General features: G+C 46.5%; 26 protein-coding genes across 26 annotated transcripts; 10 read left to right on the forward strand and 16 right to left on the reverse strand.

The window, feature by feature from the left end:
- Positions 1-1,445: 1,445 nt before the first annotated feature.
- Positions 1,446-4,274, reverse strand: MYCFIDRAFT_27436 (uncharacterized protein; the record flags this gene model as incomplete). Its single annotated transcript, XM_007921629.1, has 2 exons — positions 1,446-1,913; positions 1,977-4,274. 2 exons carry the CDS (start codon positions 4,272-4,274, stop codon positions 1,446-1,448), a joined length of 2,766 nt encoding a protein of 921 aa, XP_007919820.1.
- Positions 4,275-33,970: 29,696 nt separating this feature from the next.
- Positions 33,971-35,701, forward strand: MYCFIDRAFT_118736 (uncharacterized protein; the record flags this gene model as incomplete). The annotated part of the gene is made up of 3 exons (XM_007922995.1): positions 33,971-34,412; positions 34,476-34,796; positions 35,265-35,701. Coding segments are annotated over 3 exons (1,200 nt in total), but the record flags the coding sequence as incomplete, so codon positions are not given.
- A 79-nt stretch (positions 35,702-35,780) lies between these two features.
- On the reverse strand, positions 35,781-36,640 carry MYCFIDRAFT_205844 (uncharacterized protein; the record flags this gene model as incomplete). Its single annotated transcript, XM_007922996.1, has 1 exon — positions 35,781-36,640. One exon carries the CDS (start codon positions 36,638-36,640, stop codon positions 35,849-35,851), a length of 792 nt encoding a protein of 263 aa, XP_007921187.1. The 3' UTR covers positions 35,781-35,848.
- Positions 36,641-37,168: 528 nt separating this feature from the next.
- MYCFIDRAFT_99750 (uncharacterized protein) lies at positions 37,169-38,020 on the reverse strand (the record flags this gene model as incomplete). The annotated part of the gene is made up of 2 exons (XM_007922997.1): positions 37,169-37,310; positions 37,365-38,020. Coding segments are annotated over 2 exons (798 nt in total), but the record flags the coding sequence as incomplete, so codon positions are not given.
- Positions 38,021-40,077: 2,057 nt separating this feature from the next.
- Positions 40,078-41,149, reverse strand: MYCFIDRAFT_89509 (uncharacterized protein; the record flags this gene model as incomplete). Its single annotated transcript, XM_007922998.1, has 3 exons — positions 40,078-40,446; positions 40,698-40,950; positions 41,106-41,149. The coding sequence occupies 3 exons, from the start codon at positions 41,147-41,149 to the stop codon at positions 40,078-40,080; spliced, it is 666 nt and encodes a 221-aa protein (XP_007921189.1).
- A 1,847-nt stretch (positions 41,150-42,996) lies between these two features.
- Positions 42,997-44,148, forward strand: MYCFIDRAFT_14817 (uncharacterized protein; the record flags this gene model as incomplete). Its single annotated transcript, XM_007921461.1, has 2 exons — positions 42,997-43,232; positions 43,296-44,148. Coding segments are annotated over 2 exons (1,089 nt in total), but the record flags the coding sequence as incomplete, so codon positions are not given.
- A 194-nt stretch (positions 44,149-44,342) lies between these two features.
- On the reverse strand, positions 44,343-45,296 carry MYCFIDRAFT_120954 (uncharacterized protein; the record flags this gene model as incomplete). Its single annotated transcript, XM_007922999.1, has 2 exons — positions 44,343-44,969; positions 45,069-45,296. Coding segments are annotated over 2 exons (855 nt in total), but the record flags the coding sequence as incomplete, so codon positions are not given.
- Positions 45,297-45,874: 578 nt separating this feature from the next.
- On the forward strand, positions 45,875-48,421 carry MYCFIDRAFT_26635 (uncharacterized protein; the record flags this gene model as incomplete). The annotated part of the gene is made up of 2 exons (XM_007921577.1): positions 45,875-47,519; positions 47,583-48,421. 2 exons carry the CDS (start codon positions 45,875-45,877, stop codon positions 48,419-48,421), a joined length of 2,484 nt encoding a protein of 827 aa, XP_007919768.1.
- Positions 48,422-48,914: 493 nt separating this feature from the next.
- MYCFIDRAFT_148551 (uncharacterized protein) lies at positions 48,915-53,143 on the forward strand (the record flags this gene model as incomplete). Its single annotated transcript, XM_007923000.1, has 1 exon — positions 48,915-53,143. One exon carries the CDS (start codon positions 48,915-48,917, stop codon positions 52,872-52,874), a length of 3,960 nt encoding a protein of 1,319 aa, XP_007921191.1. The 3' UTR covers positions 52,875-53,143.
- Positions 53,144-53,805: 662 nt separating this feature from the next.
- On the forward strand, positions 53,806-55,651 carry MYCFIDRAFT_107730 (uncharacterized protein; the record flags this gene model as incomplete). The annotated part of the gene is made up of 2 exons (XM_007923001.1): positions 53,806-54,208; positions 54,270-55,651. Coding segments are annotated over 2 exons (1,785 nt in total), but the record flags the coding sequence as incomplete, so codon positions are not given.
- Positions 55,652-56,485: 834 nt separating this feature from the next.
- Positions 56,486-57,601, forward strand: MYCFIDRAFT_192220 (uncharacterized protein; the record flags this gene model as incomplete). The annotated part of the gene is made up of 1 exon (XM_007923002.1): positions 56,486-57,601. The coding sequence occupies one exon, from the start codon at positions 56,486-56,488 to the stop codon at positions 57,599-57,601; it is 1,116 nt and encodes a 371-aa protein (XP_007921193.1).
- A 368-nt stretch (positions 57,602-57,969) lies between these two features.
- On the reverse strand, positions 57,970-59,976 carry MYCFIDRAFT_129107 (uncharacterized protein; the record flags this gene model as incomplete). Its single annotated transcript, XM_007923003.1, has 7 exons — positions 57,970-58,257; positions 58,320-58,384; positions 58,448-58,702; positions 58,764-58,898; positions 58,955-59,723; positions 59,798-59,813; positions 59,873-59,976. 7 exons carry the CDS (start codon positions 59,974-59,976, stop codon positions 57,970-57,972), a joined length of 1,632 nt encoding a protein of 543 aa, XP_007921194.1.
- A 1,051-nt stretch (positions 59,977-61,027) lies between these two features.
- MYCFIDRAFT_85891 (uncharacterized protein) lies at positions 61,028-62,287 on the reverse strand (the record flags this gene model as incomplete). Its single annotated transcript, XM_007922437.1, has 2 exons — positions 61,028-61,700; positions 61,764-62,287. 2 exons carry the CDS (start codon positions 62,285-62,287, stop codon positions 61,028-61,030), a joined length of 1,197 nt encoding a protein of 398 aa, XP_007920628.1.
- A 147-nt stretch (positions 62,288-62,434) lies between these two features.
- On the forward strand, positions 62,435-63,555 carry MYCFIDRAFT_169657 (uncharacterized protein; the record flags this gene model as incomplete). Its single annotated transcript, XM_007923004.1, has 10 exons — positions 62,435-62,487; positions 62,523-62,545; positions 62,576-62,610; positions 62,645-62,744; positions 62,772-62,790; positions 62,826-62,860; positions 62,893-62,955; positions 62,979-63,298; positions 63,328-63,499; positions 63,527-63,555. The coding sequence occupies 10 exons, from the start codon at positions 62,435-62,437 to the stop codon at positions 63,553-63,555; spliced, it is 849 nt and encodes a 282-aa protein (XP_007921195.1).
- A 640-nt stretch (positions 63,556-64,195) lies between these two features.
- Positions 64,196-65,463, reverse strand: MYCFIDRAFT_209652 (uncharacterized protein). Its single transcript, XM_007923005.1, has one exon. The coding sequence runs from the start codon at positions 65,399-65,401 to the stop codon at positions 64,478-64,480; it is 924 nt and encodes a 307-aa protein (XP_007921196.1). The 5' UTR covers positions 65,402-65,463; the 3' UTR covers positions 64,196-64,477.
- Positions 65,464-66,599: 1,136 nt separating this feature from the next.
- MYCFIDRAFT_75765 (uncharacterized protein) lies at positions 66,600-68,009 on the forward strand (the record flags this gene model as incomplete). The annotated part of the gene is made up of 3 exons (XM_007922215.1): positions 66,600-67,097; positions 67,149-67,261; positions 67,322-68,009. The coding sequence occupies 3 exons, from the start codon at positions 66,600-66,602 to the stop codon at positions 68,007-68,009; spliced, it is 1,299 nt and encodes a 432-aa protein (XP_007920406.1).
- Positions 68,010-68,069: 60 nt separating this feature from the next.
- Positions 68,070-69,530, reverse strand: MYCFIDRAFT_169661 (uncharacterized protein; the record flags this gene model as incomplete). The annotated part of the gene is made up of 6 exons (XM_007923006.1): positions 68,070-68,081; positions 68,111-68,127; positions 68,169-68,305; positions 68,335-68,366; positions 68,414-69,481; positions 69,510-69,530. The coding sequence occupies 6 exons, from the start codon at positions 69,528-69,530 to the stop codon at positions 68,070-68,072; spliced, it is 1,287 nt and encodes a 428-aa protein (XP_007921197.1).
- Positions 69,531-70,395: 865 nt separating this feature from the next.
- MYCFIDRAFT_129613 (uncharacterized protein) lies at positions 70,396-71,892 on the forward strand (the record flags this gene model as incomplete). Its single annotated transcript, XM_007923007.1, has 1 exon — positions 70,396-71,892. The coding sequence occupies one exon, from the start codon at positions 70,396-70,398 to the stop codon at positions 71,890-71,892; it is 1,497 nt and encodes a 498-aa protein (XP_007921198.1).
- A 380-nt stretch (positions 71,893-72,272) lies between these two features.
- MYCFIDRAFT_209653 (uncharacterized protein) lies at positions 72,273-74,338 on the reverse strand. Its single transcript, XM_007923008.1, has one exon. It carries the CDS (start codon positions 74,092-74,094, stop codon positions 72,475-72,477), a length of 1,620 nt encoding a protein of 539 aa, XP_007921199.1. The 5' UTR covers positions 74,095-74,338; the 3' UTR covers positions 72,273-72,474.
- Positions 74,339-75,116: 778 nt separating this feature from the next.
- Positions 75,117-77,839, reverse strand: MYCFIDRAFT_217172 (ABC transporter, ABC-G family, WBC-type; the record flags this gene model as incomplete). The annotated part of the gene is made up of 3 exons (XM_007924096.1): positions 75,117-75,198; positions 75,255-76,050; positions 76,096-77,839. The coding sequence occupies 3 exons, from the start codon at positions 77,837-77,839 to the stop codon at positions 75,117-75,119; spliced, it is 2,622 nt and encodes an 873-aa protein (XP_007922287.1).
- An 829-nt stretch (positions 77,840-78,668) lies between these two features.
- Positions 78,669-80,853, reverse strand: MYCFIDRAFT_201332 (uncharacterized protein; the record flags this gene model as incomplete). Its single annotated transcript, XM_007923009.1, has 3 exons — positions 78,669-79,201; positions 79,252-80,492; positions 80,545-80,853. The coding sequence occupies 3 exons, from the start codon at positions 80,851-80,853 to the stop codon at positions 78,871-78,873; spliced, it is 1,881 nt and encodes a 626-aa protein (XP_007921200.1). The 3' UTR covers positions 78,669-78,870.
- Positions 80,854-82,450: 1,597 nt separating this feature from the next.
- On the reverse strand, positions 82,451-82,879 carry MYCFIDRAFT_103435 (uncharacterized protein; the record flags this gene model as incomplete). Its single annotated transcript, XM_007923010.2, has 2 exons — positions 82,451-82,578; positions 82,636-82,879. 2 exons carry the CDS (start codon positions 82,877-82,879, stop codon positions 82,451-82,453), a joined length of 372 nt encoding a protein of 123 aa, XP_007921201.1.
- A 219-nt stretch (positions 82,880-83,098) lies between these two features.
- Positions 83,099-83,839, forward strand: MYCFIDRAFT_129238 (uncharacterized protein; the record flags this gene model as incomplete). The annotated part of the gene is made up of 2 exons (XM_007923011.1): positions 83,099-83,203; positions 83,240-83,839. The coding sequence occupies 2 exons, from the start codon at positions 83,099-83,101 to the stop codon at positions 83,837-83,839; spliced, it is 705 nt and encodes a 234-aa protein (XP_007921202.1).
- A 64-nt stretch (positions 83,840-83,903) lies between these two features.
- MYCFIDRAFT_209655 (uncharacterized protein) lies at positions 83,904-85,528 on the reverse strand. Its single transcript, XM_007923012.1, has 4 exons — positions 85,306-85,528; positions 84,826-85,118; positions 84,103-84,743; positions 83,904-84,038 (listed from the first exon to the last, which is right to left on the reverse strand). Exons 2-4 carry the CDS (start codon positions 84,918-84,920, stop codon positions 84,028-84,030), a joined length of 747 nt encoding a protein of 248 aa, XP_007921203.1. The 5' UTR covers positions 84,921-85,118; positions 85,306-85,528; the 3' UTR covers positions 83,904-84,027.
- Positions 85,529-85,869: 341 nt separating this feature from the next.
- Positions 85,870-86,961, reverse strand: MYCFIDRAFT_209656 (uncharacterized protein). Its single transcript, XM_007923013.1, has one exon. It carries the CDS (start codon positions 86,897-86,899, stop codon positions 86,123-86,125), a length of 777 nt encoding a protein of 258 aa, XP_007921204.1. The 5' UTR covers positions 86,900-86,961; the 3' UTR covers positions 85,870-86,122.
- A 429-nt stretch (positions 86,962-87,390) lies between these two features.
- Positions 87,391-88,538, reverse strand: MYCFIDRAFT_209657 (uncharacterized protein). The gene is made up of 4 exons (XM_007923014.1): positions 88,249-88,538; positions 88,008-88,175; positions 87,664-87,958; positions 87,391-87,590 (listed from the first exon to the last, which is right to left on the reverse strand). Exons 1-4 carry the CDS (start codon positions 88,270-88,272, stop codon positions 87,541-87,543), a joined length of 537 nt encoding a protein of 178 aa, XP_007921205.1. The 5' UTR covers positions 88,273-88,538; the 3' UTR covers positions 87,391-87,540.
- Positions 88,539-139,426: the final 50,888 nt, after the last annotated feature.

Below are 139,426 nucleotides of genomic sequence, written 5' to 3' on the forward strand. Positions count from 1 at the left end.
CAAATTCGAGGACTTTATAGCGTATAATTAGTATATAGACTGCAAGGAAGGCAATCCGATCGGCTAGCAATTTAGTATCGTATAGTAACTCGCGTAGCAACTCGTAAAAATAGCCCCTCTAGCTATTTAATGCGGGTGCTTGCTAGCGCTACTATACCTCGATCCGCTAGTTTATCTTGCTCGTACTGTATTTAAAGCAGTCTTCGAAAGCTAGTAGTTCTAGTTCTAGTTCCGGATCCGGGTTACTACGAGTCGTAAGGCGAGTCGCAAGGCGAGTCGTATAGTAAGCGTCCGCAGCTAGAATCGTTTCCGCCCTACGGTCTAATCGGATAATCTATAGCATTACACTACTATTCTTAATCGTTGCAATATATTAAGCGAGTACGGATATAGCTATACGGCTAGTAATCCCTACGTAGACCTAGATAATATAACGCGAGTAGACATTAATAGCTACGTAGATCTGTATCCCCTAATACTCGAATTTATAGTAAGCATCTATTAATATTGCGTAGCTAGGGCCTAGTATAACAATCGCTCTATAGTGCTCTCGCGCCCGCTCGCGGCGGACTCGCAACCCTTTAGGATTTAGTAAGCAAGCTATACGATATAGCCGATCTCTACTAATAATATTGTATTTAGACCTAATATAGGTATATAGGTGCCGTCGGCCGAAGGACTCTACTATAGACTTCTCGAGCTCTTCCTATAAGACCTCTACTATCTCCTCTTCCGCTTCTATCTATCTATCTCGCGATAATGCCTTCTTTAATCTAAGCTCTTAACGTATCTGTTAATATCTCTGCTAGCTAATATTAAATCTATCTATCTTTAGTACTTTAACCGCTTCTTTATTAGTTAAGCGTAAAGCGGAGAAGGTATATACGACTCGGATCTTTAGTACCTCGATATTATTAACTCGGTTATAGTAAGCGTAATAGCTATAATTAACCCCCTATTCCTTAAGCCTCCGACAAAGCGTAGAAAGAGCTATCTAGTAACTAGTCTCTTATATAAGTTACTATAGGATTTCGCCTTATATAGTACCGCTATTGACTTATAAGGTTATCTAAGCCCTCTATAGCGAGAGATCGATACGTAGAGGCATTTTACGAGTCAACAGCGAGTATAGTACGAGGGCAAACATAGAAAGTTGGTCGTAGAGGTAGGCTAGTAGAGGAGGCGGTGAGAACCTCCATTGACAATCTGGTATGTATGGGCCTCCCTATCACAGGGGATCGTGGTGATGTAAACGCACCTTGCTCCTCGAGTCCTTATCCGCCTACACGCTCGCCTACGCCTACACGCTACGCTACATGTACGCCACGCACTCGCGTGGACTTGTGTAGCTTGCACAATTTACATTGATCTCTAACTATTTCTTCGAGCCGGCAAATCAGTGTGGTCAAACACTCTCGAGATTGATATCATGGATTGCTCCAAATCTATTTGACTGTGCATAAGCAATCGCAACCTGGCACCGGGCACTTCTCGTGCTTCTTGAACCACAGCATCGCATGGTCTGCATGGAAGCCATGCTCACAGCTTACACAGAATGTCAAGAATTTTGCCATCATCTCATTGAGCTTCTGCAACTCCTTCGCTCCCCCACGACGATTTGGATCTGGTGTGCCGAGCCACTTCTTGCATATTCCACAACGAGGCATATGTCTTCCACACTTGGGACAAACGATGCCCGCTGCAATCGCAGCAGTGCCCTTGGCGACGGAGGGAGGGGTTGAGATTCGGGGTGAGCTGTTCCGGCCATCATATTTGGTCAGTGCGAGCTGACAGTGACTACACTGCAGAGTAACGCTTGCCCGTGGGACTTGAAGCAGACTGCGCCCTTCTGGAGTCCTTGCCATGAGACTATGCTGCACGATGAATTGACTTCGATGCGTGAAGGCCTGCCACTATTGCGGAGAAGTGCACGAGTCAGCAAGTGTTCCTAATCCTATGCATGAGCCAACACTTACGCTTTGCATTTGCATCCAATATGTTTCCTTCCACATGTCCCAACGCACATCGTCCACATACGCAGGATTCGTGAACGCGGTCGCCAAGACGGCTGTCTGCAAGTCGTTCGTTCGAGTCAAGTAGGATTGGAACAAATCCATAGCTTGTTCGCCGAGGCCGGTCAACAGCACTCCTTCCAAGTCTCCATTCTTAATAGCCCTGGCAGTCTCACTTTGAATGAATCCTCGAAGCTCTGTATCGTTGAGATACTTCAATCCCAGTGCTACACGATAACCGAGATGTAAATAATTTGTTTTCATCACATCGCGCCAGTTACCTGTCAGAAGGAAAGTGAGCAAGGCTTTCAAGGCTGGATCGTCAGTGTCTGCAGCCATCCACTGGCACATCTCTCTCTGATCCTCATTAATAGTGTCCGAGGCAAGCAGCGCACCAAGGCCGATGTTGGGTACCGTTTTGCTGCGAATTAAGGAGCGAAGCATATTGAGGGCCACGTGCTTGTAGTCATGCAGTACCGCTTGGACGATGGCTCGGTAGTAAAGACCACGGTCGATGAGTTCCTGGCACTCTTCTTCCAAGGTTTCCACGGTGTACTTCCAGCCACACATCTCAAGACAAAGCTGTCGATGATCTGGAAAGTTTGTTCTCTCGCCGCTGAATTGAGGTAGATTTCTCGACGCTGCAAGATCTGCTATTGCATCCCCAACCTTGCCAGACAAGGGAGAGAGGGAGCGATTTGTATTATTTTCAATCTTCTCGGTGCACACGGCCCCTACACCCACGAAACTAAGATCAAGTCTCTGGTGCTCAGCTATCATGCCACCATTGGCAGCTTGCAAACGGAAACGATCGATGATGTCCCACAGCTGCTCGAGTTGCCAGTTGCCGCTCACAATGCTCTTGTTTAGGAGGCAGTCGAATAGGTAGCCGCGGCGGCATCGTTCACGTTGGATGCTTGATGTAGAAAGCATGCCCGCGAGCTGTGGCGAGCCCAAGTCGCAGGTGAATTTCTCGTCTTCGCCTCTGCCATTCTGGAGCTCGCCATTGTAATCCAGAGGGCCAAAATCTTCTGCAGTGCGCTGCTGTTCGTACGGCGCTTGGGGTCTTGAGTAGTCCACAGGCGACTTTGCTTCCAGAATCGACACGCTGTCAAAGGCCAGGCTCAAATCATGTCTCGGTGTCACGGTTGCGTGCTGCACCGTGAATGGCACACGCAGCTGGGCAACGCCTCTATTCGGGCGCAGCGCAAGCACCTTCTGCTCTGAGTCTTCTGCACCCCCAAGGATCCAGTCAAAGGCTATCAACCGAGCACTGTCCGCCGCATCTTTTGCGTCATGGGACGGTCGTTGCACATTTCTCGACTGTGTTACGTATCGATTTTGCGTCCAAAGCGTGCCTATGTGCTGACTTGTGGGAAAATATTCTGATCCTCGAAGCAAAGAAGTGTGACCTTCAACCATATCTATGACCTTCAATTCACCACGACTTGAGCAGATAGCGAGTCGACCTCGCCGTTGACCCGAGTAACGTAGACTCCATACAGTGGCAGGCTGAGAATTGTCCACGGCAGGCTGAAATTCGAAAAGCGCTCCTCCGCCACCTGAGCCATTCTGCGAAATCCAGCGCTTGTCCCATACCGTCACCGAGGATTCTCCTGTGGACCCAGCAGTAGCGAAGCAGTTCTCATCCAAAGGGTCAATAGCGATATTGTTGACATTTCGCGTGCTCACTTGTGCAGTGCTGTTGCTACCAAAATAGCCATCTCGCAGGTCATAAAGCCGGATGTACGATCGCTGAGCAGCCACAATAAGCTCTTGTGGCTGTCCTGGGAAAAAGCGGACACTTGATACGACTTCAGCTGGACACAGCCTTCTGACGGGTTCCTGGCTTGATGAATCGATCGTGCCGTCGTAGATATTCAGACAATTGTCGGAACGAGTCTTGTCCAATGCCACCGCCAGCCAATTTTGTGTGCTGAGTGCAATCGAGTTACATTTGCGCTGCTGCTTCAGCTTGAAGTTGGCGACAGTCTCAGATGGTCTGGCGTCTTCGCTGAGCCTGATAAGACACGCACTGCCAGAGACCAAACCCAAGGCCACGATCTCCTCGTCCGTCTTCGACCAGTCAAAGGCGCCGAAGTTCGGCAGTCTACCATACTTGGCAACCGCGTGGAATTTGATGCGTTCATTGTTCCGATGGTCGATTTCGTTCAAGGTGATGCTTTGATCGGTAACATCAACAAGGAGGAATTTCTCTCTATCGCCGGTCGAGAACGGCGACCATCGCACCGCCGCTTCCATCAGCGCGCTCTTCTCGCGACGTACACGCGGACATCGTCCACAAAGCTGCGTATTAGGCGTCGGCCAGTCGGAAATGGGCAAAGAGCGAGCAGATGTGATGCTGGAAGCGAACTTGTGCTCCACCGCGAAGGCGGGCGCTGTGCAGAGCCTTGCGGGTAAATACTCAAATGGGACACATTGGCATGGTAATTACTCGGATGGGATCGGATTGGCAACATTGGCTAGCATTTCTCAAATGGGAATATTCTAGTACATTGGCATAGACATTAGCATAGTAATTACTCGGATGGTAAACATTGGCACAGTAATTACCTGCATAGCATTATACCATTTTTATTAATTTCTATATTTATAAAGCCTTACTAAGTATATAGAAAAGCGGCAAAGAGAATTATACTCTAAGTAGTATACTCTAAATATCTTCTAACTAGGTACGCAGGTAGTAGATAGAAGGATATTACTAGGGAGTAGGGGAGGGAGTTAGAGGATAGTATATAGAATAGGTAGATATTATTAGCTAGTAACCGGCCCTATACCTATAGGCCAGTTTTAAGCCTATATAAGAGGCCTCCTTCTGCATTATAGATAGATTATCAACCTCGTATAGCATATTGTTTATATTACACTTCTATAATGCCTATATTGTAGGGCTCTAGTTATTAGCCTAAGCGACAGTCTCGTTATCCTATCTTGCTAAACATAGCTACCTATATTGCTATAGGTTATATTACCCTCGGTAGCCTATACTATTGCTATAAGTAGTAGTAGTAGTGTTAGTTTCCGTCCTTTATTAGAGCCGAAGGTAGGGCTATCTCTTTATATCTAATAGGTTCGGATATGTTAAAGGTAGTCTCTAGGTACGAATAGCTATAACCGAAGCGAGGGTACGATAAGAGCCTACGATACGGACGATACCGAAGTATCTTAAGGGGCCGTTACGATAAGTAGAGAAACCTCTTAACGAGGGCATCGCTTTAACCCCGAAAAGCTACAAACCCTTAGGACTATTATAGCTTAGGGCTTAGTCTATAACTATAGCTAGCTTCTAAGGACTCGGCTCCGGGTCGAAGACCTATTTAGTACCGCTTACTCGAGATAAGCCCCGCCTAAGGAGGAGATAGACTAATTACCTATCGGCCTTGCTTAGTTTGCTAAGACTATCTATACGATAGCAATTTCTAGATTATAGGTCGGATGCCTAGACAGTTCCCCTATTAACCGGGTAGACTGTTTCGGGATTCGCTGCCTCGTTCGGACAGTACTTAGCCTTCTACTAGAGAAAGAAGGTCCCCGCCCCCCCGCCTAGCTAAAGGAGATACGAGCTAGTTTCTAGGATCTAGGTATAAATAGAGATTGTAGTCTCTCCCTCCGAGCGGCTTTCGTCTAATACTAAACTTAGCTCCTAGGGGTGTATAGGCGACCCCTAGGAGGCTAAACTCTAATACTACCCTAGGGGTAATATTAGAAGAAAACAGCCTAGTACACTATTTTCTCGTATAGCAATATCGAGACAAACTAAACCTATAATATATACTAAAAACACTTTCTTATAGCACTTCATTTTAACTACTTTATAACAATCGAATAAGCTCTAGCGGAAGCGAGCATTACGAATTAGCGGAATCTTCGGAATCTAATAACCTACCGGACCCTATTAACGAAGAAATTAGGCGACGACTAGTTATTATAAGCGCCGTCGAACTAGGGGCTATCGAGCCTTCTACGCCCGAGGCCCTCTATAATGTCGTTATAAAGATAATTTAAGGGCAAACTAACCTTCTCCGTTAGAACAGGCGTCGCCCGCTAGAGCTAGGAAGCAGTAGGAACCCTTTATTCGAAGGGTAGAACGCTACGGCGTACGTAGAACGCTTTAAGGACAACTTAGCCGAGTACGGACTCGAAGAGGAGTCGGACTAGTACAAGGTCCGGTCCCTTACGAGGACTACTATTACTAAGCTTTACCGAACCCTTAGAACCCTAGTTAGCTACCTAGAAAAGGACGACAAGTCTAATGCCGACTAGGAGGTCTTTAAGTAGGCCTTTATAAGGGAGTATCGGGATCGCGATAGCCGTCGCATTAAAGGCAGTCGTACGTAGCTTAAGAACCTCTATATAGAGAGGCGTACCGAAGATAACGACCTAAAGGAGTACGTCCGCGAGTTTGTTAAGTTAGCGGACGGTATCGACTAGTAGGACCTCGAGAATTCTTAGAGAACGAGGCTGCTCCTTAAAGGGTTGCTGTAGTCTATAGCTAAGCGTGTCTTCCGTCGCTACAAGCTTAGCGAAGCCAATCCTAAGACCTTTAGGAAGTATAAAGAGGTCCTAGAGGCTATTAAGGACGATATTAATAGCTCCGCCGATGCAAAGAAGTTTATTTACGGCGAGGACCGGAATAACCTAGCCTAGGTAAGAAACGATACCTCGGGAACTAGAGGGCCTAAGTTTCTTCCTAAATCGCAAAGTAGTCCTAGTACCGTAACTCCTACCGTTACTAAGTATTCTTAGGACGTTACGGACTTGGCTGAATCCCTAGCCTAGCTTAACTTTAATACGAAAGCACTATAGCGAGTTAGGGAGGTCCTTAGTGCTAGTATACTAAAGAATATACTACTAGTCTACTAGGTCTCCGATCCTAACTACCCTAAGGCCCCTTTAGTTAACGTCTACGCTATACGGAAGATCCATTCTAACTTAGATAGCAAGTGCTAGATATACGGCGGTTTCAAATATATTCAATTAGACTACCCTATCTAGAAGGAGCTTCTTAAGAGGAAGCTCGTTATATAAGTAAATAGTCGGTTCTACTATACCGATACCGGCGACAAGATTGACTTCGAGTAGGATCGTAGAGCTCCGAAGCTACCCTAACTTAGGAGTCTTCTAGAGAAGAAGTATAGTAGTAAGATCGAGTTTAAGGATACTAGGAATAGTACCCTCGCCGCTATTGCTAAACGAGAAACTTAGAAGGTTAGGGCAAAACAGGTTAAGGAGCGGAGCAGTAATAGTACTACTAAGCCTATTAAAGTCAACTTTATGTCTTAGGACCCGGACGCAGTTACTAATATTTACGCGGTTACTAAGAACAGTACAGATGTCTACGCTGCTACAAGGTCCTAAACCTAGTCCTAGGGCAAGGGTAAGAGCCCGCAGAACCCTACCCGCCCTAGTACGGCAGCCCCTACTAGGATACTTAAGAAGCAGGCAGCTAATAAGGCTAAGAAACAGCGAGAATTAGTCGCTAAAACCAAAACACTCTAGACAGCTAAAGACCGTGCAACCCGAGCTAGTATAGCTACTCCGGAGGTACTAGAAACTCTAGATATCGATATAGAGGATGCTACTACCGACCTTAGTAGTACCCTAGGCCTAGCTAACCCGCCGGCCTATAAGCGAAAGTTAGCCGACCTAAAGAGCTTTCGCTTTAATAGGTATATAAAGAAGTATAGTGCCGGGCCTACTAACTCTTACGACATAAAGGCAAATGCTCTCTTCTAGGCTTTATAGTTCCTAGACCTTAAGTCTAACGTGTTTATAGGGGAGCTTCTAGTATACGGTTTGCCTACTAACCTGTTCTAGAGCCGGATTCCTAACGATGCTACCTTTATAAAAGACCTTATAGCCCTCCGACGTAAATAGGGGCGGGAGGACTATATCGACGTCTCTTCCCTATAGTTCCTTCCTAAATTTTTAGGGGCCTAGGAGTTAGTAGAAGGCGAATTAGTAACCTACGAGAGCTAGGAGACTATCGATAATGCTAACGAAGAGGGGATTAAGGAGATAGGCCGAGGGGATAATAATAATGCCGACTCTACTTCGGTTTTAGTTTCTATTAAGGCTGTCCGATTTATAGGCTAACAAATCGGTCGAGTAGGACCTCCTCGACCTAAGGAACTTTACTCTATCCCTAATAATATAGACCTTTCCGCAGTTACCCGTTCCTTTACCGTCGTTCCCGCTATCTATATTTAAGTTACTATCGGAAGCTATAGTTAGCAGTTGCTAGCAATGCTTAATAACGGTTTAGAGTTACTTATTATAAGTGAGCGCTAGGCTAAACAGCTCCGACTGCTAATAAATAGAGATATTTCCCTTAGTATATAGGGAGTAAATAGGGAGGTTGCGCTAGTAGGTGCCTACTATAATGTTATAGTAGACGCTTTCGGTATATGCTTTTCCTTTACCTTCTAGATTGCCGCTAACCCGAATACGCCAATTATTCTAGGTCGACTATAGTCTCGCATAACCTAGGATATCTAGCGCAACTGCGACGATAGCTCCTAGGAAGGAACTATCGCTAACTAGAAGGGCAACCGAGTTGTATTTACTAGTTATATCGGAAACACTAGCTGCAAGTCCTACGAGGATATCCTTACTGCTTCTAAGCGCTCTTCGGGAAACGCTATAGCGCGGTTATAAGACCGGCAATCTGCGCTATAAGTTAATGTAGCTTAAATAGGTTATATCTAGAGGTACGCCGCTCCGTACGACAAGGCTAGTTTCTAGGCTCTATACTAAGGAGACGAATGCTCGAAGCGATAGCGAGCATAATAGTGTAACGACTACCTAGTACACGAATCTCGGTAATAATGCTATCGTAGGCATCGCCGCCGGAAGCGGATCTACCCGAATCCGAACTAACTAATTAGAACGCCGAGCTAATACTACCCCGGGGGTGTTATTAGGAATCTAACGTTTTCGCCGGAATTATAAATTAGGATTACTAGCTACATACCTACCGACTAAAGGAGACTTTTAATGAAGTTTACGCGCTATTCTATTGCGCTAATCTCCGGGCCTAACGTTAAAGAGAGAGAGCTCGGGTATTACGAGCGGTTAGTATATATACTCTATATAAGAGGGTAGCTAATAAGATTAAGCCTATAAAAGGCAGCGTATATATAACCGATAGGTCTAATCCTAGCGGAAATCCTAACTAGCGATAAAAGTGCCTTAACCGCGAAGCGATATTAACACCTAGGGATAGTCTATACGACTAGAGGTATATTACTAAAAAGTTCTCCGCTATTCCTAGGGGATCGAGGCTAACGCCGGAGAGACTAGCGAACATTAAACCTAGTATCGAGCTTTCGGATCTTAAACTGGATTTGCTATACGAGCTTCTATATAACCGCGAAGCCGTATTAGTATATAACTTTACGTATCTAGGCAGGATTAACCCGGAGGTTGCCCCTCTATAGAGGATCCGAACGATCGAGTATAAGCCTTAGGCTTACCTAGGGTTTAAGCTAAACCTAAGCCTAAGAGGTGTAGTTAAGGACATAATACGGCAGCGTGTAAAGGCTAGCACCTTAGAGCCTTCCTATGCCTCGTATCGCAACCTATACTTCCTAGTTTAGAAGAAGATAGCTCCTAGGGAACTAAAGAAGTATCGGCTAATTAACGCTACCTAGAAGTTTAACGTAGTTACGATTAGAGATACTAATCTTCCTCCGGAGACTAATAGGTTCTCGGAAGCTTTTGCTAACTATATTGTAGCCTTACTAGTTAATGTTTTCTCGGGCTACGACTAGATCCCTCTCTATCCTAATAGCCGCGACCTTACTAGTTTCGAGATACCTCTTAGGCTATATAGATAAACTACCCTTCCCTAAGGGGTAACTAACTCCGTAGCCTTGTTCGTTCGTATTATAAACTAAGTCCTCGCGGCCTATATCTCCTATATAGCGATACCTTTCCTTAACGACATCGGCATTAAGGGCCCTAAAACTAGGTACGACAATAAAGAAGTAGAGCCTAGCATCCGTAGGTTCTTTCTCGAATATATTTAGAACCTCGATAGTGTCCTCTACGACCTAGAGCGAGCTAACCTAACGGTATATAGAGAGAAGCTTCAGCTCCTATACAAACGAATAAATATTGTCGGGTTTGTAACTAATAAGAACGGCCGCTATCCTAATAATGTACGGGTCCTAAAGATTGTGTCCTAGCCCGACCCTACCTATTAGAAAGATGTCCGGATCTAGCTTAGAGTAGTCTCCTACTTCCGTATCTAGGTCGAAAACTTTGCGTTAGTATACAAGCCTCTATACGCCTTGCTTAAGAAGGATGTAGAGTTTAAATAGACCTCCGTTTACTAAGCCGCTAAGGACAAGGTTACTAAGGCACTTGTTAGCGCGCCTACGCTTACCTCTATTAACTACTCGGAAGGCGTAGGTCTGCTAATTGTTGCTATCGACTCGAGCGGGGAAGGCTACGGCGAGATACTAATATAGTGTAATCGTAAGAAGCCCTCCTTACGTTACCCTATTCGGTACGAGTCCGGTCTATAGAAACCTATCGAGGCCCGATACGATACTAGCAAGCGAGAGTGCCTTAGTGTCTATAAGGCTCTTAAGAAGTTCCGACCTTAGCTCTTTAGAGTATTCTTTCGCCTAGAAGTCGACGCTTAGACGCTAGTCTATTAACTTAACCGTATAGCCTCCGACCTGCCTAACTCTGCGATAGCTCGGTAGGTTGCCTAGATCTATTTGTTTAATTTCGACGTCTTCTATATTCCTAGCAAGAAGCATACTAGACCGGATAGCCTTTCTAGAAGGCCTGCTATAGAGGAAGACATCGCCGAGATAATAGAAGAAGAGGATATCGACGCGGTTATTAACCGCACCTTCTTTACTGCCTTCTATATTAATGCTATGCCGGTAATTACTAGGTCTACTACCGACGACTAACCTAGTAACTAGCCTAACGACGACCCTACTACTAACGGCGAGGACTAAGACGATACTAAGGCGGGCGAACTAGGTAGGGATAATATCCTTAATAGGGTCTACTCCGACGACTCCTATAATATCGCCTACTTCCTTACCTATACGAAGAGAGCTCCTAGTCTGTTAAGGAGTTAATACTGTCGTATTATTCGCTATTCTCGGAGGTTCCTTATTAAAGATCGCATCCTTTAGCGGCAGGCTATAATTAATATACCGCTCTAGCGTATTATTAACGATCTAGTAGCCCGATAAGAAATCCTTCGCTCTGTTTATAATAAGCTCGGCTACCGGGCGGCGGAGGGCACCTTCGATGTCCTTCGTCGACGCTATTAGTAGGACGGCGTATAGGCTAATGTCTCTCGCTACTGTAAGAGCTGTCCTAAATGTAACTTTAGGAACAGCTACCGGCGTCTAGGAGAGCTTCGTATCCCTACTGCCTAGTTAGTTAGGGAGCGGTAGTATAGCGATAGGGTCTATCTTAGCTATAATAACAGCCTATATATTATTCGAGAGGGTCTTTCTCGATAGCCGGAGGCCTATTATTTCTATAAAGGTTGCGGTGCTATTAATACCCGTAATATAGCTACTTTCCTGTTTAAGGATCTGTTTTGCCGCTAGGGAACACCTTACGAGGTTATCTTAGACAACGCTACGAACAATATAGCTAAGGAGGTTTAAGCGCTACTTGTTTCGTACGGGGCTAAGAACGTTCGCATCTCCCTGTACTATCTCTAGTCGAATGCTATTGTTAAGCGCAGCTATCGGTCGTTAATTAATGCCCTATCTAAGATAACTAATAGTAGCGATAGGTCCGTTCCTATCTCTACCCGCGTTCTAGCCCTTCTCTAGGCGGATCGAACTACTATTATCGATACGACTAGACTTACGCTAGCAGAGCTTATAATTAGAAGGGACGCCGTTCTTCCGATTAAGTTGTCCTACCGTACGTATAGCGTTTACGACTAGGGGTCTGTTCGTACTAGAGCAGATCTTCTTACCCTACGCGCTAAGGCTCTTAAGGATATAACTACTACTTCTTAGGAGAGACTTGCTCGACAACGTCGGCTTCGGGAAGAGGCTAAGTAGTATTTTGATAACTATAATACTATTGATTAGGAACCTCTAAAGGTTAGCGATATAGTCCTTCTATACCGGTCCGAACTAGAGTATAGTTACTCCTATAAGCTAGCCTTTAAGTAGAAGGGTCCTTATAGAGTAAAGGAGGTCCTTTACTCGGGTTCCGTATACCTTCTTTAGGAGCTAGATAGTGCTACCTTAAAGCACTCTTACCCTCGGGCCAATCTAAAGAAGATCGTTAAGTTACGCGAACCTGCCCGCCCTCCGCCGACCGAGGAGGAAGTTAGTGCCTCTACGGACCCTCTACCGTCCTTAGATGCCTATCGGGAGGAGGATCCTACCGCTATTATAGATCCTGTTCTGCCTAAGAACTATGCCTATCCCTAGATTCGTCTTAGTAAGCTATTAGGAATAACTTAAGAATAAAGGGAGGGTTATATACGGATTAACTATGTATAGAGCGTTTCCGATTCTAATAGTGAACTAGACTTCTAGCTATCTAACTCTAACTCCGAGGAACCTAACTAGTCTAGCGATAAAGACCGCCTAGAATTATAGCTAGACGACCCCGAGACTAAATAATTGCTTGCTCTTCCTTACCTCTATCTACCTCTGCTACGTTGCTTCCTTGCCCTTATTAATCGTTCTCCGCGCTATTAATGCAGCGCCGCCCTATACCTTTAGTCCTTACCTACTATCCGTTCCTACTAATGTTTATGCTCTCGTTTATTGCTTTTAGTTTATCTTGTTATTGTCCTTTGCTTTGCCTTTGCTTTCGATTAATGTTGCTATAACTTTATTCCTTTGCTCTTGTTTCCTTAGATAGAACTATACGAGGCGTGTTTTCCTAATAATACCCCGAGGGTAGTATTAGGAAGATAGCCGAACCTAACCCCTCTACCCTTCTAGGACTACTTCCCTCTAGATTTCTAGACTCTAGCAACCTTCCTTAAGTAATAACGACAACAAGATACTCTGCTAGAGGATGTTCCTGCCCTAATTAGCACTAGCTATATAGGACACTAAGAAAGGGAGGATCCCTCTCCCTTCCTAGCTCTTAGATAGATACAGCAACCTAGGCCTATAGCCTCTAAGAATAGGGACCTTAGGCCGCTAAGCTTAGTGTCTAGAAGAAAGAAGAACGCACGGGCTACGTTTATATGCCTGCTGCTATAAAAGGTAATGCTATATCTATAACGATAGTGCTATAGGCTAATACAAGCTACGCTAGGCCTAGGCGATTTGCTCCTAGTTGCCGAGCATCTCTAGAGAAAAGCTAATACTACCCCGGGGGTGTTATTAGTCCCGCTAGCCTTACTACTATAGATTACTACTAGGTACTCGAACTAACTAGTCGCATTTCGAGTACGCGGGAATCTACGAAAGCTAGAGGTTAATAAAGGCGCGTAGTCGCTACTAGCAATTAGCTAGATCGATTGTTAAACTTTAGCCGCTCTACTAATAAAGGAGTCTCGTATATAGCTTCACTTTTTAGGGTCTATATATAATCGTTATCCGTTTGCTTTACTAGAATATACGGACTACGCTACCTTCGCACCCTATTTAAGGCGAGCCTTCTAAGCTCTTTCTTCTACTCGAGTACTAACTAACTTACTACCGCCTACCCCCCCCCTCTCTTCTATCTAAACCCTTTAATTATTATTAATAAGCTACGAACGTTTTTATAGGCTCGTTACTAACTCCTTTCCGCTCCGGTCGACTAAGATGTCTTCCGGCGCCCTAAATCCGCTAGGCGCTAGTAGTAGCAGCAACCTACTAGCCCTAAACCTAGGCGTACTAGTCCCGATCGAAGCCCCCTCCGATAGCGCCTTAGCTACTGCAACTAGCCTCGAGCACTACTTCTAGATCGTTACCGCCCTTAAAGACCCTTAAGAGAAGATCTAGAACGCTCGTACCCTACTACGCGTTATTAATAGGAACATTAAGAAGGCTCCTATCTTAGTTACGTACGGTATAAACAACTTGCGTTAGTCTATCGGTAAGCGTATCTTTAAGCGCGAGGTCCTTAACGATATAGATATCGAACAAGCCTTTCCTATCGTCTATAGCCTCGAGATAGCCGGCACCTAGATTCGTTTGCACTTTAAGACCCTCGACTAGGCCTTCGAATATTAGGGAGGACTAAGCAGTCTTCCTAAGAGCCTTATTAACTTCGCCTACGGTAGATAAGAGCGTATAAAGCAGGTCTCTTCGTTCGTTAATAAGTATAAGGTCCGTCGTTAAGGCGCTAAGCACCTTTCCCGTACTATAATCTATCGTGTATCTACCGCTAGTAAGAAGGTAGGCAAGCAGTTACTTAACTTGTCCTTTACGCTTAACGACTTTACGATATCCTACTAGAAGCGGTACTACGATGCAATTGTCTAGATCGATCTTAATATACAGACAACTAAGGATCTACTAAAAGAGAAGAGCTATCGCATTAATAGTATAGGTTTTATTGTTAAAGGTTAAGAGGCTCCTATTGTTAATGTCCTTAAACGCAAGGCTCTTCGCCTAGAAATAGAGGCCGATACGGCTACTAGTCTCGCGCTCGCTGCGGAGATATAGGCTTAAGACCGTCGCTCGACTCGTAACCGTAAGGTCCCTTAGGAAGTTAAGGACGAGCGCGCTAAGGCCGAAGCAGCGCGCAAGAAGGTATTGCATGCTCGCTAGGCCCTCCGTAAGGCTACTAAGAAGTATAGCGCCCCTTTTAGGGCTAACTATAGTACTAACTATAGTAACTCGGATATTAATATACTAGATATACTACTAGAAGATGTCTCCTCCGAAGGCTCCTTTAGCGAGCGTAGAGATAGAGGGCTCTCGCCGATCCTATTAACTAAGAATATCTATAGTTCTTATAAGGGCGACTCTATTACGTACCTTATTACTAAGATCGATATAGTTCCTAAAGCCGATATAGGTAAAGCTCCTACCGCCCTATCTATCTATTAACAGCTCGACGACCTTAGTAAGCTAGGAGAAGAGCCGTTCTCTATATATACTAACTATATTAAGAAGGCCGCTAAGGTCTATAGTCTCTATGCTAGTACTAAGGCGATTGTCCTCGTCGGCCGCCTATTAAAGATTAGTCGCGAGGTTTCTAATTAAGACGCCTTCGCTACCCTTAAGGCTAATTAGGCCTATACTAACTAGTTTCCTAGACGCCCTGTTGCCGCCCCGACATCTCTAAGACTCTACGCGTTCAACCCTACTAGTACTATTACTCGCGCCCTTACGCTAACGGATCGCTAGAGCAAGTTCGTTACCGGCATCCTTAGCTAAGGCACTTCCTTCGACCGCTTTCGCTAGACTAGCAATACTATCTTCCCTTAAGTCTTTAGCTAGTTATAAGAGCCTTATAGAGCATATCTTCCTTTCCTTATCGACCTAATATAGGAGGAGTTTGAAATGTACCTTTAGTATATACGTACGATGCCTAAGTCTAAGCAGGAAGGCCGCAATGCCCTTTAAACTTATAGTATAAGCAACTAAATCGTCCGCTAGCACCCTACCCTATAGCTCTTAGCTGTCGCCCTTCGACCTAATTACGTATATAAGCTTATCTCTATCCCTAAGCCTACTAAGTTCTTTAAGGTTAGCGGTACCTATAAAAACTGTCCTTCTAAGGAGTCTGCTCGTCTCGGACAAGATATAGTTAAGCTCGCAGCTAGCAAGGGTGCTAGTTACCTACGCATTAAGGTCTGTCTTATATCTAAGGATAAGACTAGCTACTCTACTATTATCGAAGGCATATATTAGCCCGAGGTCTTTGCGAACTAGGTTAAGAAGCTTAAGGCTCGTAGCCTAGTCCCGCTAAGCAAGATCGGTAAGCTTACTAATAAGCACCTTACCGACGACAACCTCGACTATATATTCGATAGTTAGCCTAATAGTAAGGGGCGCAAGGCGGAGTAGATCCTTAACCCTCTAAAGGAGTGCGAAGTCTCTATTTAGATACTACACCTACTATATAGTAATCTAAAGACTAAGAGCAACCGCATGTTAATTAACCTAGGCTACTCTCGCGTTATCGACGGCACTAAGATTAAGGGTTACGATAACTTAACCGTCGCCGAGGTTGCTAAGGCGTACCGCAATCTAACCGCCCTTCTAGGTTCGAATACCTTCGTACCGTTCCCCTTCCCTACCGCTATCTTAGTCGAAGGCCTTAGTTGCATCTCCGACGCCCTAGTTAGTAGGATTCCTTAGTTAAGTTACGTTATTTAGAATAAAGTTAAACAGATCCTTTAGCTTAATAACGAGGGACTTAAGGAATATCTATACGATTAGGAGAATGCTACGAAGGAAAAGGCTACTAACCTCCTCGTTAATTAAGCTTTCTACGAGGGATAGTACTTCGGTGCTAATAGCTTTAACATATACGGAGGAGATTTCGAGAACCGACTAGCAGATAAGGTTATTACTAGTAAGGATTACGGCGCGTTAAAGCAATAGTAGGTCTGTATAGTGTTGCTTAGGAAGTTGTTTTTGCATAATTATAGTATCTAGGATTAATACTACCCCGGGGGTATTATTGCGGAGTTCTGAAAATAGCCTTAGCTAAGAACACTAAGGATGCATATATGTTTGTTTTGAGCGCGCAATGTAAAGCGTATCTAGTCAGACACGAAGAAAGGGAGGGATATTAGCTAGTAACCGGCCCTATACCTATAGGCTAGTTTTGAGCCTATATAAGAGGCCTCCTTCTGCATTATAGATAGATTATCAACCTCGTATAGCACATTGTTTATGTCACACTTCTACAATGCCTATATTGCAGGGCTCTAGTTATTAGCCTAAGCGACAGTCTCGTTATCCTATCTTGCTAAACATAGCTGCCTATATTGCTATAGGTTATGTTACCCTCGGTAGCCTATACTATTGCTATAAGTAGTAGTAGTAGTGTTAGTTTCCGTCCTTTAATATAAGAAAGAGATCTAAGACATTTGTATATCCGTAGCGAGTATCTATAAATATAGAAATTCTACCGATACTAATATCCTTCTACTTTAGCCTAGTTAGTACTTAAGAGATATTATCGAAGCTAGCGGTAAGCAGTCTACTCTCTCGAAGGCCTAGTAGTAGCTACGTATACGCTAGATATAGCAGAAGTCGTTAGTCGAGTATTAAGAGGATATCGTATACTATTTCTGTATTCGTAGCCGCTCGCTACGAATATAGAAATGGTATATTATTTCTATTATAAACCCTATACATTAACGCCTGCCTTTACTTTAAATAGGAAACTTAATCGACCCGTTTCCCTTTAATCGTTCGTTCTACTATTATTAGTTAGTAGGGTTAGGTACGGTTATATTCGGGTAGAACTTACTTACAACTATTGTCGCATAGAGCAACAATTACTATATCTATAGTAGTTGCTACTAAATACAGAAATCCTAATTACTTTACTCGAGCAATATTACTTCGCTATAGCCTATAGCTAATTACTAATCGCCTAATCTAAGCGCAAGCCCTATACTAAGCCTTACTATCATATTAACAATAGAACAATAGCGATAGGACTCTCTCGATAGTATAACTTTCTACTGTTTCTTCTTCTTCCTCCTCTTTCTTTCTTCTTATAGATATCGTATATACCCTCTTACCCTTGCCTACGACAATACCTTATATATAAGAACTACGTTAACGGTATAGAAAGTAATATAGGCGGCCCCTTCTTCTCGCCTACGGGTGCTAGTTACCCTTTCTTTAGCTAGGTATAACTAATCGCTCTTTATTAAAAGCAAGAAATTAAGGACTAATATGCCCTTAGAGCTCCGACGCCTACCGCCGCCGCACTAGCCGCCGCGCTATCCTATAAGTTCAAGTTTCTAGCTATTCGCGAGTCTAGAAAACAGTTATACTAATCGCTTACTTAGTCGCCGCACTGCCGAGCATTTAGCTGCCGCCGCTACCGCCCGCTGCTTAGTTAATACCGCTCGGTTCCGGGCTGCGCTCCTACTCCTACGCTAGCGCTGCTAGTAGTAGTAGTAGCAGCAATAGTAAGAAGAGTATAGACCTATCGAGTTTATTCGTTAAGTTCGTATATACTAATAGTCTATATAGCGACTAAATTATAGTCGATACTAGTAGTAACGACGAATAAGTCTTATAAGTTCTAGCTTTCTTTCTTCTATCGATTGTCTAACTTAGTTAGAGCTTATTATTCTAATATATCGATAGTAACGACGACGACGACGACGACGATAATAAGGCTAGGCCTCTCCCTCCTATTACCTTACTTAATATAACTAATGTATTCGAGAGAGACTATCTACGAGAAAGTCGGAAGAAGAAGTGCGGCAGTTGCAGCCTTAGGCATTAGGTACGTAATAGACCCTAACACCTAGACATACACTCTAAGTCACCCCCTTAGCACGTACATATCGCTATAGAATAAAACAAGCATATTAGCCATTTAGTTGGCAAAGCAAACAGGGGTATTAGGTAAGTAGAAACAGGTAAACAAACTGGACTACTCTTAGGTTAAACAGACAAAGCAAACAAAGGCCCTTTAGTACTTAATAGCTAGCTTTGCAGCATTCTTAATAGCGGCCTTGCAATCTACTAGGTTTAGTTGTTTAACAAAGCGGCCGTGCTTGATCTTATTAAGCGGCTTAGTAAAGCTATCGGCTATCTGATTATATATGCTAACCTATTAGACTATAATAGAACTATTAGCAATCTTCTCTCGGATATAGTAGACTCGAGTATCTATATGCTTCGTACGGCTATTAATGCTAGTCGACTTAGTAATAGCAATAGCGGACTAATTGTCCTCGTAGAGCGTAACTAGAAGAATATAGCCCTTATAGCTAATTTCCTTTAATAAACGAGCTAAGGCAACTGCTTCCTTAGCCCCTATAGTGAGTTAGATATACTTAGCTTTAGTTGACGACAGTGTAACAAGCGTCTAGCGGCCGGACTTATACAACAGAGGTCCGCCTATAATAGTGAAGTAGAAGCCGCCCGTAGAGCGACGAGTAACTAGATTATTAGCCTATAAGGCGTTACAGTAACTAGCGAATTTGAGGTCGTTAGCCTCGTTCTAATTGCCTTGAAAGCGTATACTACGACTAAGGGTACTAACCAGGTACTTAATCAGCTAAAGGAGCGCGGCATAATACTCTTTAGTAGGGTTGGAGATAAATCGTAATAACAGGCCTATAGTATAGCAAGCATTAGGTCGTGTAATTATAGCTAGCTATAGTGCCTTACTAACACCTTCTTAATACTAAGTCTTAAAGGCGGCACTAGCTGTATAGCCCTTAGGTGCGCGTTAAATAGACGTCTTAATATAGCGAGGCGCTATTAGAGTAGCTAGACCGACACGGCTACGTATACTATATTTCTTACTAAGCCTATTCAGATAGGCATCCTAAACGACATAGATAGTGCGTTAATTGCGGTTACGGATAATCCTTATGCCGAGATAGTAGTGCAGGTTACTAAGTTCTCGTATGTTAAATCGGTCCTTTAGCATCTAAGCAACGGCTTCTAGTGCTAATAGGCTATAGGCGATAATAATTATATTATCGACGTAGATAACGATAATCGAGCCGCTAATAACGTGTTTGAACACATACACGTCAGTTATTATTAGTACAAAGTCTAGGCTCTTTAAGTACTTCCGAAGCTCTTTATACTATAGCATTAGTAACTGCTTTAGACTATATAGTACCTTTAGTAATAGGCAAACTATGCCCTTGCTACTACGGTCCTTAAAACCGTATAGCTGTTTAACGTAGATCTTGTACTTGTCGCCGATAAGGGCATTAAGGAAGGCAGTTAGGATATCATACTGTTTAGCCTCTAGGTCGTAATAAGCAATTAAGCTAAACAGTGCTCGCAGCGTAGATAGCTTAGCGACAGCCGTATAGGTCTCGTTATAATCCTGTCCTTCAACCTGTGTAAAGCTACGGACGACCTAACGAGCCTTAAACCGGCTCAGATTGCTATTGGCGTCTCGCTTAATAGTAAAGACCTATCGGCTACGGACAACCTTGCGACCTTTAGGCACCTCCAACCGAGACACATGCACCTATATATAGTTATCGATTAGTAACTTGTACTTAGCCTTATAGGCCTCCTTCTACTATAGCTAATATAGTAACTAAGTCGCCTCCTTGTAGCTCTTCGGAATAGGAATGGTCTCCTTAGGCTTGTTAGACTGTTTAGCAATGTAATAGGAAGCTATAAAACCCTTAACATAGGCTATCGGTATATTAGCTATTGTACGTCGAGTTAACCGCTTAATACTACAATTAGCTAGATAGCTACGCAACAGGTTACGAGCCGACTTGTTGCTCCGTGTCTTGCGTATAGAACGATTACTAATAGCCTTAGGAGGTCGCTTAAACTTAGGTAACTAGCCTAGCTCGCCCTTCTTAGCGTTTAGATTATATGCTAGCTCTTCCTCGGCTAACTAAAAGCCATCTTTATTACTTAAAGCTAGTAGTAGAACTAGTTGAACGTCTAGAAGGTCGTTATCGATTAGTAACGGATTAGCGACCTTATCGGCTATTTCCTATACAGGTCCTTATGCAGGCTATTCTTCTTGCTAAGCTAGAAGCCGCTAGACTATACTAGCAGCCTCGGTAGGCGACGGAGCCTCGTTGCTTATAGAATTGAACAAAGCCGGCATAATAGACTTAAGGGTAACAAACTCGTTCTTAGACAAGTCGTTAGTGTTGGTATATAGCTTTATGCTATCTAGAAGCAGGAGGTTACCCCCTAACTTAACAAACTAGACGTCCTTAGAAGCGATAACTTTGTGTTAATTAGGCAGGTAAATCATGTATTTTCTAGAGTCTATAGAGCCCTTAGTATAGCTAACTAGCTTGCCAACTAGGCCTCTACTGTCTATCTTCTTTCCGCGAGTTACACTGTAATCGTAGGCAACTGCAGTACAGCTATAAGCTCGAAGGTGCTGCAGGCGTAGCTGTGTTCGTAACTAATTGAGCTCCTTAGCTATAATAGTGTATAGGCTTCCTCTATCAACAGTTGGCGTAATATTGAGGACCTGTATAGCGGAGGCAATAGTATATAGCTATAGAGACTTTAGAAGGTTAGCCTGTAGCATTATCTTTCTCGCAGTCGTATATACGATGTGATTGCTAACCTTAGCAAGGCTATTCTAAGTTGAAGAATAAGGAGCTATAACCTGTAGTATAATGCCCTAATTACGAGCCTAGCTTAATAGCTAATTTCCGCCGTATTCACCCCCTCTATCGAGGCGGTAGATTAGGATTGAGTAACTAGTCTGTATACGGATATATACACGATAGTCCTTAATAGCTACTACAGCCCCTAACTTAAGCGTGCTAGCATATTCGTGTCGATAGCCTAACTTAGCGTATGTAAACAGTGTAAAATAGCGCTCCTATAACAGACTAGGATTGGTTATAGTAACCACATCTACATAGACAATGTAATAGATCGTAGATAGTCGTACGCGTAGTAGCCGATTGTATTCCTTGTATAATATAGCTATACGACAGGCAATGCAGTTGCGGAAGTCCTTCTTAGCACTAGTAATAACAATCTAACCCTTAGATTCTATTCTTAGCAGCTTGCGGTAATAAATATAGCTATATCGCAGATGCTACTTATCTATAGTGCCTGTAGGCACCCCCTTCTTCGATAGAAGGGCAACCACTTTACTATCTAGACTAGAGGTTGGTATATAGAGGTAGGGAAGACTATTCTTACGGTATGTCTAAGCGATAGTGACCTTATTGCCCTCCACTATCGTAAACAGGACACGCTTATTATTTCGGTAGAAACAACCCTTATCGGCAAGCTTCTTAGTAGATAGAAGGTTAGCTACCAGACCTAGAATATATAGTATATTAGACAGCTTTATGCTGCTTACACTACGCTTATTAATAACCTTAGTCTAAGCTATACCAACTATCGTAGCGTGCTTCGTGTTGCTACTAAACCGGACAGGAATGTAACAGCCTTCGTATTTAATAAGCAATAAAGGGTTATTAACTATATATATACTAGTACCTAAGTCGACAACCTAATTAGTAGTGCGAGTCGCTATAGTAAGTGCTATAGAAGCTGCGTTACTAACAGTAATCGCATTAAAGGCGTAGTTGCTGCTTAGGTCTAATAATACCCCTAGGGTAGCATTAGCCGCATACAGCCCCTAAGCACTATTCTAACTAGATAGCGGCTGCTGCTAAGTAGTTAGTCTACGCTGCTGCTGTTATTGCACCCCCTTCTTCTTAGCCTTCTGCTATTTACGACGCAGTCGGTCTTCCTCCTTTAGGTAAGGGTACTTAGTATAGCAGCGGTTAGAAGGGTGTAACCCCTAACAATAGGCGCACTTCTTACGGTTAGACTAATAACTATTCTAGTTGCTTCCACCGCGGCTACGACCACTGTTGCTATTTCCGCGGCTACTACGACCGCTACGGTTCGAGTTACCTCGACCGTTATTATTACTATTACTACCTTGCTATTGTAGTTAGCGCTAAAGACTAAAGAAGCCGTTATATTAGGCCTAGTTCAATTAAGCTACATTCTTATTAAGCAACGCGCTAATAATGTTGTTAAGGGTGCTATTATTAATAGTGTATTCCGAGGCGCGCATTTGCTTACGGCGCATCTATACGAAAGCCTCGTAGAACGGTGCGATTTGTATAATAAATATGTAGACAGCCTAATATTAGCTAATAGCTAATTTAGTATCCTTTAAGGTACCGAGCTTCTTCTTATATTTATTGCAGAACTTCTTAATGTCCTTGCTATTATACCGAAGGGTAATATATTCCTAGTAGAGCATAAATTTAGTAGACCTACCTTTACTAGTATATTTCTTCTTAAGGAAGTCCTATACTTCCTAGGATATAGACAGACTAAGCAGTAATTGTTGAATGTTACTAACACAATTAGCAAAGATCCAGGTACGTGCTGTTTGATCTTTAGAGTCCCATTTATCTTAGCGGTCTTCAAACTCTTTAGAAGTCTTACTAGATGCCTTAGTAAGGGGTCGCTAGCGGGTGCCTTATATATAGCGCTAGACCGACATACCTTTAAGGGCGCCTTTAGCGGCGTAGGCCTATGCTAGATAATTCTCCTTATTCTTTAGCTTAGGGATGTTGCTTATATAAGCGTTAGTAGTTGTAGAGGGAGCTATTGCGGACAGCGACGGCGATATTAAGAGGGGCGGCCGATAGGCGCGCCTATATTCTAGTATAGCGGACAGCTAACACTAATGTTAGAAACCGGTATAGCGGACAGCTAACACTAATAGTAGCCGACTCGAGTCTAGCACCTGCTAGAATACTCGAGGGCGGCGAGGGTAGCGGCGACGATAATAGTATCGGCGCAATTTTTAGTAACGAGCGCTAACTACGTAGCAGTCGGAGTGACTATTAGAATACGTATTAAACGTGTTGTGCGCGTTAGAAACGCAGGGGGCTTATAACTACTTAATGTAACTAATGTATTCGAGAGAGACTATCTACGAGAAAGTCGGAAGAAGAAGTGCGGTAGTTGCAGCCTTAGGCATTAGGCACGTAATAGACCCTAATACCTAGACACATACTCTAAGTACCTCCCCCTCTCTCTTCTCTCCGCCTACTACCGCCGCCCTACCTACCGCCGCCTTACCTGCCGCCGCCCCGCCTACCGCCGCCGCCTTTATACTAATCGTCGCGCCTTCTAAGGCACTAACCTTCCTAGGCAAGATCCTAGCCGACCGCGCTAGTACTAGTACTAGTACTAGTACTAGTACTAGTAAGAAGCGCCGCGTTAGTCGTCTAGCGAAAGCTAGTAAGAATGTTATAGTGCTTCGCTGCCTAATAGCTATTAATTAGTAGTAGTCGGTATCGGAGAGTAAGTAGCTTTATATATTAATCGAACTAGTATATATTATACTCTTACTAATAATATCTTAGTGTTCGAAGGCCGCTAGAAGATCTAGTCGCATGTCGGCCGCATTATAGAGATCGCTAGCCGCCGCCGCTGCCGCCTATATCTCGAGTGTGTTTAGTCGGGCCTTAAGTACTACGAATACGCGACCGATGCCTTCGGCAAGTATCGCAAGTATGCCTACTACATTTAGGCAAATAATCCTTATATAGATCGCGCGTCGCCGCCTTGCCTATCGTCGGATAGCGAGGATAAGGATAATAATAATAATAATGTTAATAATAATAATAATTAAGCGCTAGGTTCTTTGTTTCTTTTTTTTTCTTAGTTTAGCTAGTTGTAGGTTCTCGAGACTGCCTTGTCGAAAGACGAGGTCGTAAGACCTCTATAGTATATTATAATAGCGCGCTGCTGCGCTATTTCAAATAAAAGTTTACTATCTAGCGCTAGCCGCTATTACTGCTAATCGTCGTGTCCTCTCTCTCGTCTACTATTATAGTTAGCTAGTATGCGCTGTACTGCATTCCTTATTGTATATCTAAGTAGCGCTAATTCGATTAAATTTCTGTATTTAGTTAGCTATATACCCGCTAGTGCCCGCAGTTATCGACTAATAGCGAATTTCTGTATTCGTAGGAAGGTAATTCTTGTCTAGTATTCCTAGACCTATAGCTATTATATCTAGTGCCGCTACTACCTGGACTTGTTACTTAGCTCCTAATCTGCTACTAGTTGTCCTAATCTTAGGCTATAGCTGCTCGTAATCTAGTTGCTTGCTACTTGCCCCTCGATGTTAATACCGACAGTTTGGATTTTCCGTATTTATAATGTCTCTACTACGGATATAGAAAATCCAAACACGTTATTATTATTGCCTAAGGCGATACTGCGCTAGTACCTATTTAACTATCCCTTTTTCGAGCTCTTTTAAAAAGAGCACTAATGCTCTCCTTCTTAGTAGTAGTCCGAATATTAGTACGCTAAAACCGCTTCTCTAGGGATGCCTTATCGCTAAACAGCGTAGCTATTATACTACGGTATTGCTCGTTAGCTAGGAAGATATTTATCTCTATATTTAGCGCAAACTGTATAGTCTAGCCTTCTTGTTCCTTATATAGGAAGCCCTAGGCGTCCTTTGTAATATATCGTCGTCGCTTAGTATGTACGCTATAGATATCTGTCGCCGGTAGCTATATAGGATATTGCTAGTATATACTAGTTATCCTAACGCTAAGACGACCTGCAAACTTATAGATGTTGCTATATATCTCTTTAACTAAGCCTAGCTTTAAGTCTATATCCTATTCGTCTATCTCGTATAATCTATATATATCGTCGGAGTTCGAGTTCGTACGTAGTAGCCCTACGATTATGTCGGCGAATGCTCTTTGAAATAATAAGGCTTCCTTATCGTCGGTAGGCTTAAGAGATTAATAGCTAGATTCTGCCTTATATTAGATATTCCGCGCCTATATAACCGTACGGCCTACGTTAGAAAAACAACTAAGGACTGCAAGCTAGCTTAATACTGCACTACTATATAGGTTAACTTAGATCGGGAGTAGCCCTCTCCGGATTCTCTCGATATAAACTAGTAGAGGGATGTTATCGCGTATTACATTATCGCATAGATGTTTAAATTCTTCGATAGTAGTCTTCTTAATAATACGCGTACCGTATTTCTGTCCTTACGCAGACTTTGCCTTACTAGATATATAGGCTATAATAAAGTGCTCGAGCTATAATCTAATACTTACGCTTAGTAAGTCTAGTCGCCGCTATGCTATATTCGCTGCTTCGTCTGTAACCCTTTAATTATAGATTCGCTCTTCTTCTTCTTTTTGCTATCGAGCTCGATATTCTTCTATAGATGTTTGCATTTTAGCTATATAGGCTTCTCTACGGGCTTGTATCTAAGCCTCTAACTAGGCTACCCTTGTATCTAACTCGGCATCCGCTTATAGCCTCTTAGCCTGTTCCTTCTTAATAAGTAGTTTGTTAGCTTCGGCCTTCTATTACTATATAACGCCTACTTTCTTCTCTACTTACGTTAGCCTAGTAAACTTATCCTCTATAGTAAAGCCGAGTCTCCGCTCGTTTTCCGTAATTGTAGCTCTAGTATCCTCGAGTATAAAATAATATCTCCGACTTCGAGGGGCTACTTAGATACTAGTACGGGACGCTGCTATACTCTATTATACTATTGCGGCGCGAGTTATAGCAGTTGTCTTTACCCGTTTCTATAGGCCTAGACTAGTACTAGACGTATATACCTTTCGCTTCTTTATAGCATTCTACAGACGGACTATTAAGTATCTAGTTAGCTTCTTCTTAGTAGTAGTATAGAACTTGTCTATTATCGCTACTAACCTCTGCTAAGAAGTAGCTATTCGGCCAATTCCCGACCGTACTATCTCTAGCCCTACCTCTTCCTCTTATTATACTACTCTCGTCGACGCTTGTTTATTTTACTACCTAACTTTATCGAACTGCTTACTCGCAGACTTGCGGGCCTTCGTAGTAGCAGCTTAGTTAAGCTTCTTCTAGCGTTTATTCGCTTTAGCTGCTACTAGATCTTAGTCGACTTATATAGGAGGAATGCCTTTGCCGATAGAGACACTAGACTCGGATTGCTAGAGGGCTTTAGCTATAAAGCGATCGCGATATGCCTATATGTCTCGAGCGGTTATAGCCTTAAATTGCTTTAGTATACGTCTCGTAAACATTGTATCGTTATCCGAGAAGTAATCCTTATCTTTACTAGCCTCTTATCTAAGTTCCCTACGCGCTTAGCGGTTAGTATTGCTTATATTAACTTCCTTTCGGTACCGCTAGATATAGAAGTCTACCCTATTATAGACAATAGATTGCTCGAAGCTAGATAATCGTAATATCTCGTATCGGATGCTGTCCTTGTCGCTCTTGTTGCTACTTAATAGCTTGCCTATACTATAGGTATTTTCTTCTTCTCTATTGCTACTACTACCGCTACTATCGCCGTTATCGTCTAATTCTATAATATATAGCGTACCGTCGTAGTTAATCCGCCGGCGTTTAGGTTGTTTGCTTTTCTATTTGCGTTTATCGCTAATAGGATGCTCGCTAGTCCTACGCCGCGCGTATGTCTTCTTTATATAGCCCTTACTATCGAGTCTATGCTCTTTGTAAATAGAATACGTCTTTGTAGGCCCGGCCTTCCCGCTTTTAGACCTTAGCTTACGCTTCTTACGCTTACGAGCCTTCTTAGGTCGACCCTTAGTCTTTACGAGTAGTAGAGGTTTAGCAATACTATCGGCTAAAATCTAGTTACATATTATTAGGTATAGGATCCCTAAGTAGGTGTCGAGGTATAACGCCTAACTATACGCTTCGTATATATAATCTTCTAGGTCGTTCGAGATTAAAGGCTCGTTCTTAAAGTAGCGGATAGCGATATACGCATGTTCGTACGGCATTCGCCTATCCTAAAATGCCTTGTAGCTATATGTTCGCATATTAAGATTAACGATATAAGACTCTTTCGATGCGCTACTCTTAATTACTGCCTTGCTAGCTGCTATTAGTAGACAATTCTACCTAGAGCGCGATTTGTATAGGTATCGCTACTGTTCCTCTTTATAGTAGTCTAACTAGCGAATTAACCGGAAAGTGCGCTACCGTCTTTCGTAATTCTCGACTATTAATCTCTCCTATATTGCTTAGTAACACTAGAATACGGTTATCTCGCGCTCTGCTAGGAATTTGTTATTTATAGACTCAGAATTGTTCGAAGTTAGGTATCTAAACCGAGGGTATTCCTCTAGTAGGGCGTAATATGTTGTCTACCGAGACGTGTTAATGCTTTCGAAGTATAGCTCGAGTTCTACTACCTCTCTAGCCCGGCCTTTGCGCTTTTCCTATAGCATCTCGTATAGTATTGCTAACTTCTTAGCCTTAAAAGGAATCTCCGTTACGATCGTAGCGAGGTAGCGGACAGCATTTGCGATCGTAGGGCCGAAATGCTCCTCGAAGTTCTCTACTAGATACTATATATAGTAGTAGTAATATATACGACGCCTACTATATACCTTAGTTACTATAGGAATTAAGCCTTTCTACCGATCGCTAATAAGGGCCCTATATTCTATAGCAGACATTTCGTCTACAATTTGCAATTGTTCCTTAAAGTGCTTAAGAAACTAGGACTAGGTTTCTTCTAACTCGGAACGTAAATAGTACTATGCTATAACATATACTTAGTTCTTAGCGTTAATGCTAGCAATAATAAGGATAACGCTACTATATATACTAGATATATAGCTACTATTAAGGGTAAGCAGCTTACGCAGATGTCGAAAGCTACGTAGGCGTACGTATAAGAATATAGTAGATGCCTAATATCGATCCTTATAGTCTGTCTATAGAGTATAGAAAGCTCTAGTATATATATTGTCTGTGCCTTATATTCTATCTAGTGCGTTAAATAGTAGTCCAATCTTCTGCTACGACTCTTACTCTAAGCTAACAAGTTCATTTAAACACCGTCTCTTTATCCGAAATGCTTGCATATAGCTAATCTTATTAAGATACTAGTTCTGCTCCGCGCGTCGGAGTTGATTTAGTACGAGTCGCTAATCGGTAGTAACAGCGTCGATACAGTACTTAAAGAGTAGACCTACTCTATAGTTCCTCGGATTCTTATAGTATATTACTAGAGAGCATTCGTGTTCCTTAAGGACAAATACCTAGACCTCCTTTCCGTCGACCCCCTTCCTATTATAGCGGAGTAAGACCTTAAACATACATTAATTCCGCCTATCTATATCGGTTATATAGTACTAGCGATTGCTTAGACAGACGTACTCTTTGCGGGTTAGCTTAGATAATCTTGCAAATAAAGCCTAACCTCTCTATGCTATATACTAGTCGAATACCTTTACTATAGTCTATATATCTAGATAGTATTAGTCTTAGGCAAGTAGAGGAGAGGCTAAGCCTCTAAGCGTCGACAGTGTATTTATACTCGTAGGAGGGAAGTATTCTAGTACCGGGATTAGCTTGTCTAGTCGTAGGGTTAGTAGCTGTTATAGTTGTCGCGTTGTTATAATAGTAACAAAGCGTATAAAGGACGCGACATAGTTATTTAACGTATTTAATATAGAATTAGGTAAGAATTGGCCTAGGTCTTAGCTAGCCTGCTACTCTATCTCCTCTGCCGTGTTCGTATCCTTCCTATAACGCCGATACGACGCGCTAATATAGCTAATAACGCGCCGAAAGCTATATCGATAGTATCGAGATATACGATTACAACCCTAGAGCTATTACTATAGGCCGAGCTAGCTAATTTCTACCTAGCGCTACTATTAGTATTATTCTACCTTAACGTAGTGTTTCTAGACTAGACGCATGCTATAGATGCACTCTACCGAGATATAATTAGTATATAGGAATATAAGGAAGCATTTATTGCTCTATACTAGACAGGTCTCGTCCGGAGATTCGTATACAAACTAGACTCTAATTGTGCGATAAACATTATCCTAGCAAAGTAGGAAGACGGCGTCCGGGTCGTCTATTTTACGGATTATTCTTCTTCTTATATAGCGGCAGCAGCGAGTCCTCGGTACCCGAAATTCGCACTAAGTGCGATATACGTCGATATAGTCTAGGCATATAATGCCTTTATCTATTAGGTTATGCTTCCGAAGGAATAGGCGAATACGACAGAAACATATAATACGGCGCCGCAGAGTATTTTATCGCACCTAAAGCTTAGATATAGCTAATCGAAGGACTATATATTTCGTATTATTATCTAGTATTAATACAAACACGAAGGGGGTAGTGCTAAAGTTCGATAGTTTATAGAGCATATATATAGAGTCTAAGTGTTATATAAGCAGGCGAGGCGTAGCCGAATTTCTGTATTCTAAGCGACTTACTATAAATACAGAAATCTACAACTCGACCTAACACTCGGTCCTAGATTATATCTAAACTAGTATCGTTATATTACTAACGACAAAGCTAAATCGGCTTTAAGCAAGCGCAAGCAAGCGAGGCGTAGCCGAATTTCTGTATTCTATACAACTTGCTATAAATATAGAAATTCAAAACTCGATATAATACTTAGTCTTAGATTATACCTAAACTAGTATCGTTACGTTACTAACGACAAAGCTGAACTAGCATCGTTACGTTACGTCCTGCTATCGAAACCTAACGATACTAAGATACCGTTGTTACTTAGCCGCTAACTAAGACTACAACTAAAGAGCTATACGCTAAAGCCTACGCCGACGGCAAGCGTCCTGCAACTAAAGAGCTATGCGCTAAAGCCTACGCCGATAGCAACTAAGACTACGACTAAGACTACAACTAAAGAGCTATACGCTAGCGCCTATAAAGACCCTAACTAAGCGTAGCAGCATTTAGATTCCGTAAAGAGCAAGAGTAGAATTTAGTAAGAGTAGCATAGTTTTAGCAAGAGCAGTATAAGTTTTAGCAGGTTTTAAGAATAGCAGTATAGATTTTAGCAGGTTTTAAGAAGAGTAGTATAGATTTCATTAGTTTATTAGACAAGCAGTACAGATTCCTAGCTAGAGGACCGGGCTTTTAGTCGAGGAACTATTAGCCCTAGCAGTACTAGAAGGGCTAGCAGTGCTAGTAGTAGCATGTTCGGTAGATCTCTACAGCCCTATAGCGTAGTACATTTGCCGCCTTACTTCTAGCCCTTACTGCTATACTAGCTGCCTTTAGACGGCGAAGGCGGAGGTGTCTCCTCTAGATAATTCCCCTATATCCGCCTATACTGCTCGCGCCCCTTCTGCCGCTACCTCTCTTCTTCTGCTATACGCTCTCGGTTAATTGCTGCTTAGGCTTTAGCCTCCGTGCCTAGACTAACTTAGGTGCCGCTAGAGCCCTACCGAACAGCTCTCTATATTTCGGCGTCGATTCGGGCTGCCTAGGCCTAAAGATCTCGTATATTTAGTAAAGATATTAGCGATTTAATAGCTGTCTTATAAGGGCTGTCTTAGTAGCTGTCTTAGTAAGGGCTGTCTTAGTAAGGGCTGTCTTAGTAAGGGCTGTCTTAGTAACAATACAGAGTGTAGAGAAGTAACGAATGCTTTATACCTCTAGAGAATGCTAACTGCGACCTAATGTTTGCTACAAACAACCTCTATGCTAGCAATTAAAAATAACCTCGAAGCTAGCAGTTATAGGCATACTATTGCGTATTACCTAGAGATACCGTATATCGCCTACTAGCAACTAGCATACTGTAGCAACAAACCTGCGTAGCACAGACGGCCGTATTATTAGATAACGGTAGCGAAGATATTATATCCTATAAATACAGAAATTCGCTATTAGTCGATAGATGCGGGCACTAGCGGGTATATAGCTAACTAAATACAGAAATTCAATGTTAATTGAAAGCCGCAATAGCTGACCCTTGACTTCTTTAACAATAAAGGACAGTACTCGTAGTGTCGCTAGCGAACGCGGAATTAGTGTATTAAGAGAGCTATACTATAGATACAGAAATTCGATTTTTAGCCGCCCCCCTATTAGTATTACTATCTATTCAACCTAGTTATGTTAAGAGGGTTAAGAGGTAGGTGTTTCAGTTATATTAAGAGGGTTAAGAGGTAGGTATTTACTAGCAGCGGATATTATTAAATAGCCTGTACCTTGTTATTAGATAAAAATGCAAGAGGAGGTATAGACATATCTCTAACTCCGCCGCCTTCTTTATAGCTAACTACCGCTACCTCCGATAGCTAACGAACTACCGCCGCCTTCTTTATAGCTAATATAGCCAACCTCCGCCGCTTCTTTATAGCTAACCTCCGCCGCTTCTTTATAGCTAACCTCCGCCGCCTTCTTTATAGCTAACTACTGCTGCCTCTAATAGCTAACTACCGCCGCCTTCTTTATAGCTAACTACCGCTGCCGACTAGACAAAATAGAAAAAGCAGCAGAAGAGTAGGATACTAAGCAATAGAATAGAATAACTAAGCAAAAAAAAAAAAAGGCAAGGCTAGAGCAAAACACTAACCTTCTAATACCTAGAAACCAAGATTATAGAAGGCTATAGAAACTCGATTACAGTTAGAGGCTAGGCATATACTAATCTCTAGTTTCTAGTAAGGGGTAAGTTGTAATAACACGGTACTTTGGCCGAAGCAGGGTTACCTAGGTCCGACAATATTAGACCTCCTAATTCGATATAAGTGTCTCGAAATAGAGCTCTTACGACGCTATATTACAAGGACTTTTAGACTAATAAATCAGTTTAAGGAAGCGCGACACTACCTTAGGTTAATCGGGACAGGGAGCGGGCCGTTAGTTACGTAGTATTTAAATGCGCTAGGCGAAGCATGTTTACCTTTATAGCGAAGCTAAGGAAGAGACTGTGCTCTCTTCCTTACCTGTTAGTATAGTAACAGGCTCGCTTCGCTATTAGATATTAGCTATTAATTCTTATATATATATATGCCTCCTATAGTATAACGTTAGCGTAGTAGTTAATAATAGCAGCGATATAAGGTTTATACGATATGTTAATTGTAGGTTCAATTTATAAATAATATCGTTGCGAGAAGAAGTCATTTTTTCGTAGTTAATATAATCCGCTATGTTAGCGATATTAGGCATTGTACTTTTAATGCTAATACGAATATAGCTACCGCAATCCGCTAGGATAGCAATCCGCTAGGATAGCAATCCGCTAGGATAGTGAACTCGTAATACTAGCCTAGGAGGCACGGCAGAAGCCTCTAAGAAGAAGTCTAAAGGTTCATTTCTGCATTTCTGTATTCTATGCAATATATATAGAATACAGAAATGCAGAAACAAGCTAGGAGTTTTTAGAAGGTTAAGAGTAAAGGTCTAGGAGGGACTCTAATTGTAGCCGTATTTCTGCATTCTATGCAATATATATAGAATACAGAAATGCAGAAACAAGCTAGGAGTTTTTGAAAGGTTAAGAGTAAAGGTCTAGGAGGGACTCTAATTATAGCCGTATTTCTGCATTCTATATAATATATATAGAATATAGAAATACAGAAACAAGCTAGGAGTTTTTAAAAGGTTAAGAGTAAAGGTCTAGAAGGGACTCTAATTGTAGCCGTATTTCTACATTCTATGCAATATATATATAATATAGAAATGTAGAAACAAGCTAGGAGTTTGTAAAAGATTAAGAGTAAAGGTAAAGGAGGTTTAGGACTCTAACTATAGTAGATTACTGCCGCATTTCTGTATTCTATGCAATATACATATAATACAGAAATAGGGAAATAGTGTTTAACTATAGTTGTCCCGGACTTATAAGAAAACTACAACTCTATAACTAAGTAGTAGCAATAGGGGATTTTCTATATTTGCTAGTATATACTGCGGATATAGAAATCCCATCCGAGTAATTAGTATGCCAATGCTTACTATCCGAGTAATTACTATGCCAATGTGTCCCATCCCAGTAAGAGGTTTACCATTCGAGTAATTACCATGCCAATGTGTCCCATTTGAGTATTTACCCGAGAGCCTTGGCAACGGTTTCTTCCGTCATCGTGCAGTGAGGCAGGCGTTCATGCTTCACTTTGACCGTACTCACACGAGGCACATGCCGAAATGCCACGATGAAGACATGGCGCTAACGAGTCGTCCGGTTGCTTCTCGACACGCACATGCAGGTCGCCAATCGGTGAGGACTTCGCAGGGCCGATCTGAAGCGTGACGGAAGCGTCACTTGCACATCTGGTAGGGACTCGCACATATCAACTTTTGTAAATGGCTTCTTTGAATGACAGTCGTCCGCCACCTTTGCCGCCTCGAGAATCGCAGACTTCGAGGGGCACAAGCCTGGACGAGCCTCCGCCATATGATGCAATCCACCAACAACAAGAAGCCTACGCAAAGGCAAGCAACTCTGGTAGCTTGTTGCGTGATGACCCACGTTCTTCTTCACAGCAGTCGCTGCTGCCAGCGTACGATGAGACAGATCAACGAAGAAAGCTACTCTTAGTCTACATTCATGGCTTTATGGGCGCCGAGACAAGTTTTCGTAGTTTTCCTGCTCATGTGCACAACCTGTTGGCCATTCTCCTCTCCGAAACGCATGTGGTCCATTCAAAGATCTATCCGCGCTACAGGTCTAAAGGCAGAATATCCAATGCTAGGGACGATTTTAGCAGATGGCTGAGCCCGCACGAGGACAACGCCACCGACACTGTCCTGCTAGGACATAGCATGGGAGGATTGCTATCTGCTGAGGTGGCGCTTATGCCTCCTGAACCACCATCAGCTCCATCCTTGAAGCATCGAATCATAGGGACCATCAATTTCGATGTTCCTTTCTTGGGGATGCATCCTGGGGTAGTGAAAAGTGGACTGTCAAGCATATTCAAACCGGCTGAAGAAACAGATGACAAGTATTTTGAAACCACAAGTGCTGGAGACGGTTCACATCAGATTGGATCGCCACCACCATTACCGAGTCCAAATCGAACAGACACGTTATGGGCACCTGAGTCAGCGGATCCGAACTACAACCCTTCCTTCCAGAACGATGTGGTGCTTCCGGTGAGAAAGGGCTGGCGTAATGCATGGCACTTCATCAACAAGCATTCTGACGACCTTACTAAAGCGACGAAGAAGCTAGTCTCGTCGCATTTGGAATTCGGCGGAGCGATGGCGAATTATAATGAATTGAAGAGCAGATATGCTAGGCTGAGAGCACTTGAGGAAGCGGACGAGCGAGTACGGCGATCAGTTGTCCAAAGCGGAACGCCTCCAAGAGTCCGATTCATCAATTACTATACAGCAAGCACGGGTAGGCCTAAGAAGCCCAAGGCGACCAAAGAAGATCCTTCAGACAGTCCACAACTATCGCGCCTGCCCTCGCAAACAGGCTCGTCGATATCTGGTATATCGGCTGAAGACTCAGCAACCAAGGATTTGGCGACTCTCAAAGTAGAGGACGAGCCGCACGGTGATGGCTCCCAGGAGCGGCTTCGTTCGACACTCTCAACAACTGTTGATGACAGGATATCAGACCCGGGATACATTCCAGCCAAGCCGGCTCCTTTAGATATAAGCTATATCCAAGACCCTGCAACGAGAGCACTTGTAGAGCAGGAACACAAAAAAGCTCTTCATGCCTACGAAGCGGCCGTTCAAGCACATAGCGGAACAAAGGGTGTGGATACCAGGTCACGACGAGACATTTCGGATTCAGGTGGAGAGCGCCAGTCAATAGATTTGACAGTAAGAGGGAGACAGCCCTTGGCACCGAAGCCAGAATCGGAAATGTCTCATAGCGAGAAAGAAGAGCTTCGACTGGAACGTGAGAGGCAACGCATGGAAAAAGAGGGCAGAAGGCTCCGTGGTGAGCCTGAACCAGAGTCGTCACAGCTGCAGCCACACACCGACGCCCTCCGTCCACCACAAAACTCACGTTCTTCCAGCATAGCAGCTATATCCGAGCCCACGGTTGTTCATGATACGGATTCTCTAGCGCCGTCGGAGACCAGAGGACATGAGAGTCGGAAACCGAAGAAAGATCGCATGTTCTGTAGTCTGCCGCCTAAGGATTCACATGGAGAGCGAGATCCTACATGGGTTCGCGTTTTCATGGAAAATGTTGATGAAGTAGGAGCTCATTGCGGGCTTTTCTTCGTCGACGAGAGGTACGAGCGGTTGGTCGGAGATGTAGCAACGCGGATAGAGAGCTGGGTGAATGATGAGAATGGGCATCGCGCTTCGAAGGTCTACGATAGCAAGACATGATGCCCGCTACTCCGGGATCTGTAATGGTCGAAATAAAGCTCGTGGTTATGATGCGTGAAGCTAGAATTATCGAGGTTCCATAGGCCCAATGACCTTTTAGTCGTCTCCGAAAAATCCTCTCCCGGTTTCGTCTTCGCTGTCGTCGTCCTCGCCGTTGTCTTCCTTCCCGAACTGCGACGTCTTCGACCTGCCTTCTTTGCTAGTTTGCTTTTCCTGTACCCGCTTGGCAGAAATTTCGGATACACTCTCCTCCTGATCAACCTCTGCTCCTGATGCTCGCAGCCTGCCTTCTCTTAGGTCTTGCAAAGTGCCCTCTGCCATGCACTTCCTCACGGTCTCCCACATTTCCTGATCGCCCTCTCTCCCCGCAGCTTTGTCATCAGTTTCCGCCCTTTCTGTCGCTTCGCCGTCCTTCTTGCGTTTGGATGGAAACAGCGGCACATAGTCCACCTCCAGCGGATAGTAAATAGCGTAGCTGACATCGACTTCACAGTCCTCTACCGTCTTTTCTAGCGCCGCATCCGCTCCTGCTGCAGCCTCCAGTGCTTTTCTAGCCTTCTTCAAGCGTCGCTCTGCCTTTTGCCGGTCGAAGAACCGCACTTTATGCCATTTGCCAATCATCCCGCTTTTCTTCTTTGCCCTTTCGGCATCTTGCAGCTCCTTTGTCACGGTCTGCAATGCGCGCTCCTTCTCAACTCGTACATTGGCAGGCAAGTCGCGCTCAAGCAACCGCTTTAGAGACCGAATTTGGGATTTCAACTCGTTCACCGGATGTGCTTTTCGGAAGGATTTTCCACTCAGATTCGCTGGCTTGTTCGGATTGGTGTTGTATCGAGGCCGCTTCGAGCGCACGCCATGATCGTCGGGTGCCTGCCTCTTGGTTGCCATCTTGCGTTGACGAGGATCAGTCCGGAAAGATGTTCGCTTCAAAGTTCAAAGTTCCGCTTGATGGATCCAGGGTTCATCTCAGACGCCACGCTTTCCCGCTTCGGTCTTACCGGCTGATTAATGATGACGTAGAGGCCATCCATGTCTCATGTAGTAAGCACAGTACACTGGCTATATCTTAGGTACAACAATCACGATTGATCGTGGGTATCATTGATCGATCATGTCTCGTTCCCTTCGTTCCTTTTCTGCAAATTAAGCCTCGCGCCTTTTGTCTTTCCTCTCAGCCAGTGCAATGATCTCGATTATGCCATCGACCAGCGTCAGAATGGCGTCCACGACCATGCCATAGTCGTCCAGTGCTTGCTAAACCTTTGCTTGCTCCTATACAGCAACATCTTGCTTGACCTTCACTTCCAGATGGTGTGCACTGGCCTCTTCCAGCCTCGCATGCTGCAAAGCAGACGCGGGATCTCCAGCATCTTGATCAACCCCAACGGCGTCTTGTGCAGCCAGTGAAGGCACAGCGCCTTCAACCCTTCTAACCAAGCGGCCCTCTTTGAAAGAGATGAAGCCGCCCGCGCCAGCGATTCCGCAAGCAAGAGCGACAAACAGACCAGTCGACCAACTTGGTCTGTCATATCTGTTCATTCCCCACATGAAACCACACCTGGTCCGTCAGTGAAATGTCTAATGTAAAGGGGTACGAAGTAGGTATGCTCACAAACATATCTGAAAGAATGTGTTCCATACTTGACACCAGACGAACCAGTCTAATTTCCACAGTTTTGTTGGTGGTGCACGCACGCCTGATAGAGGATCGTCGGGCGCTCTGGCTAATGGTATGGGTACCCTGATGTCTGAAGTTGCTTCACTGTTGGCATTGCACTTCTCCGAGACAGAGTTCAAGTAGATATTGGCCGAGATTTGGTCTATGGTATCCGACCCAGGTAGTCTGAACCAATTTCGGTGATGGCCAGCAAGTTTACGAATCCAGAACATCTTCTTATCCAGGCCATGCTTCCGCTCAGAGGTAAATCGATATCGCATTAGATAGTATAGATCGCGGAATCGCCACGGGGCCAAACCGAATCCCGTCACGCAAAAAAGCGCGTTAAGAATTTGCGAGTCGATCTCAATCCAGATACGGCGTGGGCTATCAATGTCGTTACAGTCGTGAATCCAAGCGCCATTTCTTTGAACATGGCACATAGCTGGACTGGCATTGCATAGAAGGAGGAATAGCATACCACCCCATGCTACTACATTCAGTCCGTAGATTGTTACGAGAAAGCCGAATGGCGTCAGGAACCACTTTGAGAATGCCTTCAAGGCATTGAAAGTAGTCGTAGTCCATGGCAGCTTTGGCGTGGGAATATGGCCTGATGTATAGAGTTGTTGTCCTAGGCTGAAGGCTTGAATGTTTTCCGGTTGGGTTGGCACGCTCTGTTGAGTCGAGAGTCGTTCTATGATTTCTTTCCCCTCAGTCTTGTGGAGCGGCTCTGTCTGGACCGGCTCGTGGACTTGGGTGCTATTGCGTGTATGCTCCTCTTCCAGAGGCGGGAAAGGCACGAGGCCTCCGTCCTGTATTGTCACCACAGCATCATCATCACTTGATCTCTTATTGTCACGAGCACGCCTTCGGCTAGAGCTCCGATGCCTGCTAACTCTCTGCGTAGCATCCTGTTGCCTTATACTCCCTCTTCTGATCTCGCCAATGGTCGGAAACCCGCTTGTTGCCTGAGCTGTTGCCGCAATGAAGCCTCGTGGTAGGTCGCTCTCTAAGACACGCTCTGTCGCAGACACCACGCTCTGCGTGACGCTGGATACGGAAGTGCCTCTCCTTCTGCCTGTCGTCGGGCTTGTTGGTGAGCTTGTGGTTGATGGATCCATGCCGCTCTACGACCTCGAGAGTAGCCTCTCTCAGCAGCAATTGCTCCAGTGCTTGCAGCTTGTGACGCTGTATTGGGTAGGCGGTTCACTGGGAATGAACTCTGGGTTCGATCACCGAAGCACGTGTTATCAGATCGAGCGCGTTGGTCCTGGGCTACCAATGGACCAGAACTCTGCCAGTGCTGGACGGAGCTGCATAATGATACTCGCAATAGCAGTATTCATACCAGTCGCGTCCGTTCGCATTCGCGAGCGGAGAAGTCAATTGCGTAACGGAGAAGTCGCAGCCTGGGGCGCAGCCGCTTTTATCACTGTCTCGGAGACCCAGACGAGAGATGGGATTATTAATATTTGATGGTGTGTGTATCCCCTGCCAGAACTCGTACCTGCTCGGGGTTCGTCGGCAAAACTAGGATGTCGACTAGAGCGGTGATTCTGATTGCACGAATCGATTAGACCTAAGCCGTATATAGCATTTAACAGCAATTCTTGCTCCACTCCAGTTCGTCGGACTTAACTAAGGAATTCGTTAAGGGGATGTGTGTATGTATGTATATACACCAGGTAGTACACTTAGTATGCAGCTAAGGTGTGGTATAGTAAGCTAATTAGCGTTCGAATAGTAGGAGTCCTATCTCTCGTCTACGCCGTTTCTATCGCATTTTAGCTATCTATATAGATTTTCCCCTTTTAAGGAAGTACTCGTCGAGGAACGCAAATTAGTATATAATATATAGTATCTAGGTCCGCCTAGTAGTACTTTTTCGAATTGCAGTCTAGATAGTACGTATTCCTATTATTGCGATATAGCCTTTTAGTCTATATAGCCGAGTATACTCGGTTTTTTAGATTATAGTATTTAATTTTCCTAGACTAGGGCTATTGTTTAAGGAATAAAAAATAGTAATTAGTAAATACTAGGTATTTATCTAGGCCGCTACTATTGCGGATTTTTGAATTTTAGTCTAGGTATTACTATATTATATATTCTTTCTTTAAAAAAAATTCGGGGCGCTTTGTCTATATATATCTACTAAATTCCTATAGAAGTAGATTAGACTAGTAATAAAGGGTATTAGATAGTCTATATAGGAGTTTATTTCTTATAGTAGCTAGGTTATATAATATAATATACTAGTAACTACCTAATACGCTTTATTGCTAGTCTAGGTAGAGATAGCTTTTATTATATAAGAAACTTCTAAGAGGCCTATTATCCCCTTGTATAGGATACTCTTTTTGGAATCTAGAGAGTAGACTTAGAGTAATACGTTCACGCACTGTATATTTAGGAACATTATCCTAGCAACCAGTGCCTCCAAAAAGAGCTTGTTGCCAGGCCAAGAAATGCACATCGTCGTTGTGCTGATTCTGATTCTGGGAATGCACGCTCTGTAATTTGCGCAAAGGGTATATTCTGCATATTATTCCAATCATCCAAATCGTTTACATTTGCGGCGCCTTCCAGCGCGCTGTTAGAAAGCTGCCATTACTTCATACTACACATTATCGTCGTCATCATCGTACACTCTGTGATGAATCTGTCAATTGTACGCCGACGTGAGTTTGGCCAATGCCTCCAAACTCTCACTGCTGGCGCTGCTGTGTGCCGAATCTACTCTCCTTCCACCAAGCTCTGCAAGCTTGATCCGTTCTCGCAGCGCCGCTATGCCGCGCGCTGCGAAATCCTTGCGACAAAACTTGCACATCCGAAGCGCACACCAACTGCAGCTGAAGTGTTCGGCATCGTCATCGATATGGCATACGGCACACTCAACTGGCGCATGCTTGTTCCTACTAAGCAAGAGTCGATCGTGACCACGATAACATTTGATTTGATTCAGCGTGAGGGGCCGTGTGTAGGCGAAGCCGGAGGACTTGAAGTTATGCCTCTTGCGTCGTCCTTCGGAGTCCTGTTGCGCCGTTGAGGGTCGTGACGGGGGCCGAGTCGAGGAAGGTCTCGACGTTCCATTGCTAGACCCAGTCACTCTTTCCCAGGAGCCATCTGTTGACTCTGCGTTATGCATAGCGGCGACCGATTCAGCGCGTCGTCGCGCTGTACTCAACCCATTGAGGAAGGAGGAAGCAGATTGCAGATTCTTGGCTTCCTAGGCAATGCGTCAGCATCCGATATAAGTCGTTCATCATCTTGACAGTGACATACATTGAAAAGTTCAGGTCCACTGCTTTTCCGTCTGGCTTTTGGCAGCGCAATATTCTCCGGCACGTCGGGCACCTCGGGTGTGTCAATCTCGTCTCTCAGTCCGTACTTGTGAGGACTGTCTTCGGGAAGAGGAGAAGGTGCTGGGATTGTCGGCGAGATGGTGGACAGGACGTCGACATCATCTCGGTCTGCATCAGGCTCGCTGATTTGAGGGGTATCGGCAATGGCGTTGTCCTCGCTGGGCTCGGTCGACCTGAGGTCGCGTATGGTAGTCGATGCACTAAGTGGCAGATGGGCTCGACTCTCTGTCACGGTGATGGTGGATGCCGAGTGCACCTTAGGACTGCACGGATACTGTCCGTCACAGTCCTCAGGTTGATCGAAAAATGGATCCGTTGGGACACTGACCAGACCGTCGCTGTCAGGGACACCGTCGTCTTTGCTGTGACCATCCCGATGCAATATCGACATGACACTGGCAGTGACGTCCCGTGGCAGCGGACTGCGGCTGTCAATTCGCTTGAAGACATTGAACGAGCTTTTTCTAGATATTGGCTTCGAGCTGCGCCGGACATGAACTACACTGCGCATCGACTTGTCGTCGGCGCCGTGATCCGCTACGTGACTGGAATGAGCGTTTCCCATGGCAGAAACGGCAAGAGGCGTTGTCGGCGTCGGTGGGGTCGGTTCTCGGTTGTCTGTTGGTACCTGTATGATCGCAGCGATGCCGTTTATGCAAGTGTCACATATTCGCTGCTTCAACTCTGGTGCTGAAAGTGCTGTACGGCCATTTGTATGTCTCAAGTTGAGAGATGCTGGACGATGTCTCGTTGGAGCCGAAGAACGTGGCAAACGTGCGGCTGGTAACTGAACTGTTGTGCTTGCCTTGATGGCTTGCGAACGTTCTTGCTGCGTTGACTCTGGATTGTGACGGCAAGCATGAAGTGCTCTTGCATCGTCTGCGAATCGATAGTTAGCTGCTTCCATTGGTAAGAGCAGTTTGGGCCAAGCCTCCCAACCAGAGCAAGTTCGGGAATGCTTCCGTTCAATGAACCTCTCGTGCTGGAGTGATGCTGGAGCTTGGGCAATCTTTACATTCATACCTGCAATCGCATGGATCTGATGAGCCTTCGGTCGCGATGCCGGAGTGACCGGTGGGAAAATATTGTTTGCCGTGGCATTGCATCGGCGATTGTGTCTGTCGCCAGATCTGGGGATCAACAAGTTGGATGGGGAGTCTCTTGAAGACAACCCGCGATGCCCCGGTATTTCTGGCATCATGATTGCATGCACGTCACGAAGAGTGCTGGAGGTGTGCCGGAGGCCATCAAGCACATGTATAAGGACTGAGGACTGCTTCGGAACGAGATAACCGCTGGCGTGATGGAAAAAAGTCAATGGATGGCCATAATATAACATTCGTGGCGAACCTTGGTCTGCTGCCCGAGATAGGTACCGTTGAATGGAACGAAATGTGCGTCTCCGCGAAACATTTAAACGGTGGCACTGCGGGCACAGCGGATGGAAGAAGCTGCAGCGAGCGAGCGTCACGGCCTCACAGAGCAGAGTGTGAATAATAATGGGTGTGAAACGTCTATCGCTGCTTGCGTCGCTCTGTGGCCCGACCTGCTTGCCATGCTGCGTGAACATCGGTATCAAGCCTTACAGTATCATTATGGGACAGGATGTCAGGATCCCTGCCCATATCCTATTAACTCAAATCCATGCGGCTTGCGGCTTGCCTTCAGCGTGCCAGGAAAGGCGACAGGTCACACCGTCACAGCATGCCCGCATGGCCCGGATCAGCAAGCAATGTGGAAAGAAGGGGAGTGGACAGAGGAGGTCGGCCTCTTCTGTCTGAGTTTGGCCCTGCACCGAAGCAGATTGCATCTGAGGACCGGCCCGCTTCAATGACACACGCTCACACGAATCGGAGCACATTCCAGGGTCATCTCGCTTGATCACCGCCTGCGCCGTGCGGTCAGGTCGGCCGCTTCCCGAGTTCCCTGCTTCACGCGGTGTGATAGAGGCAATGTATACAGGCGCACAGATACCGATATGATCAGCATGCAGAACTGCTGATCCAGTCTCGACTCTCAACGCCAAACTGGCCGTCCTCGCGCGGAGTCGGAGCATTCGAAAACCAGCAGATCGGCTCACATCTGCGTGCGGAAGCTCAAAATAGATCCGCCAGACATGACATCGTGACGACATCCGCACACGCCCGACACTGGCTTTCGCTGTGCGCAGAAAGCCCCCAGCAGCAGTCTGATGAGCATGCGTCGCTGCAAGGCAAGGCATGCCGCTGATGCGTATACCTTACACGGCGCCTCTGCCTAGTCCTACAATATTGCCTGCAACTGCATCGTCAATTGACGGCGCAGTGGAAGCGCTCCAAAATTTCCTCTCACGCAACGTCGACAGAACCGCGGGTGGCAAGACATTGATCCTTTCTGGAGCTGGGATTTCAGTCGCCTCTGGACTAGCAGACTATCGAGGCAGCCAGGGAACATACACATTGAACAAGACCTACCGGTAAGTGAGGCATGCGGCACCCCCACGTGAAACACACCAGGTCAGAGCTCATTGAACGCTTAGGCCAATCTACTTCCACGAATTCACAGCCAGCCACGAGGCACGAAAGCGGTATTGGGCACGTTCTTTTCTAGGCTGGACGACGTTACACCGGAGCACACCCAATGCCGCACACCATGCCGTTGGACGGCTAGGAAACCTTGGCTATGTCGGGAAAGTAATAACACAGAACGTTGACTCCTTTCACCAAAAGGCACACCCTAACTTGTCCAGCCTCGAGCTGCACGGATATCTACGCAGTACCGTCTGTTTGACATGTCGGACCGAGTATGATCGGGGCCACTTCCAACAAGACTTATCTCGTATGAATCCGCAATGGGCATCATTTCTCGCAGAAATGCTGGAGAGCGGTGCTCTGAGCACCGAACATCCCTCCGAGAGGCGGCTGCTCGGACTCAAGACGAATCCAGACGGTGACGTGGATGTTCCTGGTGTTGAATACAGCAGTTTCAGATATCCGCCCTGTCCGAAGTGTCTCAACGATACAGCTTTGGCCAAAGCAGGCAAGATGGTCATCACAGACGATGACGGGGCTTGGGCGGCAGGAAGCAATGCGGGAGTTCTCAAACCAGCTGTGATCATGTTTGGAGAATCAATCTCCAATCCTGTCAAAGTGGCGGTGGAATCCGCTATCGATCATTCGAGCAGTATGCTCATACTCGGCTCTTCCTTGGCGACATACTCAGCCTGGCGATTAGTGAAGAGAGCGAAAGAGCAGGGCAAAGCAATTGCTGCCGTGAACATAGGCGGCCTCAGAGGCGAGGAGCAGTTCTTCGCCGACGTGGCAGCAGATGGTGACGGGGCCGATGGCGTCAGATGTAGCTTGCCGTTGGAACAGGTCCTACCAGCGCTCGTAGATCACATTGAACATCTCGATCCAGTCCGGAGGCCTTTCCAGCCTGCTCCCTGGCGTTGATGAAGACAATAGAAACTTCAAGCATGAACTATCTCCGTTACGGTCTGTAGCCTGTGCGACATGTGCAATAGTGTGAGCCTGTGCGAAGGGAGGATAATGCCAAAGCTCTATGCCACGGTCTCTCCTGTTACATGGGTTGTGCCGCTCACACCCGCCATAAAGTCCCGATATCTGAAGACGTCGCCCTTCATCTTGCCAGAGCTGAGACCCTTGGTACCAAAGGCTCTTCGACCAGTGAACTCGCCAAGGATATTGTCCACCTCCCTCTCACTGAGCCGGACATTGTCCTCTCCAGGCTGAGGCGCTGTGTGCAGCAAAGCATCTCGAAGCACGGATATGTCGATCTGGCCACTATCGTCTACATCGAAAGCCTCAAAAGCTGCCCTGAGCTCCTCGGGTTGCGACAAATCCGACAGCGGACCAGAGAGTACTTCTAGGTATCGTGCCAAATTGAGCTGGGCTGGTCCATTGGGCGGAAAGAAATCCTTCAATGCCTTGGTGTTGTTTTCCAGACCGAGCTGTGATAGCATCTCTGACACAGAGGCAGAGTTCAATGTGCCGGTGTTGTTGCTGTCCAAAACCTCGAATGATTCCCTCATGCTGTGCAGCAAAGGCTGGGGTATGTGATTATATGCCCCTCCTCCCACAGCGTTCAACTTGGGCGCTGCAATCCTCGGTTGCGAAATGCTGAACATTGGAGGTTTCACGGTTGCCGCTGTCGAAGAAGTGATGTTTCGCTTGGCAGTCGGCCGCAAGTTGGCCTGGCTTGGAGGGACGTAATAATCTGAATCTTCAGGATGGTCTTCTACTGAAGGCTTCGCGCCATCGTATAGGATGGAAGAGCTGGTGCCGTCGAACACAATAGGAGAAGATGGAGTGAGTCCGGGTGTAGTAGTCTCCTCTGGAGCTGGTGGTAGGCTTGCCTTGCGGGCTGGTGAGGCAGGAGAAGCGGTTGCATTGGGAGTCGAGTCGCGCTGGCTTGCGGCACTGGGCTGACGCGAAGGCGAAGAGAATACGCTCAAACTGCTTGTCGGTCTCGCGAAGGGACTCGCCGGGCGCTCGGAAGCATTGCTGATCTGGCTCGGTCGTCGCCCAAACGGACTGGTCTTTTCGGGCGACAGCGACGAGCCTGCCTTTGTCGGAGAGAGCGAGGGCGGAAATGCCTTCTTGGTGGGCGAAGTTGTTTGGGTCGCGCCGCGGATTGTCGAGGCTGTTGCGGGTGACTGGCTGTTCTGTCGTCGAAAGGGAGATTGTCTGCCTTCGAAGGGCGACAGTTGTGCAGACAGGCGATTTGGATTCTGCGAGGCCTGGCGGAGTCTGTGAGTGAGCATGCGATATCAGAGTCATTTTCAACTTTTCTTACCATCTTGTGTCAGACTTCACGGTCTGAAGCAAATTGGCCTTCGTATGTAGATGTAGCATGTAGCATGTAGCATGCGGGTGCTGTGCAGTTGACGCGATCGCGTGGGGGAACCCTGGCGTCAACAGTCTGAGGTTGACGCGGTGACAAGAGATAAGCTTTCGAACCCTGCATGACTCGATTCAGGAACCGAGGTGGGGAATCGGGCATCCACAAGAACAGGCCGTATACAGCATCCATTCTCACGCTGCTGTCCTGCTGGATGCCTAGAGGGTTCCTCGCAGAAGAGAGGAGACGCACAGCACAATGGCAACAGTGCTGCCTATCAGGCCGAACACCAACTCGACCGGCTCCTCGGCCTCGCGACGCCATCCTTCTCTGATTTCCTTCCCATCGCATACAACCTCAGACCCAAGCAACAACTTGCAAGTCAATCACCGGCACACGCATTCCAACAACTCTCACCAGTCCAGCCGCAACAGCTATCACTCCTCGCTCTCCGCCACAAATTCACAGCCTCCCCATGCTCGCCCTCTGCACAAGCAGCCTCCTCGGCGCAAGGCGAAACCGGTCAAGTCGCAATATCCTCCTGACAGTAGCGAAAAACATGTCGAATACATTCTCGTGGCCTCCTTTGACATTGACCGGGGGAGTATTATGGAGCATCAGTATCCTGGCCCTGTAGGTGGAGACGAGCACATGCTGGCCGAACTCATGCTTCCCGACCAGGCGCATTCGAGAGCTCAGGATTGGACGATCTTCTTCTTGCACAAGGACGCAGGTCTAGACGATGAGGACCAAGAGGCAGTGCGTAGACGTCGGAGACGCAGGCGGAAGGGTCTTGCTGAAGACGAGGATGATGAAGAAGACGCCGTGAGCGGGGCGGAGTTCGACGAGGACGGACCCCAATTCGGCGAAGAGGACGACGACGATGAATCCGACGACGTGGCGCTCGACGGTCCTCCTCTGGTCTACGTCCTCAATTTGGTCAATACGAAGCATGACACTTCAGTCAAACGCGGTGCGGTTGTGAAGGCTATGGCAATCTGCACAAGACACTCCTTCTTGCATATCTACAAGCCTCTTCTGCTTCTCGCCCTGGAGCAATACTTCGCAAATCCGCAGATCGAAACTCTGGCCAGTCTCTACAATGCGGTGAACAGCATGGACCTGTCTCTGCTGCCGAAGCTGAACTTCCTGGAAAAGTACATATTACAGGCTACTGATGCCAAAGACCTCTTTTTGGAAAAGTTCGAAGCAATAATTTCCCAAAGGATGACCGAGAACATGGCTAAGGAAGGCGCACTGCCGCCTCTCGAGCAAGCCACCAGCACTGCTCAATTGCAGTCCAAGACCCGTTATGGCTTGCCTCGTGACACGCATGAATTTGAAAGCATCGTCCATTATGCCAACATTCCTGTGCCAGTCAAGATCCCAACAGCAGTCAGCCCCGAGACAGTCGGGGACTTCAGCTTGATCAAGCTGATCACTACCTTCAGCACTCCTCATTCGACACAGGCGGTGCCGTTCACACCAACTCACCCACATCTAACGACCTCTGGCGCCGCGACTCACCCCATCATCGTCCTTTTGAACGCGCTCTTGACACAAAAGCGTGTCATATTCCTCGGCCACGGTTTACCTAGCTCCGAAGTGGCAGAAGCAGTCCTCGGCGCCTGTGCACTTGCATCTGGCGGCCTGCTGCGAGGCTTCACCCGACACGCCTTTCCATACACGGACCTGACCAAGATTGACGATCTGTTGAAAGTACCAGGCTTCATTGCAGGCGTGACCAATCCTGCATTCGCCTTGAAAACTGAATGGTGGGATCTCATGTGTAACCTCAGCACAGGGCGCATGACAATTTCCAATCGCATAGAGCAAGCACCTTTGACTGAGGGCGTTGCATTCTTCCATCAGAACACACATCAACCAGGCACTATCGCAGCAAGTGGTGGAGGGGGCATTGCATCTCTAGTCTCAGCTGGTGCAAGCCTGTCGGCAGGTCTCGGAGGTAATGCCCTTCCAACCGGAAGCATGGCAGGTGATGCAACAGGAGATGGTGCATTCATGCAAAGTGTCCTGTCAGCAATCAATGAACGACACGGCGAGACTGCCATTCGCAGCAAGTTCCGCAAGTGGGTCGTTAAATTCACCCGGCTGGCATCCAGCTTCGAGGAGACCGTGTATGGGGCAAGTGCGCTGCACATTCACAATGCGGATAGCCCCCAGACAACGTACCCGGCTTCAGAGATGTCGCCTATCAGTCCTGGCGAGCAGCGAGGCGAACAGCTTCCTCCGGAGGTCACTGGTCACGGGTATGTGTGGCCGACACCGCAGAGCAAGAATAATGAGCTGGCAGCAAATTCGACACGCATCGAGGGATGGCGAAATACTCGCAGCTACTACAATTTTGTCCGGGACTTGGCTGCGCATTACGTGCATCGACCAATCAAACATTTGGACCTTCAACACTTGCATGACAAGCTGGCCAAACTACGTTTAGGTCATGAGCAAAGTGCCAACATCTATCTTGCGATATGTGCTGCCGTGCATACAGAGCAAGAGATCAGCCAACTCCTGTCAGTGGTTGCGATTGGAGTATGGGAGAATAAGGCGACTACGTCTGGGAGTGGACAGAATTCAGGTCTCCTATACATCGGCATGGGCCTCTTCCATCCTAGGCAGGATGTCAGAGAGGAGGTCGCTGAACTGATGGGGAGGATTCGCGAACACGAAGCTGGCCGACACTTCTGGTCGACGATGGGCAGATATATCCGCGTTGGATTCGAGAGAGTGATGAACGCTAGAGTTGATCGGATTGAGAAGACTGGTGTGGAGCACGACAGCTGAAAAGGCGTGGCTCTGTTGTTGACAATGATCTATCTCCTTGCACGCCTGCGCCCAAGATACCCACAATATGAATGACCATTTTGACGAATTTTTGGTGCGCGGCGCCGAAACAGTGGTGAATGTGTTCAAGTAATTGAATGTTCGAGGAAGCAGTAGGTAGGACAGGACAGCAGCGGCAGGTCCAGCCGTGAACACCCGACAAACTAGCGGAGTGGAAGCCGAGCTTAAGAAAAGTTTGGGAAGCTGCAACTCCCTTCTCTATGATGATGATCCCATTGCTTCAAATTCTTCCAATCCATCAATGTGTACAATAGTGTTGGGTGCGGTTCTTCTGTAGCTTTAATTCCTTTCATCATCCAGATTCGGTCCGCTCCCTTCGAACAGATTGTCCATCGGTTTGCTAGAGAAGCAGAGAGAGCATGGCCGCCAGCGATGCTTTGACGAACGGTATGTATGCATCCACGCAGCCTTCATCTCGGTCCAGCAGCGGGCCATGGGCATTTCCTGCAGGCCGATCATCAAGCTGACAACTCGCCTACGCACAGCCTCTGACTCGACGCGAACATCGACGAAACCAGACGCAAACAACGCTCACGCGACTACCGACTCCAATGCTCAATCCAATGCCAATGCCAATGCCGCTCTGACCAACGGAACTTCTGGAAATGTCTCGAAGGAGCATGACAAGGAAGATGGAGATAGGGATGGCTCGGGTGCGGCGGATGATAATGTCTTCCAGCTGACCATCAAGCTGCCTCATGCGCCGGGTCAAACACAGATCATGGTGTCGAGCCAGGAACAGGTGCAGGATATCCGACAGTCAATTGTCGAAACCCCACACACCTTCCAGTACTCGTGCTTTCACCTTGAGCATCAGGGCAAGCGCATCAATGATTTCATCGAGCTGTCCGAGGTCGCTGGCATTGTTGAAGATCCGACTTGCCAGCTTGTCGAAGATCCTTATACCGAAGCACAGGCGCGCATGCACGTTGTTCGTGTCCGGGAGTTGATCGGTGCCGCTGGCGACAGACCAGACCTGGTCGCAGGGATTGATGCTGGCGTGAGTCTTTGTGACAGCGTGGAGATTTCGGCTGCTAGCAACGAGCGAGATCCAAGCCCCGTTGCCGACTACGACCTCGATGAGCCAGCTCCGATAGCAACGCTTCTTGCTCGAAGTCGCGATCCAGCGCCGAAAACCGTGAAAAGCATCGCACTCTCCTCTTGGAACCCTCCGCCGTACCACCTTCGAATGCGTGGTCACCTCATCTACCTTCAAGTCGTTACTAACGAGGGCGAGCAATTCTACATCACCTCGCACGTCTCCGGCTTCTACGTCAACAGGTCCACAAACCACAAGTTCGATCCTGCGCCTCGGAGCGAGCCAAAGAGCGCCTCTGCACATTCTCTGATCAACCTACTTTCCCAGATTTCTCCATCATTTGAGGAATCATTCAAGCAACTTCAGGAATACAATGGTCGAAGAGATCCGCTCGCCAGCTACGCCTTGTCCAACAGCATTCCAGCCGCTCCGTGGCTTGTGGCTCCTTCCTCCATTCATCAGCACCAATCTGATCTCACCCGTACCCAAGAGGCCTTCCTTTTGTCTGGTGCTGAGAACGCCGACACACTACGCGACTGGAATGAAGAATTCCAATCCACTCGTGAATTGCCCAAGGAAACCGTCCATGATCGCATATTTCGCGAAAGACTTACCAGCAAACTGTTTGCAGAGTACAACGAAGCGGCCGTCCGCGGTGCATGCCTAGTGGCTCGAGGCGAAGTCCAACCGTTGAACCCCACAGAGGCCAAAGATGCTCAGATTTTTGTGTACAATAACGTGTTCTACTCGTTCGGTGCAGATGGCGTTGGCACTTTCGCGAGCGACGGAGGGGATGAGGCGGCGAGAATCGCAACTGGCAAGGACGTACAGGGAGTCAAAGCGGTGAACCAGCTGGACATAAATGGTCTATTCACGCCAGGTACGGTTGTGGTGGACTACATGGGCAAGCGTGTTGTTGGGCAGAGCATCGTGCCTGGTATTTTCAAGCAGCGCGAGCCCGGCGAGCACCAAATAGACTATGGTGGTGTCGAGGGCAAGGACGTTATCGCGACCCATGAAGAATTCGCCCAACCATTCAGCGAGCTTAGCAAGGCGATGCGTGTCAAGAAGCATGCTGTGTGGGACAAGGAAGGCAAAAAGCATGAGCTTGAAGCCAGTGTCGAGACCAAAGGTCTTATGGGTACCGATGGGAGGAAATACGTCCTCGACCTCTACCGAATCACGCCTCTCGACATTGCCTGGCTGGAGAAGCACTGTGCCGAGGACCAGGCTGAGGAAAGCCGTTATCCCCATCGCATGACTGTTCTCCGACCTGAACTTGTGGAATCTTTCAGGATCAAGAAAATGCGAGAATACGTTACCTCCCAGTTGGAGCAGAAGCGAAGCGAGCGCGAGCAAGCCGCTGCGGGTGCTTCAGAAGACAAAACAGAAGAATCTGGCAAGACCGACACCCAGGAATCTGAGACTAATGGTGAGGTAGTTCCCAAAGAAGAAGACGGTGCAAATCCACAAGAGCAGCAGGAAGCCGTCGACATGTCTGGTTTCACATTCTCTCTCAACCCCGATGTGTTCAGTGGCCAGCTGCCACAAACGGATGCTGATAGGGACGAGTGGGCTCAAGATGAAGTTCAGGTTCGAGCTCTTGGCGAGTACCTCACCGAGGATGTGATACCTCGACTTGTTCGCCATTTGCAGGAGGGTGATGTCGGCTTTCCCATGGACGGGCATAGCTTGGTCCGCGAGATGCACCGACGTGGTGTCAATGTCCGCTACATTGGCGATGTGGCAAGGCTTGCTTCCGAGAAGACGGACAAGCGACTGCAAGCACTGGCGCAGCTGTGTCGCCAAGAGATGGTCAGCAGAGCCTTCAAACACATCAGCAACGGCTATCTTCGGGTGCTTCCACCTTGCTTCGTGCAGAGCGCGGTCGCACACCTGCTGAATTGCCTGCTCGGTACGCAACTCAATGCAAAGCCGCATGCAGAGGTCGACGAAGACCTCAAGGCGCTATATCCAGAAGTGTCATTTGACTACCAGAAAGAAAGCCCCGAAGGCCTTAGCACAAGCATTCGTCGCCAAATCTTGTTGCGCTACAGGTACGAGTTGCAGGATGAGCTTGTGCCGCCCGGCCGAGAGCTGCAGGCACTTCGTGAGATATCGAAGAAGCTTGGCTTGCAGCTCGAGGCGAAAGACTATCTCTTCACCAAGGAAGGGGTGGCCGCATCCACCAAGTTGGCGGAGAAGAATTCCTCTGATTCTCTAGCCGAACCTCAGGCAAACGGCAATCATTCCACGGGCAGCAAGAAGAACAAGAAGAAGAACAAGCAGGCCGAGAACTCGCCGAACCGGCAGGCTTCCTCCCCAGTCGGTGCTCCATTGACCTTCCGCGCAGATGACATCGTCAACATAGTGCCTCTCGTAAAGGAGGCATCGCCGAAGAGCACACTTGCCGAAGAGGCGCTTGATGCGGGCAAAATGAGCATTCAGCAGGACCAGAAAGAGCTCGGTCAAGAGCTGCTTTTGGAGAGTTTGAGTCTACACGAGCAGATCTACGGCATTCTGCATCCGGAAGTGGCCAGAGTGTATTACGCACTTTCAAACCTCTATTTCAACCTAGATGAGAAGTCGGCCGCCGTCGAGCTCGCCAAGAAGGCTGCCATTGTGTCGGAGCGGACACTGGGTGTTGACGACGCCGAGACTATCCTTGCATATCTCAATTTGAGCTTGTTCGAGCATGCCACTGGCAACACTAGAAGCGCACTTGCGTACGTGCGACATGCCTTGAATCTATGGAAGATCGTCTACGGTACCAGGCATCCAGATTCGATCACAACCATCAACAACGCAGCGGTCATGCTACAAACGCTAAAGCAATTTCACGAGTCTCGGTTGTGGTTTGAAGCGTCACTCACCATCTGCGAGGAGGTGGCTGGTAAGCAGTCCATCAACACTGCTACGCTCTTGTTCCAGCTCGCGCAAGCTTTAGCTCTCGACCACGACTCCAAGCAGGCTGTTTCTAGAATGCGCGAGAGCTACAGTATTTTCAAGAGCGAACTGGGACCAGAGAACCAGAACACGAAGGAGGCGGAGAACTGGCTGGAGACTTTGACGTACAACGCAGTCAGTCAGGCAAAGCAGGCCAGTATCTTGCAGAACCGCCGGATCCTGCTGCGCAACGGCAGGACGTCGCGTGTGCAAATGGGCACGCGGCCCCAGCCTCCAGTCGGACAGTCGGAGGTGGTGCAGCCGAGCACGCCAGTGAAGACACGGGCTGGAGTCGACCAGCGCAACGTTGACGAGTTGATCAAGTACATCAACGGCGAGGGTAGCAGCAAGCAGACAACGGCAAAGAAGCAGCAGGCGAATCCTAAGCGGAGACAGCAGAGGGCGTGATGGGTGATGCGGCATGTGTACATTGATTGTTTCGCGGTTTTGCATGGACCGGTGTATATATAAACAGGCAAGATGTGCTCCCAGAAGGCTACGAGGGCCTGCCTCAGCCTCGGCGGCATGGGCATGGGAGCTGGACGGGGTGGCATCCAAAAGAACTGGCGGGGGTGTTGCGGATTGCTATTCGATGACCTCCACTCTTGTACAAATGCTAGACATGTAAACATACATGCAGCACGCATGCTGGACGCTGCTGCAGCGATTGCACAGGAAAAGTCGTAGAAGCTTCTCAGCAGACGCACTGTCCTCCTTCCCAGGCCAGGGCCTCAGGACACGCAAGCTTGGTCAGCATCCTTCACTCTTCCCATCTGCTTCACTGTTGTACATATCTGTGCTTCTCGACCCCCTCACCTGCACCTTTCGGCTCGCCATCAGCATCAGCGGCTCAAGTCGTCGAGCACGTGAGCTCACTTCAGCTAGAAGATTCTCAGGCCAATCAGTTTCGCCATACTGAGACGGCTTCCTGCAGCGTCTGCCGTCTGCCGGCCCGTTCACACTTTTGAACCAGTTTCTTGTACGACGCCAGCTTAATCCCGGTGCGTGGTGTGTGAGCGCCGTCGGAAGGCGTGAGACTTTGCATTGTCCCGCCCGCTAGCGTAGGAAACATCTGATCTGCGAGGAGTCTGAGTCGATGCCGTCGTTTTTCTCCAAGACCAAGAGTCACCCCAAATCTACCACCACCAGCAATTCCCTCCCCGCCGAGCCGGCAGACGACAGCAGCAATCTCAGTGACAGGAGCGGCGAGGCGGTGCGGACCCCGTCTCCCGAGAAAAAGTCCAAGTCGTATTTTGCGCGAGAGCGGGAAAAGAAGGAGCGCCCGTCTTCTCGGTCCAGGAAGTCGGTTCAGCGAGACAAGAAAGCTTCCGACATAGACACACACCCGCTGAACCTGCCGCCGGACGAACTGCGCCGTTTGAGTGCGCTGTCCGTCATGAGTTCGCCGCGCGAGAGGGACAGTGGAGGCGTCCCTGTCACATCAGAGCCCATGGAGACCACGCCAGCTCCAGAGACGCCGCCGCCTGCCTCAGCCTCGACCTCCACGCCTGGTGCCTTCCCCAGCAACAGCAGCGCCAGCGCCGCCAATGGGGTGAACGGCGAGAACCATATGGACGATCACGACCACGAGCAGAGACCCACCCCGCCTCCGCATCGCACGCCCGCCAGTCCGCCGCCACAGCCTGAAATTCGACCAGAGGAGGCCGAGAAGTTCAAGGCGGAGGGCAACAAATTCTACAAGGCCGGCAAGTATGCTGCTGCCATTGATGAGTACAGCAAGGGTTCGTGACCATCCATCACTGACTGACTCTGGCTTTCCATGCTGACTTGTAGCATTTGCAGCCATTGAGGCCAACCCGACATCAGCCACTTACCTTTCGAACCGAGCTGCCGCATACATGGCGGCCAACAAATACCCCGAAGCGTTGGAAGATTGCAAGCGAGCCGACGAGTTAGAGCCGGATAACCCAAAAATATTGCACAGACTTGCAAAGGTACACACAGCGCTCGGCCGCCCGCAGGAAGCTCTCGATACCTACGACCGCATCCAACCTGCGGCTACAGCCAAGGACAAGGCTCCTGCGGTGAGCATGAAGAAGCACTTGGAAGAGGCACAGGACAGTATCAAGAATAGCACAAGTGGGTCCATGGTGAACTTTGCGCTGGATCAGGCTGAGAAGGCTCTTGGCTCTAGCGTTCAGCCTCCGCGGAAATGGCGACTGATGAGAGGTGAGGCATACTTGAAAATGGGTACCGTAAACAGCCTCGGAGATGCTCAAAACGTGGCGATGTCTCTATTACGGCAGAACAGTGCCGATCCGGAAGCTTTGGTGCTGAGAGGACGAGCGCTCTATGGTCAAGGAGATAACGAGAAAGCGATACAGCATTTCCGGCAGGCCATCTCCTGTGACCCTGATTACAAGGATGCTGTTAAGTGGCTACGGACGGTACAAAAGCTGGACAAGATGAAAGAGGAAGGTAATACCAATTTCAAGACCGGCAGGTACCAGCAGGCTGTGGAAGTCTACACAAAAGCCCTCGAAGTTGATCCGTCGAACAAAGGCACGAACTCGAAAATCCTCAACAACAGAGCTATGTGCTACAGCAGGCTAAAGCAGTGGCAGCAGGCTATACAAGACTGTGACAGAGCTCTTCAGCTGGACCCGAGTTATGTCAAGGCCCAGAAGACGCGCGCTAAAGCATTGGGCGAAAGCGGCGACTGGGACGAAGCCGTCCGTGCATACAAGAACATTGCCGAGCAACATCCAGAGGAGCCAGGCATTGCGAAGGAAGTTCGCAATGCAGAATTAGAGCTGAAGAAGAGTAAGCGAAAAGATTACTACAAGATTCTCGGAATCGAGAAAGACTGCACCGACAACGAGATCAAGAAGGCCTACCGGAAACTTGCCGTCATCCACCACCCAGACAAGAACCCGGACGATCCAGAAGCGGAGAACCGGTTCAAAGAGATTCAGGAGGCTCACGAGACCCTGATCGATCCTCAAAAACGCCAAAGATACGACAGTGGTGTCGATCTGATGGAAGATGGCGGAATGGGCGGATTCCCAGGCGGTATGGGTGGTGGCTTCGGCGGTGGTGGGGTCCAGATAGACCCCGAGATGCTCTTCAACATGATGGGAGGCGGCGGCGGGGGTTTCAGATTTGCTGGTGGCTCGCCCTTTGGCGGTGGTGGTATGGGAGGTGGCCAGAGAGGTGGATACTCGCCTTTTGGCTGAGCACAACAACTGGCAATTTCAAGCAGCATGAATTGTACAGCTGGCGCGTTTTGATGAGGACAACCACTCCATCGGCATTTCTCGGTGTCAATCAGGGGCTGGAAACGGCTTCTTATAGAATTGATAGACAGCGACTGTCGCGGCAGCCATCACCAACATGTACATCACTACATCGCAGAGAAGCATGCGATATCTGCCATCTTCCAACCAGCCTGCGCTGCGCTTTCGCATTGCCTGTGTCTTAAGACTAGGGATGTTGGAATACAGCTTTCTGTAAATGCAGGCTCTGTACACTGTATAATACACTGGTGGACACCAGTATACATATGTCGGCCCCACCCGGATACTAAGATATCTGAGGATTATCGAGTAGCCTAGCCGGCTGCAGGCAGGATATCAGCGTATCCGATAACTCCTCATTGTATGTACACACCAGCTAAATTTTCCGCCCCTGCGTACATAGTGTATTACAGAGCGTGTACCCATACACATGTATGTGTAGCTCCATCACTACTTAAGACTTGAGGCCTCTTAGAGCTTTAACGTCCGATTTGCCAAGCGAGATACGAAAGCCAAGCCCTTGAGCGCAGCGTGAGCCAATCGCGTCGGAAGATATCCATGTCATGAAGGATGCTCGCCGCACACCAATCGAACTCTCTTGACTTAATTTCAGCCGCACTGCTCGGAAGAGCATTCTGCTCGCTGCTTGTAGGAAGGCTGGAGAGGTGCCGTGCTTTATGGAGGTTCCGAGAATAGCAGGAATGTCGGAACGTCCATAGCCAAGTCTGATGGTCACTTGGTACATGGCGTCGTCAGGGCACGATGGATGGCAGAGTAAGTCTCAGCACCTCTCACTCCTTTCTCCTCGCATCTTCTTCTCGACTGAAGCCACATTCGCGAAATCCATTATTCAAAGCACTTTTGCTCGCCAGCTCGCTTGGTTGGAGTCTGGCGGCACCTCCTCCAAGCCCCGGATCATACGAAGACGACGACACATGGACGTACGGCAAGCCAGGTGTCTCGCCTGCCGCGACAACCTTCGCTAGCTACTACAGCGCCGGCAATAGCACATCATCAGGATGTTGGACGGGAATGCCAGCGCCCGTCATGCAGACGATGAAAACACAGTCTAGCTTATTGAAACCTACGAGATCATCCGGGCCATGGATTCCAAAAATGCCACAGACTATGAAAAGCGATCAAAGTCTAGATGGACCTGCCTCGTACATACCTGTGACCGCACATGTCGAAAACCCAAACACTATCCTCAGCGAGCCTGCGAACAACTCTCCTACTCGATCCACGCCCAAAGTCGAGACTACTGTCGCTCCGACCTACTTCTCACCCAGGACTCACGTCAGCGAAACATCCTTGGACGTCCCGTCGAACACTGCGCCACCGATTGCCTACACTCCCGTAACCGGACATCCAGAACCAAGTCTGAACGTGCCGAACAACCCAACCCCAACACCCACAAAGCAAAGTCAGATCCTTCCAGACGAGGCGCCGCAGCCAGGAGCCGTTCTCGTCTCCATAGTTTCGCTTATCAACAGTGTCACCAAGGACTCCCACTATGTCTTTGAAGGCCAGACAATCGCTCCTGGCTCTACCGGTGTGGTGGTGGAAGGTACGACATATTCTGTCGCTCCCACTGGCGGCGCTGTGGTGTATGTGAATGGTGTGGAGACTGCAGCGAGTGCGATCCCAGGGCTTGACAGGGACAATGGGGGGTCCGTAAGCGGCATTGGTGGATATGGCGAGGACGGTGAAATCACGAGTGGCATATCCGCTTCGACTGCGGTGTCGATAGCAAGTGGTGAGAGTCCGAGCACGAGCACCTTCACGCCTGCACAGCAAACTACTTCTGGTGGTTCCAGAGCGGTACGGATTTCGAGTGCTGGTTTAGGATTGGCGATGCTAGTCTGCATGATTTTGTGAATCGCAGGTTTGGTGATGGATAGATAATGCGTAGTGTAGCGTACAGGCGAGTGTCGAGTTGAATGCATGGTGTAACGAGGACAGTCAGATTCAGAAGTAATTGCGCAGTGCAGGAAGGAATTAATCAACCTCAAAAAGGCATTCCAATTCCAAACCTTTTTTCTTTTCTCTATCTTCAACCTTGCATATAGGTCGTCTAGTCTAGTCGAGTCTAATTCTATTCTATTGGTGAGAATGATGGGTATCTCTCATGCCGAAAAACGCCTTCGTCACTGTCCAGCAGGATACCAGCAGAGCCCGCGACTGTAGTCCTTGAGACCAGCTCCTCATCTGCCACAGACTTGCTGAGGGACGACGGTCAACACTTCTTACGCGCCAGCGCCATCCTGCCTCATAGCTCCAGATTTCTCATCCTCATCACTGTCCTTGATCTCGCCACCAGATTCCTCATCACTCGACATGGCGCCATATTCCCTTGCCTTGGCCTTGACCTCGTCTTCAGTGAGATATGGTAGTTCTTTAGCAGCACGAACGTAGCTCATGTTCTCGAGATATCCTTTGGCGAAGATCAAGTCGATTTCCTCGAGTGATCGTCCGGATGTTTCTGGGTAGAAGAAGTAGATGATGGGGAAGAAGATGGCGTTGAGCACAGCAAACTTTGATGATTTCGGTCAGTAAGTGGATGTGTGCGTGAGTCATGAGGTTTTCGAGTACGTACGAAGAGATAAGTTCCCCAGCCGATACTGTCGATGAGTACTGGAGTGATCATGACGATGAAGAAGTCTAGGGTTCATTTCGGTCAGTATACATGCACGGACTTGGGAGTCTAAATTTTCTGGAACTCACTCCACAGCCAGTTCGACACAGTGGAGACGGCGTTTGCCTTCGCTCTGGTCTTCAACGGGTTAATTTCAGCTGGGTACAGCCACGGCAGAGGTAACCAGGTCGCTCCGAAGAACGCGATATAGGTGAAAAGACCGACAGCCGCTCCCTTTGCAGCTGATTCGGTGCCAGGGATCAGAGCTCCGAAGGTGAGGACCATTGACAAACATTGTCCGACTGTGCCGATAAGGTACAACTTGCGACGGCCAACGCGCTCGACTGCAAAATGGGTATCAGCGTCAGCAGATGTCTTTAGCGGTCAAAAAGGATTCTCGAGTACCTGCGAACCACGAAGTTGTGGCGAAGATGGAGTAGACGACCATGTTGATGCCTCCGAGCAGGAGTGCCATGTTGTGCGTGACACCGATCGAGTTTTGAAACAGAATCGGGAAATAGTAGATGACAGCATTGCAACCTGTTCGAGCGTGGTCAGTCGAGTGAATCGGCGAAGAGGCCAACTTCATTGCATACCTCCCAGCTGCTGCATCATTTGAGACGAAGCTCCAAGCAAAAGGCGACGGAAATGTTGAGTCTTTCCATTAGTGAAGATGGCGCTGATTGGCGTGACACCGCCTTCGTGACCCGCAGCCTTCATGGCATCGACGATCACGGCCATCTTGGTTCGCGTCTCAATATCGTCAACAGGTTTGCCGGAAAGGGCAGCAATAACCGTCGAAGCCTCCTCGTGTCGGTCGTGAGAAAGCAACCATCTTGGAGATTCCGGGAGTCGCAACATCAAGACAATGACGATGATGGCAAATACGCATTGGAACGCGATGGGGAATCTCCAAACCATGTCATGAGGTCCGTACAGACATCCGTAGTCTATCCAGTACGCGATGAGAGTTCCAATAGCCACGTTTCCACCCTCGATGCAGATGAGCTTGCCGCGGTTGTCAGATCGACTGCATTCTGCTTGATAAGAGGGCACAGTCGAAGTGTTGATTCCATTGCCGATGCCTGTTATGCAACGTCCGATGATGAATTGAGAAGTAGCTCCCGCTCCGACCGGCACAGCGGCGATCTGTATGATGACTCCAACAATCATAACCGATGCGCCCAGAAAGATAGACTTGCGCCGGCCCAGCCAGTCGCCGAATGTGAGAATGAAGCAGGCTCCTAGAAAGCAGCCAACCGCATAGATGGCTGTGACAAAGCCTTCGTAGGTGCTGCCTCCGTGTTCGACTTCAGGGAAATCATGCAAGAAGTTCTCAGAGGAAATGATACCGCTCATCACACCCTACAGCCGCCTAGAGTGTCAGTCTGTGCGGATTTGTTGGGAGGTCCGTGATCCCGGCCGAGGCGCAGCCTTACCTGATCGTATCCGAAGCTAAAAGCAAGAGTCAGCACTTGTGAGCATCTCGTCGAAAATTGGCTTGGTATACTCACAGCAAGAAATCGGTGGTCGCAACAGCAGTGATCATCATTTGCAGTTTTCGTCCTGATGCGCCCCAGTAAGTGGGCACACCCGCAGCGTTGGCAGAGACAGTCATGGTGGCTGCTCCAGAATATGTTGATCGGTCGGGGGAGGGGAGGAATGGGAGAAAGATGCCACTCTCCAAAAAAATGATTGCTGGACTCCAGGCTGGACATATAAGTGCGGACACTACGGCCAAGGAGAAACAGCCGGCCACTGCCAGTTCACGGGGCAGTCAGGATGCTGGTGAGCTCGTGTGGCCCACATGTCTGCTTGGGCGTGGGTATGCCCAGCGCAAGAGATTGTTAGGATGCATGCCGTCAGCGCATTGTTCAGCGGCCGTCATGTACGACGTTTCGCCGTGTCGGGTTCCCCAACTGAATTGTTCGTTGTCCCGAAGTCAGTGGAGACTGCGAAGGGTAGGCCCATGGGTGAGTGCACGGTGGTGGAGGAAGCCTGAGGCCCTTGGCCATAGAATAGGCCAGAGGAAAAGTGGATGCTTGCCATGCACAAGCCAACCCTTGTTGTCAAATAAGACGCGCTCCAAGCTCGCCCAAGTGGTGAAAAGTCGCTCCGAATCATGAACCATCATCACAGACCGTGCATGCTGCTTGACGTAGAGCCGCAATCAGCGTCATTGGCATCCACTCAGGCTGACCAACACCGCCGGCGCTTGTTCGGCAGTCTTCTCGGGGTGCTCCTGTACATCAACAAATTTGTGAAGAAATATTCATGCCTGCAGACACGCGAAAAGTCGCATCTCTCGGATTCCATTCTAGGATACACTTGCGAAGTCAGATCATGTCTCCGTCGATTCCACACAGTTCATCATCCCTTCAAAATACCTCCACTGGTGAAATTGCGCCATTGCTAAAGAGCATGTCGTACCAACAACCCAAGACCCTTCGAGACCCTTCGCCGGCAGCTGCTCAACGCTCGAGATCCCATCTCACTTTAACCTCGCCGGTCACATGTTCATGACCAGCTCATCGGTGTAAAGATGGCCTGCGGAGCTGCGCATTCTTCGTCCTTATCCTGATGCAATTTGAAACGCCTCGAGAGAATCGCATCCGATGCATGTTAAGTACATCCTTTCCCTGACGCGCACATCGACAAGCAAGAGCCAACTAATCCATCTTTCCAAACATGCCAAGTTCCGTGTCATCGTGTCTTCCGTGTGGTTCATCGTCCAAACTATCGTCATCATCATCCATGTCAACATCTTCGCCCTGATTGCGAAAGTTGGAGTATCCTTGATTCTGATATTTCGCAGGGAGCGGTGGTACTGGGGGCACATCTGGCATCGCAGTAGGTCCACTTCTGGGAGTGCCGTAGCTACAACTGAGCAAGCCGACGGCCGCCGCGAGATCTTGAGGGTCCTCGTCACCGTGGTAGCTTTCGGCGATCGAAGTATTGGCAGTCGCGGGCCGGCTGTTGCTGGAAGCGCTCCAGCGGTAGATGTTGGCATCGGGCTCAGCATTTGGCATGCTTCCCGAGGAGAAGACCGACTGATATGAGCGCGAATAAATACTGCTGTTGTTACTGAAACGTTTGTTGTCCCGGTATGGCTCTTCACTATGTGGAGGCGGTGTGGTCTCGGTCGAGCTCAGCTCTTCATCGCCGTCACGCATATCGGACGATCCAGATGCTGCTGGAGACGAAGAATTATCGCTGTCATTAGCAGCACTGCCATCTTGATTCATGGCAACCAGAACAGAAGCCGCTTCGAGAAGCTGGACTTGCTGGTGCTTGGATATCAGCAACTTCGAAGTGTATTGCCATTGCGGGGTGTGTTCCCAACTGGCAAGCACGTTGTTAGCGACATCGCTACCACGCACTTCACGTATGCAGAAGAAAACTTACAGATGCTTGTTCAAGCAACTACCATGTTTGTACGCTTTCCCGCAGTGCTCGCACTTCAACTCTCCCGCAGCAGCTTTCTCTTTTTTGGTGAGACGCGTCCCATCGCTAGCTCTTCGCATTTTCGACTTTGACTTCTCAATGCCGTGGAAAGAGGACAAGGACGGCCCGTCTACTACAGCGCTGCTGCTCAATGCCACGTTCTCTGGAACGGAGGCGTGCTGGGGGAGGCTGCTCGGCATGGACGGCAAGCCGTCGTTAAGCGAGGCAAGGGCGGCTTTGGAGGTGGAGCTGCGTCGCTGGACGGCCGAGCCTTCTGCAACGGCGTTCTCGATTACGGCACCATTGATGGATGGGCGGGTGGCGGGAGAGAAGGTAGAGCTCTTGCGGCGGTTGATACGGTTGGCAGTGCTCACGGAAGCAAGCGAGGCAGAGTGAGAGTGGGTGCGAGTGTATGAGTTGCGTGCAGGCAGACTGGAGGCATTGGAGCCAACAGAGAGGCGATGCTGGCTGGCTGGGCGAGACATGTCCTGACAGTCGGCGTTAGTGCCGCAAGACGCCTCACACAAAGTCGGCAGCCGGGCGAACCTTTGCAGCCGTCATGTTTGTAGTGTTTGATTAGATGCCAAAAAGTGGGCGCGAGTTCCCGAATAGCAGGTCAGTCCCTTTGTCTGATGTCTCGGACGTCTCTTGACTCGATCCGCAGCGCAGCAAAGCACAGCCCGCAGTCGGCTAACCCGCTCGGCCCTCCACTCAGGTGAGTCTTGCGCTGAGATGCGAAGGTGGTGGCAGACAGCAGTGCTTGCGGTGAACAGAGGACGGCCGAGAGTCGGGACGCAGTGGTCGAGGCGTGAAGGAGGGAAAAAGGGCAGGCAGGCAGGCAGGCCAGACAACAATCCGACGGCGAAGGGTCTGGCTCGAAACAAGAGGAAAGAGGAGTTGCACGGGTAGAGAGGCAGCGATCTAACGCGGGGCTGCAGGGATGTGCTAAATAAGAACAGGACAGAACAGGCACTCAATGCCCTGCTCTGTGATACGCCGATGCCGATGCTGATGCTGATGCAGATATATAGATAGCGCAGGCTGGTGGATAGCAGGTGGTGGAGGGAGAAAGAGCAACAGTCCGGTGCAGGGACGCCCGAATTTTGCTGGAGCGAGACAAAAGAAGAGGGTCAACAGCGTAAACAGCACGCAGGTGGGAGTGAAGGATGGAATCAGCTGGCCTACGCCATCAGTTACTGTCCACATGTCTCTCACACGGACCACCTCGTTCATGCGAGCCGGCGCGGCGCATTCCAATCATCACGAATCACGAATCAGTGGCCGTCAATGTCTCTGTCTCTCGCGAGAAGGCCAAGGCCGACGACATTATTGTCATCTGCATCTACTCCTCGCAGGGGCATGCTATCGTGCCCACTGCTCATCAGCACAACCTCCGTCTTGTGAGAACGCACTCACTCGCACTGTTGTCTCCAACCTACCACAAACGCCTTGGATCCACCGGTTGCGCCGCACTCGCAGACAGCAACGTCACCGTTGTGCACCAATATCACCATGTCTTGTATAGTCATCTTATTCCATCGCTATGAGAGGCAAGGTCCGGTATGCATGGAGCCCGGCCGGAATACCGTCTCGTCCGTTCTGCCCACCATCGAGATCGACAATAGTCCACACTTATGACTCTGTGCCTCGTCCGCTGATTATTCTAGCGCGGCTGAAACAACATTCTCCCTCCATCGGTGCATTGCAAATTTATTTTTTGCCAGACAGCACAGCTCACGCCCTGGAAAGCTAATCGACTTCGCAAAGGGCATTGATGATTATTATTGCCTGTGTGAGCTGTCTCATCAAACTCTCCATCCGCTCTGACGATCAGCCGCGCGCGTGAACAATGATTGCGCCTTGCACCCTCCAACCTAATGCACAGGCCTGACGCGAGCAAGCCACTTCACGTGAGAACGGCTACCAAACTTGGTTCCGGAGAAGCGGGGTTTGCCTGAGCCAACCCATCGACTGGCTCTCATCGCTTCAGCCTATCACCTTGCGTCTATGGCAAGAAATCTGCAGCCACAGAACCGTGCGCTCGATGAATATTGAGCCTCTGTGCAGCCGATCAAGTATACAGCATCGGCCGTACGAATGAGCACGTTGCTCCCATCCCGGCCTTCGCAGCCATCCGAATGGTTTTGTTTTCCATGTTGACGACTCTGCGCCACAAGATTTAATGTGACAGCGCATTCAGGTAAACTAAGCAAAAGCATGCAAGCAACGAGTCAGGCATCATGCAGAGTCGGGCAATGGTCAACCTTACATATGATAGCGACCTTGAACAAATTGCGTGCAGGTCTCCAGGACTTCGATGCTTCAAACATGGCCATATAACACTTCGAACCAACGTCCATCCCGGCCATGCAAGTCACAAAGCATCAATTCGTGTGCTCTGCAATATTCATACCGGAATATTTTGCGCCAAGAAGCTTCTATGTCCATACAGCTCCCGGCAAGCTAAGCACTTGGCCACGATAGCGAATGCTCACATGCAACAGGCTTGCTGTCGCTTGGAATCTGCTTTGTGCGCTGCGAAATGCTGTCGTGATCTCAACACTCTGCACATTTCCCCGAGCCGTCCAATCCGGATCGATTCTCAGTATGTCGACGCTTCTCTCCGCGGACACCAGTATAACCAGATACAACCATAAGCAATTCAGAAAAGCGGCCTAGCTTTCGGAGAAGTACGAGTCCTTGAGAGGGCCATTAGTCGTCACTGGCGGCAAAACAATATGGCTCAGAGAACGGAAGTACAGCTCCGTGTATGCGCGCTCGATAACATCGTACAGCCTCCAGAACGCACTGAGAACGAACCGAATCGCCGGATCCTTTCTTTCGTAGTAAAAGTGACTGGCTTGCTCCTCGGTGCGCGTCACGAGCCAGCCCCAGCAGAATTGCCATTTGTCGAGAAACCAGCCCATGTTCCACGAAGCTGCTGTATTCGCTCTCGGGAAGCTCAATGCTGGAGCTTTGCCGCCAGGACACATTGCAATCTGACAAAGGACGTCCCAATTGACGTCTCCATCATCGATGCTCATTTCCATGAAACGATCCTTTTTGTCCGCAAAGTAGCTTCGCACATTCTGCGAATGATTTCGATAAGATTCTCGCATTATCTCCTCATTTCCGAGAAAGGTGTCCGCCCCATAGAAATATGTATACGGCTGCCATCGGCCTCTTCCAACATGAATGCTCATGCTTCGCAACCACGTCTCCTCATCTTTCCGCAGACTGAGAACAAATTTCGCGTCTGGATACAATTCCGCCATTTCCTGGTACATCAAAGGCCAAGGCAAGTCTTCGAAGGCGTCGTACCATCGTGTGATGCCGCGAAGCGCGTCGTGTTCGCCGTTCGCCCAGCTGTGAACCAAGTGACGGCTCCGAATATCCCTCCATCCTAGGCGTCTGTACCCAAGTCGTTCGAGCGCGTCGCCGATAGACGTCGTGCCGGTTTTCGAGAGTCCGAGCACGAATATCTTTGGTCGAAGGGTTTCTGGTGGCTGTGCAAGGTGATGTATTAGTAGCGCGAGGACGGATACAATCCAAGGGGCAATCAGCCAGGACAGCCGCCCAGGGCCGTGGATTCTGGCCATGCCTTGATGGAGGCGAGTTGCGAAGCCGTATCTACCTTCTTAACAATAATGCAAGAGATGTCAGTGATCGCCGTGCCAAGTCGGCAGATGCGCGTCATTGGGCGTGATGGCCGGAGTTTGGCCATGAAGGTCGTCTGTCTTGGAGAAACTGGAGCTCTCCCGCACTGCAGCTCATGGTTGTCACGGTGACTCGGATTCGTGCTTCGATCTTTTGTCCTGCATCTGTGGCTCGCCGTCGCCGTCGAATGACCATTTCTCGATGCGCTCCAGGCGGAAGGGACTACAATGCATCGCGAAACGAATCGCTGTGCAAGGTCCTGAAGAAGCGGTGGAAAGGGGGCGTACGACCGATGTTGTTTTGCTGACAAGCACAACTTTTAGAGAGCACGGCTCAGGCTGTTCAGCCTCTGGGCCTGGAACAACGCTCCGCCGCTACCAGATCTGCATGCCGGTGTCCAAGCATTCGTTTGCAGTCCTGAGGCCTCTTAGAGAAGAGCTTCTTTCACTAGCACGAATGCTTGGCTGTCCGCGGCCGAGAATACAGCAGTACAGCAGTAAAACGACTTCGGCAGCCATTGGCAGCAAACTTTCCCAGGGATTCTGCAGGCATGACAGTCTCACGAGTCACGCCCAAGCAACCACCGCGTATACATCGATGACACAAAGTGATCCAGCATCCCCGACGATGGACTCTGGAGCACAGAGCAAAAGAAGAAGGGACAATCATTCTGGTCGATCACAGCTGCTCTGTACCCTGGCTGAAACGCATCCGCATCCGTCGCGTTGTTGCCTGTACCCATGTACCACAGCTCGCTGATCCGCTGCAGCATCGAATGACCGGCGTTGCCATGATGACCACTTTCTTGCTGAAGCGCGGTAAGACGCAGGTCAGCCGGCCCTTCGCAGCAGAATCCTGCTCAGAAATATATCCAGCCGCCAGACACATCCCGGAAGAAATGTACAAACGGTCCAGTTTCACATCAGAACAATAATTCAATCTCTAGAAACACATGATGGTCATTTGTGAGGTCTCACTCCGCGATCTGCCAGCGAAGCGTTCCGGTTATATCTCGCATGTCTGAGACGATGGCAAGAACACGGATAATCTCTCAAAGAAGAGGAAGAACAGTACTCATGAGACTATCAGCGCAGAATTTGAACGATCAGAGTGCACTGGACCAAGAAGCACAAGGAAAAAATGGCCACGGCACGCATTATCTCCTGGAAGAGTGCATGTTGCCTCCTTCTTAGCCTGCTATCTCTCCAATTCGTGCTCCTCTATTCGACACAAAGCAGCAGTCTCACGAACCGTCTACCTTCCTTTGGAACCTCGAATCGACATGATAAATCGCGGCCGCCAGGAAGTACAGTCGCTGATCTTGAACTTGGCACGATAGATGCTTTCACCGCCACGCAGTGCAATCAGACGTTTCCTCATTTATATCGGGACATTGAACGAGCTGTCCGCTACTGGAAAGACAGGCGCCACACTCTCACCCCTCAGGATGTGGATATCTCCTGGAGGAACGATGGCGCTCTTCGTATACTCATTGTAGAGAATGAGCTACGCATACTAGAGACTAAAGGCACTTTTGATAACACGGGCTATCGTGTGCGCATTCAATCTATCCTTCATCTCATCCAACGAGCCTTATGGAGCGCGACAATTGCAGACGAACGTCTACCGACTGTCGAGGTTGGTAATCAGCATTGCTCCCATTCCAGACTGAGCTAATGTTATCAAAAGGCAGCGATTGTGGTCGACGATATGTCCTCCATCCCTAATGGAAAGGATACTCACTCAGTCTGGACATGGACCTCTCTGCTCAGAGGTGATGCTGGACAGAAGAACTGGCTGATGTGCGTGCTCACTCGTTCAATCACTCCTTGCCCCCACATGTTCTTGCTAATGTGGCCCAGCCCTGATTTCGGCATGTTCAGCGCACCTGCCACAGGCTCCTTCCTCGATACCCGAAGACGAGCAGCTCAGCACGACTCTCCATTCACAGAAAAGATTCCGAAGGCCTTTTGGAGAGGCGTAAGATGGACCAACGAAGCGGTGCGAGGAGCTCTTTTGGAGAAAACGAAAGGACAAGAATGGGCCGATGCGGCCGTCATAAACTGGGCATCTAAGACCAACATCATATCTGCTGACGAGATGTGCAAGTATGCTTTTCTGATTCATACCGAAGGACGCTCTTACTCCGGACGGCTTCAGTTCCTACTAAACTGCGATTCGCTCCCGATCCTTCACGAATTAGAATGGAACGCTCACTTCTACCACCTTCTGAAACCAGACGGCGACGATCAGAACTACATCTCTGTCAAGAGAGATTTCAGCGATCTTCAGAGCAAGGTGGAATATTATCTTAAGCATCCCGACGAAGCACAGCGAATCATCGCGAATTCCATCAATACTTTTCGCAACAATTATACTTCTCCTGCCGCGACCAGCTGTTACCTTAGGAGATTGATACGCGAATACAGTACTGTGGCTTTCACCCCGGACGTGAAGAGGTCTGGTAAGCAAGGAGAAGGCACGAAGAGGAGAGGCATCTCGTTCGAGGAGTGGATACATTTGCGAGGCGAGTACAATGAAGACGCCTGAAGGAAGCTTGAGAGAAAAGACTGTAACTTGCAAAGAATAAGAGTCTGGCATTGCGACATGTCAGAGCGAGATCTTGTCTCTGTCCTGTCTTCGTAGAACACCAGTGCAATCAACAAATCTCAATTAGATTGAATTAAATCGAATTACTATACTCATTACAATATTTGGGGTTTTTTTTTCGAATACTTCTTGCTAACACCACCTTCTGCCTCATTCCCACAGATCCAATTTTAACGCCTTCATACTCCTCCTTATTTTGCCCAGCCTCCTCGATTCTGAGAGAAAGAGGTGATATGCTGTCAAAACGCCACATTCCAACCATCACGCGCGTTTGGACTCATCATCGTCAACGTCGACCTAAACCCGAATTATCGACGAGAAAAGCGCACTTATAACGACACCACCCAAGCTATAATGGCAGCGAGTGCAACGCTAACCAAAATCCGCGACATTGTCTTCTCGCTTGCCATGGAATTCTGTGGGATTTCGGGGCCTTGGGTGGAGCGGGAAGATGGCGTTGGCCTACGACCCGTTATTGTTGACTCAGTCCAGGACACTGACGAGCTTGGAGTCGTGGGTTGAGCATCAGGGTGTGAAGTGGTGTTAGATGGCGGTGGTGGTGCTGGAGTTGAGGTCCAGGAAGTTGTTGGAAGTGGTGCGGGCACGGATGTGCTCCAGCTCGCACTTTGATGGCTAGGCTGAGGGCCCCAAGTCGACTCGGTGCATTCAACGAAGCTCGTGTGGAAACGAGTCGTGGTTCCAGAGGTTATGGTTATGGTGGTCGTGCTTGATGGAGGTGGGACTACAGCGACGCTCCAAGGATCGGTCTCGGTTGGATGAGGAGGCTTAGTCCATACACTGCTGGAGGGAGGCGGAGGCGGAGGCGGAGGTGCAGGGCTGCTGCTGTGACTGCTGCTTGATTGTGGAGGAGGTGGCACTCTCCAGCTCTCCGTGGAGCACGGTGTCTGAGCCGCAGTAGTTGGCCATGTTGGCTGCTCTGGAGCTACAGTCGTGGGGGTTGTTGGAATTGTGGGGACTTCTGTCGATTCTGTGCATGAAGTAGTCTCTTCAGGCCAATGGTCAGACGTTGATGAGGTCGGGTAGTAAGGCGGAGGTTCAGGATGAGTACTTGACGACTCTGCCCATTCTGTCGTTTTGCTGGTCGGGGAGTAAGGGGGAGGTTTGGAAGAAGTTGTTGTAGACTCTGTACATTCTGTCGTTTGGCTGTTCGACCAATGAGTCAAGCTCGTGGTTGATGGCGTGATTGAGGACGAAGATATGTATGGGACTGGAGCTGTTGGGATTTCCGCCGACTCTGAGCATGAGCTCCAGTTGCTCGGAACATTGTTGTGAGGATTCGAATGGTCCCAGGCTCCATTGGGACGAGGACTATACCACATGAGTCCACGATCGAGTAGGGCTGGAGATATGACAAAGCCCAACTTACCCTTGGAAAGGAGGAGTTGCCAGCGCTGGACTTGCCGCAATGGCTATCAACACAACAGAGGATGAGCTCTTCATGGTCCTAGGCTGTTGGCCGATTTTTGTAAATGGATCTGCGAATGTGGTGAATGGATGAGATAGAGACAGAGATGAATTTTGAAATCCGAGTATCGCAGGGTGTCGATTGCACCTTTTGGACTGATGTTCACAAAAACGTGTGGAAATGATTCTTACTAGATCTGCACACATGCAGTCTTGATATAGGCGACTATAGAGGGCCTGCAAGCCACCTCCCTCTCGTTTCCCAGCCAGGTTGCCATGAGGCTATCGAAAAACAGCATGTCCCACATGGTCGCCCAGCAGCAGGCTACGCGGCTGAGAGAGCTCGGTGCAAAGTCCTGGCGCTGTTTTCGTTGTGCCAGCCACTACTCTCCGGTTACCAGCACTGGCGAACGTTTCTTGGCCTCATCCTCGACAGTGTCTTAGTTCAAGCGCGTCATTGTGGCCCAACATGGAGAGAATCTTTTCCTCATGCATGAATTCCGAAAAGACCAGCGATGCAACGGAAGCTGGCAAGAAGCTGAGATATGAGGCCAATCCTGGTCAACACAATACGATCAAAACTCACAACCCGACATGTGTCTGTAGGCCCAGCACGACCACGGAATTCGAGATGACCGTTGCACGGCGTACGCCAGTACCATGCAGTCGACACCTTTTACATTCGTGGGTCGACTGTCATAATCCGTGCTCGCCCTTGCTCTGTATGTATTTGGACAAAAGTCCATGGTCATGATGGTTGTCGAAGGAGTTGTCGTTGCCCAGTGAAGTTGATGCCCCAGAAATTCGGGCCGAGGATCGAAGCTGCACAAGCAGACGATCTCCACAATATTCTCATCACCAGTGGCGTGAGTGCCGGTCCACATGTCGAGGGTACAAGAAAATGATCAATTCAAACAATTGGCTTCAGCAATATGGCAATATCGAAGACTATCAATGGCGTCGAAGTCAAAGCAACGGCGCAGAAGTTTACTCTCGACCTGTGGGACTGGTAGAGAGCAGCTTCGATGCAGATGGACGATACTACGAAGGTCGAGCCGATATGAACTGCGAACTCGAAACTGCGGTCAAGAATCTGCTCGACAGGGACGAGTTCAGAGAGCGCATTTTACTTTCATGGACCCTTCTGCGTCAACGCCACCTGCTTCTTCAAAGCAAGACTTTCCTGGATCGTAAATCTGGCATACATGGCTCGCCCTCTGGGATGCATTTCGCTGTGCCTGTGCACGCGTCACCGAGCAGAGCTATTGAGGATGCTGGCAAGCATCTTGTGTTCGTGGGAGACTATTATGAGACTGTCGACCATCGTGACTTCTACCTGCACTGCTTGAATGGCTCCCGTGTGTTGGATCCTTCGCAAGCACTGGCCAAGTGTTTCGTGCTTCCGTGCAGCCATGAAGATGGGCGGCAGGTCTTGCGTTTCCTTTTCATCTTCGGTCATGAAATATCTGACGGACTGAGCGCTTATAACTGGATGAATGATCTGATCAGAATCCTGAACGAACCTCTTGATCAAATCAAGGCTGAGACGAACGGACTCATCCATCCCGACGCTTTGAGGAAGCACCTACCGCCGCCTCAAGAGGCGCTGTACCCGCCCATTCCAGGAAGCAAAGCGAGGCAAAGATGGTTTTGGGCCATTACTCGCCTATTGAGGCACGTTCGAAAGCCGCTTCCAGTTGGCTTCGATAATCCCTTGCGACGACGACAGCCGCGAGAGCCCGTCTCATTCTCGCCAATTTACGACAAAGTCCTCGATTATACCAGGACTCCACCACTCAACACCATCCCCGTCTACATCCACCCAGCCTTGGCCAATGTTCAGCGCTTGCACCGTATCTGCCGAGAAGCGAGGTCCAGCATCGGCGCTGGTGTATACGCTCTAGCAGCGCTCTGTATGATGGAGTTCTATGAGGAGCGTGAACCGCATATTGCGCTTAAAGATCGCAAATGTTTCATCACAGGATTCCCATTAGACCCTCGAGCATTCTTCAACAAGCGTCCGGAAGCTGATTCAATGATGTTGGCTTTCAGTGATGGGATCGCTTTACCATTCCTGTCTTCGAACCTGCCAGTGGACGGTCGTCTCAGACTGCTTGCAAGACAGGCGCAACGCCAATTGTCTGCATATCAAAAGCGAGCAAAGCCGAAAGGTGCGGACGCGACCCGACAATTCCTGAATTCCCGCGGTGCAGGGCTTGTTCTTGCCAATCAATACCTTTACAGCCATGAAAGAGCCGATAGCATCTTACCCGAGAACATGCGAAAAGGCATAAATGTGCAGGGCGCTTATCCGCCTCGAGGCAATCCAACAGGTATGTCCAGCTTTAGCAATTCTCAGTGTACAAATATGAATGGGAAGCTCGCTGACAACATGTAGGCCAAACATGTGGCGTGAGTTCCATTGGCAACCGGGATTCACTCATTCAAAGTATGTACGACATCGGCGATCCGGAAAAGGACTTCGCTGCAGACTTCCTGAATTTGAATGCCACCGTGCGGGCCAGAGAGAGTATGTCTTTTCCACAAAGTCTTTAAAAGTTAGCGGCTGACGTGCTCCAGATGAGTTTCTGCTCGGCATCTCCGGAACGAAAGAAGGATTGTTCTCCTCGCCCTCGTATGTATTGATAACAGCACTCTCGTCGTGAGGATAGCAGCTGATCTTGACAATACTAGGATTGACATGACCTCCATGGACCCAGTTTTGGTCGAAAGATGGAAAGATCGATTCGAACATGCTTTAGATGAAGGTGAAGACTGCAACGAAAAGTCAAGATTGTAAACTCCATTTGGATTTACGAACTGTACAATTGACTGCGAAAGCAGTGCTTCAAAACATTTCAGCCGCAAGAGAGAAAACAAGGTCGTTAAAGGGTCGTGAACGAGAGTCCGGAAGGAGACAAAAAAAAACACGGCGCTAAAATCAACCCTGTGCTCCCTGCGAGCATGCTGGAAAAGATGCTCAAAATCCTTGTTCATCATCGCTGCTGGCGTCGAACATGCCTTGCCACGTTAAGCACTCGCTTGGGATGTCTGTTCCAACCCTCGGGCTTTCACGCAGTTTCCAGGTGATGCCGGCGCCGACAAGAGCAGTGGTCGCGAGTACAGCCCAAAGCGTGCCATTCACGGCTGCCATAGAGTAATCTTCTGATAGGAAATAACTGACGCCAGTAACGCCAACAGCCAAAGCCTTGAACAGCTCTGAAATGGAGATGACTCCAACGAGTGTTCCAGTAGACGCAGCATCCGGTGCTGCGGAGAACACCAGCAAGATCACAAGCACCTGTGCGGCATTTGCGAGAGTCGTCTTGATCAAAGTTGCAATTGTGTTGAAGACGGGAGAGATGATGGCCGAGGCTTCGGTCGCGCTTACGGCCAATGCCATTAGGGGTATGATCAGGTAGAGTACGGGAAAGACCATCGATATCCTTCGGTAAACAGGCAGCGTGCCGACATTGTTGACAAGGAAGGGCACGAGATGCAGGACTCTGAGTGCTACAAGGCACTTCAAGACCAGCATCACCGGGCTCAACCAGGAACATGAAATTCCAAAACCGAAGGAGTGGCTTTCATTGTGACCCATGTGAGGGAGTAAGATCTCGAAAGTGGAGGCGTGAAGTGACAGGATCGAGAATGAAGCAAGCAGCAATAGCACAGATGGCGCAGTGACCATCTGAAGCATGCTGATCTGTGATGTTCGCGGAGCAGCGGCATCATCGTTGAGGGCCTCGATGATACTGATGCTCAGTGACTCCTCAGAATCATTCATCAGGGATTGTCCAAGGAATGCAGCTTTTTCGCAATCGGCATAGTGCTCCTCCTTGTTTGGCTGATCAGTCGGGAGAGTCTCATCTAGCAGTAGTCCCTCAGCAATTCCGATGCTGAAGACCAGGAGACCGCAGGCCATCTGACCAGCAAGGCTGGGGTAGTTAACGAACACGCCATGGAAGTGGTCTTGCGCAAAGTGTCTGATGGTATTCGTCATCAGTGGTCCCATTTGCCCACATACCGCAATCAGCGGAAGTCTAGACACGATCTTGGTTCTGCTACTGCTGCCATGCGTCACGTCTGCGAGCATTGTCAGGGCAGAAACTGTCGCAGCCGAGCTAATGGCGCCGGCGACATATCGCAGCAAGGAGAATGCTACGAAGCTCGTTGCAAAGCCCATAGATATGCAGCAAGCAGACATGCCGAGCAATCCCACCAACGCAATCCTCCTTCGTCCGTAGGTGTCGGCGGCATGACCCCACATCATCCCACTGGCACTGCCGAAGTAATAAGCGCATTGCAATATGCTGCGCAGGAACGAGGTGTCCATAGTCAAGCAGGCAGATGTAGAAGGAAGCAGCGTGGTAATTTGAGATTGAAGAGAAGTCGCCATAATCGCCTCGGCCAGGAAGAGAAGGTAGATCATGATCAAGTTGCGTCGCTGTCGAGGCGTGTGTGTGTTGGTCTGTGAATCCTCCTCTTCGGACTCTGGAGTCAAGCTCCCGTGCTGTTCATACTCGGCCTGGATGAATTCGATCTTCTCCATGTCTCGCACAGAGATCAAAGACCGGGTTTTGCGGTGAAAAGCGAACATGGTGGTGCTCTGTCAGGTGTATTTCAGTGGGAAAGTCGGAGCATGTGGGTTGGTGTAGGGGGTGTAGTTCGTAGTGATAGTGTGCTTGGAAAGGTGTCTGCGCTTCGTTGTAGAGAGTGCAATGCAATGGCGTCCAGCGCGTATTGTTCGATCAGGAGAGAGGTATGTAGGGGCGGTGTTTTGAATGAGTGGCAGCCTCACGGGCCAGGGAAGAATGAGTGACGGAAGAAGAAGAGAAGGATGGAAAGCTGCGACGAAGAGCAGAGGTTGAAGCGCAGTTCGAGTGCAGGAGGAGAGACGACAGACCCCCGAACCGCCGCGACGAAGATGAGCGGCCGGACGCGGACCGTACCGGGCAGAACCAGACCAGAAACGGCATGGCATGGCATGGCCTGTGCCTGTTTCTTCTGCTTCATGCTTGACCCTGATCTTCACACTCCTCGACTCTATTCTACCGTCCGTATCGTCCGTCTGGTCAGACTCCCCGCACTTCGCTGCCACAAGCCTACAGTCCTTACTGTTGTTGACATGTGCCTGGCACCTCCACCTCCGCGGCGAGGGAAACAATATATTGATCGGCGCGGCGGAACGTTGTTTCAACCCACGAGCACTTCGGGCCAAGCTAAGCTGTATATGTGTTGCATCTGCTGTCTTGGCGACTAGAATACTAATAGCTGCTATTCTGATACACCACCCCAGGCTCAAGCCCCGGTGTACCGCCGGATTGGAAATTGCACCAACAACCACGCCTCCCCATGGGCCCATCCTGGACATGGCTAGCAGAGCTTCTCGACATCCTGGTCTTCCTCGCCACGATTCACCACGTGTGGCCCAGTGGACACGCCAAGTACCGAATCCGAAGGCGCTCTCACTCTCTTGAGTCTCTTCCTCGCTGCCACAGATGGACCTCTGAAGATTCTGTTCCTCGCAAGTCAGCTCACTGGCATTCTGCAAGTAATTGCAATGAGGGTTGCGGAGAGAATGTGCTCGAGTATGATGAATATGCTATTCGGTTTGCCTTCCTACCGCTGCTTCTTCCGCTTGACCAAGATCAGGCCAAAGTATGCGATGATGCGATATGCTGCTCCGATTGCAAATAAGACCCTGAGAGGCTGTCAGCTTCAAGTCCGCGTCCAAAGTATCCCTTACCAGCCACTTACCCAACATCTAGGGCATACTGGTGGAGCGTAAATCCAACAGATTTCGCAGCAAAGTCCACCCTGTACAAGTAAGCTAGCGGTTCAAGGTTCTCGCTGAAGTACGCCTCAGTGAACCAGACGCCAGGAGAAAGTCGCCAAAACCATTCCATGTGCCACGTCTTCACTTTGCTCAATGGAGGCGCCACCCCACCCAAGACGCCAATGATAAGGGACGCCAGGACTGCGAGTAAAGGACCATTTTCTCGCTTGACAAACATGCTGATGATGCTGGCCAGACCATAGATGCACCAGAAGTAGGCCAGATTGGCCGCATACATCTTCGGAAAGCTGATGAGAGGTGTTGCCAGGACACCGAGGAAAACCGTAAAATGGAAGCTGCTGAGGCCGATTCGCAGCACTGTAGAAAGCAGTTTGCCAATGTAGTACGCCGAGCGCGAATGCCCAGAAGCCGTCTCGCGCCAGTACATGAGCTTTTCCTCTCCAAACACCCAGAACCCTGGTGCAGATGCCGCCAGACCAATAGCCATGGCGCCGAGCAGGCCTATTTGTGGTGTGCTTGCGTAATCGACGCCGCTGCTGAGAAGCATGAAAGGCTCGTGGTATATGCCCTGGAAGAGGTGACCATTGGACGCAAAGGCTGACAGACCGATGACAACACCTGCCAGTGCTCCTACGCCAATTTCGAAAAAGAACGAAGTAGCGTTGCGCACTTGCTGTACCATGGCTCGTTTCCAACAGTAAAACACCTGCGCTGGCCACGTTGCTCCTCGCGCCTTCATAGTCTTTCGCAGACTTTCTTCCTGCTCGGCTGTGGAATTCATGCTCTGGTTACTGATGCGACGTCTCTGGCGCGTTGAAACCCCATCAAAGCTGTTCGCACTAAGATGCTTATTATGAAGTCGATACTGGCCTGTGCTGGTCCAAGCCTCGATCAGTTGAGATACATCAATCTCTCGTTTACCGGCGCCCACGGTGTACTGAGCACCGTCTCCCGTGATGATGTCGATCAAGGTGTCGGCTGGATTGGAACGCTGAGGGAATGCAAAACCAAGATTTTCAAAGTATCCTTGCACATCTTCAGTGGGACCGGCGTAGACAGATCTGCCTTGGGAGAGAAGCAGAAGTTGGTCGAAACCATAGAAGATCTGTTCTCGAGGCTGGTGGATGATGGCGATTGTCGTCACGCCTAGTCTACTGATGGCTCTGAGTAGTCGCATGATGCTTGCAGCACTAGTGGCATCAAGACCGCTGGTTGGCTCGTCCAGGAAGATGGCCATAGGCGCTGCTGCGAGTTCCATCCCGATATTCACACGCTTTCGTTGTCCTCCAGAGATAACCGGTTTTGCAGCATCGCCGACGCGTGAGTGCTGGACATGTGTCAGCTGAAGACATGCTATGAGAGCGTCCACGTGGTCCTGAACAGCCTTGTCTCTCCAGCTGGAAGGCAGACTGCAGCGCGCAGAATGCAAGATGTTCTCCCGGACTGTCAGTTCAGGAAACACGATGTCGTCTTGCGGCACGTATCCGATCAGCTTCTTGTACTTGCTCATATCTTTATGGTGCCCATTGATCTTTATCGAGCCATCAGTGGCGTGCGCCTTTCCCATGAGTACATTGACGAAGGTAGATTTCCCGGCACCACTGCCTCCCATGACTCCCCAGCAGCTGCCTCGAGGCATTGTTCCTGTGATGCCGTGGAGGATCTTCTTGCCCTTGCTCGTTGTGAACGCGAGATTTTCGAAGTCAAAGCTGAGGCCGATCGAGGAAGTTTCTACAGTTCTGCTCATCGATCGAATGAATCGCTGCATGTCGGGACTGTTTGACAGCTCGTCCTCCAGGTCGTCGTCGTCGCACAAGGAGACGCTATCATCATCAGCGTATCCGTCATAGTGATCGACGCGGCCACTAGCCCGCCTCGTATGTGTGCTCGCAGGTTTGTAAGCTATAGCTGTAGGTTGCTCAGGTCCAGATATTGATATGCTAGGTGAGTGTGTCCGGGTTGCAATTTGTGGCGACGATGATTGCGCAAAGTTCGCGGAGGAGCGAAGCAGCATCATCTTATCATCTGCAGCTCCATCCATACTCTGCAAGGTCGTATACTGCTTTGGTCGACTCTTCCTCCATTTACTGATACCAAATCCAACAGCTACCAAGGCCAAAAGGACCACATCGATCACGATCATCAGGTATAGAGGAATCGTCTCAATCTGCCGAACGCTTCCCTTCGGACACCAAGCACCGGTCGAGCAGTTGAAAGGCTTGTACGATCCTGATGGGCAAAAGGTGCCCTTCTCACATGGGATCTCATGCTTGCCACCAGGGGGACAGTAATGTCCGTTGGCACAGATCTTGGGCTCTAATCGACCTTGAGGGTTGCATGTCTGTCTCCCGGCTCGCATGATCTGACACTGCTCGGTCGGGTGGCAGTATTGAGGTGGAAGTTCGTTGCTCGAGTTTGGGCAGTAAAACCCGAGATTGCAGGTGTCGTTGAATGCCAGTGCCACAGGTAAAGCTCCTTTGCGATAGCATGATGAAGTCGAATCGTTGAGCGAATAAGCCAGTATATCAAACTGCTTCAAAGACATATTTGTGTAGCCAGAATTCGCAAGTTCCTTGTCGTTAAAGAAGGCACTTGTCGCCGCGGCCTGAAGGCTAGTCAGGCTCGCCGGGATAGTTGGCGTACTGAAAGTCATAGTACTTGGCAAGCCGCCAAAATTGATACTGGTGGGGGTCGACATGTCGGATAATGAATGCAGGTTCCTGCTCTGAAGTTGAGATTGCTGGCTACGAGTCGGCCAACTAGAGGTGTTCCAGAGCAAACAATTTGCAGGTACAGTAGCACAAGCTCCGCTTCCAAACACCAGAAAATGCAACCACGACAGTCAAAGGAAGGAAGAATGAGGAAGAAGGCCAGTTTCTCCTACCCGAGCAAGTGGATGGTCTCACTGAAATGAAGTCAGGCAGTCAGGTTCTTCGAGTTCCACAATGACAATGCGAGGCCCGCAGCTGAGCCTTGCCTCGAAAATAGCCATTTTAAGGCTTATAGCAGGTGCCTGTTCGTAGATCAGCGTCGAGGCTGTGATGCTCCGAAATGTAGTCGAATCCTACAGTGCTTACCTTATCCATCCTGAAATAAGTGCATCTGCATGTGATGTTGATGCACCCTGAGGTAAGTGGATTCTCATCTTGATACGGACAAAACGTTGTGATGACCTCCCACCTGTATCACCTCAGTGCTTGACTCCGCAGAAGGTTGAGAGCTCACAGCTTAAATGGCGAGTCGATGTTGTTGTGATGCCAAAGGCGGGAGCGAAGGATGAACGGCATTTCAGCCGCTCCAGCTCTGCCACTTGGACTGCATCGCTTTTGTGCAGCGCTCAACTTGTGCTTTGAGCAGGGCCGCAGCCTGCTGCTGCGCTTTTGAACATGTCTCGAATGTATGCTAGTATGTACAGAACTACATTGACGCCCACGCTACCCAAGGCACGAAATGCTGCTCCGGGCCCGCTGATCTTCCTCTTCCTCGTGGAAATCTGCTTCTAATGCCGGTCGACTCCACGGCCAGCGCAGTTTCTGGGATTGTGCATATCTGCATCTATAGTCCACGGGTATCTATTTAGTACTTTCGAGCAAACGGCGGGATAGCCTTGCACTCTGCCTCATCAAGAGTGGTCGCGACAACTCCACGATACGAGATGTCGGTTTTCTCGTGGGGCTTCTTCTGCCAGGTCAGAGTGTGCTTCATCCAGTTCTTATCATCTCGGTCTGGGTAGTCCTCGCGGGCGTGTGCTCCTCGTGACTCCTTGCGTACGGCAGCGGCTTCGGCAGTCTGGACGGCGCACGTCAACAGGTTGCGGAGCTCAAGAGTCTCGACCAAGTCGCTGTTCCAGATCATGCTGCGATCCTTGGTGGCGACGCGATGGAACTTCTTATCGACCTCGTTGATTCTGTAGTGCTGTTAGTAAAAGAGAATAGCGCAGATAAAGATTTCACCTACCTCTTGACTCCCTCGTCAAGCGACTCTTGGGTCCTGAAGACAGATACATCAGATTGCATCACCTTCTGCATCTCGCTTCGGATCTCAGATGTGCTCAAGTCTCCATCAGCAGTGCGAATTTCATCGACGGTGGAAATGCCCTCTGCACCAGCGTCGCTGGAAAGAGCCTTATGTGGTTGGTTCGGTGAGAAGTTGTCACGGATAGTGTGGCTGACAGCGCGACCGAAAACGATCAAGTCGAGGAGGGAGTTTGCACCAAGACGGTTGGCTCCGTGGACGGACACACAAGCAGCCTCACCGCAAGCGAAAAGCCCAGGAACAACCTTATCATTGCCTTTCTCGTCGACAGTAATGACTTCTCCGGTGTATCTAGTGGGAATACCACCCATGTTGTAGTGAACAGTCGGCAGGACGGGAATTGGCTGCTTGGTAACGTCGACACCAGCGAAGATGGATGCCGTCTCAGAGATACCTGGAAGACGCTCGTGAAGAATCTCAGGTGGCAAGTGAGAGAGCTGGAGGTAGATGTGGTCCTTTTCGGGGCCTACTCCACGACCCTCGCGGATTTCCATGGTCATACTGCGACTGACAACATCGCGCGAAGCAAGATCCTTAGCAGTTGGAGCATAGCGCTCCATGAATCGTTCACCCTCGCTATTGAGCAGATAACCACCCTCGCCACGAGAGCCCTCAGTGATCAAGCAGCCAGCGCCATATATACCAGTTGGGTGGAATTGGACGAATTCGAGATCCTGGTTTGGAAGGCCGGCGCGAGCTACCATGGCCATGCCATCACCTGTACATGTGTGTGCAGAAGTGCAGGAGAAGTAAGCACGGCCGTAGCCACCAGTAGCCAGGACGGTATTGTGGGCACGGAAGCGGTGGAGTGTTCCGTCTTCCTGGTTGTAAGCAATGACACCCTTGCACTCGCCATCCTCCATGATCAGGTCGATGGCAAAGAATTCGATAAAGTAGTTTGTGTTATGCCTGAGTGATTGACCATAGAGCGTGTGCAGGAGAGCGTGGCCCGTTCTGTCTGCCGCAGCACAACATCTGTATGCCTGTCCACCCTGGCCAAATTCGCGCGACTGACCACCAAAAGCTCGCTGGTAGATCTTTCCGTCGTCGGTTCTCGAGAATGGACAGCCGTAGTTCTCCAGCTCGTATACAGACTGTGGTGCTTCTCGTGTCATATAGTGGATGGCATCCTGATCACCCAGCCAGTCTGATCGAAAATAAACCTACATAGGCGTTTTTAGGAGATACTGTAATGGCAGATTTCGTTGAATACACGAGGGCTCGCGTAACGAAATTAAATGTAAGTGCGGGCAGGCCCGCGAGCTTTGATATGCATGCTGTGTTGAATCCCGCCTCTGCCAGACCGAATGCTGCTCGCAGTCCCGAGCCTCCAGCGCCGACGACAAGTGCGTCATATTCGTGGTCGATAACAGGGTATTTGTGTCCAATGGCACCAGAGGCCTCCTTGGCTCTCAGCGGTGCGCTGGTGATTATGCGCTGGGCTCGCGGGGTGCTCGAAAAGTTGCGTGTGGCAGCGCGGTAGGCGTTGCGGCCGGCAAACTGCCTGAGACCGGCGGAGAACATGGTCGCGCTACGGTGATGTGCTCCAAAGTGATGGCAATCTGTGGTGCTGCAGTGCGGTGGGAGAAGATGGAGAGAGAGGAGATGGACAGCGTGGTGGAGGCGAAACGAAAGGAAGCACTGGTGGTATGTTTGAGCCGCGAAGTCAATGATGCACACTGCAGTAGAACAGTAGAAAGCTTGACCTTATAATACATCTCGATATGCCGACGAGTGGGTCCGAGAGCCCTGAGAATCTAGACATCAACTGTCTTTTGCATCCCGATCAACCATGTCCACTTGTGCTTGGAATGCTGCTCAGATACAAGTGTGGTCGATCACTGTAGAATACATCTTTCCGTCTGCATTCATCCCCCTTCAGCTTGCTCGGGATAATCAGGTCGCTGCAAATACAAGCAATTTTCCTGCACCAATGATCCTGTTGCGAGTAAGCCGAGGATACGTCGGGAGATGGTGGAATCATGTGAAGACCTGGCCACGCGATGCCTGCCTGCTCATCCGTCTGTCGGGATCTAACGGAAACACCATGGATGGATTTACCACAACTCATCATACAGCTGATCTCGGCTCACGCTAGAGCTCAGATTTGGCTCGAGCACTCGTGTCTGGTTATGCGAAAGTCATTGATCTCAGTCCATGCGTTGACATTTTCTAGGAAAAGCGAGCAACGATGATCTTCGATCGAGCGAATTGTTCCATGTCTCCCGTTGACAGGACACTCTGAATCAGACCATCAGCGTGTACAGCACTGGTACCCTGCCAAGCATACTAGGAGATGGGAGCAGTAAAGATAGCTGTCTGAAACCTGCAAAAGAGATTGAAGAGAAAGAGCCTGGAGGAATCAGTCTGCTCGTCTCCGGAGCCATGAAAGGATCAAGCCTAGGACAGTTCTCGTATGCAAGCTCCATGCAAGGCTGCTTATACACATCTCAGCCGAATGCTTGCAACCACGTTCAAGGACGTAGGTGTAAGGGTTTCCCCTAGCGAAATGACAGCTTGGAAGAGTGACGACCAGAACAAGTCGCAACTCGACATGCGGAGCTACAATTCTGCTGGTCGTAAAGGCCACGACAGCAACATGGCTGCAACCGTTCTTTTCCTCCCCAGAAAGGGCGACGCCTTCTACAACGAGCAAATACTGTGCCGAGATGGAGGGAAGCTACCAAGATATAGAAATCGAACTGGTGCCGACCCATTGCCAGGAAACACAATTGAGACACCCTCGCAGAAATGGGCGACCTCGGACTTAGCAGGCTCGCTGAAGGCCGCGTGTTGAATGCAATGTGTGCGGCATCGGACACAGAGCGCTGGCTGGACCTTTCACCTGTGCATAGGGCGTAGTTCGCGGATGGGTATCGAAAGTGGCATGCGAAAATTGGACTAATAATAGCGTGTAGGAGGTAAATGTGGTGAATGCTCTTCACACAGAATGTGCTCAAGTCTGTCGTTGTCAAAGCAAATCACCTGCGTAATGTGATCACAAGCAGCGCATATTTTCATGAAATGTATCTGCACCGTGCAAGCAAAGCTGGGGGCGGTCTGATGCGAACCAGACCGTATGAGGCGTGGTCCATACAATATCCGTGGGAACAATGTACGATCATTTGCGCCCTTCGACCATGATTAGATGATAGCCCTCTGAAGTTTTTGCTTCACCCCACACCGGCTTCGCTGTGGTAGAAGCAGGAAGCTCGAAAGCAACATTTTCGAATTCGGGCATCAGAGCACCTATCAATAGATTAGGATCAGAATTGATTTCAAGTCATCGGGTTCCTGCTCGCTCACCTCGCGTCTTCCAACCCAAACTTCCTCCTTGCCGCGCCTTGTCTTCTGAGAATTCTCGAGCGACATCATCGAACTTGGCGCCTGCGTTCAATTTCGCGAGAGCTTCTTCCTTCTTCGCATGCTTTTCCGTCAGGATGTGACGGACATTGATGGATTGTGCGCCTTTCACTTTTCCCTTGTCGCCACCAGCATCTTTGGTCTCTTTCCCTTTGCCCTTGTCGCCGCCTTTGCCTTTGGGAGCCATCGTTGTCTCGCGTCGGTGCGGGCTGTCCGGTACCTTTCATAAGTGAAGCTCGAAGGTGGAAGTGGAAAAGAGGGTCCAGCCAGAACGGACTGCTAGACTTCGCGTGACCATCAACTTCGAGCATCGACAAGATACGCACCTGGACCTGGCAGGCGCACCAATGTCAAAGTCATCGATATCATCATTTACATGTTGTGACTTTGCTTCATCAACGTCAAAATGGAAGAGCACCGCATAACCTCGATACCACCCGCCATGGCATATCTTCCAGATTTCATCAGCGAAGAGGAGGAAAGCAACATCCTCCAGAAGGCAGGAGCATTCGTGGAAGCCAGATATCCCTTGCTAATAAACCCCCAGATTCCCTCAAACCGATGGATCAGCCTCGCCCACAGGCGACTTCAATCCCTCCCAGCTCGCCTCACCAACTCGAACACTTTAATCACATCAAACTCACTCCCCGACTGGCTCGCGATTCCCATCGTAGAGAGGATCCACAAACTGCAAGTCTTCGCCGACGCACCCCATGGAATCAACCACTGCCTCATCAACGAATACAATCCAGGCCAAGGAATCATGCCCCACGAAGACGGAGCAGCATACTATCCTGTCGTGGCAACAGTAAGTCTAGGAGGATCATTGGTCCTCGACGTGACCGAAAAATTGCAGCATGATGAAAACAACAACAAGAAATCATGGCGCATTTTTCAAGAACCGAGGTCTTTGCTCGTTACGACTGGTGAAGCTTACTCGGAGACTCTGCACGGGATTGCGGAAATTGAAGAAGATCGAGATCTCACTTCCGAGACGGTCGCGAACTGGAATCTTCTGGGCGATAAGACTCGAATCGAAGAGAAGGGTGGTGTGAATGTGAGGACCACGAGAATCAGTCTGACGTACCGAGATGTCAAGAAGGTATCCGCTTTGGGGAACAAGATTTTTGGAAAGCCCAAAACCTGAGGAGCAGGGATTGCTTGAGATACAAAATATGCAACGCTCGGACTGGGAACAGAGTGAGATTCATCAAAAGATTGCGCCGGATGCTATCCGGCATAGCTTTGTTGGAGTAGCAAGACTTGTCCGGCAGGTCAAATCAGGGCTGGACTTCCTCCACATCGACCATCCATATCATCATCATCATCATTATCTCAATGTTTCGCTATCCAATTACATCAGCCAACCCCAGCCCCACGGCATCCGGTCAATATCAGCTCAGTTCTTACACTCAGCCAGTCGCTGCTTGGCGAAATCACAGTTGACGACATTCCAGTATGCCTTGATGTAATCTGGCCTCAAGTTCTGATACTTCAAATAATAAGCGTGTTCCCACACATCCAGCCCGATGATTGGGAAGCCGGTTGCGTTTGCGATAGCCGTGCCCATGAGAGGACTATCCTGGTTGGCCGTCGTCACAACCTTCAGAGTGCCATTGTCATCAACCAGCCAGGCCCAACCGGAGCCGAAGACCGAGGTCGCGGCCTTCTCGAACTTGGCCTTGAACTCGTCGACAGTGCCGAAATCCTTCTTGATTTTCGCCTCGAGTTCGCCATCAAGTTTGGTGCCGATCTTAAGGTTCTTCCAGAAGAAACTGTGGTTGGAGTGGCCACCGGCGTTGTTGCGGATCCCGGTCTTGTTCACAGCTGGAACCTTGTCGAGGTGGGCAACGAGGTCATCAACAGCAAGTGCTGCAAGATCCGGCTGGTCCGCTAGCAGGTTGTTCAAGTTGTTGACGTATGCCTGGTGGTGCTTGTCATGATGGATTTGCATAGTACGCGCATCGAAATGAGGTTCAAGGGCATCGAAGGCGTAGCCCAGAGGTGGGAGTGTGTAAGCCATGGCGTGGGCCTCTGCTTGGACACCAAAGCTACAAGGTCATCATCAGCATCCGCATGACCGGTCATGTTTGCAGCATGAGAGATTATTGCCTGAGGCTCTACTGGACGTACCTTGATGCGATAGAGTCGAGTCTAGAAGATACAGTATTCATCCAGTTACCTGCTTGCAATCCCAGGGCATAGAGAGAGAAGTCTGTGAGTTGCATCTTTGCGGCGAGTGAGGGGTATGACCATCAAGGTGTGTTGAGAGGGTATGAGCAGATTATTTCCTATAAGCAAGCTGCAAGCGACCAGCAGCAGTGAGCCAGCAGGGGGATCAGGCTGCTCTGATAGGTGAAGTCGGGGTCTGAAGAGCCACTACTGAGGTGTGGTGTGCTTGACGTGTTCTCTGGCGGCGAGTGTGTCTTTATAAGAAGAAGAGTCAGTTGTAGCTCTGTCCGCACTGCAGCTTGCTCAAAGTTGAAAGGTTCTCTGCTTGTCATACGTCTCCGTACGAGCGGCGTCACACAGCATCGACCGCATCGGGTAACACGGCCACGGCCTTGGGAAGCTCTTCGATCCGATGTCTCCAAGGAAACGCTCCATGCTTACCACTGCTTTGGACCACTTCCAACAACAGGATCGATGGCGATTTGATCTCGACAGTCGCAGAGCAGCAACGTGTCCTTCCAAAAGATAGTTGATGATGAGAGAGAACGCAACACGAAGAGGTGGTAGTACGCGAAATTTGACCTCCTGCTGTTGTCCCACGGGGTAATAAATAATGATCGAAGTCGCGGAGCGGCATCTTCCAGGATCAGGCTTCAAATACGGTTTGGGGAACGCGAACGATTGGGTGGGGCTAGGTATACGGATGTGGAAAGGGGCCATACCATACTGACTTCACCCGTGCAGAATGTACTGGGCGTGAAAGGACTGGAAATCTCAAATCATATTCTGACAAGCTTCTTGGAATGAGCTCGACCAGGGTAAGGTGGTCGCTTGGCGTGATGTTTTGTGGCAGCGATGTGGCTCACCAACATTGCGTGATGAGGCTGACAAATTCAGCAAATATCAAAGAACAAGACCACTACAGGTGTTGCGATGGAGATTTACAGACGTTTCCAAACGACATGTTTCGAAGCTGATGGCGCGGCCACTGAGCAGACGGAAGGTGGCTGTCTCGTCTCGGTTTGAAACCAGAAGTGTTGGAAGAATATCTAATGCAACATGTTGGGTACCGAAACTCCTGTGCTCCAAGGCACGCTCTCATAAACATGAAAATCGATGACTGCCATCATCTTTCCAGCTCCACACAGCAGGGCGTTTACCGCTCGCATGCCTTCCATAAACGCCAGAACACCCGTCAACTTCGTCATGCATCCTCATTGGGGTAGGAGGCAGGGAGGACTGACCAGCCCATGAGCTTCTAAGCCGCTATCGGGAGGCTGGGATACTTGGCATCTCCAGAGGCGGACGCCTTCTCCTTCTCGCCTTCAAGTGCTGACTTCAGCTTCTCTTCAACAGCATTAGAAGGGTCGACGGGGTTCTTCATCTCAACATCGGCACCATCTTTAGCATCATCCGACTTGCTGGCCTCAGCGTTGTCGTACTCGCCATTCTTCAGACGCTCGCCGACCCACTTGCGGAGAGCTTCGATCAGACGGATGTTCTCCACCCACTGCTCCTGTTGCTTATCCTCTGCACCCTCTGACTGAGCAGCAGGGGTCGATGCAGAGTCCGAGCCTTCATTTTCGCCACGAAGAGCAGGGTCAATGCTACTGTTCCCCTTGCTCTTCGGTCGCTTGGCGTCGGATGCCTTGGGTGTGCGGCTGCCGTCTTCAGCGTCGCCCATCTCAGTGTCCTGCTGCTCGGAAGAGGCTGAAGGAGCTTGTCTTTGCAGGCGACCTCCGCTGTAGCGTCTGCCGTCAAGACCTTCGAAGCCGGATGCGAGACCAGATGCAGGAGCTGAGGTCGTGGTTGGGTAGCCAGCGCCGAGGTCAGACATGCCAGTGACAGCCGGGAGGCTTGGGTACATGTGGGCGCTACCAAAGCTGGCTCGGCTGTGACTGCTCATCGGAGAGTGACTTGAGCTGTTGTACGACGAGACGGATGCTGGGGTGAGAGCTGGAGTGTCGAGCGCGGAAGCGGATTGTGTCATTCCTTGCATGCCAGAGCTCGAGCTCATTGCGCCTACACCGCCCATACCGCCCTGATTAAGGTTGTTTTGGAAGTTTGGTGGGCTGTTGCTCGAACGATACTGGTGGCCTCCGATGCCGTAATCCCCACCAGCGAACTGAGTGTGGAGACCAGGCTGCTGAACACCAGCGGCGGCTGCAGCGTTGCCACTGTCATAGCCCCTGCTAGTCTCGTAAACGGTTGCCTGGAGCTGCTCGAGGAAGCGGTCGATGTCCTGCAGATCGTTCTTGGTGCGAGCGTTTGGAAGCGGGAGAGAGTAGCCGCCAGTCGCAACGCCTCCGTGTCCACCACCACCACCGCCGCCGCCGCCGCCCATGCCACCGCCGTGGTTGAAGGATTCGAGCAGGCTAGCCGTGTTGAAGCCTCCAGTATAGCCAGTGTTGTTGTAGCCGGTGTTGTACCCACTGCCACCAACAGGAAGAGGAAGAGCGTTGCCGTGCCCAAGTCTGTGTCCAACATCATAGTAATTGTTTGGGTCGATGGCGCGACGCTTGATATCGCCGAGGAAGTCGTTCAGAGCTTCGATGGCGCGGCGGCGAGTGTCCATGCTCTGGATGTCGGCAACGGCGGCGCTGTTGGGATAGCTGACTGAGCCGTAGCCGGCGTACTGGGTACCAGGCGCTGCGCCGTAGCCGTTGCTGCCGTTGGTCATGCCTGGCTGGTAGTTGGGGTAGGGATTTTGCATGGAGTCGTGAGCGCTGCCGGCATAGTAAGAAGAGGCTGTGCTGTGTCAGAGAGGTCGCGAGAGGTACGCAGAGGAAATTCACGTACGCTTGGCGCCATTCTGGATGCCACCGCTGCTGGCGCGTGCATTGGAGGCGTGCTGAGGCGAGTTCATCAGGACGCTGTCGTCGGCATGGGTCTTGACGTGCTTCTTCAAATCCTGCGGTCGCTTGAAGGCCTTGCCGCAGAAGTCGCACTTATGCGGCTTGAGGGGGACATGCACGCGGATGTGGGAGGTGATGTGATCTCGCTTGACGGTGGTGGTGCGGCATGCACCCCACTGGCAGGTCAAGTTGAGGTTGTTGGTGCTCTTGCGACCGACATGGCGCTCGCAGACGTGGTCCTGGAATGCGGTCAGTGTGTTGCGCGAATGGCGAATGGCGATTGCATACGTAGAGGGCTTCAGCGCTGTCGCATCGCTCACCGCAGCCTTGCCACTGGCAGGTGAGGTTGTCAATGGTCGACGACTGTGTGGTTTGCGGTGCCTGCACGGGCGGCGATGGCTGCGACGCTGCCTGCTGGGCCTGGGCCGTTGCGGCCTGCACGGCTTGGGCGACGGTCTTTGCGCATGTCAGTATACAGGATGTGAATGTATGTAACAGGTCAAGCTGTGAAGCAGAGCGACAGACGAACCTGCGGAGTAGAGTTGACGTCCATTCTTGGCGTGATGGATCTCCAGAGGGCAGAGGGCGGGCGGGCTGGCTGAGCCTGGCTGCGCTGCTGCCAAGACGTGAAGCTGTCTTGTTGTTGATGATGATTCTTGCCGGTGTGCGTCGATGTATGCCAGTAACTACTAATCCCCGGCAGTGCGCGCTGCGGACTCGACGCTGCACACAATTATTTCTGATGCCAGCGCCGATGGAAGAGCCGGCGACAGGGTGTGTTGAAAATGCGAACAGGCGGGATGTCGCGGCAGGAAGTTTGGACGCCGAGACTTTCAGTAGCGGGACCCAGCTCTATTTCATCTCCAGCGAACTCATCGGGCATCGGCTTGTCAGACGAGAGGGCGGCGGAACGCCAACTGTGCCAAGCGCCTGCCTCACTGCCTTCGCAAGTCCACCGCGCCTTCCGTTCCAAAACCTGAAACGAGCCACTCAGAGAGCGCTGCCAAGCCGCCATCCCTGCTGCCAAGAATCAAGCTGACTTCGGAGCTTCCCTCGCTCCCAGCTTGTGCTCCATGTGCATCGCTCGCTTTAGCACAGCGACTCTCCGCCATTGATAGTGCGCTCGTCAGCGCAGAAACGCGCACATGTCCTTGATGACATCTTCTCTCGGACTGCCGACCTTTCTGGCGCGCAGGCATCGTCCTGAGCAGGAGCGCCGTCGCAGCCGGCCCGTCGATGGGGTGATGTATATAATGAATGCCAAGACCCTCTAAACCACACCCCTCACTCCTAGATGATTCTGGGAATCTGGCACAATCTCGTGTGCTCGGAAGTTGGAAGCACGGCTGCCGCTTCATAACAACAACAACAACAACAACAACTTCATGTTCTCAGTAGCCCATGTACAACACGTGTAGATAGGAGTGAGTGCACGACAAGGTCACAGCACAGAAGAGAGGCAGAAAGAAAGGCGCCGCGCACGAAGGTGACCTCTGCAGCCCCCCATGCAACATGCCAAGGCCAAGACGCACGGAAATGAAGATCTCGGCCTCCGCTCTGGGCGTTTACCAAGTCTCCGCTCTGGGCATCGTTCAGAGTCTCTGGGCATTCCGCCGTCGTTCTGAACCTCTCCCTCTCTCTCCCTCTCCCTCTCTCTCTGTGCTCGGCCCTCAGCCCAGCAGGCGACGCGCGTAAGCCCCGCACTGCCTCGCCACACGCACACACAACCGACCCTTCCACCCGAAGCACACTGCAATAACACGTCGCTCCCCTCGTCTGCGCTGTGTTCGCTCAAGCCTCACGTCTTGCACCATGTCATCTTGCAGCAATCTTGTCGCCCATGCCCCACTAATACCCACCTTCGCGCACGTGGCTGCCACTCGAAGAGGTGTGTGGCGTATGCTATACGATGGTCTGTCACGCTCAACGACGAGGCGTGGCACAAGAGCCTACTGTAGCTTGGATACGAAGGTCTTTGACGCGTTCACATCGTGCTAGCTTTCGTCAAATCCCTTCCCATAGTCTCCAGCAGAAAGTCGGCATGCTTCTTCTGACTTGTTGGTAGGCATCGGCCTCCGTATCACAGCTCGCTCGCCACAACCACCCATATGTACATCGGACGAGGCCTGAGAAATAGCAGACACGGTGTCCACGTACAAAAGTGCCATGTTGTCTCGAATTCTCACATCCGGAAAGGATGTCGCGGAGACATGCAGCTCTTCTAACAGCGTAGCTGCCGTTACTGTGACTTGCAAAATGTCGTGCCATAGACCCGAATTAGCCGCCGTACGCACTTCGTATATAGTGCTTCGTGTAACTCGAGTTGTTATATAAAATGGGAGGCAAACTCGATCGATAGGAGTATATAATAGCCTTCTAGTACCGTAGAACGTTCCTTATAGTCTTCTTGTCTATATTGTCGCAATTTGTAGTAGTATAGCAAGTCCTAGGAGTTGTTTGCTTAGTAACTACGGTTGCTATAGCACGCCTACCTATTTAGTAGACTTAGGAGCTCCTTACCCTCTTTACAACTACCTCTTTATCTAATTATAATATTGCCGTCTATCTAAACCTCTCGAGGCGCTATATAAATAAGATTAGGAATACGTACGAGCTATTTAGCGTACCCTATTGTTAGGGCTAAAGAGGCTATACGTAATTAGTATAGCCTGTCTATATTCTAATCTCGACCTCTATTGCTACTAACTTAGCAAATCTAATAGGCTGCTTAGCCGCGCTAAATTAAACACTTAACTACCTAATTATATAACTATATTAAACCTCACCTCTAATATAATACAATATCTAACTCTAACTGCGCTATCCTTGTATATAATAAAGTAAAGGGATATAAAGCTATAAGAATTAAGGGCTATCGACTAATTATAATACAGGCGCGTCTTCCCTACTATAATAGGTAGACGTACGAGGTATTGCAGCACTGCCTCCGCTCTAAGTAATGTCGTTCCGAGTTCTTTACGTCTACTCTAAAAGACCTAGCTATGTCCGCTTCCGAGGGTTGTCCGCTTCCGAGGGTTGTCCGCTTCCGAGGGTTTGTTCTTATTATTATAAGGGCTATTATTGCTCGTAGTTTCGCTAGCCCTAATTAGTTAGGTTTAGCAGCCTTTAATTGTTAATCTTATCTTATCTTTTTAGAAAAAACACAGCTCGTCTAGTTTCTATAGGTAAAGGCTATTATAAGTGTAGTAGTTAAGGTTCGCCTCGCTTAAAGGGTTAGAAAGATCGAGGAGTAACCTATTGTCCGCAAGATCGACCCCGGCTAGCTTAGCTCTATAGTTTTGCCCTTAGTTAGTCTATTAGTCGCTTAATCTTTTAGGCGGCTTAAAGTTTTAATTAAAGTTTTAATTAAAGGTGCCTTAGGCTCGTAGTATAGGTAAGGTTGTCTTTATAAGTATAGTAGTAATAGTAGGTAATGTTTAGTAATAGCGGCGCTAGTCGTCTTAGCGCTAACTTTACCTTCCTCTAATTTCCTTCTTTAACTAATAATAACTCGGCAACACCGTTACTAATATAGCCGCGCCGGCTGCGCCGTTATAGCGCGACGCCGTCCTCGCCGATCGCCTAGGCCTCGATAGAATAAAGGAACAAGAGGAGGATCTAAATACTAGGAGGAGGGTCTTATAGGGCGTATTAGTAAAGAGGTAGAAGCCTTAAAAGAGCAGTAACTAATTAGCGCGTCGTAGCGCACTAGCGTAGTCTTATTGTCCTTTGCTAATAATTGCTTATAGCTAATTAGTTAGCTAATAGTACCCCGGGGGTAGTATTAATCCTAGGCTTAGTAGTAATATTATAGGCATTATAAGTTCTTAGCCTTCTTCGTGTTCTTTACGCTAGTCTAATACTTATCTAATAACTTAGTTATATCTTTAAACGAGTCTTTAGCCTCCTATAAGTCCTATTTAGGTAAATAGCCTTGCTACCTTAATAGGTACTCCTTCTTGCCCTACCTAGTCCGATGCTTTAGGATACGTTCTATAGACTATAGCTCTTTACTATTAGCTAAGACTTCTTCTAACTTAGTAGGCGCTTTATCGCCTTCGCGCTAGTAGTATAGTTTAAGGAGGGAGATATAGAAGGTGTTATAGATAGTATAATAAGGTAGAAGCTATAACTAGTAGGCCTAGCTATTGCCCTTCGGTTCTCGGATGCGAAATAGGCTAATATATCTTAGTGCGAGCTTAGGCCTTGTTTTACTATTAGGTAATAGGTGTTTGCGGATGCGGAGGTTCTTAGTGCTTAGTATAACTATATCGCCTTGTTTAAAGGTTATTAGCGTATAGTGCTTGTCGTAGTAGGTCTTTTAGTACTCTTAAGCCTTTATTAACTTCTCGGCTATCTTAGTATAGATTTCTCGTATCTTCTAAACCCTCTTAATAGCCGCTAGTATTTTAGGTACTTAACGCGCTTCCCTTTCCTTACGCTCGGCCTCGAGCGATAGGGGGTCTTATAGTATAGTAGCGTTCTAACCTATTATAGCTATATATAGTGAAACCTTAGTTAATAAGTAGACACTATTATTATATACGAATTTAGCTAGTTATAAGAGGTTAACCTATCTATTAGAGTCCTTATCGATATAGCTACGTAGGTACTGCTATAGCGTAGCATTCTACCTCTCTATTTAACCGTTAGTCTATAGATAGAAGGCTGTTAACAGCCGATGCTTTAGTCTTAGCTACAGGCATAATTCGCTCTAATAGTGCGATATGAATATCGAGCCCCTATCGGAGACTATCCCCTTAGGGGTCCTCTAATAGCTATAGAAGATGTTGTTCTATAGTGCTTTAGCTATATTAATAGCCGTCTAATCCTTCCGAGTAGGAATATAGCGAGCACCCTTAGTAAATCGGTCTATAACGACTAGTATAGCGTTAAAGACGTCTTTGCTTCCTCTTCGCTTAGTAGGGGGAAGACCTATAATAAAGTCTATTATAAGCTCTACAAAAGGCCTCTTTAGAATAGGGAGTAAAGACAACTCGCTAAATAGTAAGTGCTTTAGTACTTTAACTCGTTAATATACGGCACACGTATTTACGTAGTCCTTTATATCCCGCTTACTATTTAGCTAGTAGTATATACGCGATAGTAGCTCGTGCGACCTCTCTATACTATAGTAACCGGCAAGCTTACTATTATAGTATCGCTTAAGAAGCTCCTATCTAATCGATTGTTTAGCGGGGACATAGTATCTGCCCTTAAACTTTAAGTAACCTTTATTATCGATCGACTAGTTACTCTTACTAGATCGAGTCGTTCGCCTACTTATAAGCTTGTCGATACGTTTAGCAGCAAAGGCGTCCCTCTACTAAGCACGTAATAGCTTATCTATAAACGATTAACTATCCCTATTTGCAAGGTTATTTAATAGTACCCTCGCTATTAAACGAGGTACGTATTATATATATCTAATAGCACTAGTAGCCGGATTAACTATATTAGTGCTTTAATCGCTATTACTATATATAGCGATATCGACTAGGGAGTTATTATAACTTCTCCTATCTATGTCCTTAGCCCTTGCCTTAATACGCACTATTAATATAGTAAGAGTATTAATATGCTTTAAGCTGTCGCGGAGTCCGGTAAGCCGCTTATCCTACGCGTACTTATTAACAATACGGGCTATAGCAATCTTATACTATAGGGTTAGGAACAAAGAATTAATATATTAGGTCTCGCTATCGTAATTAGGTCGCCTCGATAGGCTATCGGTAGGATTACTTACGCCTAGCTAGTATAATATATTAAAATCAAACCCGGCGAGGTAGACGGCCTATCTAGCCTATCGACCTATAACCCTAGTAACCTTAGTAATGCTACGGAGGTTGTTATAGTCTATATAGACCTATATTGTATATTAAGCCCTATCGAGGTAGTACCTCTAGTACTTAAAGGCCTCGATAATAGCTAAGAGTTCTTGCTCGTAGGTCTCGTAGCGACGTTCTATATCGATTATCTTCTATAAAAAGAAGGCAATCGGGTACTAATAATAGTTATTGTCCGATTGTTAGGACATAATAGCTAATATAGCAAACTATAAAGCGTTAGTCTTAATGCGGATTAGTTTGCTTAGTACGAAGTAGTATAATAAGGGGACTTTAGTAAAGCGCTTCTTTAAACCGTTAAAAGCGGCTTGTGCTCTATTAGTCTATTTGAACTCTCTAAATAGATTAGCCTTAGTCTTAGTAAGCTTAGTTAATAGCATTATATACCTCGAATAGCCCTTAATAAACCGGCGGTAGAAGTTAGTAAAACCGAGGAATAATTAAAGCTCTTTAATACTAGTAGGTGTTAGCTACTTAGTAATAGTCTTAATCCGGTTAGGATTAGCCTTAATACCCTCAGTCGATACGAGGAAGCTAAGGAAGGATACCTCTTTAGCAGTAAAGGTGCATTTAGAAGGCTTGCAATATAGTCTATAAGTCCTTAGACGATCGAGTACCTTACGTACTATAGCCTAGTGCTCTGCAATGTTAGGTAAATAGGTATAAACTAGGATGTTATCTAGGTAAACTATATAGAGGTAGTCTAGTAAAGGACGGAAACCAATACTACTACTACTACTTGTAGCAATAGTATAGGCTACCGAGGGTAATATAACCTATAGCAATATAGGCAGCTATGTTTAGTAAGATAGGATAACGAGACTATCGCTTAGGCTAATAACTAGAGCCCTACAACATAGGTATTGTAGAAGTGTAACATAAACAATGTACTATACGAGGTTGATAATCTATCTACTCTATAGAAGGAGGCCTCTTATATAGGCTTAAAACTAGTCTATAGGTATAGGGCCGGTTACTAGCTAATATCCCTCCCTTTCTTCGTATCTAACTAGACACGCTTTACATTACGCGCTTAAAACAAACATATATACATCCTTAGCGCTCTTAGCTAAGGCTATTTCTAGAACTCCGTAATAATACCCCCGGGGTAGCATTAATCCTAGATACTATAATTATACAAAAACAACTTCCTAAGTAATACTATATAGACCTACTATTGCTTTAACGCGCCGTAATCCTTACCCGCAATAACCTCGTCCGCTAGTCGGCTCTCGAAATCTCCTCCGTATACGTTAAAGCTATTAGTACCGAAGTACTATCTCTCGTAGAAAGCTTAATTAACGAGGAGGTTAGCAGCCTTTTCCTTCGTAGTATTCTCCTAATTATATAGATATTCCTTAAGTCCCTCGTTATTAAGCTAGAGGATCTGTTTAACTTCGTTCTAAATAACGTAACTTAACTAAGGAATCCTACTAACTAGGGCGTCGGAGATATAGCCGAGGCCTTCGACTAAGATAGCCGTAGGGAAAGCGAATAGTACGAAGGAGTTAGAGGCTAGGAGAGCGGTTAGATTACGGTGCGCTTTAGCAACCTAAGAGACTATTAAGTTCTCGTAGCCCTTAACCTTAGTGCCGTTAATAACGCGAGAGTAGCCTAGGTTAATTAATATACGGTTGCTCTTAGTCTTTAGATTACTATATAGCAGGTATAGTATCTAAACAGAGACTTCGCATTCCTTTAGAGGGTTAAGGATCTACTCCACTTTACGCCCCTTACTATTAGGCTAACTATCGAATATATAGTCGAGATCGTCGTCGGTAAGGTACTTATTAGTAAGCTTGCCGATCTTGCTTAGTAGGACTAGGCTACGAGCCTTAAGCTTCTTAACCTAGTTCGCAAAGACCTCGGGCTAGTATATGCCTTCGACAATAGTAGAGTAGCTAGTCTTATCCTTAGACATAAGGCAGACCTTAATACGTAGGTAACTAGCACCCTCGCTAGCTATAAGCTTAACTATATCTTATCCGAGACGAGTAGACTCCTTAGAAGGACAGTTTTTATAAGTACCGCTAACCTTAAAGAACTTAGTAGGCTTAGGGACGGAGATAAGCTCGTATACGTAATTAGGTCGAAGGGCGATAGCTAAGAGCTATAGGGCAGGGTGCTAGCGGACGATTTAGTTGCTTATACTATAAGTTTAAAGGGTATTGCGGCCTTCTTGCTTAGACTTAGGTATTGTACGTATATACTAAAGGTACATTTCAAACTCCTCCTATATTAGATCGATAAGGAAAGAAAGATATGCTCTACAAGGCTCTTGCAACTAACTAAAGACTTAAGGGAAGATAGTATTACTAGTCTAGCGAAAGCGGTCGAAGGAGGTGCCTTAGCTAAGAATACCGGTAACGAACTTGCTCTAGCGATCTATTAGCGTAAGGGCGCGAATAACAGTACTAGTAGGGTTAAACGCGTAGAGTCCTAGAGATATCGGGGCGGCAATAGGGCGTCTAGGAAACTAGTTAGTATAGGCCTAATTAGCCTTAAGGGCAGCGAAGGCATCTTAATTAGCGATATTACGTCTAATTTTTAATAGGCGGCTAATAAGGACACTCGTCTTAGCACTAGTATAGAGACTACACGCCTTAGCGGCCTTCTTAATATAGCTAGTATATATAGTAAACGGATCTTCGCCTAGCTTGCTAAGGTCGTCGTACTACTAATAGATAAATAGGGCGATAGATGCTTTGCCTATATCGGCCTTATAAACTATATCGATCTCGGTAATAAGATGTGCGACAGAGTTACCCTTATAGGAACTATAGATATTCTTAGTTAATAGTATCGGCGAGAGGCCTCTATGCCTACGCTTACTAAAGGAACCTTCGGAGGAAATACTATCTTCTAGTAGCGCATCTAGTATATTAATATCCGAGTTACTATAGTTAGTACTAGAAGGTGTAGTAGACTTCTTAGCGGCCTTCTAGAATGCCTAGCGAGCCTACAACGCCTTCTAACGCGCTGCTTCTACCTTAGCGCGCTTATCTTAAACTTCTTAAGGGACCTTATAGTTACGGGTCGAGCGGCGATCTTATACCTATATCTCTATAGCGAGCGCTAGACTAGCAGCTATATCGGCTTCCGTCTTAAGGCGAAGGACCTTGCGTTCGAGAACATCTACGATAGGAGCCTTTTAACCCTTAACAATAAAGCCTATACTATTAATGCGATAGCCCTTCTTTTTTAGTAGATCTTTAGTAGACTAGGCGTTAAGATCTACCTCGGCAATAGCGTCCTTATACCGCTTCTAGTAGGCTATCGTAAAGTCGTTAAGTGCGAAGGTTAAGTTAACTAATTACTTACCGTACTTCTTGCTAGTAGTAGAGACTCGATAGATTATAGTATAAGAAAGGTGCTCTACTCCCTCGCGACGGACCGGATACTTATTAACGAACGACGCAACCTGCTTAGTACGCTCTTATCTATCGTAGGCGAAGTTAATAAGGCTCTTTAGGAGACTACTCGAACCTCCCTACTACTCGAAGGCTTAATTAAGGTTCGTAAAGCGTATACGAATCGTAGTGCCCGCTATCTCGAGGCTATAGACGATAGGAAAGGCTTAATAAAGCTCTATATCCTAAAGAACGTCTCGCTTAAAGATACGCTTACTAATATCCTAGCGCAAGTTGTTTATACTATACGATACTAAGATAGTAGCCTTCTTAATATTTCGGTCGATAACGCGTAGTAAGGTATAAGCGGTCTTAATCTTCTTTTAAGGGTCGTCGATAGCGGTAACGATCTAGAAACAGTGCTCGAGGCTAGTTATAGCGACTAAGGCGCTATCGGAGGGGGCTTCGATCGGGACTAGTATACCTAGGTTTAGGGCTAGTAGGTTGCTACTACTGCTAGCACCTAGCGGATTTAGGGCACTAGAAGATATCTTAGTCGACCGGAGCGGAAAGGAGTTAGTAACGAGTTTACAAAAACGTTCGTAGCTTATTAATAATAATTAAAGGGTTTAGATAGAAGAAGGGGGAGGGGGTAGGCGGTAGTAAGTTAGTTAGTAATTATTCGAGTAGAAGAAAGAGCTTAGAAAGCTCGCCTTAAATAGGGTACGAAGGTAGCGTAGTCCGTATATTCCGGTAAAGCAAACGGATAACGACTATATATAGACCCTAAAAAGTAAAGCTATATACGAGACTCCTTTATTAGTAGGGCAGGCTAAAGTTTAACAATCGATCTAGCTAATTGCTAGTAGCGACTACGCGCCTTTATTAACCTCTAGCTTTCGTAGATTCTCGCGTACTCGAAATGTAACTAGTTAGTTCGAGCACCTAGTAGTAATCTATAGTAGTAAGGCTAGCGGGACTAATAACACCCCCGGGGTAGTATTAGCTTTTCTCTAGAGATGCTCGGCAACTAGGAGCAAATCGCCTAGGCCCGGCGTAGCTTATATTAGCCTATAGCACTATCGTTATAGATGCAGCATTACCTTTTATAGCAGTAGGCATATAAACGTAGCCTGTACGTTCTTCTTTCTTCTAGATACTAAGCTTAGCGGCCTAAGGTCCCTATTCTTAAAGGCTATAGGCCTAGGTTGCTATATCTATCTAAGAGCTAGGAAGGGAGAGGGATCCTCCCTTTCTTAGTATCCTACGTAGTTAATGCTAACTAGGGTAGGAACAATCTTCTCTAGCGGAGTATCTTATTGTCGTTATTACCTAAGGGCGGTTACTAGAGACTAGGAAACTAGAGGGAAGTAGTCCTAGAAGGGCGGGAGGTTAGGTTCGGCTAGCTTCCGAATGCTATCCTCGGGGTATTATTCGGAAGTTATGCCTCGTATAGTTCTTTCTAAGGAAACACAAAAGGAGTAAAATACAAAAGGAGTAAAGCTATAACAATATTAATCGGGGGCAAAAGACAAAAGAGCAAAACAATAGACAAGGTAAAAGCAAAGGAGGGCAACAACTAAGAGCATTAATATCCGTAGGAACAGGTAGTAAGGACTAAAGCTAAAGGGTAGCGCTCTGTATTAACAGCGTAGAGAATAGTTAATAGAGGCAAGGAAAGCAACGTAGTAGAGGCAGGAAAGGACATACGATTATTTAGTCTCGGGGTCGTCTAGCTATAATTCTAGGCGGTCTTTATCGCTAGACTAGTTAGGTTCCTCGGAGTTAGAGTTAGATAGCTAGAAGCCTAGTTTACTATCGGAATTAATATTAGAAATGCTCTGTATATAGTTAACCCGTATATAATCCTCCCTTTATTCTTAAGTTATTCCTAATAGCTTACTAAGACGAATCTAGGGATAGGTATAGTTCTTAGGCAGAACAGGATCTATAATAGCGGTAGGATCCTCCTCCCGATAGGCGTCTAAGGACGGCAAAGGGTCTATAGAGGCACTAACTTCCTCCTCGGTCGGCGGAGAGCGGGTAGGTTCCCGTAACTTAACGATCTTCTTTAGATTAGCCCGGGGGTGCGAGTGCTTTAGGGTAGTACTATTAAGTTCCTAAAGTCGGTACGTAGAACTATCGTAAAGGACCTCCTATACTCTATAAGGCCCTTTCTATTTAAAGGCTAGCTTATAGGAGTAACTATACTCTAGTTCGGACCGGTATAGGAGAACTATATCGCTAACCTTTAGAGGTTCCTAATTAATAGTATTATAGTTATTAAAATACTACTTAGCCTCTTCCCGAAGGCGACGTTGTCGAGCAAGACCCTCTTAAGAAGTCGTAGTTATATCTTTAAGAGCCTTAGCCCGTAGGGCAAGAAGATCTGCCCTAGTACGAACAGACCCCTAATCGTAAACGCTATGCGTGCGATAGGACAATTTAATAGGAAGAACGGCGTCCCTCCTAATTATAAGTTCCGCTAGTATAAGTCTAGTCGTATCGATAATAGTAGTTCGGTCCGCTTAGAGAAGGGCTAGGACGCGGATAGAAATAGGAACTAATCTATCGCTACTATTAGTTATCTTAGATAGGGCATTAATTAACGACCGATAGCCGCGCTTAATAATAGCATTCGACTAGGGATAGTATAGGGAGATACGAACGTTCTTCGCCCTATACGAAACAAGTAGCGCTTAAACCTCCTTAGCTATATTGTTCGTAGCGTTATCTAAGATAACCTCGTAAGGTGTTCCCTAGCGGCAAAATAGATCCTTAAACAGGAAGGTAGCTATATTACGGGCATTAATGGCACCGTAACCCTTGTAGAAATAATAGGCCTCCGGCTATTAAGAAAGACTCTCTCGAATAATATATAGGCTATTATTGCGGCTAAGATAGACCCTATCGCTATACTACCGCTCCCTAACTAACTAGGCAGTAGGGATACGTAGCTCTCCTAGTTGTCGGTAGCTGTTCCTAAAGTTGCACTTAGGACAGCTCTTATAGTAGCGGGAGATATTAGCCTATACGCCGTCCTACTAGTAGCGACGACGAAGGATATCGAAGGTACCCTCCGCCGCCCGGTAGCCGAGCTTATTGTAAACGGAACGAAGGATTTCTTATCGGACTACTAGATCGTTAATAACACGCTAGAGCGGTATATTAACTATAGCCTATCGCTAAAGGATACGACCCTTAATAAGGAACCTCCGAGAATAGCGAATAATACGATAGTATTAACTCTTTAATAGACCGGGAGCTCTCTTCGTATAGGTAAGGAAGTAGGCGATATTATAGGAGTCGTCGGAGTAGACCCTATATAGGATATTATCCCTACCTAGTTCGCCCGCCTTAGTATCGTCCTAGTCCTCGCCGTTAGTAGTAGGGTCTTCGTTAGGCTAGTTACTAGGTTAGTCGTCGGCAGTAGACCTAGTAATTACCGGTATAGCGTTAATATAGAAGGTAGTAAAGAAGGTACGGTTAATAACTGCGTCGATATCCTCTTCTTCTATTATCTCGGCAATATCCTCTTCTATAGTAGGCTTTCTAGAAAGGCTATCCGGTCTAGTATGCTTCTTGCTAGGAATATAGAAGACGTCGAAATTAAACAAATAGATCTAGGTAACCTACCGAGCTATCGTAGAGTTAGGCAGGTCGGAGGCTATACGGTTAAGTTAATAGACTAGCGTCTAAGCGTCGACTTCTAGGCGAAAGAATACTCTAAAAAGCTAAGGACGGAACTTCTTAAGAGCCTTATAGATACTAAGGCACTCTCGCTTGCTAGTATCGTATCGGGCCTCGATTAGTTTCTATAGACCGGACTCGTACCGGATAGGGTAACGTAAGGAGGGCTCCTTACGATTATACTATATTAGTATCTCGCCGTAGCCTTCCCCGCTCGAGTCGATAGCGACAATTAGTAGACCTACGCCTTCCGAGTAGTTAATAGAGGTAAGCGTAGGCGCGCTAATAAGTGCCTTAGTAACCTTATCCTTAGCGGCTTAGTAAACGGAGGTCTATTTAAACTCTGTATCCTTCTTAAGTAAGGCGTATAGAGGCTTATATACTAACGTAAAGTTTTCGACCTAGATACGGAAGTAGGAGACTACTCTAAGCTAGATCCGGACATCTTTCTAATAGGTAGGGTCCGGCTAGGATACAATCTTTAGGACCCGTATATTATTAGGATAGCGGCCGTTCTTATTAGTAACAAACCCGATAATGTTTATACGATTGTATAGGAGCTAAAGCTTTTCCCTATATACTATTAAGTTAGCCCGCTCTAAGTCGCAGAGGATACTATCGAGGTTCTAGATATGTTTAAGAAAGAACCTATAGATGCCTAGCTCTACTTCTTCGTTGTTATACCTAGTTTTAGGGCCTTTAATGCTAATGTCGTCGAGGAAAGGCATCGTAGTATAAGAAATATATGCCGCGAGGACTTGATTTATAATACGTACGAACTGGGCTACTAAGTTAGTCGCCCCTTAGGGAAGGGTAGTTTGTCTATATAGTCTAAGAGGCGTTTCGAAACTAGTTAGGTCTCTACTATCGGGGTAGAGAGGTATCTAGTCGTAGCCTAAGAATATATTAACTAGTAAGGCTACTATATAATTAGCAAAGGCTTCCGAGAACCTATTAGTCTCTAGGGGAAGGTTAGCATCTCTAATCGTAACCGCATTAAACTTTTAGGCAGCGTTAATTAGCCGGTACTTCTTTAGTTCCCTAGGAGCTGTCTTCTTCTAAACTAGGAAGTATAGATTGCGATACGAGGCATAGGAAGGCTCTAAGGTGCTAGCCTTTACACGCTGCCGTATTATGTCCTTAACTATACCTCTTAGGCTTAGGTTTAGCTTGAACCCTAGGTAAGCCTAAGGCTTATACTCGATCGTTCGGATCCTCTATAGAGGGGCAACCTCCGGGTTAATCCTGCCTAGATACGTAAAGTTATATACTAATACGGCTTCGCGGTTATATAGAAGCTCGTATAGCAAATCTAGTTTAAGATCCGAAAGCTCGATGCTAGGTTTAATTTTAGCTAGTCTCTCCGGCGTTAGCCTTAAACCCCTAGGAACGGTAGAGAACTTTCTTGTAATATACCTCTAGTCGTACGAACTATCCCTAGGTATTAATATCGCTTCGCGGTTAAGGCACTTTTGTCGCTAGTTAGGATTTCCGCTAGGATTAGACCTATTAGTTATATACACGCTGCCTTTTACGGGCTTAATCTTATTAGCTACCCTCTTATATAGGGTATATACACTAACCGCTCGTAATACCCGAGCCCTCTCTCTTTAACGTTAGGCCCGGAGATTAGCGTAATAGAACAGCGCGTAAACTTTATTAGAAGTCTCCTTAAGTCGGTAGGTATATAGCTAGTAATCCTAATTTATAATTCCGGCGAAAACGTTAGGTTCCTAATAACACCCCTAGGGTATTATTCGATCGGCGCTCTAATTAGCTAGTTCGGATTCGGGCTCGGGTAGATCCGCTTCCGGCGGCGATAATTGCGATAGCATTATTACCGAGATTCGTATACTAGGTTGTCGTTGCCGTATTGTTATACTTGCTATCGCTTCGAGTATTCGCCTCCTTAGTATAGAGCCTAGAAACTTGCCTTAACGTATAGAGCGGCGTACCTCTAGATATAACCTATTTAAGCTATACTAACTTATAGCGCAGATTGCCGGTCTTATAACCGCGCTATAGCGTTTCCTAAAGAGCGCTTAGAAGCAGCAAGGATATCCTCGTAGGACTTATAGCTAGTGTTTCCGATATAACTAGTAAATACGACTCGGTTACCCTTCTAGTTAGCGATAGTTCCTTCCTAGGAGCTATCGTCGCAGTTGCGCTAGATACCCTAGGTTATACGAGACTATAGACGACCTAGAATAATTAGCGTATTTAGGTTAGCAGCAATCTAGAAGGTAAAGGAAAAGCATATGCCGAAAGCGTCTACTATAATATTATAGTAGGCACCTACTAGCGCAACCTCCCTATTTACTCCCTATATACTAAGGGAAATATCTCTGTTTATTAGTAGTCGGAGCTGTTTAGCCTAGCGCTTACTTATAATAAGTAACTCTAAACTATTATTAAGCATTGCTAGTAGCTGCTAACCGTAGCTTCCGATAGTAACTTAAATATAGATAGTAGGAACGACGGCGAAGGAACGGGTAACTGCGGAAAGGTCTATATTATTAGGGATAGAGTAAAGCTCCTTAGGTCGAGGAGGTCCTACTCGACCGATTTGTTAGCTAGTAAATCGGATAGCCTTTATAGAAACTAAAACCGAAGTAGGGTCGGCATTATTATTATCCCCTCGGCCTATCTCCTTAATCCCTTCTTCGTTAGCATTATCGATAGTCTCCTAGCTCTCGTAGGTTACTAATTCGCCTTCTGCTAACTCCTAGGCCTCTAAAAATTTAGGAAGGAACTATAGGGAAGAGACGTCGATATAGTCCTCTCGCCCCTATTTGCGTCGGAGGGCTACGAGGTCTTTTATAAAGGTAGCATCGTTAGGGATTCGGCTCTAGAACAGGTTAGTAGGCAAACTATATACTAATAGCTCTTCTATAGACACGTTAGACTTAAGGTCTAGAAACTATAAAGCCTAGAAGAGAGCATTTGCCTTTATATCGTAGGAGTTAGTAGGCCCGGTACTATACTTCTTTATATACCTATTAAAGCGAAAGCTCTTTAGGTCGGCTAACTTTCGTTTGTAGGCCGGCGGGTTAGCTAGGCCTAGGGTACTACTAAGGTCGGCAGTATTATCCTCTATATCGATATCGGGAGTCTCTAGTACCTCCGGAGTAGCTATACTAGCTCGGGTTATATAGTCTTTAGCTATCTAGAGTGTCTTAGTCTTAGCGACTAATTCTCGCTGTTTCTTAGCCTTGTTAGCTGCCTACTTCTTAAGTATCCTAGTAGGGGCTGCCGTACTAGGGCGGGTAGGGTTCTACGGGCTCTTACCCTTACTCTAGGACTAGGTTTAGGACGACTAAGTTTAGGACCTTGTAGTAGCGTAGACATCTATACTGTTCTTAGTAACCGCGTAAATATTAGTAACTGCGTCCGGGTCCTAAGATACAAAGTTAACTTTAATAGGCTTAGTAGTACCGCTACTACTCCGCTCCTTAACCTGTTTTGCCCTAACCTTCTAAGTTTCTCGTTTAGTAATAGCGGCGAGGGTACTGTTCCTAGTGTCCTTAAACTCGATCTTGCTACTATACTTCTTCTCTAAAAGACTCCTAAGTTAAGGTAGCTTCGGGGCTCTACGATCCTACTCGAAGCTAATCTTGTCGCCGGTATCGGTATAGTAGAACCGACTATTTACTTATATAACGAGCTTCCTCTTAAGAAGCTCTTTCTAGATAGGGCAGTCTAATTAAATATATTTAAAACCGCTACATATCTAGCACTTGCTATCTAAGTTAGAATAGATCTTCCGTATAGTATAGACGTTAACTAAAGGGGCCTTAGGGTAGTTAGGATCGGAGATCTAGTAGACTAGTAGTACATCCTTTAGTATACTAGTATTAATAACCTCCCTAACTCGCTATAGTGCTTTCGTATTAAGGTTAAGCTAGGCTAGGGATTTAGCTAAGTCCGCAACGTCCTAAGAGTACTTAGTAATAGTAGGAGTTACGGTCTTAGGACCGCTCTACGACTTAGGAAGGAACTTAGGTCCTCTACTTCCCGAGGCGTCGCTCTTTACCTAAGCTAGGTTATTCCTATCCTCGCCGTAAATAAACTTCTTCGTATCGGCGGAGCTATTAATGTCGTCCTTAATAGCCTCTAGGACCTCTTTATACTTCCTAAAGGTCTCGGGATTAGCTTTGCTAAGCCTATAGCGACGGAAGATACGCTTAGCTATAGACTACGGCAACCCTTTAAGGAGTAGCCTCGTTCTCTAAGAATTCTCGAGGTCTTACTAGTCGATACCGTCCGCTAACTTAATAAACTCGCGGATATACTCCTTTAGGTCGTTATCTTCGGTGCGCCTCTCTATATAAAGGTTCTTAAGCTACGTACGACTGCCTTTAATACGACGGCTATCGCGATCCCGATACTCCCTTATAAAGGCCTACTTAAAGACCTCCTAGTCGGTATTAGACTTGTCGTCCTTTTCTAGGTAGCTAACTAGGGTTCTAAGGGTTCGGTAAAGCTTAGTAATAGTAGTCCTCGTAAGGGACCGGACCTTATACTAGTCCGACTCTTCTTCGAGTCCGTACTCGGTTAAATTGTCCTTAAAGCGTTCTACGTGCGCCGTAGCGTTCTACCCTTCGAACAAAGGGTTCCTACTGCTTCTCGGCTCTAGCGGGCGACGCCTATTCTAACGGAGAAGGTTAGTTTGCCCTTAAATCATCTTTATAACGATATTATAGAGAGCATCGGGCGTAGAAGGCTCGATAGCCCCTAGGTCGATAGCGCTTATAACAACTAGTCGTCGCCTAATTTCTTCGTTAATAGAGTCCGGTAGGTTATTAGATTCCGAAGATTCCGCTAATTCGTAATGCTCGCTTTCGCTAGAGCTTATTCGATTGTCGTAAAGTAGTTAAAATAAATGCTATAGGAAAGCGTTTTTAGTATATATGTAGGTTTGTTTCGATTCAACGGATCCTCTAGAGTCGCCGTTGTACTAGGCTGTTTCTTCTAATATTACCCCCGGGGGTAGCATTAGAGTTTAGCCTCCTAGGGGTCGCCTAGATACCCCTAGGAGCTTTAATTTAGTAAATTTAGATAAAAGCCGCTCGGAGGAAGGAACTGCAATCTCTATTCATACCTAGATCCTAGAAACTAGCTACTTTACTAACTATCGTTATCTCCTTTAGCTAGCGGAAGGGCGGGGACCTTCTTTTTCTAGTAGAAGGCTAAGCACTATCCGAACGAGGTAGCGAATCCCGAAACAATCTATCCGGTTAATAGGGGAACTGTCTAGGCATCCGTCCTATAATCTAGAAATTGCTATCGTATAGATAGTCTTAGTAAACTAAGCAAGGCCGATAGGTAATTAATCTATCTCCTCCTTAGGCGGGCGGTAGCTTATCTCGAGCAAGCGGTACTAAATAGGTCTTCGACCCGGAGCCGAGTCCTTAGAAGCTAGCTATAGTTATAGACTAGGCCCTAAGCTGTAATAGTCCTAAGGGTTTACAGCTTTTTAGGGTTAAAGCGATGCCCTCGTTAAGAGGTTTCTCTGCTTATCGTAACGGCCCCTTAAGATACTTCGGTATCGTCCGTATCGTAGGCTCTTATCGTACCCTCGCTTCGGTTATAGCTATTCGTGCCTAGAGACTACCTTTAACATACCCGAACCTGTTAGATATAAAGAGATAGCCCTACCTTCGGCTCTAATAAAGGACGGAAACTAACACTACTACTACTACTTATAGCAATAGTATAGGCTACCGAGTGTAATATAACCTATAGCAATATAGGCAGCTATGTTTAGCAAGATAGGATAACGAGACTGTCGCTTAGGCTAATAACTAGAGCCCTACAATATAGGCATTATAGAAGTGTAACATAAACAATGTGCTATACGAGGTTAATAATCTGTCTACTCTATAGAAGGAGGCCTCTTATATAGGCTTAAAACTAGCCTATAGGTATAGGGCCGGTTACTAGCTAATACTAGTAGGCCTAATAGGGCCCGATTAATATAGGACTAGAATATAGTAGGGGTATTAGCTAGCCTAAATAGCATAACTAAGTACTCGAAATAGCTATAACGGGTATAGAAGGCTGTTTTCTATTTATCGCCCTTACGAATGCAGATACGATAGTACGCATCCTTAATATCTAATATAGTATAGAAGTATGCGCTAGAAAGGCGGTCGAGGGTCTTATTAATAAGTAGAAGTAGACAGCGATCTTTAATAGTAATAGCATTAAGCCTACGATAGTCGATATAGAGGCGTAGGCTACTATCCTTCTTTAGAACAAACAGGATAGATGCACTAGTAGGGCTGTTACTATACCGTATTTAGCTATTAGCTAGGTTTTCCTCTAGGTACTTACGTAATATAGCAAGCTCGCGCTTACTAAGGTTATAGAGTGGTCTAAAAGGAACCTCTTTGCCCTCTATAATATTAATCTTATAATCTGTCTCTTTAAATATAGGCAATGTCGATGCTAAGTAGTATTTAAACACCTCAATATAGGTCTCCCTAATAGTCTAGGGTATGCGAGCGAGCTAATTAGGGTTTATACTATTAGGAGGCATAGGTTTATCGTTATTACTACCGAGTAGGTTAGCAGTAGGATTAGCTAAGGCGGAGGCTAGTATTAGGTTGCTAATAAATAGGACCCTAATATCGTTAGGGCACTCGCTAACATTAATATGTTTAATATCCTCTTTCCTAGCGATTCTAAATCGCTACTTCTAAATGCCTAAGTCTATAGCTATAGCGTAGTACTTAAGAACAGGGTTGCTAATAACAATATCGGATAGGAGGCTATCTATATCTACCGCATAGGTAGTAAAGTTTAGTAGGCGCTTATTACCGAGGTTATCTCTTAGGGCTATATAGATATAGTAAGCTCTATAGGTTAAGTGCCGAGCGTTATTAAACTAAGCAAGGGTTAGTAGGTTAGTCCTAGGCAATTGTCGAAGGTCTAATTGCTTAGCTAGGCGATAGTTAATAAGGGCGCTAACTGAATTTCCTAGGTCTAAAGTAACCTTAGTTTTATAGTTGTTGCTATATATATCCCCTACGAGATAGGTATATATAATAGCTAGTATAATGTCGATAGTCTTACGCCGTATAAGGCTAATAGTTAGTGCGGCGCTTATTCTTTTTTCGAAGGACCGATAGGGATAGCATTAGCGGCTAAAAGGTACTTACGGTACTCGGCGGTAGTACGGTCGATTCGGGCCTAATCCTTAGGTTTGTCGCATTAGCCTAGTAGGTAGCTAGTACTATCGCAGTTAAAGCACTTCAATCCGGTTAGGAGGTTGCTATATCTACTCGGATTAGCGCTAGAATTAGAGGAACGATTAGGGGTATATAGAAATAAGCCCCTTCCTTGTCCTCTTCCTCGCTAGGGGTTTCTACCGCGGTATCGGCCCCTGCCTCTTCTACGTTAGTCGTTACTGTTTCTATTATTAGTAGTATTAGTTTAGGGAGTACCTCCTTAGTTTCTACCGTAGCTACGGTTAGTAGATAGTCGTATCTTAGATTCTAACCGTTGCTATAGCTATACTATACGCTCTATAGTCTCTACTTTAATTATAAATTAAATGCGTATAAGATTAGCCTATTAAAGGACGGAAACCAACACTACTACTACTACTTGTAGCAATGGTATAGGCTACCGAGGGTAACATAACCTATAGCAATATAGGCAGCTATATTTAGCAAGATAGGATGACGAGACTATCGCTTAGGCTAATAACTAGAGCCCTGCAACATAGGCATTGTAGAAGTATAACATAAATAATGTACTATACGAGGTTGATGCTCTATCTACAATATAGAAGGAGGCCTCTTATATAGGCTTAAAACTAGCCTATAGGTGTAGGGCCGGTTACTAGCTAATATCCCTCCCTTTCTTCGTATCTAACTAGACACGCTTCATATTGCGCGCTTAAAACAAACATATATGCATCCTTAGCGTTCTTAGCTAAGGCCATTTTCAGAACTCCGTAATAACACCCCCGGGGTAGCATTAATCCTAGATACTATAATTATACAAAAACAACTTCCTAAGCAATACTATACAGACCTACTATTGCTTTAACGCGCCGTAATCCTTACTAGCAATAACCTTATCTACTAGTCGGTTCTCGAAATCTCCTCCGTATACGTTAAAGCTATTAGCACCGAAGTACTGTCCCTTATAGAAAGCTTAATTAACGAGGAGGTTAGCAGCCTTTTCCTTCGTAGCATTCTCCTAATCGTATAGATATTCCTTAAGTCCCTCGTTATTAAGCTAGAGGATCTATTTAACTTCGTTCTAAACAACGTAACTTAACTAAGGAATCCTACTAACTAGGGCGTCGGAGATGCAACTAAGGCTTTCGACTAAGATAGCGGTAGGGAAGGGGAACGGTACGAAGGTATTCGAACCTAGAAGGGCGGTTAGATTGCGGTACGCCTTAGCAACCTCGGCGACGGTTAAGTTGTCGTAACCCTTAATCTTAGTGCCGTCGATAACGCGAGAGTAGCCTAGGTTAATTAATATACGGTTGCTCTTAGTCTTTAGATTACTATATAGTAGGTATAGTATCTAAATAGAGACTTCGCACTCCTTTAGAGGGTTAAGGATCTACTCCGCCTTACGCCCCTTACTATTAGGCTAACTATCGAATATATAGTCGAGGTCGTCGTCGGTAAGGTACTTATTAGTAAGCTTGCCGATCTTGCTTAGCGGGACTAGGCTACGAGCCTTAAGCTTCTTAACCTAGTTCGCAAAGACCTCGGGCTAATACATGCCTTCGATAATAGTAGAGCAGCTAGTCTTATCCTTAGACATAAGACAGACCTTAATACGTAGGTAACTAGCACCCTCGCTAGCTGCGAGCTTAACTATATCTTATCCGAGACGAGCAGATTCCTTAGAAGGACAGTTTTTATAAGTACCGCTAACCTTAAAGAACTTAGCAGGCTTAGGGACAGAGATAAGCTCGTATACGTAATTAGGTCGAAGGGCGATAGCTAAGAGCTATAGGGCAGGGTGCTAGCGGACGATTTGGTTGCTTACACTATAAGTTTAAAGGGTATTACGGCCTTCCTGCTTAGACTTAGGCATCGCACGCATATACTAAAGGTATATTTCAAACTCCTCCTATATTAGGTCGATAAGGAAAGGAAGATATACTCTACGAGGCTCTTACAACTAGCTAAAGACTTAAGGGAAGATAGTATTACTAGTCTAGCGAAAGCGGTCGAAGGAAGTGCCTTAGCTAAGGATACCGGTAACGAACTTGCTCTAGCGATCTGTTAGCGTAAGGGCGCGAGTAATAGTACTAGTAGGGTTAAACGCATAGAGTCCTAGAGATATCGGGGCGGCAATAGGGCGTCTAGGAAACTAGTTAGTATAGGCTTAATTAGCCTTAAGGGTAGCGAAGGCGTCTTAATTAGGAACCTCGCGACTAATCTTTAATAGGCGGCTAACGAGGACAATCGCCTTAGCACTAGCATAGAGACTACAGACCTTAGCGGCCTTCTTAACATAGTTAGCATATATAGAGAACAGCTCTTCTCCTAGCTTGCTAAGGTCGTCGAGCTATTAATAGATAGACAGGGCGGTAGGAGCTTTGCCTATATCGGCTTTAGGAACTATATCGATCTTAGTAATAAGGTACGTAATAGAGTCGCCCTTATAAGAACTATAGATGTTCTTAGTTAATAGGATCGGCGAGAGCCCTCTATCTCTACGCTCGCTAAAGGAGCCTTCGGAGGAGACATCTTCTAGTAGTATATCTAGTATATTAACATCCGAGTTACTATAGTTAGTACTATAGTTAGCCCTAGAAGGGGCGCTGTACTTCTTAGTAGCCTTGCGGAGGGCCTAGCGAGCATGCAATGCCTTCTTACGCGCTACTTCGGCCTTAGCGCGCTCGTCCTTAACTTTCTAAGGGACCTTACGGTTGCGGGTCGAGCGACAGTCTTAAGCCTATATCTCCGTAGCGAGCGCGAGACTAGCAGCCGTATCGGCCTCTATTTCTAGGCGAAGAGCCTTACGTTTAAGGACATTAACGATAGGAGCCTCTTAACCTTTAACAATAAAACCTATACTATTAATGCGATAGCCCTTCTCTTTTAGTAGATCCTTAGTTGTCTATATATTAAGATCGATCTAGACAATTGTATCGTAGTACCGCTTCTAGTAGGATATCGTAAAGTCGTTAAGCGTAAAGGACAAGTTAAGTAACTACTTGCCTACCTTCTTACTAGCGGTAGACATACGATAGATTATAGTACGGGAAAGGTACTTAGCGCCTTAACGACGGACCTTATACTTATTAACGAACGAAGAGACCTGCTTTATACGCTCTTGTCTACCGTAGGCGAAGTTAATAAGGCTCTTAGGAAGACTACTTAGTCCTCCCTAATGTTCGAAGGCCTAGTCGAGGGTCTTAAAGCGCAAGCGAATCTAGGTGCCGGCCGTCTCGAGGCTATAGACGATAGGAAAGGCTTATTCGATATCTATATCGTTAAGGACCTCGCGCTTAAAGACACGCTTACCGATAGACTAACGCAAGTTATTTATACCGTACGCAACTAAGACAGTAGCCTTCTTAATGTTCCTATTAATAACGCGTAGTAGGGTGCGAGCGTTCTAGATCTTCTCTTAAGGGTCTTTAAGGGCGGTAACGATCTAGAAGCAGTGCTCGAAGCTAGTTATAGTAGCTAAGGCGCTGTCGGAGGGGGCTTCGATCGGGACTAGTATGCCTAGATTTAGGGCTAGTAGGTTGCTACTGCTACTAGCGCCTAGCGGATTTAAGGCGCCGGAAGACATCTTAGTCGACCGGAGCGGAAAGGAGTTAGTAACGAGCTTACAAAAACGTTCGTAGCTTATTAATAATAATTAAAGGGTTTAGATAGAAGAGAGGGGGGTAGGCGGTAGTAAGTTAGTTAGTACTCGAGTAGAAGAAAGAGCTTAGAAGGCTCGCCTTAAATAGGGTACGAAGGTAGCGTAGTCCGTGTGTTCCGGTAAAGCAAACGGATAACGATTATATATAGACCTTAAAAAGTAAAGCTATATACGAGACTCCTTTATTAGTAGGGCGGCTAAAGTTTAACAATCGATCTAGCTAATTGCTAGTAGCGACTACGCGCCTTTATTAACCTCTAGCTTTCGTAGATTCCCGCGTACTCGAAATGTAACTAGTTAGTTCGAGTACCTAGTAGTAATCTATAGTAGTGAGGCTAGCGGGACTAATAATACCCCCGGGGTAGTATTAGCTTTTCTCTAGAGATGCTCGGCAACTAGGAGCAAATCGCCTAGGCCTAGCGCAGCTTGTGTTAGCCTATAGCACTGTCGTTGTAGATATAGCATTACCTTTTATAGTAGCAGGCATATAAACGTAGCCCGTGCGTTCTTCTTTCTTCTAGATACTAAGCTTAGCGGCCTAAGGTCCCTATTCTTAGAGGCTATAGGCCTAGGTTGCTATATCTATCTAAGAGCTAGGAAGGGAGAGGGATCCTCCCTTTCTTAGTGTCCTATATAGCTAGTGCTAATTAGGGTAGGAACATCCTCTAGTAGAGTATCTTATTGTCGTTATTACTTAAGGAAGGTTGCTAGAGTCTAGGAATCTAGAGGGAAGTAGTCCTAGAAGGGTAGAGGGGTTAGGTTCGGCTATCTTCCTAATGCTACCCCCGGGGTGTTATTAGGAAAACACGCCTCGTATAGTTCTATCTAAGGAAACAAGAGCGAAGGAATAAAGTTATAGTAACATTAATCGAAGGTAAAGGCAAAAGTAAAAGACAACAACAGGATAAACTAAAAGCAACAAACGAGAGTATAAACATTAGTAGTAGACCCTGTAGTAGTTCGGTTTCCGAACCACTAAACGTATATAGTTTGGTTTCTTAGCGGCGAACTAGCTCCCTAGTTCCGGTTTGGTTTTTTCGAACTATATAGATTCCTAGTTTGAACTAGAGACTGTATTAGTTTTACTATAAGGACACTCTTATTCGACTACCGGCTACGATTGCCGGCTATAATAGTAACTCTATTACATTTACTACGCTCTTTTGCCGTTGCTAGGGCGTAGTTGCCGTTGCTAGGGCGTAGTTTTGCTATAAGGACACTCTTATTCGACTGCCGGCTACGATTGCCGGCTATAATAGTTACTAGGTTGTATTTACTACGCTTTATTACCGTTGCTAGGGCGTAGTTGCCGTTGCTAGGGCGTAGTTGCCGTTACTAGGGCGTAGTTGCTATTACCGGGGCGTAGTTGCCGTAGTTGCGAAAGCTTACCTATATAACGTTACGTAGGCGGCAATAATTAGGGCTTCGCGATATTCTTATACTTTCAACTTCTTCCTCTACACCTATACCGACAACAACTACTATACGCTACGCCCCCGCCCCTTTCCCTTATAATAGCAAGAGAGAAGCGCGCCGCGCGCTAAATAGAAGATAGAACTAAAGACCGCGAGTTTGTTTTGCCTAAGCGTCTAACTAAAAAGCGTAAGACTAAAGAGGAGTACTCTACGAAGAAGAATTCCGTACGAGACTACGAGAGAAAGGACAAGATAGATAAGGATAAAAGAGCTAAGGATAAGAGAAGAAAGGCGCGGAATAAGGCATTCTATCGATAGCTAGCGCCTATAGAAAAAAGTAAAGGTTAGAATAAGAAGACAACCTAAGAGAAGGCTAAGAGGAGGAAAGAATTGCGGCTAGTTTTCGAGCGTAAAGTTCTAGTAGCGTAAGTTAATCTAGCTAGCGGCCGTAGCTAGTAGCTGTAGCCGGTAGCCGTAGCCGGCAGCTGTAGCCGGCATATTTTTCTTTAACACGTTAACTAATAGCATTTAGACCTATAGTCGCTACCTCTATCGATACAACCGATAGTAACGGAGATATTTAGATAGCCGAGAACAACAATACTAGAGTTTAGGATACCGCGACAGAGCTTAATACTGCGAATAAAGGAACTAAAAAAAGCGAGGAGATACTATACGTCGATCTAGTAATAGGTATAGTCTTAGGGCCTAACGCTATAGACGATAAGCGCTAGGAGTGGATCGAGTATAGTTAAAGAGACGAGATACTAGTAAAGGGCTAAGGCATAAGTCCTATCAATCTAGAAAATCATAGTTAAAGCTACTACGAAAAGCTAGCAAGGATTGGAATCGAGACTAGTCGTCTTTATATCCTCGATATAGAGTAGAAGTTTCTTTATTAGTATTAGAGCGAAGCCTTTGCGTCTATAAAGGCAAAGTAGCTTGCGATTAATGCGATCGGGGCTAGGTATCTAGGGACGGCAGAAGTGTTACTATAGGAGGAAGGGGTATAGGTAATTATTCTATGCTCGGTATATGTAGCCGGCGTTCGTAGCCGGCAGATACTAATAGTTAAACAGAAAGCGTTTCTCGAAGGCAGAGTACTACTGCTATATAAAATCTTTACTAAGGTAGAGAGGGCTTATATCCGGAATCTAAGCTGCTAGTAGAATAGGTTAGCGTTAGAATTCTCTGAATCTCTATATAAGCCTCCGAAGGATTACCCATTTCAGCGATACGGCTTTATCTCGACTACTCCGTAGGCACCCGAAGAAGCTCGAGCGCTCTTTAAGGTCTTTACTAAGAAGCGGAAGGAGTTCGAGGATTAGGATTAGTTAATAGAGCTATTAGTTAGTCTTAGGTTTCGTAGTTAGACTCGGCCTAAGCATTTGCTTATCGAGTGTCTTATACCGAAAGAGGATGGATTAAGACTAAAAACGAGCTTGGATTCGTTAGGTATAGTAGCTCGGTTCCGTTAGTAGGAGAGAGCCGCCGTATAGAAGGCAAAATTCAGGTAGTTAGGGTAGCTAGGAAAGAAATTCTAGTAGTTAGGCTAGCTAGGGTAGCTAGGAAAAAAAATCTAGTAGTTAGGTAGCTAGGAAACAAAAAAAAAGGTAGCTAGCTATTTACTGCCTAGCTATTCCTAACGATACGATACTATAAAAGAAAGGGTGTTTCTCTATAGCTACTAGTACACATCTACTACTCCTAAGTCCTTACCTTACCGTACGAAACCTTAAAACATGCCGACCGATATTGTATATATACTAGGCGCTATACTAGGAAGGGTAATAACGAGACGATAGTCGAAACAGTCTAGTATACGAGCGAGATTGCGATAACGTCGAGAGGAGGTCGTATACTTACCTTCGAGCCTATCGAGTCCTAGACGACGATTAGGGCTAGATTTATCCTCTCCGAATCCTAGTAGTAGGAATTCATTATAGGGTACTACTACCTAGTCCTTACCTTTACGGAGTCTAAGTAGAAGGTTGTTCGGAGATATAAGAACATCGAGTATTAACCCGGAAATCTTCGAAAAGGCTAGCTAGGCGTATCTTTAGAAACCCGAGTATATAGAGCAGTTCAATTAATAGGTCTATAAGATATAGTTCCCTTTATACTTACGTTCGAAGGAGTGTAAACTCCGGAAGTACTCGATACGATAGGGGAGTAAGGAGCGAACGGACACATTCTAGAAGTTCTTTATAGAGGGGGTATTATACCGTTATACGACTTCTCGACTCAAAGGTTAACTAGTAATTGTCTGCAACTTCTACGGTTCAATCTTGAAATACCCGAAACTAGGGGATAGGAACTCATCGCCTACGAACTATCTCTATTCTAAACAGTATCGGGAATCTTAAGGAGAGAGGAGAGTTAATGTAGATATAGCGTTCTAGAAAGAGGTATATCTTCTAAAATGCCGGCTATAGCTGCCGGCTATAGCTGCCGGCTATAGATTCCGGCTACCTGAATCAACCGTAGAGATCTAGCTAATTATTATAGGCTACGCTTAAGGAAGCTCTAGGATTAAAGGCTACCGATTTCTCCCCCGAAGACTTTAAGCAACTAGCAAACGAAATGCTAGCTACAAACGGTCTTCCGGAAGACTTCTACGAAAGGGAGTCTGTATAGAAGATATACCTATATCTTATAAACTACCCTCCCCTATTTCTCGGCGCGACAACCTAGCGTATTATATTCGAAAAGAACAAAGAGGCTACGTTAGACGATATTCGGGAGATCCTCCGTAATACTCGCCGAGTAGCTATTGCTGTCGATAGCTAGTTAAGCCGGACTATAAGAGCCTCCTTCCTCTCGATTATGCTATACTTTATTAATTCGGATTGGAAACTCTAGGAACTTATAATCGGATTCCCTAAAATTCTAGGTTCCTATACTAATAAGGACATAGCGAAGCTTGTCTATACGGCAATAGACAGGGTCAGCGTAATAACGAAACTAATCTCGATTACTACGGATAACGCTAGTAATAATCGAACATTATATAAGGCGTTGTATATACAATTCACTCGCATATGTCTTTAAAATTACTAATTGTATCGATAGGGTCGAGTGCGTAGAGGAGATTATAAGGTCTATAATCTAGCTTAATCTTCCGAATGTTAAGCTCGCTACGATTCCGGATACGTACGACAATACGTACGATAATAACGATAAAGAGGAGCCTATTAATAGCCCTAGCCCTATTAAATCGGAGCCGACGTCGTTGCTAGTTGTATCCCTATAGAAGTTTCCCTACCTCGCTTATATAGTTCAAATCGCGATCCGAGCCCTCTTTAAGACGCTTAAAATTGCACTATTAAACGACGACTAATAGAAGATCCTAGATAAGGATAAAGCAAAGTCGAAAGTCGAGAAACTTATTATAGCAATAAGACGGGATAAGGCAGAGAGCCTCGCTCTCGTTTTATATAAGGTATAACTTTTATCCGTAGCCGGCACCTATAGCCGGCAACCTAGTATAGTTCTAACTCTTTTTCTCTAGCTTCGTCGTCTAGCAATATATACGAACTCGAGCTTATAGAGATATAACCGATTCGAGGCTATTTAAAAGAACCTAATCGAGCGCCCTAAAACCGATGCCTAGAATATCGCATAGAATAAGCGATAGTAAAAGCGGCCTCCTTAGCGCCTACTCCGTTTTACCTAAGACGTTAAGACCCGGTTCGATTCGACTTTCTATATAGTTACGAGGGGATATACTTTACGTACCGCTCTCGAGATCTATTAGAGTTCCGAGGGTATTAAGTAGCTCGGCCTTACCGCCGCCGAATAGCGCTAAGTAGAGTATCTCGTCGATATTAGTAAGCATTACGCGAAGGTTACTACTACGATTAGAAGAACCCGAGGACCGACGATCTACCTTATCTTTACGTACTATAACTAGCTCTTTAACGAGCTCGAGGAAACCGCAGCTAAGCTAGCTAAGAAGAGCGTTCCCTAGAAAGTAGCTATAACGAAAGCTATAGACACCTCCTATACTAAGTTGTATAAATATTATAGTGCTACCTTTGACTCGTTCGGGGATATCTATAGCGTTGCGTACTTGCTTAACCCGGTAGAAAAGGATATATACTAGTAGAGGCCGGAATAGAAGGCGGACGAGGTATAGCCGAAGCATTACTAGACTATTCTAGAAAAGATGTTCTACGAGCGTCGGAAAGAAACTAGTCTAAATGCAGCTCCTATAAAGAAAAAGAAGGTTTAGAAGGCTCCGATATTATACCTGTTTCGTAGGTAGGAAGTAGAGGCAGAAGAGGAAGCAACTACTAAAGTAAATAAGGAAGAGTTCGATCTCTATCGGCGTGCGAGTAAGTACAAACCCGTAGGCTCGGAAAGAGGGCTAATAATCTCTAAATCTTACCGGTCTTCTAGACGAATTCGGAGACGATATTCTCGCTATATAGCAGCGGTTAGAGCCTAAGTTTCTAACGATAGCGTCGGTCGCTCGGGACGTCCTCGCTATCCCGAGTATAGGTATAGGCTATAAGAGGTCTTTTAGTATCGCTCGTTACTAGGGCCGCTTTAATCGAACATACTCGCCTACTATCTTCGAATCTATTATAGTATTCCGATACTATCTCCTCTACTAGAATCGCTAAGGTAGGTTACTAAAGATTATACTAAAGGAGTTAATCGAGGAATTAGAAAACCTTAAGATCGAAGAAACCTAGGAGCGCGAAGAGAATACGAAATTTAGTCTAAGCGAAACCCTAATTAGCGATAACGAAGAGGAGGAGGGCGGAGGTAGAAGGCGATACCGGGTCGAGAAGCGGAAACATATATAGGCTTAGAGCAGCTTTAAAGAGACGAAGCGTTTACGTATAAGGTAATATAGCCGGCGTATATAGCTAGTATATATCCGAAATGTGTTTCGAATTCCTAGGACCTAAATAGACTAGTTGCTATAGCAACCGACCCCGCTTACCTACGGACTATTTCTAATTCTCTGTTCGCTCTTCCTCTCCTTCTTCCCTTTCCCTATATTCTTAAAGACAAATATGCCTTAAGGATTCGGCTCTTCGGGCCTTCCTAAGCCGGCTGCCTCCCCTTCCTTAAGCTACTATCCTTTATTCGAATCTAACGATAACCTAATAAGGCGGTTTAATAGAAGACTATTTGTTCTAGAAGGTAAGAAGCATTAATGTCTCCCTACGATTATATACTTATTAATTTTCTAGGTCCTACCGATATACCCTCGTCGCCTAAACGCGTAGATAAATATCTTTAGAGGCTAAAAGGCAAGGGTAAAGCAAGCTAAGTATAGGGAGACCGTAGCGAGAACGAGATATCGGAAGAGCAAGGCTCTCCGTAGTATATACGAAGGAAGGGGGTTCCTCGGAAAACAGTACCGAAAAACAAGAAGGCTATAGGTAGATAGGAGAAGGCTAAAAAGAGTAGGCGGACGAAGACTATCGCGAAGAAAAGTTATCTTTCTATTAAAAGAAAGGGAACAAGGCAGGACTCGACGATAAAGAAGCGGCGCTTTAAACTAAGTACTATTGCCCTTCGCTAGATCCGGCTTTTCTAAAACAAAAGAGGGACCGAGCTTTTAATCCCTAAGACTCCCTTCTAGCGACTCGTCCGAGAAATTACATTAGATTTTCGGTCTAGTATGCGATTTACGGCTAAGGCGATTAGTACTCTTTAGGAAGCTACGGAGGCATTTCTCGTAACCGAGCTTAAGCTTTTAAACCTCCTTGCTATCTATACGAAGCGGGTTACTCTTTAAAATAAAGATATATAGCTTCTAGCTAAAATTCGGCGTCGGTTTATAGCGGATTAGTTGGAAATTGTATTTAGTCGTTAGATTAACCTAGGAGGAGGCCTATTTTCGCATCCTTTTGCCGGCTATAGGTGCCGGCTACATTTCTGATTTTATCTCCGCGCTATCCCTAAATCTAAGGTACGAAGTAGAAACCTAGCGCTCTATATTTACCCGGCTCTTATAGAGACGAGCTATATTTAGATTAGTTTCTTCGCATATCGCGACCTAGCGGGTAGTAAGCGAAAGGGCGATAGAACGTTTATAATACGTCTCTATTTAGACCTAAAATATAAAGGTCCTAAGGAGCCCTAGCATCCTAACTATAAGGAGATTCTTTAGCATTAGCACTTTGATCCTCTATACTGCGAGGTAGATAGCAAGCCTACGAGAGAGAAACTTTAACGAGAAATTCTCTATAATGCGTAGCGCTATTGCATAGCTATAGATGCGCACTAAGTCCTTTAACGAGAAATTCTCTATAATGCGTAGCGCTATTGTATAGCTATAGATGCGCACTAAGTCCGGCAACTCGAAGAAGAATTAAGACAGCGTATTAGCGACCGAGGAGGAGATCGATAGTATACTAGTAGAGTCGAGGTCTTATAAGCGAAGCATAAGATAATATAGGCTCTTAGTCGTATAGAGTAACGTACTATATAAATAACTAGGCGTGCTACTCTTATTCACTTACGACCTATATCCTAGGATACTCTTCTCGTACTTTTTATACTCTTTTCTAATACCTTACCTGTAAGCGCTCCGCGACAACCGAGTGAATATAAGCTATAGGGTTTCCGCTCGGTACCTTAGCCTCCGAGATAGGGCAGAGTTGAATTTAGAGCGATAGCCGGCACTCGTAGCCGGCACTCGTAGCCGGCATATAGAGACGGTAGTAGGCCTTTTCCTACTAAATGACTAGCTTGTTTAGTATAGCCTACCTGATATTTCTTATATTTACTAGCAATAGGCCTAGGTTACTTATAAGATTACTATAGCTAGTAAAGGCATTACTAAAGAATATCTATACTATAGTAGGATACTATTATTACGCCGGCTATTTATTAAAAGGAGGCTTTCGCCTATTACTATGCCGGCTATATATGCCGGCTATATTTCAAAGTCTACCGTACCTGCCTTTTTTAGCCGTGCCTACCTTTTTCAGCCGTGCCTGCCTTCTTTCCTTACTCTAACGTTACTATAATATAGGCTTGCGCGAAGCTTACTCTATTGCCTAGCGACACCGCGATACTACCGCTATATTCAACCTTCGTATCGATACCTATACCTCTACGCTCTATATCTACTACCTCCGTAATACCCTCGCTCCGCGCGCGCCTTCGTATACCTTCGTAACGCACTTTTTTCCTCAATTCGACGACTTTTATAATAGCGAGTCTACTTAACTAAGTTACGACGCCTCGTAAGAAGGGACCTGCTGCTTCTACGGGTCGTAATAAGATCGGAAATAGTAGAACGAGTATAGTATATTAACGCAAGATAGCTACTGCTACTACCGCTAGCTCCGGTGCTAGAAAGGGCGTCGCGAGTAAGGCTCCGCGTAAGACAACGGCGGGTAAGGCTCCGCGTAAGATAACGGCGGGTAAGGCTCTACGCAAGACGACAACTAGCGCTTCTACTACTAGTAGCAATCGTGCGAAGCGTCGATAGCGCCTAGGAAGTAAGTCCTATTTGTAGCCGGCAGCGTAGCCGGCAGCGTAGCCGGTAGCGTAGCCGGCATTCTTACTGTCTTTTTACTAATCCTTCTTTAGCCGTAGCCCTCCGTAAGATTCGGCAGTATTAGAAGAGTTCTTAGCTCCTAATCCGCAAAACTCCTTTCTAACGACTTGTTCGCGAAATTGCCTAGGATTATAGAACGGACCTTCGCTTCTAAGCCTCCGCGATAGGCGCCCTTTAAGAGGCTGCAGAAGCCTACTTAGTTCGTATCTTCGAATATATGTTTCTCTTCTACCTCTTTTCGGACTATACTAATACTATTTTAGCGGTCAACCTTATAGCTATCTACGCGAAGCGTATAACGATTATAGACAAGGATTTTAAAGCACTCGATTAGATTCTAAAAGGCTAGAATATCTATATTCGAGACAGTGCTAGGTAGGATAGATGTTCTAGTAGAAAGGATGTTCGTAGTATTATCTATAAGCTTTTCTATATGCGAAATGAGCCGCTATTATACGGCGCTGTATACCGCGCTCTAAATACTCTCTAAGTATATGTATATAGTATAGTATACTTTATTGGCCGTACGGAATAGAAGTCTCCCAAAATCCCGTTAGTACTAAGGAGTAAAAAGGCCGGCTACGCTGCCGGCTACGCTACCGGCTACGCTACTAGCTACGCTACTAGGTTTTTCAAAGAACTAAAAGAAGATAGACATTCCGGTTGATTTGTATTAGTTTAGATTTTTATAAAAAGAAAACAGGGAAAAATAAGGAAGGTTGAAGAGCCTAATAGTTATAGTTATAGGCACTATCCCTATTTTCTAGAGCATATTATACACCTGCCTTCGCAACTCTACCTAATACTCCCTCTAAATATCCTTATACTCTACCTACTGAAAATTCAACTAGGTATCTAGACCTGTAGCTGCCTCTATATCTTTTACTATCTTCTATAGGTTAAAGGCCTCTTCTATAGCAGCCTCTACCTCTTTATATAATACGAAGTCACTACCTACCCTACCCTTTATATCTCTTAAATAACTAAGAGTTCTAAGGAACGAACTAGTATTCGGCCTTAGTATAGCGAGTAACTAGTAGAACGTTCTATAGAGCTGCCTTATAGCTCTTTTATATACTATACCGATACCGAGGGAGGAGCTATCCTAGTACTTAATATTGTCGAATAGTTCGGTAGGAAAGTGTATAAACTTCTTAAGGAGGAGGATTTCTAGGGAAATCGATGAGTTCTGCCTAGATCTAGATAAAGACATTCTGCTAAGCAGTTAGGGAATTGAACCGTAAACGAAAGGATGAAATTTATACCTAAGGAGTGCAGTTTCCGAACTGAACTATAATGCCTTGTATATGTATATATATATGCTTTTGATTAGTTAGTGCCCTTAGCTAATTGTCTATAGATTTGAGGTTATATAAGTACCTTTATACAACTACGTAGCCTAAGTAGGATTCGAAAATTCTATAAGTACTGAGGACTAAAAATGCCGGCTACGCTGCCGGCTACACTGCTAAGTCTTACAAAGGGCTTGCTTGAAGCTACGTATACATTCGTACACTTCTTAAAAACCGATAAATTATATAGTTCGAACTAGCTACTTATATAGTTGCTTAGCAAACTAACCTAAACCAAACTAGAGTTTCGGCTTAGCAAACCAAACCAAACCAACCCGAACTACTGCGGGGTCTAATTAGTAGGAACAGACAATAGGTAAGGACTAAAGGTACAGGGCGGTACTGCATTAATAGCGCGGAGAACGATCGATAAGAGCAAGGAAGCAACGTAGTAGAGGCAGGTAGAGGCAAGGAAGAGCAAGCAATTATTTAGTCTCGGGATCTAGCTATAATTCTAGGCGGTCTTCGTCGCTAGACTAGTTAGGTTCCTCGGAGTCAGAGTTAGATAGCTAGAAGTCTAGTTCACTATTAGAATCGGAATTAATATCGGAAACGCTCTATATATAGTTAATCCGTATATAACCCTCCCTCTATTCTTAAGTTATTCCTAATAGCTTACTAAGACGAACCTAGGGATAGGCATAGTTCTTAGGCAGAACAGGATCTATAATAGCGGTAGGATCCTCCTCCCGATAGGCATCTAAGGACGGTAGAGGGTCTATAGAGGCACTAACTTCCTCCTCGGTCGGCGGAGGGCGGGTAGGTTCGCGTAACTTAACGATCTTCTTTAGATTAGCCCGAGGGTAAGAGTGCTTTAAGGTAGCACTATCTAGCTCCTAAAGAAGGTATACGGAACCCGAGTAAAGGACCTCCTTTACTCTATAAGGACCCTTCTATTTAAAGGCTAGCTTATAGGAGTAACTATACTCTAGTTCGGACCGGTATAGAAGGACTATATCGCTAACCTTTAGAGGCTCCCAGTTAATAGCATTATAGTCGTCGAAATACTGCTTAGCCTCCTTACGAAGGCGACGTTATCGAGCAAGTCCCTCCTAAGAAGTAGTAGTTATGTCCTTAAGAGCCTTAGCGCGTAGGGCAAGGAGATCTGCTCTAGTACGAACAGACCCTTAGTCGTAAACGCTATGCGTACGGTAGGACAATTTAATAGGAAGAACGGCGTCCCTCCTAATTATAAGTTCCGCTAGTATAAGTCTAGTCGTGTCGATAATAGTAGTTCGGTCCGCCTAGAGAAGGGCTAGGACGCGGATAGAAATAGGAACTAATCTGTCGCTACTATTAGTTATCTTAGATAGGGCATTAATTAACGACCGATAGCCGCGCTTAATAATAGCATTCGACTAGGGATAGTACGGGAAGATACGAACGTTCTTAGCCCCGTACGAAACAAGCAGCGCTTAAACCTCCTTAGCTATATTATTCGTAGCGTTATCTAAGATAACCTCGTAAGGTGTTCCCTAGCGGCAAAACAGATCCTTAAATAGGAAGGTAGCTATATTACGGGCATTAATAGTACCGCAACCTTTATAGAAATAATAGGCCTCCGGCTATCGAGAAAGACCCTCTCGAATAATATATAGGCTATTGTTGCGGCTAAGATAGACCCTATCGCTATACTACTGCTCCCTAACTAACTAGGTAGCAGGGATACGAAGCTCTCCTAGACGCCGGTAGCTGTTCCTAAAGTTATATTTAGGACAGCTCTTATAGTAGCGGGAGACATTAGCCTATACGCCGTCCTACTAGTAGCGTCGACGAAGGATATCGAAGGTGCCCTCTACCGCCCGGTAGCCGAGCTTATCGTAAACGGAGCGAAGGATTTCTTATCGGGCTGCTAGATCGTTAATAATACGCTAGAGCGGTATATTAATTATAGCCTATCGCTAAAGGATGCGATCTTTAATAAGGAACCTCCGAGAGTAGCGAATAATACGACGGTATTAACTCCTTAATAGACTAGGAGCTCTCTTCGTATAGGTAAGGAAGTAGGCGATATTATAGGAGTCGTCGGAGTAGACCCTATTAAGGATATTATCCCTACCTAGTTCGCCCGCCTTAGCGTCGTCCTAGTCCTCGCTATTAGTAGTAGGGTCTTCGTTAGGCTAGTTACTAGGTTAGTCGTCGGCAGTGGACCTAGTAATTACCGATATAGCGTTAATATAGAAGGCAGTAAAGAAGGTGCGGTTAATAACTGCGTCGATATCCTCTTCTTCTATTATCTCGGCGATGTCTTCCTTTATAGCAGGCCTTCTAGAAAGGCTATCCGGTCTAGTATGCTTCTTGCTAGGAACATAGAAGACGTCGAAATCAAACAAATAGATCTAGGCAACCTACCGAGCTATCGTAGAGTTAGGTAGGTCGGAGGCTATACGGTTAAGCTAATAGACTAGCGTCTAAGCGTCGACTTCTAGGCGAAAGAATACTCTAAAGAGCTAAGGTCGGAACTTCTTAAGAGCCTTATAGACACTAAGGCACTCTCGCTTGCTAGTATCGTATCGGGCCTCGATAGGTTTCTATAGACCGGACTCGTACCGGATAGAGTAACGTAAGGAGGGCTCCTTACGATTATACTATATTAGTATCTTGCCGTAGCCTTCCCCGCTCGAGTCGATAGCAACAATTAGTAGACCTGCGCCTTCCGAGTAGTTAATAGAGGTAAGCGTAGGCGCGCTAACAAGTGCCTTAGTAACCTTGTCCTTAGCGGCTTAGTAAACGGAGGTCTATTCAAACTCTATATCCTTCTTAAGCAAGGCGTATAGAGGCTTATATACTAACGCAAAGTTTTCGACCTAGATGCGGAAGTAGGAGACTACTCTAAGCTAGATCCGGACATCTTTCTAGTAGGTAGGGTCGGGCTAGGATACAATCTTTAGGACCCGTGCATTGTTAGGATAGCGGCCGTTCTTATTAGTTACAAACCCGACAATGTTTATTCGTTTGTATAGGAGCTAAAGCTTCTCCCTATACACCGTTAGGTTAGCTCGCTCTAGGTCGCAGAGGACACTATCGAGATTCTAAATATGTTCGAGAAAGAACCTACGGATGCTAGGCTCTACTTCTTTATTATCGTACCTAGTTTTAGGGCCCTTAATGCCGATGTCGTTAAGGAAAGGCATCGCTATATAGGAGATATAGGCCGCGAGGACTTAGTTTATAATGCGAACGAACTAGGCTACGGAGTTAGTTGCCCCTTAGGGAAGGGTAGTTTGTCTATATAGCCTAAGAGGTGTCTCGAAACTAGTAAGGTCCCGGCTGTTAGGGTAGAGAGGTATCTAGTCGTAGCCCGAGAACACATTAACTAGCGAGGCTACTATACAGTTAGTAAAGGCTTCTAAGAACCTATTAGTCTCCGGAGGAAGATTAGTATCTCTAATCGTAACTATATTAAACTTTTGTATAGCGTTAATTAGCCGATACTTCTTTAGCTCCCTAGGAGCTGTCTTCTTCTAAACTAGGAAGTATAGATTGCGATACGAGGCATAGGAAGGCTCTAAGGTGCTAGCCTTTACACGCTGCCGTATTATGTCCTTAACTATACCTCTTAGGCTTAGGTTTAACTTAAACCCTAGGTAAGCCTAAGGCTTATACTCGATCGTTCGGATCCTCTATAGAGGGGCAACCTCCGGGTTAATCCTGCCTAGATACGTAAAGTTATATACTAATACGGCTTCGCGGTTGTATAGAAGCTCGTATAGCAAATCTAGTTCGAGATCCGAAAGCTCGATACTAGGTTTAATGTTCGCTAGTCTCTCCGGCGTTAGCCTCGATCCCCTAGGAATAGCGGAGAACTTTTTAGTAATGTACCTCTAGTCGTATAGACTATCCCTAGGTGTTAATATCGCTTCGCGGTTAAGGCACTTTTGTCGCTAGTTAGGATTTCCGCTAGGATTAGACCTATCGGTTATATATACGCTGCCCTTTACAGGCTTAATCTTATTAGCTACCCTCTTGTATAGGGTATATATACTAACCGCTCGTAATACCCGAGCCCTCTCTCTTTAACGTTAGGCCCGGAGATTAGCGTAGTAGAACAGCGCGTAAACTTTATTAGAAGTCTCCTTAAGTCGGTAGGTATATAGCTAGTAATCCTGATTTATAATTCCGGCGAAAACGTTAGATTCCTAATAACACCCCCGGGGTAGCATTAGCTCGGCGCTCTAATTAGTTAGTTCGGATTTGGGCTCGGGTAGATCCGCTTCCGGCGGCGATGCCTGCGATAGCATTATTACCGAGATTCGTATACTAGGTTATCGTTGCCGGGTTGTTATACTCGCTATCGCTTCGAGCATTCGCCTCCTTAGTATAGAGCCTAGAAACTTGCCTTAACGTACAGAGCGGCGCACCTCTAGATATAACCTATTTAAGCTATATTAATTTATAGCGTAGATTGCCGGTCTTACAACCGCGCTATAGCGTTTCCCGAAGAGCGCTTAGAAGTAGCAAGGATATCCTCGTAGGACTTATAGCTAGTGTTTCCGACATAACTAGTAAACACGACTCGGTTGCCCTTCTAGTTAGCGATAGTTCCTTCCTAGGAGCTATCGTCGCAGTTGCGCTAGATACCCCGGGTTATACGAGACTATAGTCGACTTAGAATAATTAGCGTATTCGGGTTAGCGGCAATCTAGAAGGTAAAGGAAAAGCATATACCGAAAGCGTCTACTATAACATTATAGTAGGCACCTACTAGCGCAACCTCCCTATTTACTCCCTATATACTAAGGGAAATATCTCTGTTTATTAGCAGTCGGAGCTGTTTAGCCTAGCGCTTACTTATAATAAGTAACTCTAAACTATTATTAAGCATTGCTAGCAACTGCTAACTATAGCTTCCGATAGTAACTTAAATATAGATAGCGGGAACGACGGTAAAGGAACGGGTAACTACGGAAAGGTCTACATTATTAGGGATAGAGTAAAGTTCCTTAGGTCGAGGAGGTCCTACTCGACCGATTTATTAGCTAGTAAATCGGACAGCCTTAATAGAAACTAAAACTAAAGTAGAGTCGGCATTATTATTATCCTCTCGGCCTATCTCCTTAATCCCCTCTTCGTTAGTATTATCGATAGTCTCCTAGCTCTCGTAGGTTACTAATTCGCCTTCTGCTAACTCCTAGGCCCCTAAAAATTTAGGAAGGAACTATAGGGAAGAGACGTCGATATAGTCCTCTTGCCCCTGTTTGCGTCGGAGGGCTGCAAGGTCTTTTATAAAGGTAGCATCGTTAGGAATCCGGCTCTAGAATAGGTTAGTAGGCAAGCCGTATACTAGAAGCTCCCCTATAGACACGTTAGACTTAAGGTCTAGGAACTATAAAGCCTAGAAGAGAGCATTTGCCTTTATATCGTAAGAGTTAGTAGGCCCGGCACTATACTTCTTTATATACCTATTAAAGCGAAAGCTCTTTAGGTCGGCTAACTTTCGTTTATAGGCCGGCGGGTTAGCTAGGCCTAGGGTACTACTAAGGTCGGTAGTAGCATCCTCTATATCGATATCCGGAGTCTCTAGGACCTCCGGAGAGGCTGTACTAGCTCGGGCTATACGGTCTTCGGCTGTCTAGAGTGTCTTAGTCTTAGCGACTAATTCTCGCTGTTTCTTAGCCTTATTAGCTGCCTGCTTCTTAAGTATCCTAGTAGGGGCTGCCGTACTAGGGCGGGTAGGGTTCTACGGGCTCTTGCCCTTACCCTAGGACGACTAGGTTTAGGACGACTAAGTTTAGGACCTTGTAGTAGCGTAGACATCTATACTGTTCTTAGTAACCGCGTAAACATTAGTAACTGCGTACAGCGTCCGGGTCCTAAGACACAAAGTTGACTTTAATAGGCTTAGTAGTACTATTACTACTCCGCTCCTTAACCTGTTTTGCTCTAACCTTCTAAGTTTCTCGTTTAGCAATAGCGGCGAGGGTACTGTTCCTAGTGTCCTTAAACTCGATCTTACTACTATACTTCTTCTCTAGAAGACTCCTAAGTTAAGGCAGCTTCGGAGCTCTACGATCCTACTCGAAGTTAATCTTATCGCTAGTATCGGTATAGTAGAACCGACTATTTACTTACATAACGAGCTTCCTCTTAAGAAGCTCTTTCTAGATAGGGCAGTCTAATTAAATATGTTTGAAACCGCCGCACATCTAGTACTTACTATCTAAGTTAGAATAGATCTTTCGCATAGCGTAGACGTTAACTAAAGGGGCCTTAGGGTAGTTAGGATCGGAGACCTAGTAGACTAGTAGCATATCCTTTAGTATGCTAGCATTAAGGACCTCCCTAACTCGCTATAGTGCTTTCGAATTAAGGTTAAGCTAGGCTAGGGACTTAGCCAAGTCCGCAACGTCCTAAGAATGCTTAGTAACGGTAGGAGTTACGGTACTAGGACTACTTTGCGATTTAGGAAGAAACTTAGGCCCTCTAGTTCCCGAGGCATCGTTCCTTACCTAGGCTAGGTTATTCCGGTCCTCGCCGTAAATAAACTTCTTTACGTTAGCGGAGCTATTAATGTCGTCCTTAACAGCCTCTAGGACCTCTTTGTACTTCCTAAAGGTCTCGGGATTAGCTTCGCTAAGCTTGTAGCGACGGAAGATACGCTTAGCCGTAGACTACGGCAACCCTTTAAGAAGCAGCCTCGTTCTCTAAGAATTCTCGAGGTCCTGCTAGTCGATACTATCCGCTAACTTAACAAACTCGCGGACGTACTCCTTTAGGTCGTTATCTTCGGTGCGCCTCTCTATATAGAGGTTCTTAAGCTACGTACGACTGCCTTTAATACGACGGCTATCGCGATCCCGATACTCCCTTATAAAGGCCTGCTTAAAGACCTCCTAGTCGGCATTAGACTTGTCGTCCTTTTCTAGGTAGCTAACTAGGGTTCTAAGGGTTCGGTAAAGCTTAGTAATAGTAGTCCTCGTAAGGGACCGGACCTTGTACTAGTCCGACTCCTCTTCGAGTCCGTACTCGGCTAAGTTATCCTTAAAGCGTTCTACGTACGCCGTAGCGTTCTACCCTTCGAATAAAGGGTTCCTACTGCTTCCTAGCTCTAGCGGGCGACGCCTGTTCTAACGGAGAAGGTTAGTTTGCCCTTAAATTATCTTTATAACGATATTATAGAGAGCCTCGGGCGTAGAAGGCTCGACAGCCCCTAGGTCGACGGCGCTTATAATAACTAGTCGTCGCCTAATTTCTTCGTTAATAGGGTCCGGTAGGTTATTAGATTCCGAAGATTCCGCTAATTCGTAATGCTCGCTTTCGCTAGAGCTTATTCGATTGTTATAAAGTAGTTGAAATAAAATGCTATAGGAAAGTGTTTTTAGTATATATTGTAGGTTTAGTTCGATGTTGCTATGCGAGAAAATGGTATACTAGTCTGTTTTCTTCTAATGTTACCCCTAGGGTAGCATTAGAGTTTGGCCTCCTAGGGGTCGCCTAGACACCCCTAGGAGCTTTAGTTTAGTAAATTTAGATAAAAGCCGCTCGGAGGAAGGGACTGTAATCTCTATTTACACCTAGATCCTAGAAACTAGCTACTTTACTAACTATTGTTATCTCCTTTAGCTAGGCGGGGGGGCGGGGACCTTCTTTTTCTAGTAGAAGGCTAAGCACTATCCGAACGAGGTAGCGAATCCTAAAGTAATCTACCCGGTCGATAGGGGAACTGTCTAGGCATCCGACCTATAATCTAGAAATTGCTATCGTATAGATAGTCTTAGCAAACTAAGCAAGGCCGATAGGTAATTAGTCTATCTCCTTCTTAGGCGGGCGGTAGCTTATCTCGAGCAAGCGGTACTAAATAGGTCTTCGACCCGGAGCCGAGTCCTTAGAAGCTAGCTATAGTTATAGACTAGGCCCTAAGCTGTAATAGTCCTAAGGGTTTGTAGCTTTTCGGGGTTAAAGCGATGCCCTCGTTAAGAGGTTTCTCTACTTATCGTAACGGCCCCTTAAGATACTTCGGTATCGTCCGTATCGTAGGCTCTTATCGTGCCCTCGCTTCGGTTATAGCTATTCGTGCCTAGAGACTACCTTCAACATACCCGAACCTGTTAGATATAAAGAGATAGCCCTACCTTCGGCTCTAATAAAGGACGGAAACCAACACTACTACTACTACTTATAGCAATAGTATAGGCTACCGAGGGTAACATAATCTATAGCAATATAGGCAGCTATGTTTAGCAAGATAGGATAACGAGACTGTCGCTTAGGCTAATAACTAGAGCCCTGCAATATAGGCATTATAGAAGTGTGATATGAACAATGTGCTATACGAGGTTAATGCTCTATCTATAATATAGAAGGAGGCCTCTTATATAGGCTCAAAACTAGCCTATAGGTATAGGGCCGGTTACTAGCCAATACTATTCGAATACACGGCGGCGGTCTAATTTAAGGACTAGTTCCTATCTTAGTTTAGGTCGTATCTCGGATATCTAGATAGAGTCGGTCTTAGGTAGCAAATCGTCCTTAAGGGTCTTTAGATAGGCCTCGAAGGATCGAGAGGTTTAGTCGGCCTTTTGTTTAGTACGTAGGTATTAGTCTTAGGCGTGCTACTAGCGTAATATAGGGTTGCTAAGGGTGTTTAATATAATAGTCTTGTAATCTTGCTATTAAACAGCGGTCTAGTCGTAAAGGGAATTAAAATAGTTATCCTACGTACGCTTAGAGTTACCGTTAATATACTATATAGTATAGACAACTAAGGAATAGTTATCTAGCAGCGCTCTCGGTACATTACGCTAGTTAAGCTTACAGTTACGAATATAGTTATTATATTGCTTTCGACTAGAGCTATTAAATACGGTGCAATCCTTAAGTTTTGCATCCTTCTTTTAAATAGCTAGTAAGGAAGGCCCCGCTATTAGCTTAGTATTAGTTACTAGGGACTCCTATAGGCGGCGGATCTCGAGGAGATTGTCCTTTAGCTATTGTTCTTAGCGTAGAGTAGCGAGCCTATTCTAGGTAGCTTCTTAGAGTCTCGCTACTAGCTAGGGGCTAAAGGCTAGTTAGCTATATCGACGGTTAACAATATTGCTAAGAATGTCGTTAATAGGCAATTCTAGATTATTACCTAGGACTATAGGTTCTTCGGTAGGCCTAGTAGCAGGCTCTTTAGTAGGTGCTTTAGTAGGCACTTTAGTAGGCACTATACTACTAGCGTTGTCGTTACTAGCGCTACTAGCGGTAGTACGGTTGTTGTTTCGTAATAAACCGGCTATTATAAGGGGCGACTGTTAGGGCTAAAGAGGCTACACGTAATTGGCATGTAACTAGGCTAAGTAAAGTAAAGCTAGGGTCTTAGTGCCTTAGGCAGGGCTTAGCGCTTAGCAATAGGCTAACTTGCCTACCTTCCTCCCTCTCTTCCTAGTTCCTTATCGAATACTACTCGTACCTACTACTACCCTATCTACCTACTAATATAACCCTTCTTATACAGTATTCGATCTACCCTTTAAGGGCAGTAGCTAGATAGTCCGTATTTCAAGCTTTTAGCGGTATAGCTACGAAAACCGATTTAACTATATTGCGCCCGAAGAACGGGACCTATACGTACTATTCTATTAAAACAACCGTACTAATTATCAAGCAAGGCCTTCTATACGGCCTATTACACTAAGTTAATCGCACTAAGCCGATACCTACTAATTCCGCTATATCCGTATCTTAGGGGCCTATAATATATTATTAGTATTACCCCTTATAATAGCCGGCTTATTACGAAGCAATAACAACCGCGGCGCCGCTAGTAGCGCTAGCAACGACAACGCTAGTAGCACAGTGCCTACTAAAGTGCCTACTAAAGCTCCTACTAAAGTGCCTCCTACTAAAGGGCCTGCTACTAAGCCTACTAAAGAACCTATAATTCTAGGTAACGACCTAGAATTGCCTATCGACGATATTCTTAATAATATTATTAACCGTCGATATAGCTAACTAGCCTTTAGCCCCTAACTAGTAGGGAGACTTTAAGAAGCCACTTAAAATAGGCTTACTACCCTACGTTAAGAGCAATAGCTAAAGGATAATCTCCTCGAGATTCGCCGCCTATAGGAAGCCCTAACAACTACTACTAGACTAGAACTAGTAGTAGGACCTTCTATTTAAAAGAAGGATGCAAAACTTAAGGACTGCACCGTATTTAATAGCTCTAGCCGAAAGCAGTATAACGACTACATTCGTAACTGTAAGCTTAACTAGCGTAACGTACTAAGAGCGCTACTAGACGACTATTCCTTAGTCGTACACGCTATATAGTACATTAATAGCGACCCTAAGCGTATATAGGATAACTATTTTGATTCCCTTTACGACTAGACCGCTATTTAATAGCAAGACTATAAGACCGTTATACTAAACACCCTTAGAAACCCTATACTAAGGCAACAATATGCTTAGAACTAGTACCTTCGAGCTAAACAAAAAACTAATCAATCGGCTCGCTTATTTAAAGCCTATTTAAAGACCCTCGAAGATAACCTTCCGACTAAAACCGACTCTATATAGATCTCCGAAATACGCTCTAAACTAAGGTAGGAGCTTGTCCTTAAATTAGACCGCCGCTGTGTGTTCGAATAGGCTAATCTTATACGAATTCAATTTATAATTGAAGTGGAAACTATAGAGCGTATAGTATAGCTATAGCAACGGTTAGAATCTAAGATACGACTATCTACTAACCGTAGCCGCGGTAGAAACTAAGGAGGAAGTACTCCCTAAACGAATACTACTAATAATAGAAATAGCAACGACTACTAACGTAGAAGAGGCAGGGGCCGATACCGCGGTAGAAACCCCTAGCGAGGAAGAGGGCAAGGAAGGGGCTTATTTCTATATACCCCTAATCGTTTATCAAACTCTAGCACTAATTCGAGCGGACCTAGCGGTGCCCTAACTAGATACAAGTGCTTCAATTGTAATAGCACTACTTATTTACTAGGCTAATATAATAGACCTCGAGACTAGGCCTAAGTCGACCGTACTACCGCTAAGCACCGAAAGCACCTCTTAGCCGCTAACGCTACCCCTATAGGCTAACCTTCGAAAAAAGAATAAGCGCCGTACTAACTGTTAGCCTTATGCGGCGTAAGACTATCGATATTGTGCTAGCTATTATACGTACCTGTCTCGTATTAGATACGCATAGAACTAACTATAAGACTAAGGAGTCTAAGGTTATACTAGATCTAGGAAATTTAGTTAGTGCCCTTATTAGCTATCGCCTAGCTAAGCAATTAGACCTTCGACAACTGCCTAGGACTAACCTGCCAACCCTTGCTTAGTTTAATAACGCTCGGCACTTAACCTACGGAGCCTACTATATCTATATAGCCCTAAGAGACGACCTCGGCAATAAACGCCTACTAAACTTTACTGCCTACGCGGTAGACATAGATAGCCTCCCCTCCGATATTGTTATTAGCAACCCTGTTCTTAAGTACTACGCTGTAGTTATAGACCTAGGCCTTTAACAGTAGCGATTTAGGATCGCTAGGAAGGAGGACATTAAATATATTAATATTAGCGAATACCCTAACGATATTAGGGTCCTATTTATCGGCAATCTAACACCTGCCTTAGCTAATCCGATAGCTAATCTTCTCGGTAGGGATAACGATAAACCTGTACCCCCTAATAGCATAGACCCTAATCAGCTCTCTCGTATACTAGAGCCTATTCGAGAGACCTATATCGATATGTTTAAACACTACTTAGTATCGACATTGCCTATGTTTAAAGAGACGGATTATAAGATTAATATTATAGAGGGCAAAGAGGTTCCTTTTAGCCTACTCTACAACCTTAGTAAACGAGAGCTTGCTATATTACGTAAGTATCTAGAGGAAAACCTAGCTAATAGCCGGATACAGTATAGTAACAGCCCTGCTAGCGCCTCTATCCTATTCGTACCAAAGAAGGATAGTAGCCTGCGCCTATATGTTAATTACCGTAGACTTAATACTATTACTATTAAAGACCGCTATCTACTCCCGCTTATTAATAAGACTCTCGATTGCCTTTCTAGTGCCTACTACTATACTATATTAGACATTAAGGACGCCTATTACCGTATCTGTATTCGTAAGGGCGATAAATAGAAGACAGCCTTCTATACTCGTTATAGCTATTTTAAGTACTTAGTTATGCTATTTAGGCTAGCTAATACCCCTACTACATTCTAGTCCTATATTAATCGGGCCCTATTAGGCCTATTAGATTACCTCTATATAGTTTACCTAGATAACATCCTAGTTTACATACACTTACCTAATATTGCGGAGTACTAGGCTATAGTCCGTAAGGTACTCGATCGTCTAAGAACCTATAGCTTATATTACAAGCCTTCTAAATGTACCTTCGCTACTAAAGAGGTATCATTCCTCGGCTTCCTTATATTAACTAAGGGTGTTAAGGCTAATCCTAATCGGATCAAAACTATTACTAAATAGCCTGTCCCTACGTTAATTAAGGAGCTGTAGTCGTTCCTCGGCTTCGCTAATTTCTATCGTCGCTTTATTAAGGGCTATTTACGGCATATAATACCCCTAACTAAGCTTACTAAAACTAAGGCTAACCTAACTAAAGAGTTTAAATAGACTAATAGAGCACAAGCCGCTTTTAACGGTTTAAAGAAGCGATTTACTAAAGTCCCCTTATTATACTACTTCGTACTAAGTAAACTAATTCGTATTAAGACTAACGCCTTACAGTTTGCTATATCGGCTATTATGTTACAACAATCGGATAAGGACCGTTACTAGTACCCGATTGCCTTCTTCTTACGAAAAATAATTAATATAGAGCGTCGTTACGAGACTTACGAGTAAGAGCTCCTAGCTATTGTCGAGGCCTTTAAGCACTAGAGGCACTACCTTAATAGGGCTTAATATACAATATAGGTCTATATAGACTATAACAACCTCTGTAGCATTACGAAGGTTACTAGGGTTATAGGTCGATAGGCTAGATAGGCCGTCTACCTCGCCGGGTTCGATTTTAATATATTATATCGGCTAGGCGTAAGTAACCCTACTAATAGCCTATCGAGGCGACCTAATTACAATAGCGAGACTTAGCAATCCATTAATTCTTTGTTTCTAACCCTGCAGTATAAGATTGCTATAGCCTGTATTATTAATAAGTACGCGTAGGATAAGCGGCTTACCGGACTCCGCGACGGCTTAAAGCATATTAATACTCTTACTATATTAATAGTGCGTGTTAAGGCAAGGGCTAAGGACACAGATAGGAGAAGTTATAATAACTCCCTAGTCGATATCGCTATATATAGTAATAGCGATTAAAGCACTAATATAGTTAATCCGGCTGCTAGTGCTATTAGATATATATAATACGTACCTCGTTTAATAGCGAGGGTACTATTAAATAACCTTGCAAATAGGGATAGTTAATCGTTTATAGACGAGCTATTACGTACTTAGTAGAGGGACGCCTTTGCTACTAAACATATCGATAGGCTTATAAGTAGGCGAAAGACTCGATCTAGTAAGAGTAACAATTAGTCGATCGATAACAAAGGTTATTTAAAGTTTAAGGGCAGATACTATGTCCCCGCTAAACATTCGATCCGATAAGAACTTCTTAAGCGACACTATAATAGTAAGCTTGCCGGTTACTATAGTATAGAGAGGTCGCACGAGCTACTATCGCGTACATACTACTAGCTAAATAGTAAGCGGGATATAAAGGACTACGTAGACACGTATGCCGTATATTAACGAGTTAAAGCACCGAAGCACTTACTATTCGGCGAGTTGTCTTTACTCCCTATTCTAAGGAAGCTATTTATAGAGCTTATAATAGACTTTATTATAGGACTTCCGCCTACTAAGCGCAGGGGTAGCAAGGACGTATATAATGCTATCCTTATTATAGTAGATCGATTTACTAAAGGCGCTCGATATATCCCGGCGTATAAGGATTAGACTGCTATTAATATAGTAGAGGCGCTATAGACTAACATCTTCTATACCTATTAGGGATATAACGGGCGAATAATATTAGAGACGTTAATATTTAAGACGTCGACGTAGAATCTAAGAAGAGCGCGAGAGAGCGCGCGACTAAGTATATCGGAGGTTTGCCGCAGCTCGGCGGGACGGCCCGAGCCGGCTTTTACGTATCTTAGGCATATAAAGGGTCTCGGCCTATAACACTACCCTCTCTCTAAAATCGTCGCTCCGGAGACGATATATCGCATCTATAGTCTCTTTCTATAAGCTGTCCTTTAATCTCTATACCTCCGTAGGGTTCTAAACGCTTCTACGATATAAAGCAACCTAGCTAGTACTACTAACTTTACGTCTACCGCACGGCACCTAGGAACTGTTAGTGTCGGCCTTAGTCGCGTTAACTTTGTTATTAGCTTCCGTTATAGTGTTACCGTTATCGGAACGGCCGGTATAATAACGCTTATCGTTGTTAGCGCTTCTATTAACGGTTACCTGTTTAGAAGCTAGTGCCTAAGCTAAGGTTCTCTTTTCCTAAGGTGCTATTACTTAACTTATTGCCTCTGCGAGCAGAGCTGTAGGCCCTATGCTTTTACTAATCGTAGTTACTAGCGGTAACGGAACAGTTGCGAGGGCCGTCGTAGAACTTACTATTAGCCCTTTTAGGCGAGTGCTTCGCCGAGGCGGAGTAGTAACAGACTCTTTGTTTAAAGAAGTTAATAGACTATCTTTAGTCTGTCGTAGCTAACTTGGCCCTAGTCCTAGTAGCCGTAGTCTACGCGCGTACTTATTAGGTATCTAACCCTCGGGAGGAAGGAAGCCGACCGGTTTATACTTCGTAGGGTTGTTATAATAGAAGTCTACGATAGAGGCGGTAGCAGTATCGATAATGTTGTAAGCGGGCGCCTAGGTCGCTTCGTCTATACTATATCTAACCTACTTAACTTTATACTACAACTTCGGTTCCTTCTTCCTATTCCTTAGTACTCTTCCGCGCGGTAGGCGTATCTTGCAATCTAGCACTTCCTCGACTTCGTAATGTTCCTCTTCCTCGTTATCTCTTATAACTGTAATTAGTAGTAGCGGCAGCAGATTCTAATTAGGCATCGGATCGGTCGCCGCGGGTCGTAAGAGGTCGGTATAGAAGGTATTAGCTAGTGCGATATATGTATCTATATTGCTAAAGTCGAGTCTATACGTATTAGTAGGTAGCACTTCTAAGATTAGATACGGGCCTGCCTATTTGTTATCTAGCTTCTTAGCGGGTTGCTCTATCTTCTAATTCTTAGTACTAATGTATACTAAATCGCTAATATCGTATACTAGGGCTAGCTCTCGGTAAGTATTCGTATTATCGGTATAGGTTGCTTGCGCGAGTTGTATGTTCTCGCGAAGCTATACCTTTAATTCTTCCATTTGCTTAGCAAAGCGGTCCGCGCTTTGTACGTTAATGCGCTGCTTAGTAGGCATTACTTTTATAGGCTTTAAGAAGTCTATAGAAGTAGACCGTAGGTTCTTGCCTATCTCTACAAAGAAGGGAGACATACTAGTAGTCTTAGAAGCGTAATCGTTAAGCGCAAATTTAGCTATCGGAAGCTAGTCTACCTAGTTATCCTATATATAGTTTACGTACGCTCGTAGATATTGCTCTACCGACTTATTAGTGTTCTCGCTCTAGCTATCTATTTCCGGATAGTAGGCTAATAACATAGTCTATTTTAGACCCCGCAGTAGTTCGGTTTGCGAACTATAGAACGTATATAGTTTGGTTTCTTAGCGGTACCCCTCCGGTTTGGTTCCGGTTTGGTTTTTTACCCCGCTAGTCTAAGCTAGTTTCCGAGAAAATCCGACTAAACTGCGACAATATGCGACGACATACGACGACCTCGGATTCAGTCCCGGACGCGATAGGGGCCCTATATTGTACACGCTACACGATTGCATCTGTGTTTCGGGCTATTTAGACGTGTTTTAGGATAGGTTTTTGTCCGTAGCCGGCACGTAGCCGGCAAACCGGTCCGTGCACCGGTTGCTTAGCAAACCAAACTAAACTAAACTAGAATTTCGGCTTAGCAAACCAAACTAACCTAACCCGGACTACTACGGGGTCTAGTCTATTTAATGCTAAGTAGCTAGTATAGCCGCTTCTAGAATGCGGAGATCTATTAAGAGCTACGATCGGAGGTAATTAATAGAGGGAGGCTATAATAATAGTATATATATCGCAGATAGACGTACGCGATATATTCGGCTTCTATCGACAAGACCGGGATTAGGTGTTTTCGCTTGCCGAGTCGGTCCGTAACTATTAGCAAGTTCTTATATGCCTGTCCGTCTACTCTACTATTACTAGGTAGAAGCTCTATAATAAAATCTATAGCGACATCGTCCTATAACTTAAATAGCACCGGCATAGGCCTAAGCAATCTAGGGTGCTTAGAAGTGTCCGGCTTAGTACGTCTATATATTCGGCAGTTGCGAATAAACTTCCTTACTAACTATAACATTCCTAGCTATATATAATCCCTTATAAGCAGATCTCAAGTTTTAGTACGGCCCGGATAGCCTATAGAAGGCGTATCGTAAACTTGCCGTATAACTCTCGTACGTACCTTATTTTCTTCGCTAGCTAGGAGGAAGAGGCAGTATTTGCCGTATCGGTTCTTAACGTATATAAGGCTACTAGCTATCGCTATAGCTTAAGAGTCGATCTTATACTTACGGAGATACGGATATAGCAGCTATTATTCTAACTGCTAGACTGCTTCTAATACGTCCGGATCTTCTATATATAATTCGCGGATCTAGTTATTTAGTAGTACCTCTGCTTCTTCTAACGTACTAGCTATTATATATAGCACCTTATTAGGACTTAGAATCGTCTGCCTTTAAGCTAGTATACGAGGATTATTATTATTTTGCGGAAGGTCTTATAATCGTCGAGTTAGCGTATCCGGTTTAGTGCCTTATATACCTAGTCGGTAGATAACTTTAAAGTTGAATTGCGATAAGAACTCTACCTAGCGTGCCTAGCGCCTATTTAGCTCTTTAGTAGACATAAAGTATTCGAGATTCTTGTAATCCGAGTACACTAGGGTAGGCTTATCTTCTAGCATCTCTTCGTCTCCTTTATATTTAGTTGCTATAAGCTCGGGTCTCTATTCTTCGAACGCGCGAACTATAGCTATAAGTTCCTTATTATAGATGTCGTAGTTGCATTCGGCTAGGGACATCTTATACGATAGATAAGCGACTAGTCGCAATATCCTATCTGCTCCTCTTTAAGATAGCACTACTACTATAACGTAGTTAGATGCGTCTGTCTCTAAGATAGTCTCGAGACTAGGTATATAGTATGCGAGTATTAGCGCTTCCGTGAATGCTTTCTTTAAGCTATTAAAAGCTGCTTAATATTCGGCATTCCAATCCTAAACTACGCTCGGATCTTTAGTATAGGTAAGTCGAACTATCGGAGCGATAATCTTCGAGAAGTTGCGAATAAATCTCCGATAGAAGTTCGCAAACCCTAGAAACGACTATATATCTTTAACGTTACGAGGAGTCTGCTACTCTTATACAGCCTGTACTTTCTTAACATCTATTTTAATGCTATCTGCGCCTATAATAAGGCCGAGATATTTTGTCTCTTAGATATGAAATTCGCATTTGTTAATGTCGAGTTATAGTCTAGCGGCG

The sequence above is a fragment of the Pseudocercospora fijiensis genome (genome assembly GCF_000340215.1).
Source record: "Pseudocercospora fijiensis CIRAD86 unplaced genomic scaffold MYCFIscaffold_1, whole genome shotgun sequence".
In the NCBI taxonomy this organism is placed as follows: domain Eukaryota; kingdom Fungi; phylum Ascomycota; class Dothideomycetes; order Mycosphaerellales; family Mycosphaerellaceae; genus Pseudocercospora; species Pseudocercospora fijiensis.

Bases quoted from the DNA above. Each gene is read 5' to 3' on its own strand.
- MYCFIDRAFT_209652 (XM_007923005.1), bottom strand. From the start codon at position 65,401: ATGGCCAGAATCCACGGCCCTGGGCGGCTGTCCTGGCTGATTGCCCCT.
- MYCFIDRAFT_209653 (XM_007923008.1), bottom strand. From the start codon at position 74,094: ATGTTCGCTTTTCACCGCAAAACCCGGTCTTTGATCTCTGTGCGAGAC.
- MYCFIDRAFT_209655 (XM_007923012.1), bottom strand. From the start codon at position 84,920: ATGCAACTCACAGACTTCTCTCTCTATGCCCTGGGATTGCAAGCAGGT. The intron at 84,744-84,825 runs GTACGTCCAGTA...ATGACCTTGTAG, and splicing joins CTCGACTCTATCGCATCAAG to CTTTGGTGTCCAAGCAGAGG.
- MYCFIDRAFT_209656 (XM_007923013.1), bottom strand. From the start codon at position 86,899: ATGGGCGGTGTAGGCGCAATGAGCTCGAGCTCTGGCATGCAAGGAATG.
- MYCFIDRAFT_209657 (XM_007923014.1), bottom strand. From the start codon at position 88,272: ATGGACGTCAACTCTACTCCGCAG. The intron at 88,176-88,248 runs GTTCGTCTGTCG...ACATGCGCAAAG, and splicing joins ACGTCAACTCTACTCCGCAG to ACCGTCGCCCAAGCCGTGCA. The intron at 87,591-87,663 runs GTACGTGAATTT...CTATGCCGGCAG, and splicing joins CATCCAGAATGGCGCCAAGC to CGCTCACGACTCCATGCAAA.